At 43.4% G+C, this 144,179-nt stretch overlaps 1 pseudogene; it reads right to left on the minus strand.

The window, feature by feature from the left end:
• Positions 1–14,892: 14,892 nt before the first annotated feature.
• On the minus strand, positions 14,893–75,947 carry LOC130034994 (carboxypeptidase B2-like; annotated as a pseudogene).
• Between the last annotated feature and the right edge of the window lie 68,232 nt (positions 75,948–144,179).

Here is a 144,179-nt window from a genome sequence, read left to right on the forward strand (position 1 = left end):
ACACTCCATCTGTAGCCCGTTTTAGTAGTACAAGATGGATAAGATCCAGAACAGGATGAGTGCTAATATACTCTTCCTGCCCACCCTATTAGGGTCATTTCAAGGCCTTTTAGCGCCTAGCACTCCACAGTGACTTCCTCGACTTAGGTCAGGATTGAAGGGGAGGGAGGAAGTTAGGAGCAGATGTGGACGTGGAATGAGATCCCACCCCCACATGAGGTCGAAGAAAGTCCTCTCCTTCTCTCCTCCTTCCCAGTTCAGGGCTTTTCTCTGCAAGTCCACCTCTTCTGCTAGAGTTCTAGAGATGCTGTTGAGGTAGGGGTGAACCCCTGAGCAGGTTATGGGCTGCCCAGCCAGTCTAGCCCTGGAACCCCTAGAAGCTTCAGTCAGCACCCTGGGAATTTGGGTGCCTGGGCAATGGACAGGTCTTCTGGCTGCTGGTAGCTAATCCTACCTTCCCTTCTCCCTTTTAGATCTTCAGCTGATCCTTACCATCGTGGGCAGCATTGCAGGTGTCTGCATTCTCATCTTGGTGATTGCAGTGATCATCATGGGGGTGAGGTAAGAAAGAACCTGCCCCTTCCTGGGGTACAGTGCCTGATATCACACCCTAGCATTTCCAAACACCCACAGCACCAACCTCACATCTCCTGGGCAAGACATGGAGAAGAGATAGACTTCTCTGATGCCATTGTGTCACCTTGAGTTCCCTTTGATTCTATCAGCTCTACACATTTGTGGAAGAAAATATAGAAAATAGATAGTACAGCAGGAAAGACACTTGTTTTGTACAAGACCAATAAACTCCATCCCCAGGATCACATAGGGCCCCCTGATTCCTTCCAGGAGTGATCTCTGAGCACAGAACCAGGAGTAAATCTTGAGCTTCACTGGGTGTGACCTCCAAACAAAATATATATAGTATTGTTATATTTTCATTATCACTGTATCACTGTCATCCTGTTGTTCATTGATTTGCTCGAGCGGGCTCAGTAACACTGTGAGACTTGTTACATAATCACGATCACGATCATCTTGTTGTTCGTCGATTGCCTCGAGCAGGCACCACTAACGTCTCCTTTGCCCTACCCCTGAGATTTCAAAAAGTGCCATATTCAAGGCTATTTCAGGGTTAGGAGAATGAGACCTATCATTGTTAATGGTATTTGGCATATTGGGTACACCACGGGAAGTTTGCCAGACTGCCGTGTGGGCAGGTTACATTCGGAAGCCTGCCAGGTTGTCCAAAGTAAGAATGAGATAATAAGATGTCATGCAGCCATGAATGCAGCCCTGCTGGGTTTTATAGTCTCTGGGTCTTGGCCGTTGATGGGGTTACATGGCATGGGGGAGCAGTTGGTGGATGTTACCCCTGCCTACTGGAAGATGGAGGATCTGGGTGGAGGAGGCTCATTGTATGTATCATTGTTAAATAATATAAATAAATATATTTATGCCTGTTGTCTGTCATCTACAAGTTGTTCACTCAAGTCATCCTGAACAGAATAAGCAGTACACTAGACAAAAGACAACCATGTGAACAAGCCGGGTTCCGAAAAGGATTCAGCAAGATCAACCATATCCACATGGTGAACAAGCTCATTGAGGTTTTGCGAGAGTTCAAGATGCTGCTATCTAGCATTTATTGTTTTAAAGAAGACCTTTGATTCTGTTGAGACTAAAGCTGTCATCGAAGCCTTAGTCAAACAGGGCATTCAAACTAAGTACATCAGGATCCTCTGCGAACTGTATTGTGGATTCACCACCAGGATCTCACCACCCTAAGGAAGTGATCATCATCGTAAAGAGAGGGGTTTGGCATGGTGATACCATTTCACCGAAACTCTTCAGCGCCACCCTTGAGAACGTAATGCAATGACTGGAATGGGAAGGAATGGGAATGAAGATAGACGGTTGGTAACTACACCACCTCTGCTTCACTGATAACATAGTACTAATAACACCAAACGGCACAAATGCTGGCCAACTTTGACCGTGAGTGTGGAAAGTTGGACTGCAGCTGAATCTCACCAAGATGAAAAACAAACTAGTCCCTGATGTTCTATTTGCTCTCAATGGAATGAATATCTCTGATAGTAGCAGCTATATGTACCTGGGTCCAAAACTCAACATGAGGAACGACTTGGTACCAGAACTGCACAGGAGGAAGAGAGCAGCATGGAACGCCTTCAAGAGCGTCAAAGAAGTTGTTAAGAGGACAAAGAACGTCTGACTCCGGGCACATCTTTTTGACTCCACCATTCTTCCTGCACTAACATATGCCTCAGAGACCTGGGCCCTTCGAAAACAGGACCAGAATGCTATTTGGATCACCCAAACAGAAATCAAAAGAACTATGCTTGGAGTATCACACTTCACTCAAATGAGAGGAGGAATCCAGAGTTTCAACCTCCATTGATGATCAAAGATCAGGGATGCTGCCTCGTTTGCCAAGGTGTCAAAAATCAGATGGGCTGGACACATAATGTGATTTAGAGACGACTACTAGATTAGAGCTGTTACCGACTGGATTCCGTGGGATGTCAAAAGGATGCATGGCCACCCACATATGAGATGGTCAGACTTCTTCGTCAAAACCCTGAACAAACGGTTTGAGGCTCTTCATGTTCCTGGAGAAAGGAGATGCCATTGGGCTACAATAGCATGCGACAGGGACAAATGGAGACATTACTGGCGCCCACTTAAGCAAATCGATGATCAACAGGATGACAAGTGATACAAATGCATTTATATATTTAAATATAGCATATAATGAGAAAGATTTATAAAAAGCAAAATAAAAATTTACCCACAAACCCTACCACCAAAAAATAACTCTACATTCCATACATTTTACCTTCCAGATTGTTTTCTTTAAATATGACATTTATGGGGCCAGAGCAATAGAACAGCAGGTAGAACACTTAGTTTTCATGCGGACAACCCAAGCTATACCCCCAGGCCCGCTGAGCCTCAGCAGGAGAGACCCTTGAGCACACAACCAGTAGGAGGCCCTGAGCACCATTGGGGTGGCCAATGGTGCCAAAACGAAACAAGAAATGAATATGATAAAATAAAGTTCCATTATGTACTTAAATTGAAATACTTTGCAGTGAAAAAATAATGTGTTTGGTTCATTTTTTCTTATTTCTCTGATGTAGCATAGGAACCATTTTCTTGGACTATTAAAAACTCTGTTCCCAGTCTTTAATTCCGTTGGTGGTGTTGTGTATCACTCCTTTGTCAGGACCAGCTGCAAATGGCCAACACCAGCCTCTGAGGAGCCCCTGGGGTCTGCGCTGCAGCATTTCTGCATGACTGTTTCTTACCCTGGTGCCCCGAGAACTGGAGAAGGAGCCTTCATTTATTCCATAAATATTTAGACATCCCTCCATTGCAGTTATGCCAAGTGAGGCTCCACTTGATAAAAATGAGCCAATAAAGAATTAACAGTTAATGTACATCTTCTGTATTGGCAAAGATGAATAATTTTTCACTCTCATGCAAATAGATAAATAGATTTTAGGTTCTCAAAATATTTTGTTCTTCTATGCTTTCGTCATGAAAATAACTCATTCTCTGCATCTGATTATAAGAAGGTAAAGTGAGGAATATAAGTGTGTCTTTCCCCTTCCTGGGAGGAGTTCAAAACACTGTGTCTATCCAGACTGCCCTGCCATGTGGATGGTGCTTGTCAGGGCTTACAGGAGAGCGTCCTGAAACTCGGGGTCTACACCCAAGGGAGTCATGAATGGGGTAGCAGATCACTGATGGCTCTGAAATGTAAAAAGCTGGGGAAGCCAGGTGACAGAGGCCAGGGACCTTTGTGTGATTGTTTTCTCATGGTCACTCACTGGTCAATTTCTTTCTTTTTTTTTATTTTTTATTAGCGAGACATCATGAGGTACAGTTGTAGACTAAAAATTTTTTGTGCTTGAGTTTCAATTATACAATGATCAAATACCCATCCCTCCAACTGGTCAATTTCTGATCCTCTCAAAATTGTCTCATGGTAAGTCACTTGTCAATTTCTAATGCTCTCAAAAGTTTCAAGCCCTGTTGAATGGATTAGGAGAGTTGGCTGTGAGGGTCTGTCGGCCATTGTCTGAACCTAAATCCTGTGACTGACTTTACAGGTCAAGAAGCAGAGAGAAGGAAAGTGATAAGCAGAAGTTGGTTGAGAACAACTTTCAGAATATGACACTGGAGCAGACAGAGCTCTCCAGTTCAGGCGTAGATGGAAGCCTCTCCCCTAAGGCCCATACCGCCCCCTCCAGCCAGCCACACAATCCCTACAACAGTTTCTCTAGCTCCAGAAGCTTCCCCGGCCCCAACTATTAGGTGAGTCTAGGTGCCCTGTCTGTCCTGAGAGGAATGTCACCCTCAGTTCCTAACATTGGCAGTGGCCTAGACTCATCATTAATCTCTCTGCTTTTCTCTCTCCTACTGTGACAAGAGAAGATCCATTAACAGCCAGGAGATGGCATAGCTGTCAGGGCCCTGCTAGACCCGGGTGACATGGATTCAGGTCTTTCATCCATTTTTATTTGAAGTTATTTATAGTATTAAAAAGAGAATTGAGCTTGTTTTATCTCATGTGGCTGTCCAGTTTTCCCAGTACCATTTGTTAAAGATGATCCACTTCATATTTTTTGCTCCTTTTAAAAAGATTAACTGCACATTTTCCTGAGGATCTGTCTTTGGGTTTCCTATTCTATTCCATTGATCTGAAAGTCTGTACTAATTCCAGTATCATGCTGTTTTAATTATAACCACTTTAAAACCACTTTGAAGTTGGGGGAAGTGATTCCTTCCATATTTTTTCCAGAGGATTACGTTAGCTACCTGGGGAGAGTTTATTATTCCATATAAGTTTCTGGATTATTTGATCTGTTTCTTTGAAAAAAGTCCTGGGTATCTTTATAGGGATTGCATTAAATCTGTGTACTGCTTTGGGGAATATTGTCATTTTGGTGATATTAATCCTCTCAATTCATGAGTAGCACATGTGTCTCCATTTTCCTGTGTTCTCTTTTATTTCTTGAAGGAGTGTTTTGTAGTTTTCTTTGTGAAGGTCTTTCACCTCTTTAGTTGAACCAATTCCTAGATAGTTGATTTTTGACACACAATGTGGATAGGATTGTTTTTTAATATCTCTTATTTCATTATTTGCATATGGGAAAGCAATGGACTTTTGCTTATTAATTTTTTAGCATGCCACTTTACTGTACAAATCTATTATTTTCAGGAACGTTTTATTTGATAGATTCTTTAGGGTTTTCCAAATATGGTATCATATCATCCACAAGTAGCAAGGGGTTGGCTTCTTCCTTTCCTGTCTTGATGCTCTTCGCATCTTTTTTTAGCCTAATTTCTATTTCTATCTAATTTCTATGGCAAATACTTCCAATAGATACTATATTGAAGAGAATAGAGTGAGCACACTTGTCTTGTGCCTGATCGTAAGGGGAAAGGTTTTCATTTTTCCTCATTGAATATAATATTGACTGTGGGCTTGTATAAGTTGCTTTGATTATATTGAGGAAAGCTCCTTCTATTTCCATTTTGTTAAGAGGTTTTTTTAATCATGAATGGGTGTTGGATCTTGTCAAATGCTTTCTCTGCATCTATTGTTATAATTCTAAGATTTTTATGTTCCCTAGTATTGATATGGTGTTTTACATTGATTGACTTTCACATGTTAAACCGTCCTTGCATACTGGTATAAATCTCACTTGGTCATGGTGTATGAATTTTTTATTTTTTATGGGTTGTTGGATTTAATTTGCTAGCAATTGTCAAGAATAATTGCATCTATGTTCATAGATGATATTGGTCTATAATTCTCCTTTTGTGATACTCTGTCTGCTTTTGATATCAGGGTTGCTTTGTAGAAACTTTTTTTTGGAAGAGCCTGAAAAGGATTAGAGTAGATCTTTAAACATTTAAAGGAATTCATTAGTGACTCCATCTGGGCCTGGGCATTTTTTTAGGGGGAAAGGTTTTTTGTTACCCTTCCAATTTCCTTAATAGTGACATGTCTGTTCAGGTATTCTAAATCATATTGTTTCAGCTTTGAAAAGTTATAGGAGTCCAAGAATTTATTCATTCCTTCTAGGTTCTCTCATTTCATGACAATTATTTTCAAAGTAATCTCTGATGATCCTTTGAATTTCTGTGATATCTGTTGTGTGTTCCCACCATTCATTTGATTTGGTTAGTTAGGGTTCTCTCTCTCTCTTTCTCTAAGTCTTGCTAGTAGTTTACAAATCTTGTTTATTTTGTCAAAGAACCGGCTGTTGTTTTTTTAATCTTTTAGATCTTTTTTATTCCAATCGTTAATTTCTGCTGTTTTATTTTTTCCTTCATTCTGCCTGCCTTGGGCTCATTTTGTTGGTCATTTTCCAGTTCCTCAAACCGTACTGTTAGGTTATTTATGTGCGCCCTTTTCTCCTTCTTGATGAATGCCCCCCTAAAAGCCTCCATTTCTCTCGGAGAGCCCGGCAAGCTACTGAGAATATCCCACCTGCAAGACAGAGCCTGGCATGCTACCATAGCATATTTAATATGCCCAAAACAATAAAACAATGGGCCTCATTCCCCTCACCCTGAAAGAGCCCCCAATACACCAGCGTTAAGAAGGATGAGCAAGGAGAGGCTGATAAAATCTCAGGTCCGAACAAGGCTGCCAAAACGAAGAATGACTAAAATGACTGTCTGTACTTTCAACGCGTGTATGCTGGCATTGGAAGCATCCATCGAGGACCTGATGGTGCAAGCACAGAAGATCAAGTACAACATCATTTGTCTGACTGAGATGAGAAGACATCAATCAGATCACACTACTTTTGACACTGGAGAAGAACTGTTCCTCAGAACATGCGATGAAAGAGGCGTTGGTGGTGTCAGTGTCCTTGTCAACATGACTTGGCCATGAGCATTGATTCATTCAAATGCCTAATATCCTGAATCGGACGCTTACACTTGAATAGACGTGGCTCACTGTTGGCAGTTTCTATCTTCGTCGTCTACGCACCAAAATCCAACTATGATGAAGAAGAAATTGAGATACCACATGGAGCTGGAGAAGTTCTATAAAGAAGACCACACCTTCTAAACAGGGTGAGAGACTGTCTGAGATCATCATGTTGACCATGGTAACTCACAGTTCCAGAAGGCCGAATCTAAACATTGGACGTATGAGTCTCCTGATGGATAGTTCCACAACGAAATTGACCAAGTAAATTTAATATTTAATCAATGGTTTTGCCTGACTGATGTCACTGTTGTCCCAAAATTCCAAATGGGATCGGACCACCATCTTCTTTGTGCAAAATTCTACTGCACGAAGCGGGGAGAAAAGGCTGCAAAGTTTAAAAAGAGAACTCCCAGAATGACCACCAACTGGGAGCTCTTTGGCACTATTGCAACAACTTGGGAAGATGCCATCGTTGACGACATCAACAAGGACTATGATTGACAGGTTCAGCACCTCCATGATTGTGTGAGGAATGCCGACAGAGAGAAAGTCACAAAAAGATGCCTGTCTTTGGAAACTCTCGAGCTCATTCACCAACATGATTTGGCGCAAGCCTCAGACAACCAAAAACTAATGTCTGAGCTCACAAAGCAGTGCAGAGAAGTAATAAAGGAAGACCTTGAAGAGAGAAGAGCAGCAGTGCTGGCTGATGCAGCAGAAGCCGGGAAAAGTATTCGCAATGCCCATCTGTCCTTCGCCAACTACAAGACCAAGATGACTGCCCTCCGACGTCCTGATGGATCTATCATGTCTTCCAAAAGGGCAATGGAGAAGATTATCCATGCCTTCTACTTGGATCTCTTCGATAGCCACATTCACCTGCCCACATACCAAATTCCACAGGTTGGATATGCTGTTCCCAAGGTTCTCCCTTCTGAAATCCGACACATCATTTCTTCAGTAAAGAAGTGAACATCACCCAGCCCAGACAAGGTCAGACCTGAACACCTGAAGAACCTGCCATCAGTACTCATCAATACGCTGGTTCGGCCTTTCACACACTACCTGTCTGAATGCAAGGTTCCGTCCCAGTGGAAATCCAGCAGGACTGTACTACTGTACAAGAAGGGAGACATCCATGACAGTGGCAATTATTGCCCGGTCTGCCTGTTGTCTGTCGTCTACAAGTTGTTCACTCGAGTCATCCTGAATAGGATTGGCAGAACACTAGATGAAAGACAACCATACGAGCAAGCCGGTTTCCGAAAAGGATTCAGCAAAATCCACCGTATCCACACGATAACCAAGCTCATTGAGGTTTCTTGGGAGTTCAAGATATAAAGAAGACCTTTGATTCTGTTGAGACTGAAGCAGTCAACGAAGCCCTAGCCAAATAGGGCATTCAAACTCAGTACATCAGGATCCTCCGTGATCTGTATTACGGATTCACCACCAGGATCTCACTATTCTACAAGAAAGTGATCATTGACGTAAAGAGAGGGATTTGGCAGGGCAATACCATTTCACTGAAACTCTTCAATGCCACCCTCTAGAATGTCATGCAACGACTGGAATGGGAAGGAATTGAATGAAGATAGATGATGGTTGGCAATTACACCATCTCTGCTTTGCTGATGACATTGTTCTAATAACACCAAACATTAGACAAGCGGCACAAATGCTAGCCGACTTCGACCGTGAGTATGGAAAGGTCAGACTGCAGCTGAATTTCATGAAAACAATGTTTATGTAAAATGGACAAGTTCCTGACGTTACATTTACTCTCAAGGGAATGAACATCTTTGAATGCAGAAGTTATGTGTACCTAGGTTGAGAACTCAACATGACAAATGACTTGGCACCTGAGCTGCACAGGAGGAAGAGAGCAGCCTGGAGTGCCTTCAAGAGCGTTGAAGAAATAGCTAAGTGGATGAAGAACCTCCGGCTCTGGACACATATTTTTGACTCCACCATTCTCCCTGCACTAACATATGCCTCAGAGACCTGGGCCCTACGAAAACAGGATAAGAACCCTATTCGGGTCACGCAAAGAGGAATCGAAAGAGATTTGCTTGGAGTATCATACTTCACTCAAGTGAGAGAAGGAATTCGGAGTTCCGACCTCCATCGATGATTGAGAATCAGGGACTTTGTCTCATTTGCCAAGGTATCAAAAATCAGATGGGTTGGACAAGTAATGCAATTTGAAGATGACCGTTGGACTAGAGCTGTTACCGACTGGATTCCATGTGACATCAAAAGAATGCATGGCTGCCCACCTACAAGATGGTCAGACTTCTTCGTCATGACCCTGAATAAATGGTTTGAGGTTCTTCGTGTTCCTCTAGCAAGCAGATGCAATTGGGCTACATTAGCACGTGACAGGGACAAATGGAGATGTTACTGGTGCCAGCTCAAGAAAATCGATGAGTAATGGGATATCAAGTGATAGTGATCAAGTGATGCATAGCTATGAACTTTCCTTTTAAGACCACTTTTGCTGTGTTCCATGAATCCTGGTAGTTTGTGTCCTCATTCTCATTTGCCTCAATTGACTTCCTCTCTGAGCCACTGGTTGTTTAGTAGTTTAGTTTCAACGCTCTTGAAGGCGTTCCACGCTACTGTTTACCTCCTGTGCAGTTCAGGTGCCAGGTCATTTGTCATGTCCAGTTCTTGACCTAAGTACACATAACTGCTGTATTCAGAGATGTTCATTCCATTGAGAGTGAACTACTAAACACAGCTCACTACTTTCTAGGTGTTTGTGTTTTTTCTCCATTATTGTTTATGGTTAACTTCTATTTTCAGATTATTATGTTCTGAGAAGACAGTTGATAAGATTTCTATGTTCTTGACATAATAGAGGTATGTTTTGTGGCCTAGTAGATATCCATTTCTTCCTTCAAGTCCAGTATTTCACCACTGAGTTTTAATCCAGGTGATTTTTCAAGTGATGATAGAGTGGTGTTAAAATCTTCAAGTATTACTGGTTTTTTTATCAAAGCCTTCATTCAAGTCTATTAGAAATTCTTTTGTGTATTTTGCTGGTCATATATTAGGTGCATATATTTTTAGGAGTGTGAATTCTTCCTGCTGGACATATCCCTTGATCATTAAAAATGGCGCTCTCTGTCTCTTAGAACTTTTTAATCCTGATGTCAGTGTTGTCTGATGCCAGTATGGCCACAGCAAGTTTTTATCTGGGGGTTGTTTGCTTAAAATGTTATCTTCCAACCTTTGACTTTGAGTCTGTGTCTTCCCTTACCATTCAGATGTGTTTCTTATAAGTACCAGGATGTTAGATTATTTTTTTTTAATTCATCCTGCCACTCTGTGTCTCTCAATTAGTGTATTTAGGAATTAACATTGAGAGAGTCATGGAGTTTTTTGCCATCTTTCTGTAGAAGTTTGGTGTGTTTATGAGATTTATCCTGTCTTAGTGTAGCCCTTCTAGTTCTTCTTTCAGAGAAGATTTCGAGACTATGAAGTTCCTGAGCTGTTGTTTATCTATGAAGTTGAGTATTGTTCCTCAAGTCTGAATGAGATTCTGAGTCAAGTATTCTTTGTGAGGTGTTCATTTGCTGAGTTTTAAAAAGAACTATATCTCATCATTTGAAATATATTAAAAGTTTATATATCCTTTGATTCTGCAGGGTCTCATGATAAATCTGCTGAAATTCTTATTAACACTTTTTTGTATGTAATTTCTTTCTTTTATTTGTGACTTTCAGTATTCTCTTTATATTTTGGTTGCTGTGATTAGGATGTGTCTTGGGTTGTTTTTATTTGGAGTTCGTAAAGCTGGCACTTTTTGGGCCTCTTGGATCTGGGGACTTGCCTTCTCCAGCTCTGGGAACTTCTCAGCAATCATAGTTTTGTCAGTTGCTCCTTCCTGTCCCTCCAGGACACCAATGATTCTTATGTTGTTCTTCTCAATTCACCCCACTGTTCTCTTATTTACTGTTTATTTAATTTGAATATCTATTCTATCTTCTGCTGTTCTTTTGAACTTTTCTGAATTTCATCTTGGAATTCACTTATTTTTGTTTCCAGCTATTGTTACTCTGCTGATAAAGCCTTCCAGTGAGTTTTGGTATCACTTACTATTTTTTTTAGTTCTGTCTTTTCTGCTTGTAGTTTTCTCATTTCTGCTCTCATATCCTCTTGTGTTTTATTGGTTGTCCACCCCATAATAGCTCCTTTGAGTTCCTTAAACATCAACATTTCCTCTCTAAAGTATTTATCAGATAGGTCCTTTTTTAAAGTTATCCACAATAATTTATTACACTCAATATTCCAACACAAATCCTACCCCCATTACACCTTTCCACCACCATTATTTTGAATTTTCCCAAGTCCACCCAAGCCTGCCCCCAAAACATCATCTGTATCTTTTTTTTTTAGTCTTTATGGTTTTTTTTTTGGAGCTACCATGAGATACAATTACAAAGCTTTCAGTTTGATATTCAGCTATACAATGATCGATCACCCATCCCTCCAGCAGTGCAAACTTTCCACTACCAATGTTCCCATCAACTCCCTCCCACTTCCACCCCAGTCCTTACCCTGCCTGTTCGGCGGCAGACAGTTGCTCAGATACTCTCTCTCTAGTTTTGGGCATTATATTTTGCTCGGATATTCCCACCACCATTCAAGCCTGTCTTTCAGGGGCAGATACTAGATCATTTATTTTCCATTGCTCACTTTGCATATCAGGAAAGATCACGCAGCCACGTAAGCGGCTGGGCACTTAGGAGGAATAGTCCTGATAGCCATATACCAGAGCCATGTCTGTAGAAGCTCATGGTCTCTGGGATTCCATCTGGAGAAGGTGGGGAGACTGCATCTGCTCCATCTGGGGTTTCCTGGTGATATTTGCTTGGTATAGGGCCTGCAGAATTCTCCCCCACATAGGTCTTTTAACTGGTTATAACTTCTTGAGTTTTTAGGGCTGCCATCTTTGGTCACTAAGTGTGGTGGGGTTCTATGCTGTTTTCTCACTGTGCCTTTTGTACCATTGAGATGACTTCTGTAAGCTGTTGTATGGCTGGATGTCCATAGTTAGAATGTGGGTGTGTCCTCTCAGTGAGGTATGATGAAGTGAAGAAATGCTTCATATTGACCTGGGGAAAGGAAGCATTTATGAGTGCAGTATTCATGCTGTGAATTACTGAATTGGTGGCAGGGCCTTCAAGGGTTCTTGTTGGACAAGTTTCTGTCCTGAGAAACTGAGTGCAGCAAGCAATCTACCCACTGTACTATCCTCTGGCCCTTATTCCCCCTGCCACATACACCATTTTTTTGACAATGTAAATTTTAATATGTTTTTCAACAACAATAAATAGCTGATTTAACATAGTTTTAGTGGGTAGATTATTTGCCTTGCATACAGCCAATTCAGGTTCAGTTCCTGGCACCATTTATGGTTCCCTTAACACCACCAGGAGTCATCCCTGTGAATGAACCAGGAGCAAGCCCCGAGCACAGCCTGGGGTAACTCTCAAACAAAAACAAGAAAATGACAGCTAGGAAGCTGCACTCAGTTTCATACCTCACTAAGTTTCTTGTTTGCATTTCAATGCAATACAATGATCATTTACCCATCCCTCCACCAGTGCCCATTCTCCTCCACCAATCTTCCCAATATCCCTTCCACCACCCTCCACCCCCACCACACCCCACAGCGCTTCTTCAGCAGGGAATTCCCTTTTGTTCTCTATCATTTTGGGTTTTGTGGTTTGCAATAGAGGTATTGAGTGGCCATCATGTTTGGTCTATAGTCTACTTTCAGCATGCATCTTTCAACCCGAACGAGTCCCCCCAACATCCTTTACTTGGTGTTCCTTTCTCTATCTGAGCTGCTTTTTCCCCCAGCATGTGAGGCCAGTTTCCAAGCTGTGGAGCAGACCTTCTGGTCCTTATCTTGACTACTTTTGGGTGTTAGTCTCACATTCTGTTACTTTATATTCCACAGATGAGTGTAATCTTTCTAAACCTATTCCTCTTTTTCTGACTCATTTCACTTAGCATGATACTTTCCATGTTGATCCTCTTATATGCAAATTTTATGACTTTATCTTTTCTAACAGCTGCATAGCATTCCATTGTGTAGATGTACCAAAGTTTCTTTAACCAGTCATCTGTTCTTGGGCACTCAGGTTTTTTCCAGATTTTGGCCATTGTAAACAGTGCTGCAATGAATATACAAGGGCATATGTCATTTCTACAATAATTTTTTTGCCTCTCTGGGATATATTCTCAGGAGTGGTATTGCTAGGTCAAATGGGAGCTCAATTTCTAGTTTTTTGAGAATCGTCCATATTGTTCTCCAAAAGGGCTGAACCAGTAGATATTCCCACCAGCGATGAAGGAGAGTCCCATTCTCCCCACATCTGCGCCAACACTGGTTGTTTTTGTCCTTTCGGATGTGGGCCAGTCTCTGTGGTGTGAGATGATATCTCATTGTTGTTTTGATCTGCATTTCCCTGATGATTATTGATGTAGAGCGTTTTCTCATGTGCCTTTTGGCTATTCAGATATCTTCTTTGAGAAAGTTTCTATTCATTTTCTCTCCCCCCCCCCCCATTTTCTGATGGGGTTGGATGTTTTCTTCTTGTAGAGTTCAACCAGTGCCTTGTATATCCTTGATATCAACCCCTTATCGGATGGGGATGGACATCGGATGAATATCCTTTCCCATTCTGTAGACTGTCTTTGTATTTTGGTCACTGTTTCTTTTGAGGTGCAGAAGCTTCGTAGTTTAAAATAGTCCATTTGTTTATGTCTTTTTACACTTGCTTGGTCAGTGGGGTGTCATCTTTGAAGACACCTATAAGCTTCAATGTGGTGGAAGGTTTTGCCAATCTTGTCTTCAATGTACCTTATGGATTCTGTACAAACAATATTTTTAAAATTAAAAAATAATCAGAGAGTTGAGGGATACAACAAGATTATTGTGCTTGTCCTTGTATGTGGCTTACATGATTCTATTCCTGGCACCACATGTGGGCCCAGAAGAGCTCCAGGAGTCACTCCTGAGCACAGAGTAAGTAATAGTGCCTGAACAGTGTGAGGTATGGCTTAAATCCTACCCATCCCCAAGTATAATAATAGTAAGGAGATATCCCTGAGGTTCCTTTGAGTTGCAAGTGTCTCTGACAGTGGCTCCAGGGCTGTCCTGGAGGTGATGGGTCCTCAGCAGGTTCAGCCCCAGAGACCTGTCAAGGTTCTCAGAGATCTGGTTCTGTCCTTTGAAGTCAGCCCCTGTGGAACAAATCTCCCCTCTCCCAACCCAAGCCCCAGAGCTGAAAGCAGCCCCACCCATTCGTCTCTGGAGCATTAAGGCTGCTGGATCACTCTCGGGAACTTGCACAGAGGCTGGGTGTGATCCTGCAGTGTCTCTGGGAAAGCCTGGAAGTGGGCACTTGGCAGGGGAGATGCCAGGAGAACAGAGATGAATGAAGATGTGGAGTAAAGTTAGGGAAATAAGGGGAAGAAGGGAGAATTGTCCTTAAGGGGAAACATGTGTTGAAAGAAAGAACAGGGCGAGGAGGAGAGGGTGGGGGACTGGGCACCTGCCAGTAAGGAAAGGAGCAGAAGGAAGGGGCTCAGTGGGCTCGGAGGGCCCGGACTCAGGGTGCCCAGGTCACTTCCAAGGGTAACCTGGGGAGCATGTACCGATAAGGGTCTTAATGCACCTGGAACATTCTGGGAAAATCTATCATTTATTTATTTATTTTTTTTGTAATTTCAAGGCAGTGTTTATTTTGTTGTTTTGGGTTTTTTTTTTTTACAAAACCAAGAAGTAAACATTTTTATCAAAATTGCTGATAAAACTAAAAACAGAAAGTGATGCAATAATTTGTTCTTACTAGAATCAATTAAAACACAGGAGGGAAGTGGAAAAATGAATATCAAATATTTTTGATAACGTGCCAAGCTATTTTAGACATGGTAGCTAGAGCCTCTGAACAAGTGAGTTTGATGTAATGCTCTAGCAAAAATCCGTATCTGCCTTAATCTCGTAGTTCAATTGTAAAGGAATATTTAATGCCCAAGTTGTAGACCCAGTCACCGGAACCTCCTGGAGCTATATTTTTAACCCTTAGATCTTGACTAAGTGATTATAATTTAACCAATTCTTCATGGTCTTTGCTCTTGCTTCTACTATAGGAATATGGGAATAGTATTTTCTGGGAGTATGAATGCATAGAGATGTAAGCTTTAATGTGGTTTACATTTTTTTCTCAAGAAATCAGCTACTGCCTTCACTTCTGGTTCTGATTCAGGGAAAGGTCCACAATATATTTCTGAGCATGATGCACCTTCCTCACACCAGTGTTTAGAAGCAAAATTTCTGTTCAGGTCTGTGCCAGTACAAATGTTGTTTTCATGAAAATAACGGTTCTTTCTCCACATCTGATCCTTTTTCCAAGTGAAGTCATAACCATCCACATTAACTACTGGCATAACATAAAAATTCACTTGCCTCAAAATACTGTTATATATTCTTTCTTTTTCATAGAACTGGGTCACATAGCCTATGAACCATAAGCAGAAAGCAGGAGAGATCCATTCTCTGGCGTGCATTCCACAGTCGATCCATATGGCATTTTTGGCTTTGTTCTTTACTAGAAACCTTTAACACATAAAGTGGGTTCTTCTCAAATGAAAATTGAATATGGATTTTTAAAACCATATCAGAATACAGCTCAGTTATCATTTCCATCCAAGCATGGATTTCATTTAGTGAGTGGTACTGTTCATAGTACCAAGACTCAGAGACTATAAAACCCAGCTCCCGGAAGAGAACAGCGCAGAGTCTCCTGCCCCTGAGCCTGGCTGTCCTCGCCGGGGCCTCTTGGAGGGGAGCGGGTTGAGTTTCTCTCCCCGCCCTGACCAGGGCTCCGGCAGCCAAAGATCTCCAGAACCAGCCACCACTATGCTGAGACCACTCTCCACACGCATGAAGGTACCGGCAGAGGAACAAAGGCATGAGGGTCCCGGGGCTGAGATCTCCAAGCCTGCTCGGATTGGGGCTGAGCATCCTCCACCCAGATCCTCCAAATTCCAGTAGGCGGGGGTCACACCCACCAACTGGCCCCCTGGCGCCGTGTAATCCCATCAACGGCCAAGACTCAGAGACTATAAAACCCAGCTCTGGGAAGTGCGCGGCCGCATTCGCAACCGCACGACATCTTATTATCTCATTCCTACTTTGGACAAACTGGCAGGCTACTGATGTAACCTGCCCACATGGCAGAATCTGGCAAACTTCCTGTGGCGTACCCAATATGACAAATACCAGTAACAATGATGGGTCTCATTCTCCTAACCCTGAAAGAGCCTTGAATATGGCACTTTTAAAAAAAATCTCAGGGCTAGGATGAAGGAGACGTTACTGGGGCCTTTTTGAGGCAATCGACGAATAACAGGATGGTCATGACTGTTCGTAGGAGGAGGAGGAGGCCTGGGGGCTGAGTGTGTCATTAAAAGTCTGCTGTTGGATGAGGCTTTCCACATCTTCTATCAAAACCCTGAATGGAATTATGCTCTCATTTAAATGGGCTTTCACATCGCTTACATCAGATGCATTCACAAAAAAAATGGACTTCTTTATTCTTTACAATTAATTCAACTGCTACTGACTGCCAGAGAACAATCTAGTAGAAGTGGAAGAATAAGAACTAAATTATATATCCGATTCATCCTCTTGTGATATTTACTCTGACCCTGCCATGGGTACAAGGAAAAGGCACTTCCAAGCTTTTCTGCTCAAGGGAGAAGAGCTGATTGACTTGGCCAGCTGCTGTCCCTCTTGATACACAGAATGCCGGAAAATCTATCATTTTTATCATGAAACCGCTCCTCTTTAATTCAGAGAAATCAAAGCATTGAGCATGTGTGTAGAGGGGCCACAGGTATCCAGGGATTCGGGGACACACAGAGTTCCTGGTCTCAAACCCTTGGAAGACACACATTCACATACATGTGCACACAATGTACACTCATGCAAGCATGCACACACATGCATACATATGAATGCTCATGCAGACACATGCACACACTCATGCACACAAAGGCCAGAAGGGCTGCTCTGCTGGCCTTGTCTCCAACCCCTCTCAGATCCTCCCTTCCCAGGCCAGGAGCTGGCCCAGCGGCATCCAGCATGTGCACCTCCAGGAGAAAGCCCCAGCACCGTGCCCTGATAACCCCCTGGGCATCACTGAGTATGACCCAAACAACAGTGAAAAAAGAGGGAGTCTTCAGTGTGGAAATAAACATGGGCCCTAGAGTGCAGATCTAAGCTCAAAGCCTTGCCTTTCCTGAAATGAGCCTTGTGACCATAAATTAACTTCTCTGAGTTAGTTTCCCCCTATGAAATGGATGTGACAAATGAATATCAGAGGTATAGATAGAACCTGCACATTGACTGGTTCTGATTTGAATAATCATATTCAAACAGTTTTAATCGGAAAATCTTATTTTGTGAATATAAATGTGTGTTTATTATTTGATCTGTTTCTAATATCCCTCTCTCCTCTGTCCTATCTAGACGGTGAAATTGAAGTGGCACAACCATTGCTCTCTGCCCTAGATGTGAGCTTCTATTTCGAGTTGTTAAAAGTTTGGCAGAAAAGTGAGCAGCTGAGGGTCTGGCCTTTGGTTTCCTTACCTGCCCAACATCCAGCCTCTCTGAATGAAGGTGTGGACATTTGCAATGCTAAGTACAATGCTGAGACGTTTGACTGCTAAGCATCCATAAAATTAAATGCACAGTGATGTTATTAATAAAGGTAAAGGCCCTCCCGTTGATCGTCGATTTGCTCGAGCGGGCCCAGTAACGTCTCCATTGGAGACTTTGTTGTTACTGTGTCTGGCATATCGAATACTCTTGGTAGCTTGCCGGGCTCTCCGAGAGGGGCGGAGGAATCGAACTCGGGTCGGCCATGTTGGCCGCGTGTAAGGCGAACGCCCTACCCGCTGTGCTATCGCTCCAGCCCAGATTTACAATAAATTGTTTCCAATTAACATAGCAGCTAGATTTATTTTTATCCTGATGGTGTAAAAATAGTTGTTTCCAATCTAGAGAATCACTCTTCTAAGATTGTTCATTGTCAGAGAAGATTGTTTTGAGCAGATTTATCTCAAACAAACACATCTTCTACTTCTGGAAGATTCTTCCATAACAGCTGTGGGGGTCCCTGAGAGGGAAGGAGATTCTTTGTATCTTTTAAGATTCTCATGACATATTTGGCTCAGTGTGAATGCTGATTTTGCGCCTCAAAAGTTGGGGATTGGACCACCGTTGAATTTTTAGGACCAGATCATCTAGTGTCACCGCACAACCGAGATCGGAAAGACATGTCACTCAGCTTTTGCGTTGTGTACCTGGGCCCTCGGTAGAGTGACAGGAAAGCCAAGTCCTGAACAAACCTTTCCTTCGTGGTGCAGACACATGGAGAAAGAGCCACACAGGAGTCGGGGAGTAAAGTCAATGGAAGCTCGGTGGGAGGACGAGAGAGAGAGAAGCTATCAGCCTCACCTGTCCCTCAGTCTCTCTCTATGGGCAAGTGGGCTCTGACGATGGAGGATGCCCCTAAGACCGAATCCCTGGGGAAAGGTGTGAAGACAAGACCCCCAGGTGCATGAGCGATGAAACCCTTGGAAATTGCAGACACTCAGGGACTGAGCTGGAGCCCTGGGCCCAGATGTCCAGTCTCCTGCTCAGATTTTTGGGGAACTTCCCTGAGGCAGAGGCTCCTCCTGGGCACACAGGCATCCTTGTGGCCACCACACAGTACCACCCTCTTGCGCGTGAATGGTCTCCTTGTTTTGTCTACTGTCTGGCCTTGTGTGTTTATTATTTGATACCAACTATTTTCTGAAAAGGATTAAATATGGTGTCTTATCTCATGGCGTTCGCTTCTTGTGTTGGGGACTTCCCTGTGCAGAGCCGTAACTTCTCATTTCCAGTAGCCCCCACTGAAAGTGGCCCCGAAGGAATTGAGAGCTGGATTTAAAAGGAAAACAATAGCAAGTACCACGGAAGACAACCTGCTAACTCTTGTGGGCCGGAACTGTTTGTTTCAATGTAGGAAGTTTTCTTTAGCTGTCCTTACCCCAAAAGTCCCAACTAACAACTCAGTAAATCTTTTGTTTAGGTTTAAGGGAGATACAGTGAAATGTTTCTCAGAGTATCTTTATGCACAAGGCAAGTCCATCCTGACACACACCATCTGCAAAACCTGTCCTTCTAAAAGTAGGCTTTCCCCCCTACATAAGCTATTTCTTGTGTCCACGTGAGGAAGTATGATCCTAGTACATTAGTTCAAAAATCTTCTAGCCTGAGGACTTTTGAATATAATTTTTTTTGTTTTATTTATATTTTTCTTAATTGGACCCTCTAGGCTCAGTTCAATCAAACCTCCTTGGTTATGCCATGAGTGGTGTAAAACTGGACTGATTGGCATCTGCCCTCTTTGGGGACTCTTGGATGACATGTGGTGACATATTAGCTCTTGGCGGATATTTCTCTGCTTCTTCTGTGCACTCTCCAGTCTCCTCTCAATGGGACAGCTGCTATTGGATATGGGACAGGTTTAACCTCAACAAAATCATAGCAAAGTGAATCTAACAGCACATAAAAAATTATACACCATGATCAAGTAGGATTCATTCCACGAATGCAAGGATAATTCATATATGCAAATCAATTAACACAATAATTGATTGTTGTTAGAAAAAAAAGTAAGACAAAAGATAAAAATCATATGGTTGTTTCACTTAATGCAGAGAAAGCTTTTCACAAAACCCAGCATTCATTCATGATATAACCCTCATTAAAATAGGGGTGGAAGGAACCTTCCTCCAGATAGCAACAGCTATATGTAGAAAATACTATAGCCACTATTATTATTAATGGTAAAAAATGGAAAGCATTCCCACTGAGATCAGACTGAGGAAAAATATGCTCACTGACTCAACATTGTATTCGAAGTCCTAGTAACACCAATCAGGAAAGAAAAGGAAATCAAATGGATACAAATTGGAAGAGAGGAAGTCAAATGATCTCTTTGCAAGTGACATGATGATATTCATTGAAGACCCTGAAGAGTCCACACAAAAGCTCCTGGAAACAATACACCAATAAAGCAAAATGACCAACTACAAAGTCAATGCATAAAAATTGTTTACATTCCTATCTACCAATAATGAATCAGAGGAGAAAGAGATCAGAGCCTATCCCATTAAAAATAGTGTTCAAAAACATCAAGTATCTAGGAATCAACTTAACAATAGAGGTGAGAGACTTATACCATAAAAACTTCAAAACACTGCAGAAAGAAATTAAAGAATATCTTAGGAATTGGAAAACCTTTTCATGTTTGTGGATTGGAAGAATCAATATTGTCAAAATTATCATCTTATCTAAACTGCTATATAAATTCAATGCAATCTCTATCCAAATCAGACAAAATTTTTCAAGGACGTAGAACAGGCTTGTGTGGAATCATAAAAGAACCCGCCTTGCCAAAACCATAATGAAATACAAGAAACTGGGAGGCATCTTACTACCTAACTTGAAGCTATAATATAAAGACATAGTGATGAAAACAGTGTTGTACTGGAACAAATAAAGACTCTAGAGATGACCAATGGGTCAGAATACAATATCCAAGGATCACCACCATGTATCTTGTCAGCTAATTTTTGACAAAGGAGTTGAGAGAATGAAATGTAATAGAGAGAGCCTTTTCAACAAATGATGTTCAGAGAATTAGGTAATCACATGCAAGAAATTAAAGCTGGATCCATATCTCACACCTTACACAAAAGTCAACTCAAGCTAAATCAAAGACCTTGAAATATTGAGGAAAATGTAGGCAGAATGCTCCAAGACCTAGCCCTCAAAGGAGTCTTCAATGATACAATGCCATTGACAATTGGTACAGAATGAAAACTATAAACAAATGGGACTACATCAAACTAAAGTTTCCGTATGGCAAAAGAATGGGCTAAAACTAGATGACAGCTGACTGGGAGAAAATATTTGCACTGAAAACACCAGATAAAATGTTCAGATCCAAGAAGTACTCAGAGAGATCAACAAAACATCTAAAAATACCATCAAAAAGGGGAGAGAAAATGAACAGACACTTCTCTTACTTATGAACACCCACAATGGCCAACAGCACTGTAGCACTGTTCATCAAGTTGCTCGAGCCGGCCCAGTAATGTCTCTTTTGTGAAACTTGTTGCTACTGTGTTTGGCATATCGAATACATCACGGGAGCTTGCCAGGCTTTGCTGTGTAGGTGAGATACTCTAAAAAAAAAAAGGGTTATGATTCGAGGAGTTTTCCAATTCATAAATCCTCAGAAAAAGCTCTATACTGAAGATAATTCTTTTAAATGGATTGTAATCTCAACTGTCTTCCTAACAAGCTATGTGAAAAAACCCATTTCTTTAGGTCTGTTTTCTCGTCTACAGAATAAGAACAAATGGCATTTCAAGATAAAAATTTCAGGCTAATTATGATTTCCCCCAGAGCTTTCTTCTAGTGAAAAGAAAAAGGTTTAAAAAGTTAACACTTGTTTAAAATATCAATGCTTTAATAACCATCAAATAACTATCTTACCAGATTTGGCTTATTTTTAAAAAAATACTGACCTGTCTAGTTTTCTCTAGCAGCCTAGTTTTAAGTTTCAAAGTGTGAAACTTTTATTTAAAAAATATACAGGTGCTGGTTTATCTCCCTCTCTACCAAGAAGCAAACAATGCAGAAGTACAGATAATAACAAGTACAATTCAAAGTTTTATAGTCTCCAGTTTTGGAGGGATGGTACAGCTCGCAGGACAACCTTGGTTGGATCCCTGGCATCCCATAGGGTCCCCAAAGCCCTCAGGAGTGGTCCCCCAGGAGTGCAGGTGTGCGGCAGCTCCAGCTCGCTGCTCTGTCCCCAGCCCCCGATTGATGGGGCTTTTGCTTTTTCTGTGTGTCCTGGGCCTGTTCCTGGCTCTGTCTGGAGTGAGTGGCCCTGGCTGGGTGCTGCGGGGGACAGGGGATGTCAGACCTGGAGCCCGAGTGGGCCTCGTGCAGGCAAGTGCTTCGCCCCTTGTGCGGTCTCGCGAGTGTAGTTTCCATGGACCACCGGGGTTTCTCCTGAGTCGTGCTGGGACCCTCGCCTGGGTCCCTATTGTCGTGCCCCGCTTCCCTGGGTTTTCCGCTCCATGTCATTGGCCGAAGGACATGACCGCCTTCAGGGACCGCAGACGACCTACAACGCTGAGGGGCCGCTCCTGGCTTTTTACCCAGGAATCCCCCCCTACGGTGCTCTGGGGACCATGTGGGATGACCCAGAAATGGAACCCAGACTGGACGTGTGCAAGGCAAACACCCTTCCCACTCTGCTATCGCTCCAGCTCCTAGAGACTATATTTACATTTTTTATTTTTTAGATTTTTTTTGGATTTTGGACGAATGGCCAACAGACACATGAAAAAAATGCTCATCATCACTTATTATTAGAGAAATTCAAATCAAGGAGAGAATGAGCTATATCATCTTAGGCCAGTGAGAATAACATGTATCAAAAACACTGGGAAAAGGGTACATCCCCAATCTGGACTGCCCCGAAGAGCAGGACGTGGGAGAAGTGAGAGAGGGAAACTGGGTCTTTAGGACTTCAGGGAAGGCACACAGATGGACATTGGTGGGCACTCTTTGTGCTTCCACGTACATCCCCAATCTGGACCGCCCTAAAGAGCAGAGTGAGAGAGAAGTGAGAGAGCGGGAACTGTGGCTTTAGGACTTCAGGGCAGGTGCATGGATGGACATGAAGTGGACATTCTTTACCACTTTATATCTTAAATAAATCTTAAGCTCCTAACCACAAAAAAACACACAGGTCACAACTCTAAATGGCAATGGTCACAATGGTAAAGAAACTCAGAAATCCACTAGACTTCGTGAGAGAAGAAGCTAGCCCAGATGATCCAATCAGTAATAACGAGCTATATAACCCCTCTGACATGGAACTTAGAATGGAATTGTTAAGGATTCATTAGGAGCTCAAAGAAACAATGGAACACATAACCAATAAAATACAGGAGGATATGAGAGCAGAATTGAGGAAAATGCAAACAAAAATACAAGCAGAGGTGACAGAGCTGAAAAACATGGTAGGAGAAATGAAAAACACTGGAAGGTCTCACCAGCAGAGTAAGAGCTGCTGAGGTCAGGATCAGTGAGCTTCAATGATGATGTTCAGAGAATTTCCAGACTACAACAGAAGATGGAAAAGACCCTCAAAATAAACCAACAGATGACAAGAGAAAAACAGGATGATGCCAAGAGGAATAACATAAGAATTATTGGAGTACCAGAGGGACAGGAAGAAAACCGTGCTGAAGAAGCAACCGTCAAAGCCATCATTGCTGAGATGTTCCCAGATCTGAAGCATGCATGCTCTCAGATCCAGAGGGAACCAGCTAAAAGAATTACAAATAAAAATACTCAAAGACACATCCTAATCAGAGTGACGAAAAACCATACTCAGAGATAGAATACTGAAAGCGACATCATAGAAGGAAATAGCTTATAATGGAGCACCCCTAAGAGTCTCAGCAGACTTATCAGATGAAACCCTCCAGGCCCAGTGGTGGGATATAGTGAGAAAACTCAATGAAATGAATGCCTTCCAAGAATACATTACTCAGCCAGACGCTTATTCAGATTTGAAGGAACAACACACAACTTTACAGACAAAGAACAACACAGGCACTTCTTAGAAACAAAACCAATGTTATAAGAACTAAATGGGCTACTTTAAGATAAGACAAGTCCGAGCAAAAGGGAATGCCCTGCCCCAGAGGTCGGGTGGGGTGGGGGATGGGGTGGAGGAGTGGCAGGGCAACTGGGATCATTGGTGGTGAAGAATGGGCACTGGTAAAGGGATGGGTACTCGATTATTGTATAACTGAAACCCAAGCATGAAAGTTTGTAAGTCTACAACTGTACCTTATGGTGTTTCACTAATAATAATTTAAAAAAATATAAGACAAGTCCCACAAGTACACCAAAATCCTAAATAAACAAATCCCCATCACAATAATGTCTCTCAATTTCAATGAATTAAATGTACCAATAGAGAGCCACAGAATGGGCTCTTTTTTAATTAGAAAATTAAACCAAGCATTTTTCTGCCTACAAGAAACACATCTGAACAGCACAGCAAACACAGACTCAAAGTCAACTATTGGAAAACTAGTGTCCAAGCAAACAACCACCTTTAAAAAACCATGGTGGCCCATATTAGTATCAGACCGCATAGACTTCAGGCTGAAGAAGTTTATGAGAGAGGGTGAGGGTCATTTCTTAATGATCAAGAGATCAATACACCAGGAAGAACTCTCACTCCTAAATGTATATGCAATCAATGAGAGATCAGAAAAATACTTGAAACAACTTCTAAAAGACTTAAAAAGATATTGATAGCAACACAAAAGTAGTTGGAGACTTTAACACCACTCTGTCATCTCTTGATAGAGCAACCAGACTAAAGTTCAACATAGAGATACTTTATTTGAGGGAAGAAATGGAAGAGAGGGGCTAGTAGATATATACAGAACTTTTCATCCCCCAAAGGCTGACTATACATTTTTCTCTAGTGGACATGGGACATTCTCCAAGATAGACCACATGCTGGGCCACTAAACATACCTCCATAAAATAAGAGGATAGAAATGATCTCAACTCTCCTTTCAGACACCATGAAAATATAAATGAATCACACAAAGAAATGGAAAATCAAATAAAACATCTGGAAATTAAACAGCTCTATACTGAACAACCAGTATTTAGAGAGGAAATCAAAGAGGAAATAGAAATATTCCTAGAAACAAATGAGAATGAGGACAAGAGCTACCAGAACTTGTGGACACAGTTAAAGCAGTGTTAAGGGGGAAAGTTTATTATGAAAGAAGAGAGGATCAATAACTTATTCTAAACATCAATAACAACCTAACAGCCTAAGATGTTGGAAAATGTTTGAAAAAAGGAGTCCAAACTAGGCAGAAGGAAGGAAATAATAAAACAGAGCAGAAATTAATGAGCTGGAATCCCAAAACACAATCCAAAAGATCAATGAAACCATGAGCTGGTTCTTTGAGAAAATAAACACGATAGGTAAACCACTCGTGAGACTCACAAATAAACAGCAAGAGAGGAACCTGATAAACAGTATTATAAATATAAAGGTGATATCACAACAGAAACTGTAGAAATCCATAGGAACATCAGAGATTACTCTGACAATTTTTATAGCATGAAACAAGAGAACCCTGAAGATAAATCCTCCTAAGGCGGAACTGAGAAGATCTGGAATACCTGAACAAACCTATTACCATCGAGGATATTGAAATGATAATCAAAAGTTTTTCCAGAAACAAAAGCCCAGGCCCAGATGGATTAATAATGAATTCTTTCAAACCTTTAAAGAGGATCTATTGCCAGTCCTTTTCAAGATTTTCCAGGAAATTGAAGAAACAGAAACACCTCCAAACAATTCTTATATCATTCTGATACCCCAAACATGATCACAAAAAAATATATCCCTGATGGACACAGATACAAAGATCCTCAACAAAACATTAACTAAGAAAATCCAATGATGCATCAACAAGATTGTACACCATGACCAGTGGGATTCATCCCCAGGTTGCAAGGAGGGTTTAACATTCTCAAGTTCATCAACATAAGTCATCATATCAATAAAATAAACGATAAAACCCGGATGATCATATCATAGATGCAGAAGAAGCTTTTGACAAGATTCAGCACCGATCACAATAAAACCTTTCTACAAAATAGGATTTGAAGGAAATTTCCTCAATATAGTCAAAGCCATCTACCACAAGCCCATGGCAAGCATTATTTTTTTTAAATTTTATTTTCATAAGGTAGTTCACATTAATTGGTTACATTCAGTATTTCAATACCAGTCCATTCACCGTTACACCTTCCCACCACTAATATTTCAAATTTTCCCTCCACCATTCAAACCTGCCTGCCAGGGGGCAAATACTAAATAATTTATTTTCTATTGCTTATTCTGAATATAATGAGAGGTTCTGGAATTCTAAAATTGTAAATTATTAGGTCCAGAGACATCTCTGTAAGGAGCTAGTTTTGAGTTTTTATTTGGAATGAAACTCTGGATCAAGGCTGTTGATGCACTCAGATGCAGATCGTGGGTGTGACAGCCAGTACCCCAAGTGGGTGGGAAGATGGGAAGGGATTGCCCATCACTGCTGCTGCCACGTGGCCTGGAGTCTTAGTCCTCGAACCTGCATACCTGGGTTTTGCTTCTGGAAGCTAAAGGTCACTGGGATTTCATCTGGAGTAGCTAAAAAGAGCACATCTGCTCCATCTGAGGTGCTTCAGTGGAATTGACTTGGAATAGGGTTCAGAGAGATCTCCGGCGAGCTGCTGTCTTCCAAAATTCATTAATTTCAATGGTGAAAAATAAAAGCCCACCCTCTGAAACTGGAGACAAGACACAGTTGCCCATTCTTGCTACTTCTATTCAATATAGTACTGGAAGTACTCCGCATAGCAACTAGGGAAGAAAAAGTTAAGGGAATCCAAATAGGAAAGGAAGGAATCAAGCTCTCACTATTTGCAGGTAACATGATACTATACATAGAGAACCCTAAATTCTTTGCTAAAAAGATCCTAGAAACAATAGTTTTGTATAGTAGAGTGACAGATTATAATATCTATACCCAAAAGTTCGTGGCTTTCCTATATGCAAATAATGAAAGAGAAGAAAGTGATATTTAAAAAAAAAACAATTTCGTTCACAATTGTGCCACAGAAAATCAAGTATCTCAGAATGACCTTAACTAAAGAGGTAAAGTATGTAAAGGAAATTATAAAACAGTAATTCAAGAAATAATAGGACACGAGGAAATGGAAATGCATTTCTTGCTCATGTATAGGGAAAATTAACATTGTCAAAATGTCAATATCCCCAAAGCATTATGCAGATTCAGTGAGGTCCCTGTAAGGATACGCATGATAGTTATCAAAGAAATTGATAAAACACTTCTGAAACACATATGAAACAATACCCCCCCCCCCCACGAATAACTAAATCAATTCGTGGGGAGAAAAAAGATGGAAGTCACACCTTCCTCAACTTCAAACTCTACTACAAAACAGTAAATATTAAAATAGCATAGTATTTATTGAAAAAAAGACAGACCCGCGCAGACTAATGAAATAAAGTTGAATATCCTGGTGCAGACCTTAAAATCAGACCTTAAGATCAGTGTTGGATGAATATTCTTTCCCATTCTATTAACTGTCTTTGTATTTTGGTCACTGTTTCTTTTGAGGTGCAGAAAATTTCAGTCTAAATGACATCTGCACCTCTATGTTCATTGCTGCACTGTTCACAATAGCTAAAATTTGGAAAAAACCCGAGTGCCCGAGAACAAATGACTGGTTAAAGAAACATTGGTACATCTACACAATGGAATACTATGCAGCTGTTAGAAAAGATGAAGTCATGAAGTTTACATACAAGTGGTTCTACATGGGAAGTATCATGCTAAGTGAAATGAGCCAGAAAGAGAGGGACAGACATAGAAAGACTGCATTCATCTGGGGAATATAAAGCAACAGACTGGGAGTCGAACATTCAAGAATAGTTGAGATAAGTACCAGGAGGTCTGCTCCACGGCTTGGAAGACGGCAGCGCATGCTGGGGGAAAGGGAAGCTCAGATAGAGAAGGGAACAACAAGTAAAGGATGTTTGGAGGACTCGCTCAGATTGCGAGATGCATGATGAAAATAGACTGTAGACTGAACACGATGGCTACTCAATACCTCTATTGCAAGCTACAACACCTTAAAGGAGAGAGAGCAAAAGGGAATGAACTGCAGGGTGGGGTAGAGGGATTGGGTGGGGGAGTGGGAGGGCTACTGGGATCATTGGTGGTAGAGAATGGGCACTGGTGGAGGGATGGGTACTCGATCACTATGTAACAGAAACCCAAGCACGAAAGTTTGTAAGTCTACAACTGTACCTCATGGTGTTTCACTAATAAAAAAAAAAAAGAAGAGAAAAGAAAAAAGTCTATGATCGCCTAATGATTGATCAGGGAGCAAGAAATATAAAGTGAAGCAAGGAAATTCTCTTTGACTAGTAGTGTTGGGAAAACTGGACCGCCACATGTAAAATAATGGGCTCAGACCTATACCTAATGCCATGCAAAAAAGTCAGATCAAAATAGATTAAAGACCTCAACATCAGACCAGAATCCATGAGGTACAATGAAGAAAATTTAGGCAAAACCCTCCATGACACTGAAATTCAAGGCATCTTCAAAGATGAAACACCACTGACCAAGAAAGTGGAAGAAAATATTAACAAATGGGATTACATTAAACTAAGAAGCTTCTACAGCTCAAAAGAAACGTGAGCAAGATACAAAGACAGCCCACAGAAGTGGAAAAACTATTCACCCAATACCCATCTGATAAGGGGTTAATATCAAGAACATACAAGGCTCTGGTAGCACTTTGCACACACACACACACACACAACACAACCCCATCAAAACTGGGGAGAAGAAATGAGCACAAACTTCCTCAAAGAAGAAATTGAATGGCCAAAAGGCACATGAAAAAATACTCTACATCACTAATCATCAGGGTGATGCAAATCAAAACAACAATGAGGTATCATCTTACACCACAGAAACTGGCACACATACAAACAAACAAAAACAACTAATACTTGCACAGATGCAGGGAGAAAGGAACTCTCATTTGTTGTTGATGGGAATGCAGACTTGTCCAGCCCTTTGGAAATCAATATGGGCATTCCTCAAAAAACTAGAAATTGATCTTCCATTTGACCCTGCAATACCACTTCTGGGAATGTACCCTGGGGGTCCCAAACACGCAGCAGAAACATCATCTGCACCTCTATATTCATTGAAGCACTATTCCAAATCTGGGAACAAGAAGAACAGATTACTTGATAAAGAATCTATGGCACATCTACACAATGGAATACTACACAGCTGTTAGGAAAAATGAGGTCATAAAATTTTCCTATAAATGGTTTTACTTGAGAGTATCATGCTGGCTGAAATGAGTGAGAAGGAGAGGGATGGATATAGAATGGCTGCATTCATTTGTGGGATATAAAAAACATAGTATGAAACTAATATCCAAGGCCAGGGAAAATGGGCCAGGAGGATGGGTCAATGGTTGGTCAAGGGTGTGGGAAATGGAGGGTAGTTAAGATAGAGGAAGGTCCATTATGACAATACTAGTTGGCAATGATCACACTGGACAAGAACTGAGTGTTGAAAGAAAATAAAGGGATATGGATAATAAGCTTGCAGCATCTGTATCACAAACCATAACGCCTAAAATGAGAGAGAGAAAGATAAAGAGAAAGAGAAAGAGAAAGAGAAAGAGAAGAGAGGTTCCTGCCATAGATGCAGGCTCGGCTGGGGGTAGTTTGAAGGGATGGGAGGGAAACTGGGGACACTGGGGCTGGGAAATTACTCTGGCGGAGTGATGGATCATTGGTGGTGGTTGCATGGTTGGAACATTGTGTGACTGAAACGCAGTCATGAATAGTTTTGCAATTCTCTACCTCATGGTGATTCAATAAAAATATAAAAATTTAAAAAGTACTGGGAACTATCTGTGTTGTTGGGGGTGTAATAAAAAAGAAACCCTCATCTACTTCTGGTGGGAACGTTATCTGGTATAACCCTGTGGAAACCAATATAGAGAGTATACTCAGTCAACTCAGAATTGAACTCCCATATGACCCAGAAATTCCACTTTTGGGTATTTATCCCCAAGACGGAAAAATATTCATTCAAAAGAATGTACGCACACTATTATTGCAACATTCAGTACATTGCAGTGAAGATTTGGAATCAACCAAGAAATCCAGTGACAGATAAATTAATGAAGAAGATGTGGGTGGATGGAGTGGTATATATACACAAAATGAATACTACTCATGTGTAAGGGATGATGAAATCATGCAACTTAAGGAAACAGATGAAACAGGAAGACATCATGTTAAATGAAGTAAGTCAGAAGAAGGATAAACACAGGATGATATCACTTATGTGTGGCATAAAGAATGGATCAGGAAATGCAATGGTTTAAAGGAGGGATGCCCAGATCAACGTTGGCCCCAGAGTATATGGAAGAGAAGGAAAGAAAGAATGGAGGGGAGGGCGAGAAGATACAGATGAGAAGCAACAGGGGCCAGGTCAGGGTTTTAAGATACCGAGGTGGTGTTAAGGAATGACAAAGCCCAATATTCAAACAGAGTCAACAACACTGAAATCAAGAGACCCAAATTTTAACAACCGAACTTAGAAAGAGGACTGTTAAGAAGGCAGGATGAAAGGGGGTGGGTGAGGGATATGGAAGGGAACCTTGGAATATTGGTGGAGGGAAGTTGACACTGGTGGAGGGATTGGTATTGCAATATTAGATATCTAAAACTCAACTATGAATAATTTTGTAAATCATTGTGCTTTAAAAAATTAAATAAAAAAATAACAGCAGTAGGGGGTTTCTGTCTATTGTCAGCCTGCATCTTGGACTGTGCTTTGGAAGAAATGAATCTGCAGAGACCTCTGGGGTCAGAGGTATGGAAGAATCAGTAGTTCCCTGAAACTGGTCAGAGGTATGGAAGAGTCAGTAGTTCCCTGAAACTGGGGAAGGAGGAAAATATCAAAGAATGAAGGAAGTTGGGACCCAAAGAGAAAATATTCTGCTGTTGCCCATGATTAAAGAAGAAGAGCGAATATGTGAGGGACCTGGGAATGACCTTGGAAGAGGACGGGCTGGAGCGAGAAACCACCGGACTGAGCACCTGTTTTGCATGCAGGAGTTCCCAGTTTTGTCCTGGAACCAACCTCCAAGCTGGGAGTAGCCCTGGAGCATCTCCAGGCCTGGCCCTCCCCAAAGAAAGGGAGAGGTGGTCTTTCTCAGGCACCTCCACACAGCTCACAGAACGCAGAGACACACCTGTGTTCACACAGGTCCTCGTGCTCCATAGAGGTCTCTGTGAGGGACACTTGTTAGTTGGTAGAACAGATCTTGTTAGTTGGTAGAACAGGTCATGAAAACCACTGCCAAATGCCAAGCATGTCCCACTTCACCAGAAGTGACTACAGAGCCAGATTGGCATGGACCAGCTCCTTGCTGTCCCACATGAGCAAACCACGGCTGAGAGTGGGGAGCAGAGGGCCAGCTAGTTGGTGGCCTGAATTCACTTCTCATTCAGAGTCAGGTTTTCTAGTTTTTCTCCACCCTGCAATTGTGCACGAAGAGCTGATTCTACAGAAAGGCTGGCAGGCTCTGCGCCCAGGCTGAAGGTTCTTGGCTTCCTGAAAATTTCATCTTTGAGCATCTGCCCAGACTCCATCCCTCAGTTTATCCTCCAAAGCCCAAGATGGGGGAAAATCAGACTCTTACCCAGCCATTTGAAGGCTACAAAGCATCTAGCTAAACATTATTTTAGAATCATAGACAGGGCTGGAGCGTTAATACAGTGGGTGGGGTGCTTGCCTTGCATGTGGACAACCCAAATTTTTCTCTGGTCCCTGATCATCACCAGAAGTGACCACTCAGCACAGCTTGTTGAAACATCAAATAACTAAATAGAGTCATAGACATACTAAGTAAGACAAGACAGAGAGAGGAGAGAGGCCAGAAGCAAACAGGGATAGGGTGAGAATGTAAGAACATGGTGCGGGGGGCAGGGAACAGGGTGGAGAATGCCGCCTCAGTTTCCCTACATCTCTGTGTCCTTCAGGGCTCTCTCAGCCTTCACATCTCTGTCCTGCCTGACCACGCTGTGTGCTCATAGTTCCCTGTCACATCACGCTACTCTGGAGCATTCATTTCTCTCCAGGCCTCATGTACTTGGACCTACCTAGTGGATTCGTTCTTTCCTCCCACACCCATGCAGACTAGACACTTCCAGGCACGATTAATGAAAAAGACAAGCAGCTCTTCCCATGTGTGCAAGTGGGTAGTGTAGTGACACATTGTAACTTTTTATCAGTACAGTTGGAAGAGAATCTGTGCCTTTGACTGGGCAAAAGAAAACTAAAAAATGAATAACCAGTTTTGATAGCTTTCCTAGTGCCCAATGGGGACATTTAAAGGAATCCAGCAGCTTCTCTTTGGGGCCTAAGCTTTGTGATTAGAAAGAAAAATTTTCTGAGCTGCGGGGACCTTGGAGGCCTTCACTGCAGGCCATGTCCTAAGACCAGGCCTGCCCCCTGAACCCAAACATTCCCAGGCCTACATGCCACAGATGAGTCAGCCCCAGGATCCCATGAGGTGGCTGAGCGTGGGCCACAGAGCAGCACCACGCCTGGACTCATGCCCGCTCAGGTCACAATTGGGAGCTTCAGAGGTCAGGGACAGCACAGAGCTGCTCCAGACAGGAGTGGACAGCACAGAGCAGCTCCGGACAGGAGCGGCCAGCACAGAGCTGCAGCAGAGAGGCCCCTCAGCTGCACATTGGAGCTGGTGCAAGGCCTGCTTGCATTCTGAAGAGGGTCATTGATTCTGTCTCAACCCCCAGTACTGTGCTGGGCTCACTCTGGCTTAGATCTCTGATGAAAGACCGTTCTCTTTGGCAGCAAGGCTGGTGAAAGTCCCGGTGTCACCAGCAGTTCCCTGAGCTTTCCAGGGACTAGGTGTCAGAGAGGTCCACAGAGCGAGTCTATCAGCATAGGAGCCCTTTCTAAAAATCAGCAGTAGCCTGGCAAGAGGTGCATTTCAGCAACACATTAACCTGTGTAGCCCACTGGTAGATTTGTGAATATTAAGCCATCACTGAGTGCCTGGAATAAGCCTACTTGATTCGAACTTATGTGCATTCATAACTACTGCCCACTGAACTATGACAAGAGGAGAAACAAAAAAATTAAGGAGCAAGTCAGTGATAAGTGAAAAAGAAGTTCCAAAGTCAGTGGTAGTTTCCTGAAGCTTGCTCAAGGATATGCTTTCCCCCACGGCCCTGGAGAAGACGGTCATGACCAGACCTGACCACAGGAAGCCTGACTCTGCCCATAGGTCAGAAGTCAGTTCCCCTCCCTCCATAGAGTTCCCCAGAGAAGTCACAACAGTGGCAGGAGGGGGAGATGACAGTGAAGTAGGAAGATGCACCTCCAGACTACACAAAGAACCACAGGAAAGCAATGCAGAACCCACCACCTGTAGCAGGCAAAGATAGTAATCTTGAAGGATCAATCAGTGATAATCACCCCTATAAACTCTTTGAAAAGGACTTCAGAGTACAAATCCTTAAGATGTTTAACCAGTTCAAAGAAACAATGGAATGGACTGCCAATAAAACACAAGAGGATATGATAGCAGAAATGAGAAAACTACAAACAGAAATAACAGAAATAAAACATTTGATAGACAAAATTAGAAACTCCCTTGAAAGGCCTCAGCAGCAGAGAAGTGGAGATCAGAATCAGTGAGTTTGAAGATGCTTGCAGGAAATCTCCAGCAAAATCAGAAATGGGGAAAATCCTCAAAATAAATGAAGCGCAAACCAAAAAACATTAGAAAGAATTCAAGCGGAAGGAATCATTAGGTCCTATACCCCCCGCCACTCCCAATGCCTGTTAGGCAGATGATTTCTACTTAACTCTCTCTCTACTTTGATTACATTCATTATTTCGACATAAGATGCACCATTATTGTTTAAGAGTTTCCATCCAACAATCAGAACTGCTGAAAAGCCATTGTGAAATAATTTGTTTTCTATAGCTGATTATGAGAACCATATTATGATTTTGGATTTCTGACATTTTACTAATTAAGTCTAGAGGGATTTCTGCCGAGAGCCAGATAATCATGAGATTGATTTTTGTGCTTCTGGAGCCATGGCCATGCCAGAGAGCTGCTTGTGGGGGGCAATTTGTTGTCTCAGTAAGTTGTGGAGGATGAGCTGGTACTGCCCCCTTCCCATGAGGCTGCAGTTGCCCCGTCACCGCCAGCTCATATCTGGCTTTCCAATAAGCTCTGAGATGGTGGCCACCTTGCTGCCAAGGGGGAAAAAGGCGGAAGGGAGAGACACCCTTTCCCTCCCGGGGAGGCATGGCACCATGCAAATCTCTTTTCTGAGTTGGGCAAAACATTGGGGAGTCACTGTATTCTGTGGGCTGGCAGGGATTGGTGTCCACAGGTCCAGACTCCAGCTGTGGGTACAGTGTCCTGGGTCCCCCGGGAGCTTCCCTGCGAGTCCAGGTGCTCCTGGGTGCTGGCATCTGCATACTGTGTGCTCACCTCTCCTAGAGTTCAGTGGCAGGTAACAGAGGAAGCGGCCTGAAACGGCAGCTTCTGGGAGCTTGGGGATGGTGATTCAGGCATCATCCGACCACTGGGTATCTTCAGGGTTATGACTCTTTACTCACAACTCTTGGGAGGCCAACAGCAGCCTCTGCTCAGAAGGGGAGGCCCAGCAACCCCTCCAGATGCAACTCCCACACCAGGATTTCCAGGCAATAGTAGCTTCTCTCCAGTATCTCTCCAGCATCTCATTGTTCCACTAGCAGATCTTTTCCTGTATAATAGCTTCTCATAGTACCTTTTTCTCTTCCAGATTACAGTTAGCAACAACTCACGACCTGTGAATGTATACTTCATGTGTCCCTCCCTGTTTCTGTTGTCTGATTAGTTATGCCTAAAATTAATGAGAATTTAAGAGGGATCAGATGGATATTACAGCATGTGGGGTGTTTGCCTTGGATCAACCAACCAGGGTTCGACCCCAACACCCCATATGGCCCCCCCGAGCCCAGCAGGTGTGATCTCTGAGCATAGAGCCAGGAGTAAGCCCTGAGCACCGCCTGGTATGGCCCCCTAATGAAACAAAACCCAAAAACACTGAGGGTTTAGAAAGCCACCCACCTAATTGGTTGCACAGAATGACCATCAAATCACCTAGATAAAGACCAATCAGATTACCCTTTAAACTTAAATAATTAATATTATATCAAAGCACCATGATCAGCAAAGTTATTCATAGTTGGGTATTTGCCATACTTTGTTCCAGCATCAATCCCACCACCAGCATCTTTTCCCTTCACCAGGGTGCCAAGGCTCCCTCCCATCTCCTCCATCCCCAGCCCTAGTCTGCTGCATTGACAGGCACGTTTTCATTTTGATTGTTGAGGCTTGGGTCTCTCGTTTCAGTATTCTTGAGTCTGTGTTTGGATGTTTAGCTATACCACTCTTTTACACGCCAACGTACTTGGATCTCTTTGGCCCCTGCTTCCCATTGCTTCCCTCCTATCTCTCCCCGGCTCAACTTCTTTCCTTCTCTGTTCTTCTTCTCCTAGAACTCACCTCTTATACACTCCACCCAGATGGCATATAGAGAGTTGCCTGCCTCCCTCTCTTTCATGATAACAACACTGAATAGGACCTTTCAAAACTGCACCAAGAATAATTAGGATGTCTAAGTTTTATTGGAAAATTGCAAGTCCTGCTAAAGCTCACCTCATACCTGAAGCTTGGCTGCCCCGGACGCCATTACCCTCTCTCGCCTCCCAGATGCTCTGCCTCACTAGTTCCATGTCAATGCAAGCTCAGTAGAAATGACCTGTGAATCCTTTCCTGTGCTTTCCTTCTAGATAATGTTCTCAGAGGAAAATCACAGTGTTCTTGTTATCCTCTAGAGGCTCTCAGCTTGATTTTTCTCTCCCAGGGTAGCAGATCCATTAAAGCAAAACTGAAGAAGGTTTTTGGAGTTTGGGGTTGCGGGAAATTTCATGGAAAAGATAAATTTTCAAAGGCTTTTCTGTGCTTTGTTCCCCTCCTCCTGCCCTAATGTTTCTGTGCAAGATGGAAATTTTAGACCCATTCCCTTTCATAGGAAAAGGAGAGATATGCTGCTACAGAGCAGGTTAATTGTCAAATTGAAAAATTACTGCATAACTATTCTGAGTGAAAGAGACTGTTTATTTCTTTTTTCATTGATTCACCATGAGATACAGTTACCAGCTTTCATGTTTGAGTTTCATTCATACAGTGATCAAACACCTATCCTTCCACAAGTGCACATTCTCCACAACCAATGTCCCAATATACCATGAGGTACAGTTACAGACTTACAAACTTTCGTGCTTACGTTTCAGTCATACAGTTATCAAGTACCCATCCATCCACAATTGCCCATTCTCCACCACCAAATTTCCCAGTATCCTTCTCACTACCCCCACCTCATGCGCACCCCCCTCCCCACCTCATAGGCACATTCCCTTTTACTCTCTCTCTCTCTCTCTCTCTCTCTCTCTCTTTTAGGGTGTTGTGGTTTACAATGCAGGTATTAAGTGGCCATCATGTTCGTTCTACAGTCTACTTTCAGCAAGTATCTCCCATCCTGAGCGGGCCCTCTAAGCATCCTTTACTTGGTGGTTCCTCTTCTATCTGAGCTGCCTTTCCCCTGCACACGTGAGGCCAGCTTCCAAGCCATGGAGCAGTACTCCTGGTCCTTATCTCTACTATCCTTGGGTGTTAGTCTCCCATTCTATTACTTTATATTCCACAAATGAGTACAGTTCTTCTATGTCTGTCCCTCTCTTTCTAACTCATTTCGCTTAGCATGATACTCTCCATGTTGATCCACTTATATGCAAATTTCATGACTTCATCTTTTCTAACAGCTGCATAGTATTCCATTGTGTAGATGTGCCAAAGTTTCTTTAACCAGTCATCTGTTCCATGTTGATCCACTTATATACAAATTTCATGACTTCATCTTTTCTAACAGCTGCATAGTATTCCATTGTGTAGATGTGCCAAAGTTTCTTTAACCAGTCATCTGTTCCATGTTGATCCACTTATATGTAAATTTCATGACTTCATCTTTTCTAACAGCTGCATAGTATTCCATTGTGTAGATGTGCCAAAGTTTCTTTAACCAGTCATCTGTTCTTGGGCACTCGAGGTTTTTCCAGATTTTAGCTATTGTAAATAGTGCTGCAATAAAGATACAAGTGCAGATGTCATTTCTACTATACTTTTTTGCCTCACCGAGATGTATTCCCAGCTTTTGGTTTCATTTCGGATTGTTTTTTGGGTTTCTGCTCTAAGTTTTATTATCTCTTTCTTTCTGCCTGGTTTGGTCCCCTTTTGTTGGTCCTTTTCTAAGACCTTGAGCTCTGAAGTCAAGTTATTAATGTGGATCCTTTCTTCCTTCCTGAGAAATGCTTGCAGCACTATAAATTTTCCCCTTAACATGGCTTTAGCTGCGTCCCACAGTTTCTGGTAGCTCTTGTCTTCATTCTCATTTGTTTACAGGTATCTGTTGATTTCTTCCTTGATTTCCTTCCTGACCCAATTGTTGTTCAACATTGAGTTGTTTAATTTCCAAGTGTTTGATTTGGTTTTCTGCATCTGTACATGATTAACTTCTATCTTCAGTGAATCATGGTCTGAAAAGATAGTTGATACAATGTCTATCTTCCTGATTCTATTGAGGTATGTTTTGTGCTCCAGCACATGGTCTATTCTGGAAAATGTTCCATGTGCACTGGAATAGAATGTGTATTCTTTTTTGGGGGCTGTATTAGACCTCTCTTCTATTTCTTCCTTCAAAGCCAGTATTTCCTTGCTGAGTTTAAATCTTGTTGATCTGTCCAGAGGTGATAAGGTGGTGTTGAAGTCTCCAATTACTACTGTGTTTCTCACAATGTCCTCTTTAAAGTCTGTTAGCAGTTGTTGTATGTCTTTAACTGGTACCTCATTGGGTATGTATATGTTTAGTAGTGTGATTTATTCTTGCTGTACATATCCTTTGATTAATAAAGAAATGACTCTCACTGTCTTTTCTAATCTTTATCAACCTGAAATCTGTGTTGCAGATACTAGTAATGCCACCCCAGATTTTTTGAGGGAGTTGTTTGCTTGCAGGATTGTTTTTCATCTTTTAACTTTAAGTCTGTGTTTGTTCTGACTGTTCAGATGAGTTTCTTGTAGGCAACAGAATGTTAAGTTCAGTCTCTGAATCCATTTTTCCACTCCATGTCTCTTAATTGGTACATTTAGGCCATTAACATTGAGAGAGATTATTGTCATGGGGTTTTGTGCCATCTTTCTGTAAGGGTTTGTTGCGCTTGTAGGGGTTTTCTTATCTTACAGTCGCCCCTTTAGTCCATCTTTTAGGTTTGGTTTTGAGTCTATGAAGTTCCTCGTGAGCTGTTGTTTATCCATGAAATTGTGTTGTTCCTTCGAGTCTGAGTGACTGAATAAAGTTTTCTTGGTGAAGTGTTCATTTCATTGAGTTGGTTTTTTGTTTATTTGTTTGTTTGCTTTTTGCTATATCCAACCATTGTCTTCGGCCTTGGAGGGTTTCCTCTGATGGGTCTGCTGTAAATCTAAGGGGTGCTCCTTTGTATGTGATTTCCTTCTTTTATTTTGATGCTTGCAGTATTGTGTCTCTATCCATGACATCCATCATTCTAACTATGATATGTCTTGTAGTGTATTTATTAGGTTCTCTTTCAGCTGGTATCCTTCCTACAGGCTCCTTGAATCTGGATGCCTGCATTCTCCAGCTCTGGCAACTTTTCAGCAATGATATCTTTAACTGTGGCTTTTTCATTGGGGTTGCTTCCCTGTCCTTCTGGTACTCTGATGACTCTAATGCTGTTCCTCTTGAAAGCATCCCCTAGGACTCTGATTCACCCTAGAGCTATTTTGAGGTCTCTTTTCATTGTTTGTTATTGCCTGTAGGCTTCCTGTGGCTCATCTTCAAGCTCACTGATTCTGTCTTTGGCTATAGCCGTTCTACTGCTGAGGGCACCCACTGAGATTTTTATATCCTCTACCAAATCCTTTATTCCTGACATTTCTTTTTGTAGCTTTTTTATTTCTGCTCTCATTTCTTCCTGTATTTTCTTGGCTTACCATTTCATTGTTTCTTTCATGTCCTCCTTTAATTTATTGATTTATTGAATACCCGTTCCACTGTTTACTTCAGTTCATTGAACACCTTCAGCATTTCATCTCTGAATTCTTTGTCAGAGAGCTCACATTTGTGGGTAACGCCTATTGAGGCTTCTGTACTCTTTTTTCTTGTTGTTGTTGAAACAAATAGATTTTATTTGGAGGATTTTTAAGGTGTAGAGGGGAGGAGAGAGAGAGAAAGAGAGAAAGAGAGAGAGAGAGAGAGTAACGTACTCAAGAGAGAACACAGGCTTCTCCAAGGACAGAGAGAGAGCCCCTACACACATCCTAGCATTAGACACGAAAGAATGAAAGTACACATCTCAAGAGGGGAGATGTGGGCGACACATGTGCTCAGCCACATGGACGCAAGCAGCACATGGTCTCAGGCAGCATATGCTCACCCTTCCTTTGTTCAAGGTGGCCTTTATAGGGTTTCTCCAGCCTGCCCCCACGTGAAGCTTCTTCCCAGGTAAAAGTCCATTGCTAAGGAGGTTACCAGGGAGGTTGGAAGCAGTGATGGTCTTCTTTGGGCTGAATCACTAAAGTTAATCAGATTAAAAGGGAGGTCCAAAAGAGGAACTTCATGGGGAGAAGGCCTTTATCCTCAGGGTCTGCAGATGGTCTTATCAGGTCTTTGTTTTCTGTATCCACAAGTCCTAGAATAATTCTTCCATTGTTAATGAGTTTCATTACCAAGGGCCTTTCCCTATATACCTGCCTACATCATATCCCACCCCCTAGAGATTTCAGCACCTTAAATCTTTAAGGGGAAAATGGTTGGTGGTCCATCTTCTGAAGCTGCTTCATGCTGACTGAGGGGCACAGACCCTGTGTGTGCAAGGGGGGAAATCTCACGCTACCTTAGTTTATAATGGGCCCTAGGCAATGAATTTGTTGGGTCCCTGAAGTTATCTGAAAGAAAAGATTAGATCGATTAGACTTAGGGGTATCACTTTGAAATGGCTAGACCCTGGAGGAATAGAAGGTCCTTTCTGACCCAGTAAGGACAGGGTTGTTTGCTGTATTAAAAAACAACAGTTAAAGCAACAGAAACCAAAGCAACATAATGCCATACCCATCACTGTCCTGTCCTCCTGTTGTTCATTGATTTGCTCGAGCGGGCCCAGTAACGTCTCCATTGGAGACTTTGTTGTTACTGTGTTTGGCATATCGAATATATCATGGGTAGCTTGCCAGGCTCTGCCGTGCAGGCGAGATACACTTGGTAGCTTGCCGGGCTCTCTGAGAAGGGTGGAGGAATCGAACTCGGATCGGCCATGTTGGCTGCGTGCAAGGCAAACGCCCTATCGCTGTGCTATACCCATATCTATCATTAAAACAATGAAAAGGATTAACTCTACAAACAGGTTTGGTTGATAGAAAAATGACTTCCTGTGTCCAGATTTTTCTACTGGACACAGAAACACCAAACCATTCTCTGGCTTTCCCAGTACAGATTGGAAAAGTTTCTGCCCATACACTGAAGCTATCAATGAGAACCAACAGATTTTTATACCTTGAACATATGAGTATTTCATCATTTGCATGTCAATCTGTCGATCCTCCTCTAAGTTCCTTGATGCTGAACAGGTGTTAGGAGGAGGATCAAGATTTTCACTAGGTTCATTAATGGCACAGAAAGCACAGTTCTTAGTTACTTCTACCTTACTTGCTGTTCAGTCCCTTCCCATGGAAGATGGTTTTCACTAGTGTTAAAGCATAACCCTTTAATAATATTCTACTGTATTGGTTCAGGGATTAGCAACTTTCCTTGTTGGGTAAATCATCCATCAACTTCATTTTGGAAACCTCCAATGTCCATTGTTCCTCTTCTGCAGAGAATTCTGACTTAGAGGAAATAATCGCTGATGTTAATCCCATCATGCTACAAAAATTAAGAGCTGTTTATATCCTTGTTATCTCCAAATGACTATTCATAGAACTAAAAGTGAATACAGAAAGTATAGAAAGAAAAAATCACAGTATTTTAGAACTAGATATTAATAGTTTAGATGCCCTTTCTTGACACTTTGGCCAATTCACAGACTGGGGGAAAGCAATTAATTCTGCACTTTGAGATGAGCTTCACCCTAGTAAAGCTCTGGCTTCCAATCCTCTGATTAGACTAGTGACAGCATGTACAACATTGAGTTCCTTTATAGATTAGGCTGTTTACCTACAGTCAGTAAACCAAGTTTCATCTAAATTTCCCAAAAGAGGGGGTACCTTTTAGATCAAGATTAAATACATTTATTCAATCACCTCTGTAGAATTAGAATCTGATTCTTACAAAAAGTATGTTACAGAAGCATGGGTTTCTCTCCACCTTCATTTTAAAACTTTGCAAGATAGCTTAACAAACCTGGCTTGTTCTTTTGCATAAACACAGTTACAGCAAAGCCCGCGCATTTCATAGCCAATAGATTTGTAACAACATATACTTTCTTAACCAATCCATTTAAAAGTGCCTCACTCCTTAGCCTATAGATTCAAAGATCAGCATTTACATACATCAATTGTCAGCACAAGCAAGGTTATAGCCGGAACCATTAAGCCTTAGGTAATCTCCCTTGACCATCCACATTTTGAGTTACCCAAGTCTGCAGGATGCTTTAGTGAGACAACACACTCCAGGAAAGGGCAATTTCCCCCAACCACTGCATCCTGAGTTATCCTTTACCCAAGTCTGCAGGGTGCTTTACTGAGACAATACATTTCAGAAACAGTAAATACACCTGAATCCTGTCACACTTGGTTTAGAAACAAGTTATGCCCTGTTCACTTTCCAAGTCCCCTCTCCCCCAGGTGCAAAGCAGCCAAGCAGTTTTACAGAAAGCAATGTTGCAAGTTAGCTGAAGCACGCAAAAATTTGATGCCCTAATATGGATTCTTTCAAAAGGAAGCGCACGCATTTGCTGCCCGAGCCCATGTGCTGCTTGCGCTCACGTGGCCGAGCACATGTGGTTCCTGAGCACATGTGTCGCCCGCATCTCCCCTCTTGAGATGTGTACTTTCATGCTTTCATGTCTAACTTTACTCTCTCACTCTCTCTCCCTCCCTCCATACCTAAAAATCCACCAAATAAAATCTATTTACTTCACTGCTTGTCTACTCCTGAAATTCCTTTCTGCGAGGCGAGACAAGAACCCAGCAACCCTGGGTCTCGGGTGGCAGAGGCGGGCAGGGAGAAAGTGACTGTCTTTTTCCTCCCCACTTCACATAAGTCACACGTGGGGCCCACCGACATCACCTTTAGAAATTTTCGTTACCAAAAGTTTCAAAGATCAAATAAAAACACTGGTAGGATAAGGTTTGCAACCAACTTTTATAACTCTAGAAACTCATGTTTTAAAATAAACTGATGTAGGCAGGTAGACAGGAAAGGCCCCCTCCAGAGGCAATGACAAAAGCAGCCCTGCAGAAAACAGGGAAACAGGAACTAAGGCTTAATAAGACCCTCACTGGCTCCAGCAACAGACCCAAAGAAGCTCCTGCAGAAACAAAAGGCCAGGAAAGGAATTTCAAAGAATATCATCACCACTACCATCCTCCCTGGTAACCTCCTTAGCAACGGACTTTTACCTGGGAAGAAGCTCCACATGGGGGCAGGTTGGAGAAACCCTATAAAGGCCACCTTGAACAAAGGAAGGGCGAGCATATGCTGCCTGAGACCATGTGCTGCTTGCGTCCATGTGGCTGAGCACATGTGTCGCCCGCAACTCCCCTCTTGAGATGTGTACTTTGTTGCTTTCGTGTCTAATGCTAGGATGTGTGTAGGGGCTCTCTCCACCCTTGGAGAAGCCTGGGTTCTCTCTTGAGTATGTTACTCTCTCATTTCTCTCTCCCTCCATACCTAAAAATCCTCCAAATAAAATCTATTTATTTCACTGCTTGTCTACTCCTGAAATTCCTTTCTGCGAAGCGAGACAAGAACCCAGTAACCCCGGGTCCCGGGTGGCAGAGGCAGTTGGGGAGAAAGTGACCATCTTTCTCCTCCCTGCTTCACATAAGTCACCCGTGGGGCCCACTGACATCAAAACCACTCTTTGAACCTGTTTTTATGTACCACATTTTTTCAACTCACAAGATTTTCTAGGTCAAATATTCTAATCCAATGCAGATACAAATATGTACATTGATATAACAGCATAAAACCTTTGAACCACCAATTAATATAAAACATAATAGAACCCTCTTTGGCTTGATTTCAATAGTTCTTGTACATTAGTTATTTAGAATCATGAGCTTTCTATACCAGATACTTTTAACAATTCCACAAGAATACAAACATGCTTTCAGACACAGAAAAAGCCTTTTGGATTTTTTTTTTTAATATTAGCATCGAGAAAGCACTTGGACTGTCAATGTTTATGGAAACATAAGAAAACTATTTATGAATACGAGGAAACTTTATTTTAGTAGCTTATGTACCTCTGTAAAAATGGCCTAATTTTTTCATTAAAATTAGCTGAGGATTCTAAGAAAAGGTCTTGCATTATCTGACCTCATATTTCACTTTAGTTTTAGAATCTAGTTCCGCAGCTCTTCCTGGATAGTGCAGATTCTTAAGTTCAAAATATTAGGACGCGGATCGTGATCTCCCTTTAACGACAAAGAGACTCCAGAGACTGCAAACAGCAAGCAAGGTTTATTGTAAGACTGGCTAGCCAGGGTTGAGCCGCCTTCACAGACACGCAGGTCGATAGGTTAGGCAAGACCCCGAACTTCTTCAAAGGGGATCTAATATAGGCCTTCATTGGCCGTTACAGCAAAGCCAATGCATTTCATAGCCAATAGATTTGTAACAACATATTCTTTCTTAACCAATCCATTTAAAAGTACATCACTCCTTATCCTATAGATTCAAAGATCAGCATTTGTGTACATAAGGCATTGTGGCTAGTGGGTATCTCATAACTCAAACATCTGGTTATCTTTCATGTCCACTTGGCTTCCCGTGATTTACAGCTTATGGCACCTACATTCTGGTGGAGGGGGGATGAGGGGAGAGTTACTAGGGGAGAGGCAGATAAGGTAGAGTCAACAGATGAGGCAAGATTTACATCCCAATTAGGAAGAGTCAGCAAATGGAGACAGAATTTACATCTCAAGATTTTACTAGAGAGGGGGTAGGATTTACATCTCAAGGCTTCACCAGGGATGGGGCAGGTAAGGAAGAGTTACTAATTAGCAGAGTTTAGCTCTGGAATTTCCCTTGGGGTCCCAAGGGACCTTACAAAAAGAACTACAACTGTTAATAACCATTAATGTTCTTCCAATAAGAAATTTAGATTGAGAATTCTGCTTTCTCTTTAAGCTCAACACTATGACAAGCAATCTTTGTTTAAACCCGGTCTAACAAGTTCCAAAAACAACTACACTTCTTAAATCACTGAGTTGCATATCACTGACTTCTCTAAAATTTCTACTTCTGATTTCAACCTGGTTCCAACACTCGAGTGTTCCACATAGACAGATAGACAGATACAGACAGAGAGACAGACAATGAACTGACTGAAAACACCACACGTACATGTGCACATATTTGCAGTTGATCGATTGATCTGACCCTTCAAAAATGGCAGGGAGAAAACTGATGGACTGAGAAAGAAGGAGCAGTCCCCAGGGCAATGAAGCCCTGTTGGCTGATTGGGAACACTGCTCCCCGTTTCCCAGCCTGACCAGCCAGTCTCCCATATGTTAAAAATGGGTCAAGAAAGCACTTTTGGCCCTAGACAGCCGGTTTTCAACCCCTGATCTGCGTGGGACGGGCACAGAGGCCCAGCTCTGGGCAACAAAGCTGAACGGCTCCAATTCCAACAGGTACAGCCCGCCCCCAAGGGCCTGGGTTCCTTTCTGGGCACGCGCAGCTAGAAACAGCCCCTAGACAGCCGGTTTTCAACCCCTGATCTGCGTGGGATGGGCACAGAGGCCCAGCTCTGCGCAACAAAGCTGAACGGCTCCAATTCCAAACAGGAGACCTTCCCAACTCCTCGCCCAGTGCCAGGGACTGTTTCCGGAGCTGCGGCCGCTGACGCGGCCGCGAAATATTTTCCCACTACATATACCATAGGAACCATAAGCTAACTTCTTAGATGGAAACTTCTCTATTTTAGCTCAGCCACTAGAAACACAGTAGCCAATAACTCATAAGCCTATCTTAACTCACACTGCATATCAAGCAGAATAGTAACACTGAACGTGAAGGACTAAACCACACCTCTCACAATGGTAAAGCAACGCAAAAGCCCATCAAACTTTCATATTGAAGAGTCTAGCCCAGATGACACCAACAATACTGTAGTGTTAGACAACCTCTCTGACAAGGAATTCAGAAGGGAGCTACTTAGGATGCTTAGGGAATTAAAAGAAACAATGGAAAGCAATGCCAATAGAAGACAAGAGGATCTGAAGGCAGAAATGAGGAAAATGCAATCAGAAATGTCAGACCTGAAAAATCTCGTAGGCGAATTGAAAAGCTCAGTGGAAGGCCTCAGCAGCAGAGTAAGAGCGGCTGAGAACAGAATCAGTGAGCTCGAAGATGAAGTTCAGAGACTCTCCCGAAAAGAGCAGAAAATGGAAAAGAGACTCACAATTCGGGAACAGATGGCAAGAGAAGATCGTGATGAAGCCAAGAGGGGTAACATAAGAATTATTGGAGTCCCAGAGGGACAGGAAGAAAACCTCGATGAAGAAGAAACTGTCAAAGACATCATTGCTACAACATTTCCAGAGCTGAAGAAAACTTGTGACCACATTCAGGAGGCCCGAAGGGTACCAGCTAGAAGAAATCCGAATAAAAATACCCCAAGACACATTCTGATCAAAATGACCAAAACCTTAGACAGAGACAAAATTCTGAAAGCAGCAAGATCGAAGAAAGAAATCTCTTACAAAGGAGCATCCTTAAAATTCACAGCTGATTTTTCTGATGAAACCCTCATGGCCCGAAAACAGTGGTGGGACATAGTAAAAAAACTCAATGAAATAAATGTCTCCCCAAAAATACTTTTCCCAGCAAGACTCTCATTCATAATAGAAGGAACAACACACAGTTTCACAGACAAACAACAGCTCAGGAACTTCATAGACTCAAAACCATGGTTACAAGAACAACTAAATGGGCTACTTTAAGGCAAGAAAGGCCCCTCAAATACACCAAACTTTAACAGAACAATGGGACAAAATCCCATAACAATAATCTCTATCAATGTCAATGGGCTAAACGCACCAATTAAAAGACATAGAGTGGCAGGATGGATTAGAAAATTGAACCCAACATTCTGCTGCCTGCAAGAAACGCATCTCAATAGTCAAAGCAAACACAGACTCAGAGTCAAAGACTGGAAAACAATCCTACAGGCAAACAGCTCCCATAAAAAAGCTGGGGTAGCCATCCTTATATCAGACCACATCGATTTCAGAGTGAGGAAGGTCATAAGAGACAGTGAAGGCCATTACTTATTGATCAGAGGATCTGTACAACAGGAAGAACTTACAATAATAAATGTATATGCACCTAATGAGAGACCAGCAAAGTACTTAAAACAACTACTCATAGATTTGGAAAAAGACATCAATAGCAACACAATACTAGTGGGAGACTTCAACACTGCTTTGTCACCTCTTGATAGATCAACCAGACTCAAGCTTAGCAAGGACATACTTCATTTGAGGGAAACAATGGAAGAAAGGGACTTAGTAGATATATACAGGACACTTCATCCACAAAAAGCTGAATACACATTCTTCTCAAGCGTACATGGAACATTCTCCAAGATAGACCACATGCTGATCCACAAAACATGCCTCCATAAAATTAAGAAGTTAGAGATTGTATCAACAATCTTCTCAGACCATAATGCGCTGAAATTAGAAATAAATCACACACAAAAACAGAAAACTAAATCAAACACCTAGAAATTAAACACTGCACTATTGAACAACGAGTGGATTAGACAGGAAATCAAAGAGGAAATCAAAAGATTCCTAGAAACGAATGAAAATGAGAACACGAGTTACCAAAACTTATGGGACACAGCAAAGGCTGTGTTAAGAGGAAAGTTTATAGCTCTACAAGCATTCCTCAGGAAGGAGGAGCGAGCACACATAAGTAACCTAACCTCACAGCTTAAGAGCTTGGAGAAGGACCAAAAAAAGGAGCACAACCCGAACAGGAGAAAGGAAATAATAAAACTCAGAGCAGAGATTAATGAGATGGAAACCCAAAAAACAATCCGAAAGATCAATGAAACCAAAAGCTGGTTCTTCGAGAAAATTAACAAGATCGATAAGCCTCTAGCAAAACTCACAAAGAAAGGGAGAGAGAAAATCCTAATAAACCGAATCAGAAATGAAAAGGGGGTCATTACAACAGAAACCACAGAAATTCAGAGGATCCTCAGGGAGTACTTTGAGAAGCTTTATGCCACGGAACATCAAAACCTCGAGGAAATGGATAAATTCCTAGACTCCTACAGACTCCCAAGGCTGAACCAAGAAGACCTGGAATACCTGAACAGACCTATCACCATCAAGGAAATTGAAATGGTAATAAAAAGTCTCCCCAAGCAGAAAAGTCCTGGCCCGGATGGATTCACTAGTGAATTCTTCCAAATCTTTAAAGAGGACTTACTCCCGATGCTCTTTAAGCTTTTCCACGAAATTGAAATATCAAAAACACTTCTGAACAGTTTCTACGAATCAAATATCACACTGATACCAAAAGCAGACAGAGATACCACAAAGAAAGAGAATTACAGGCCGATATCCCTGATGAACACAGATGCAAAGATCCTCAACAAACTACTAGCAAATAGAATCCAACTACTCATCAAAAAGATCATCCACCATGACCAAGTAGGATTCATCCCAGGGATGCAAGGATGGTTTAACATTCGGAAATCAATCAACATAATCCACCATATCAACAAAAGAAAAGATAAAAAGCATATGATCATATCAATAGATGCAGAGAAAGCATTTGATAAGATCCAGCACCCCTTTATGATGAAAACCCTAGCCAAAATGGGTATAGAGGGGACCTTCCTCAACATAATTAAAGCCATCTACCACAAGCCTACAGCAAGCATCATCCTCAATGGGGAAAAACTGAGAGCCTTCCCTCTAAGATCAGGGACGAGACAGGGATGCCCACTCTCTCCACTGCTGTTCAATATAGTACTGGAAGTACTTGCAATAGCGATTAGGCAGGAAAAAGATATTAAGGGCATTCAGGTAGGAAAGGAAGAAATCAAGCTCTCACTATTCGCAGATGATATGATACTCTACTTAGAGAACCCAATAACTTCCACCAAAAAACTCCTAGAAACAATAGACTCGTATAGTAAAGTTGCAGGTTATAAAATCAATACCCAAAAGTCCATGGCTTTCCTATACGCATTCAGTGAGAGAGAAGAAAGCAACATGAAAAAAACAATCCCATTCACAATTGTGCCCCAGAAAATCAAGTACCTAGGAATCAGCTTAACTAAGGAAGTAAAGGACCTGTACAAAGAAAACTACAAAACGCTACTTCAGGAAATAAAAGAGAACATGAGGAAATGGAAAGATATCCCCTGCTCATGGGTCGGGAGACTTAACATTGTCAAAATGGCAATACTACCGAAAGCATTGTATAAATTCAATGCAATCCCTATAAGGATACCCATGACATTCTTCAAAGAAATGGAGCAAACACTCTTGAAATTTATATGGAACAATAAGCCCCCACGAATAGCTAAAGCAATTCTTGGGAAAAAGAAAATGGGAGGAATCAACCTCCCGAACTTCAAACTGTACTACAAAGCAGTAATAATTAAAACAGCATGGTACTGGAACAAAGGCAGAACTGCAGACCAATGGAACAGGGTTGAATACACTGACATCTCTCCTCAATCATATGCTCATCTAATCTTTGATAAAGGTGCAAGTAATGTGAAGTGGAGTAAGGAAAGCCTCTTTAATAAATTGTGTTGGCATCACTGGACGGCTACATGCAAAAAAATAGGCTCAGAACTCTGCCTAACACCATGTACAAAAGTAAGATCAAAATGGATTAAAGACCTCAACATCAGACCAGAAACCATAAGGTACATTGAAGATAAAGTTGGCAAAACCCTCCATGACATTGAAGCTAATGGTATCTTCAAAGATGCCACGCCACTGGCCGAGCAAGTGAAAACAGAGATAGATAAATGGGACTATCTTAAACTAAGAAGCTTCTGCACCTCCAAAGAAACAGTGACCAAAATACAAAGACAGTCTACAGAATGGGAAAGGATATTCACCGAATACACATCTGACAAGGGGTTGATATCCAGGATATACAGAATACTGGTTAAACTCCACAAGAAGAAAACATCCAACCCCATTCAAAAATGGGGCAATGAAATGAACAGAAACTTTCTCAAAGAAGAAATCCGAATGGCAAAAAAGCACATGAGAAAATGCTCTACATCATTAATCATCAGGGAGATGCAGATCAAAACCACAATGAGATACCATCTCACACCTCAGAGACTGGCCCACATCCAAAAGAACAAAAGCAACCGATGCTGGCGTGGATGTGGCGAGAAAGGGACACTCCTTCACTGTTGGTGGGAATGTCCACTGGTTCAGCCCTTCTGGAAAACAGTATGGACGATTCTCAAAAAATTAGAAATTGAGCTCCCATTTGACCCAGCAATACCACTCCTGGGAATATATCCCAGAGAGGCAAAAATGTATAGTCGAAGTGACATCTGCACTTGTTTGTTCATTGCAGCGCTCTTTACAATAGCCAGAAACTGGAAGAAACCTGAATGCCCAAGAACAGACGACTGGTTAAAGAAACTTTGGTACATCTACACAATGGAGTACTATGTAGCTCTTAGAAAAGATGAAGTCATGAAATTTACATACAAGTGGTACAATATGGAAAGTATCATGCTAAGCGAAATGAGTCAGAAAGAGAGGGATAGACATAGAAAGATTGCATTCATCTGGGGGATATAAAGTAACAAAGTATGAGATTAATACCCAAGAATAGCTGAGATCAGCACCAGGAGGATTACTCCATAACTTAGAGGCCAGCCAGGTATCCTAGAGGAAAGGGCAGTTCAGATAGAGAAGGGAGCACCAAATAAAGTATGTTTGGAGGATCCTCCCAGGAGGGGAGATGCATGTCGAAAGTAGACTATGGACTGAACATGTTTGCCACTCAATGCCTCTTTTGCAGACCACAACACCCAAAAGGAGAGAGTGAACACAGGGGATTGCCCTGCCACAGAGACAGGGGGGATGGGGGTATGGGGGTGGGAGGGATATTATCCATGGTGGTGGAAAATGGGCACTGGTGGAGGGATGGGTATCTGATCATTGTATAATTGAAACCAAAGCACAAAAAATTGTAAATCTACAACTTTAAAAAAAAATAAAATAAAATAAAGGGGAAAAAAAAAAAAAGAAAGCACTTTTGTTGACATAAGCCAGCAAAATAACCTATGACAAAGTTGTTGAAACCTAAGGTGTTCAGATGTTACCACATTTTGGTCAAGGCTAGTTCTGAGGCAGGGAGCTAGTATCTTCTTATCAGACACGGGGATTGGCTGCCTTAGTGACACACTTCTTTGTTTCTGATATCAAACAGTTAATCATATGATCTTGCATTTTTTCTGCCTCCTCCACTTTGATATTCCTATTTTGTTTGTTACCTGCAAAAATCTGACTGCAAAATGATATGGTAATGCAAACTGACATTCACTGTATATCCTTCCCAATACTCTAGCTTATACTTAGACCACTTGGTGTTACAGAGGTCAACAAGATACGCCTTATCTAAATTACTTAGTTGGAAGCTCCTCCGATGTTTTAATGAGCAACCCAAAGGAGAATATTTAGGTACTGATGTAGAATTTCCCATACCTCCTAAGTGTCAGCAATAACCTATGAAAGGAAGGGAAAAGAAAGATCTAAAGTAGGATAATTCTTTAGCAAGCTCTCCTCCTAATAGTTTCTCAAGGGGCTTTTTCCCCTTCTGCCTGAACCGCTACGGTTCTAGAGGGTTCTAGCGTGCGGACATGACCACAACTTCATGCCGGGCTATCAGAAATGAACTATTGTGGTGCTGTGGTTCTAGAGGTTTCTGGTGCGGACATGACCTCAACTGCATGCCAGCCCATACTGTTGTGGTGTTGTGAATTCAGAAGGTTCCGGGGAGAACAGGCCCACAACTACGTGTCCGGCCCCCAGAAAAATCACAAGAAAGGTCGTCTCCTTCAGGGATTTCTGAGTCACCCCAGGAGTCCCTGGGGCCTGCCTCGCGAACAAACACATGACCACAGCTTGTGCGTGTGGAGCCATACCCAGACTGCTATGGGTTTCCAAGAAGCCTATTGAGGGGAGAAGAGAAAGGTTCTGCCTTTCTTAGCTTGCTACATATTCCAATACTTCCTGCTGACTTGATTTCTTCCACAAACTTCTTACCTGTCTTTTTATCCCCACCCCTTTTTTTTCTCTGCCTCACTTTGCCTAGAGCTAAACCTGCTGACTGGCTCCATTAGTATTTGAATTGACCTCTCGCTGATCTGCTGAGACTTCTTGGGGAAAGGATTTTCTACCTAGTCATTGATCTGCCTTGGTCTTCCAGGATCTTCTCACTAATGAGCTTTCCTCCCGTCCCTCCCATAGTGGACGGTGACACAGAACAGACAAAGGAGGAGTACCTCTTTGCAGAGACCATTCAGATGCTTGCCTGGCCGGTGGAGAACTTAGCCTTAGTGGTTCGTTGTTGTGACTTGTGACCGGCAGCTATGCCAGAGCCACCCTTGACCGTATGTTCTCCATGGAATCGCAGGCAGCCCACTTGAGCTCCGTGACTTTAGAGGCGCTTTAAGAGTGCCAGGTCGTGGAGCAACAAAATCATGCCTGATAGGAGCCTATCGAGGTGCTCATGCACACACACATTCACACAGAGGTTATCACATTCCTCCCTCTTTCCCCCAAGAGATTTCCAAGGGAGCATACCTTCACAGCAGATTTTCACAGATTTCCTCCTTTCCCGTGGATTTCTTCACTGCTCTGTCCCTTCGTGGTCACCATCTGATGTTGGTGGGCCCCACGGGTGACTTATGTGAAGCGGGGAGGAGAAAGACGGGTCACTTTCTCCCCAACCACCTCTGCCACTCGGGACCCAGGGTTACTGGGTTCTTGTCTCACCTCACAGAAAGGAATTTCAGGAGTAGAGAAGCAGTGAAAGAAATTGATTTTATTTGGAGGATTTTTAAGATGTGTGTGTGTTGGGGGGTGGGGGAGAGAGAGAGAGTGTGAGAGAGAGAGAAACATACTCAAGAGAGAACAAAGACTTCTCCAAGGACGAGGAGATGCGGGCGACACATGTTCTCAGCCACATGGGCACAAATAGCACATGGGCTCAAGCAGCATATGTGCCAAGGCTTCTGTACTCTTTTCATCATCCTTTCCTTGTGGTGGGGATTTGCACTGTTTCTTCATGTTGTTTTGGTTGTATGGAGATACCACCTTCCAGTTAACTATCACTATTCCCTCTTGTTACAGTAAAGGATTCTGGGTGAGCTCGGTTGATGTTGGTCACCTTTTTATTTTCTCCTTCTAGAACAAGTCTTTCCTCTAGGTGTCCCTCTATTCCTTATGTGAGATCTCCAGTGAAGCTTTCAGACAATGTGATCTTTTATATTGGGCTTGTACAGCTTCTTGTGTTCATTAGTGTTTTGGTGAAGGTGGAATAGACTAGTGGCCTATTTGCCTATTGTGTTTGGGATAGCTAGGATGTTACTCATGGACTTAGGCAATGAAGATTCAGATGTGATTCCAGATTGCTGGGAATGTAGAAAATAATCTGAGTACCACAAGAGGCCAAGCCCACGTCTGCGGAGGCCACGCCCCCTGTCGCAGAGGCCACGCCCCCTACAGCAGTGCAGCTGGGGAGCTGGAAGATTATACGCCTGGGGCAGGGAACAAAGTGATGGTGGTGCTCGGGACTGCTGCACCACTGGCCAGGGCGGCAGTCCGGGTGTAGGGGGGCTGGGACGGTCTGGGGTCCTGAAACTTTTTAAAGAATTTAATTATCTAAAAGCACTGTAACACAAATCAGCATAATTCATCTTAATAGACGAATTTTCCATAGATCTTGCCAAAAAAAGTTCCAGAAGAATCCTGCAGATGTAATTTTTCTAAGAAAATATGGGTAAAAAAGGGCCCTTTTATTAAAATAATGCATGGAGAAATTCCTTTACCAAATAGAAACACAACACTCAGATCATAAAACTTTAATTCTAATAATCTTTTTCTCCAATCACTAGCATCTTTTTTTTTAAATTAATTAATTTATTTATTGAATCACTGTGGGAAAAGTTACAAAGCTTTCAGGTTTAAGTCTCGGTCATGCAAATATCAAACACATTTCCCTTTACCAATACTTATTTTTTACCACGAAGAACCCTAATAAACCCCCACCCCCACCGCTCCCCAATGCCTGTGAGGCAGATGAATTCTAGTTAACACTATGTCTACTTTGATTAGATTCATTGTTTCGACAAAAGATGCACCATTATTCTTTAGAGTTCACACTCCCAAATCAGACATACTGAAAAGGCATTGTGAAATAATTTGATTTCTACAGCTGGTCACAAGAATCAAATGATGTCGCGCGGCCGCTATCATGGCCGCGTGATTTTGGATTTCTGGTATTTTACTTATTAACCATGGAAGTATTTCCTCTGAGAGTCAGATAATTATGAGATTGGTTTCTGTGCTCTGGAGCCATGGCCGTGCTGGAGAACCACTCATGGGGGGCAACTTGTGACCTTGGTAGGGCGTGAAGGATGAGCTGGGAATGACCCACTTCCCATGAGGTTTCAGTCGCCCCATCACGACCAGCTCATACCTGGCTTTCCACAAAGCTCTGAAGCGGCTGCCATCTTTCTTTCCAGAGGGAAAAAGGTGGAAGGGAGCAACACCCTTTCCCCTCCGGGCAGGCATGGTGGCATGGATTAACGCATAGTTCATTCACTTCTCTGCATTAAGTTCTTGTGCTTCTGGAGCCATGGCCATGCTAGAGAGCCGCTCATGGGGGGCAACCCGTGACCTCGGTAGGGCGTGAAGGACGAGCCGGGAATGACCCCCTTCCCATGAGGTTTCAGTCTCCCCATCACGATCAGCTCATACCTGGCTTTCCATAAAGCTCCGAAGGGGCTGCCATCTTTCTTTCCAGAGGGAAAAAGCTAGCATCCTATTTTCTATGATAGTAAAGCTTTTAAATTTTTCTTTGGTCATTTAGACATTACAGCCTTTTAATCTTTTGTCATCACAACTTAAGAAAATATGAATAAAAGAGAGCCAAAAATCTCACAAGATTTATATGTTTAATTTACCTACACTTTCCTTCAATCTTTGCCCACTCTATCACTTCCAGTGGACTTTATTTTGTATTTTTGAAATGACTTTTAACCTCAAATGTTATTTTTCTCTCCAGTACACACTAAAATAGTCTCCAAACAAATCTTGAAAATATCATAACATAAAGAGGGCGAAATATTCCTACTAGTTCTCGGTTTTATCTCCTTTCTCCTTTCATTTTTCTTCAGATAAAACTCTTCCTCCAGAATGCTTTAAACTTTTACTCCATTTGTGGTAAAAAGGGAGTTGCTCCATTAAAAAAGCATTCAAAACTTTTTTCACTTAGATATCAATTTTTTTTCATATTTTGTATGTAACATTTTCAATTAGTTTGTTTTATCTTTTTTTAAATATTTTTCTTTTTTTATTAGTGAAACACCATGAGGTACAGTTGTAGATTTACAATTTTTTGTGCTTGGGTTTGATTATACAATGATCAGATACCCATCCCTCCACCAGTAACCATTTTCCACCACCATGGATAATATCCCCCCACCCCCATTCCCCCATTCCCCCCTGCCTCTGTGGCAGGGCAATCCCCTGTGTTCTCTCTCTCCTTTTGGGTGTTGTGGTCTGCAAAAGAGGCATTGAGTGGCAAACATGTTCAGTCCATAGTCTTCTTTCGACATGCATCTCCCTTCCTGGGAGGATCCTCCAAACACCCTTTATTTGGTGTTCCCTTCTCTATCTGAGCTGCTCTTTACTCTAGAATGCCCGACTGGCCACTAAGCTATGGAGTAATCCTCCTGGTGCTGATCTCAGCTATTCGTGGGTATTAATCTCATATTTTGTTACTTTATATCCCCCAGATGAATGCAATCTTTCTATGTCTATCCCTCTCTTTCTGACTCATTTCGCTTAACATGATACTTTCCATGTTGTACCATGTGTATGTAAATTTCATGACTTCATCTTTTCTAAGAGCTACATAGTACTCCATTGTGTAGATGTACCAAAGTTTCTTTAACCAGTCATCTGTTCTCGGGCACTCAGGTTTTTTCCAGATTCTGGCTATTGTAAAGAGTGCTGCAATGAACAAACAATTGCAGATGTCACTTCGACTATACCTTTTTGCCTCTCTGGGATATATTCCCAGGAGTGGTATTGCTGGGTCAAATGGGAGCTCAATTTCTAATTTTTGGAGAATCGTCCATAGTGTTTTCCAGAAGGGCTGAACCAGTCGACATTCCCACCAACAGTGAAGGAGTGTCCCTTTCTCGCCACATCCGCGCCAACATTGGTTGCTGTTGTTCTTTTGAATGTGGGCCAGTCTCTGAGGTGTGAGATGGTATCTCATTGTGGTTTTGATCTGCATCTCCCTGACGATTAATGATGTAGAGCATTTTCTCATGTGCTTTTTTGCCATTCGGATTTCTTCTTTGAGAAAGTTTCTGTTCATTTCATTGCCCCATTTTTGGATGGGGTTGGATGTTTTCTTCTTGTGGAGTTTAACCAGTATTCTGTATATCCTGGATATCAACCCCTTGTCAGATGTGTATTCGGCGAATATCCTTTCCCATTCTGTAGACTGTCTTTGTATTTTGGTCACTGTTTCTTTGGAGGTGCAGAAGCTTCTTAGTTTAAGATAGTCCCATTTATCTATCTCTGTTTTCACTTGCTCGGCCAGTGGCGTGGCATCTTTGAAGATACCATTAGCTTCAATGTCATGGAGGGTTTTGCCAACTTTGTCTTCAATGTACCTTATGGTTTCTGGTCTGATGTTGAGGTCTTTAATCCATTTTGATCTTACTTTTGTACATGGTGTTAGGCAGAGTTCTTAGCCCATTTTTTTGCATGTAGCCGTCCAGTGATGCCAGCAAAATTTGTTAAAGAGGCTTTCCTTACTCCACTTCACATTACTTGCACCTTTATCAAAGATTAGATGATCATATGATTGAGGGGAGATGTCAGTGTATTCAACCCTGTTCCATTGGTCTGCAGTTCTGCCTTTGTTCCAGTACCATGCTGTTTTAATTATTACTGCTTTGTAGTACAGTTTGAAGTTCGAGAGGTTGATTCCTCCGATTTTCTTTTTCCCAAGAATTGCTTTAGCTATTCGTGGGGGCTTATTGTTCCATATAAATTTCAGGAGTGTTGCCCCATTTCTTTGAAGAATGTCATGGGTATCCTTATAGGGATTGCATTGAATTTATACAATGCTTTCGGTAGTATTGCCATTTTGACAATGTTAAGTCTCCCGACCCATGAGCAGGGGATATCTTTCCATTTCCTCATGTCCTCTTTTATTTCCTGAAGTAGCGTTTTGTAGTTTTTTTGTACAGGTCCTTTACTTCCTTAGTTAAGCTGATTCCTAAGTACTTGATTTTTTGGGGGCACAATTGTGAATGGGATTGTTTTTTTTCATGTTGCTTTCTTCTCTCTCACTGTTTGCGTATAGGAAAGCCATGGACTTTTGGGTATTGATTTTATAGCCTGCAACTTTACTATACGAGTCTATTGTTTCTAGGAGTGTTTTGGTGGAGGTTATTGGGTTCTCTAAGTAGAGTATCATATCATCTGCGAATAGTGAGAGCTTGATTTCTTCCTTTCCTACCTGAATGCCCTTAATATCTTTTTCTTGCCTAATCGCTATTGTAAGTACTTCCAGTACTATATTGAACAGCAGTGGAGAGAGTGGGCATCCCTGTCTCGTCCCTGATCTTAGAGGGAAGGCTCTCAGTTTTTCCCCATTGAGGATGATGCTTGCTGTAGGCTTGTGGTAGATGGCTTTAACTATGTTGAGGAAGGTCCCCTCTATACCCATTTTGGCTAGGGTTTTCATCATAAAGGGGTGCTGGATCTTGTCAAATGCTTTCTCTACATCTATTGATATGATCATATGCTTTTTATCTTTTCTTTTGTTGATATGATGGATTATGTTGATTGATTTCCGAATGTTGAACCATCCTTGCATCCCTGGGATGAATCCTACTTGGTCATGGTGGATGATCTTTTTGATGAGTAGTTGGATTCTATTTGCTAGTAGTTTGTTGAGGATCTTTGCATCTGTGTTCATCAGGGATATCGGTCTGTAATTCTCTTTCTTTGTGGTATCTCTGTCTGCTTTTGGTATCAGTGTGATATTTGCTTCGTAGAAACTGTTCGGAAGTGTTTTTGATATTTCAATTTCGTGGAAAAGCTTAAAGTGGATAGGGAGTAAGTCCTCTTTAAAGATTTGGAAGAATTCACTAGTGAATCCATCCGGGCCAGGACTTTTGTGCTTGGGGAGACTTTTTATTACCATTTCAATTTCCTTGATGGTGATAGGTCTGTTCAGGTATTCCAGGTCTTCTTGGTTCAGCCTTGGGAGTCTGTAGGAGTCTAGGAATTTATCCATTTCCTCGAGGTTTTGATGTTCCGTGGCATACAGTTTCTCAAAGTACTCCCTGAGGATCCTTTGAATTTCTGTAGTTTCTGTTGTAATGACCCCCTTTTCATTTCTGATTCGGATTATTAGGGTTTTCTCTCTCCCTTTCTTTGTGAGTTTTGCTAGAGGCTTATCAATCTTGTTAATTTTCTCAAAGAACCAGCTCTTGGTTTCATTGATCTTTTGGATTGTTTTTTGGGTTTCCATCTCATTAATCTCTGCTCTGAGTTTTATTATTTCCTTTCTCCTGTTCGGGTTGTGCTCATTTTTTTAGTCCTTCTCCAAGCTCTTAAGCTGTGAGGTTAGGTTACTTATGTGTGCTCGCTCCTCCTTCCTGAGGAATGCTTGTAGAGCTATAAACTTTCCTCTTAACACAGCTTTTGCTGTGTCCCATAAGTTTTGGTAACTCGTGTTCTCATTTTCATTCGTTTCTAGGAATCTTTTGATTTCCTCTTTGATTTCCTGTCTAAGCCACTCGTTGTTCAGTAGAGCACTGTTTAATTTCCAGGTGTTTGATTTAGTTTTCTGTTTTTGTATGTGATTTACTTCTAATTTCAGCGCATTATGGTCTGAGAAGATTGTCGATACAATCTCTTAATTTTTTGGAGGCATGTTTTGTGGCTCAGCATGTGGTCTATCTTGTAGAATTTTCCATGTACGGTTGAGAAGAATGTGTATTCAGCTTTTTGTGGATGAAGTGTCCTGTATATATCTTCTTAATTTACAATCTTCTTAATTTTTTGGAGGCATGTTTTGTGGCTCAGCATGTGGTCTATCTTGGAGAATGTTCCATGTACGGTTGAGAAGAATGTGTATTCAGCTTTTTGTGGATGAAGTGTCCTGTATATATCTTCTTAATTTACAATCTTCTTAATTTTTTGGAGGCATGTTTTGTGGCTCAGCATGTGGTCTATCTTGGAGAATGTTCCGTGTACGGTTGAGAAGAATGTGTATTCAGCTTTTTGTGGACGAAGTGTCCTGTATATATCTACTAAGTCCCTTTCTTCCATTGTTTCCCTCAGATGAAGTATGTCCTTGCTAAGCTTGAGTCTGGTTGATCTATCAAGAGGTGACAAAGCAGTGTTGAAGTCTCCCACTAGTATTGTGTTGCTATTGATGTCTTTTTCCAAATCTATGAGTAGTTGTTTTAAGTACTTTGCTGGTCTCTCATTAGTTGCATATACATTTATTATTGTAAGTTCTTCCTGTTGTACAGATCCTTTGATCAATAAGAAATGGCCTTCACTGTCTCTTATGACCTTCTTCACTCTGAAATCGATGTGGTCTGATATTAGGATGGCTACCCCAGCTTTTTTATGGGAGCTGTTTGCCTGTAGTATTGTTTTCCAGCCTTTGACTCTGAGTCTGTGTTTGCTTTGACTATTGAGATGTGTTTCTTGCAGGCAGCAGAATGTTGGGTTCAATTTTCTAATCCATCCTGCCACTCTATGTCTTTTAGTTGGTGTGTTTAGCCCATTGACATTGATAGAGATTATTGTTATGGGATTTTGTCCCATTGTTCTGTTGAAATTTGGTGTATTTGAGGGGCCTTTCTTGCCTTAAAGTAGCCCATTTAGTTGTTCTTGTAACCACGGTTTTGAGTCTATGAAGTTCCTGAGCTGTTGTTTGTCTGTGAAACTGTGTGTTGTTCCTTCTATTATGAATGAGAGTCTCGCTGGGTAAAGTATTTTTGGGGAGGCATTTATTTCATTGAGTGTTTTCACTATGTCCCACCACTGTTTTCGGGCCATAAGGGTTTCATCAGAGAAATCAGCTGTGAATTTTAAGGATGCTCCTTTGTAAGAGATTTCTTTCTTCGATCTTGCTGCTTTTAGAATTTTGTCTCTGTCTAAGGTCAGGGCGGGGAGGAAAGCTCAACCCGCTCCCCTCCAAGGGGCCCCGGGAAGGAACACCCAGGCACGGGGGCCCCTTGGAGGGGAGCGGGTTGAGCTTTCCTCCCCGCCCCAACCAGGGCTCCGGCAGCCGAAGACCTCCAGGACCAGCCACCACCATGCTGAGACCACTCTCCGCACAAATGAAGGTACTGGCAGAGGGACAAAGCCACGCGGGTTCCGGGCCAAGACCTCCAAGCCTACTCGGATTGGAGTCGAGCATCTTCCACCCAGATCCTCCAAATTCCAGTAGGCGGGGGTCACACCTACCACCTGGCCCCCTGGCACCGTGTAATCCCATCAGCAGCCAAGACTCAGAGACTATAAAATCCAGATCCCGGACGAGAACAGTGCAGTCTTCTGCCCCCGCGCCTGGGTGTTCCTTCCCGGGGCCCCTTGGAGGGGAGCGGGTTGAGCTTTCCTCCCCCCCCCCGACCAGGGCTCCGGCAGCCGAAGACCTCCAGGACCAGCCACCACCATGCTGAGACCACTCTCTGCACACATGAAAGTACTGGCATAGGGACAAAGCCACGCGGGTTCCGGGGCCGAGACCTCCAAGCCTACTCGGATTGGAGTTGAGCATCTTCCACCCAGATCCTCCAAATTCCAGTAGGCGGGGGTCACACCCACCACCTGGCCCCCTGGCGCCGTGTAATCCCATTAGCGGCCAAGACTCAGAGACTATAAAATCCATATCCCGGAACCGCGCGGCCGCAAATGCGGCCGCGCGAATCTTTTCAAAACTTTTTTATGACATCTTATTGTCTCATTCCTACTTTGGACAAACTTGCAGGCTATCGAATGTAGCCTGCCCACAGGGCAGAGTCTGGCAAACTCCCCGTGGCGTACCAAATATGCCAAATACCAGTAACAATGCTGGGTCTCATTCTCCTAAAGAGCCTTGAATATAATCTCAGGGCTAGGATGAAAGAGACGTTACTGGGACCTGCTCGAGGCAATCGACGAATAACAGGATGATGAAATGAAAATGAAAAAAGGTTTTGGTCATTTTGATCAGAATGTGTCTTGGGGTATTTTTATTCGGATTTCTTCTAGCTGGTACCCTTCGGGCCTCCTGAATATGGTCACAAGTTTTCTTCAGCTCTGGAAACGTTGTAGCAATGATGTCTTTGACAGTTTCTTCTTCATCAAGGTTTTCTTCCTGTACCTCTGGGACTCCAGTAATTCTTATGTTACCCCTCTTGGCTTCATCACGATCTTCTCTTGCCATCTGTTCCCGAATTGTGAGTCTCTTTTCCATTTTCTGCTCTTTTCGGGAGAGTCTCTGAACTTCATCTTTGCGCTCACTGATTCTGTTCTCAGCAGCTGTTACTCTACTGCTGAGGCCTTCCACTGAGTTTTTCAATTCGCCTACGAGATTTTTCAGGTCTGACATTTCTGATTGCATTTTCCTCATTTCTGCCTTCAAATCCTCTTGTCTTCTATTGGCATTGCTTTCCATTGTTTCTTTTAGCTCCCTAAGCATCCTAAGTAGCTCCCTCCTGAATTCCTTGTCAGAGAGGTTGTCTAACACTGCAGTACTGTTGGTGTCATCTGGGCTAGATTCTTCAATAAGAAAGTTTGGTGGGCTTTTGCGTTGCTTTACCATTGTGAAAAGTGTGATTTAGTCCTTCACGTTCACTATTACTATTCTGCTTGATATGCAGTGTGAGTTAAGATAGGCTTATGAGTTATTGGCTACTGTGTTTCTAGTGACTGAGCTAAACTAGAGAAGTTTCCATCTAAGAAGGTAGTTTATGGTTCCTATGGCATATGTAGTGGGAAAATATTTCGTGGCCGCGGCTCTGGAAAGAGTCCCTGGCACTGAGCGAGGAGTTGGGAACGTCGATGGAGCTAGCTGTGCATGCACAGAGAGGGTCCCAGGCCCTTGGGGGTGGGCTGTACCTGGTTGGAATAGGAGCCATTCAGCTTGGTTGCCCAGAGCTGGGCCTCTGTGCCCATCCCGTGCAGATCAGGGGAGAAAACCGGCTTTCTAGGAGGTGGAGCTAGCTGTGCATGCGCACAGAGGGTCCCTGGCCCTTGGGAGCGGGCTGTACCTGGTTGGAATAGGAGCCATTCAGCTTGGTTGCCCAGAGCTGGGCCTCCGTGCCCGTCCCGCGCAGATCAGGGGAGAAAACCGGCTTTCTAGGAGGTGAAGCTAGCTGTGCATGTGCACAGAGGGTCCCAGGCCCTTGGGGGCGGGCTGTACCTCATTGGAATAGGAGCCGTTCAGCTTGGTTGCCCAGAGCTGGGCCTCCGTGCCCGTCCCGCGCAGATCAGGGGAGAAAACCGGCTTTCTAGGAGGTGAAGCTAGCTGTGCATGCGCACAGAGGGTCCCAAGCCCTTGGGGGCAGGCTGTACCTGGTTGGAATAGGAGCCGTTCAGCTTGGTTGCCCAGAGCTGGGCCTCCGTGCCCGTCCCGTGCAGATCCAGATATCAATTTCTTAACTTAAAACAAAGTAGCAAAAGTTTACTTCACATTAGGAATTAATCAAAACACACTAAGCTGTTTCTTTAGAATTCCAAGTTCTAGGGAAACCGATATAAAAGAGTTAAAACACTTAGAGAAAGCGGACTAGATATTTCCTTTGGACTTCAGCTGTAGTTGCTGATGCACCTCAGGGCCTTGCGCCTCACCTAAGCACTTTTCAAGGCCAAAGGGGCTGTTTATAGCTGCTTGAATTTTAAAGTGGCTCATTTCTCTCTTTTTATCTCCAGTAAAAAGAAAACTGGTCTGGAACTCAATTAGGAAAGCCCTAGATGTTTGAACCTTTTCAGACTCTCAGGCTGACATCTTTTTTTTTTATTTAATCATTTTTTTTATTAGTGAAACACCATGAGGTACAGTTATAGACTTATAAATTTTTGTGCTTGGGTTTCAGTTATACAATGATCAAGTACCCATCCCTCCACCAGTGCCCATCCTCCCCCACCACGGGTCCTAGCATCCCTCCCACCCCCCATCCCCCCCCGTCCCACCCTGCCGCTGTGGCAGGGCATTCCCCCTTGTTCTCTCTTCTTTTGGGTACTGTGTTTTGCCAGAGAGACATTGAGTGGCAATCATGTTTGGTCTATAGACTACTTTTAGCATGTCTCTCCCACCCTGGGAGGGTCTTCACAACACCCTTTATTTGGTGCTCTCTTCTCTATCTGAGCTTCCTTTTCACCTAGCACATGTGGCTGGCCTTCAAGTCATGGAGCAAAATTCCTGGTACTAATCTCAGCCATTCCTGGGTGTTAGTCTCCCATTTTGTTGCTTTATGTTCCCCAGATGAATGCAATCTTTCTGTGTCTATCCCGCTCTTTCTGACTCATTTCGCTTAACATGATACTTTCCATGTAGTACCACTTGTATGTAAATTTCATAACTTCATCTTTTCTAACAGCTACATAGTACTCCATTGTGTAAATGTACCAAAGTTTCTTTAACCAGTCATCTGTTCTCGGGCACTCAGGTTTTTTCCAGATTCTGGCTATTGTAAAGAGTGCTGCAATGAACAATTGCAGATGTGACTTCGACTATACCTTTTTGCCTCTCTGGGATATATTCCCAGGAGTGCTATAGCTGGGTCAAATGGGAGATCAAATTCTAATTTTTTGAGAATCGTCCATACTGTTTTCCAAAAGGGTTGGACCAGCCTGCATTCCCACCAGCAGTGAAGGAGGGTCCCTTTCTCGCCACATCCGCGCCAGCACCTGTTGCTTTTGTTCTTGTGGATGTGGGCCAGTCTCTGTGGTGTGAAATGATATCTCATTGTTGTTTTGATCTGCATCTCTCTGATGATTAGTGATGTTCAGGCTGACATCTTAATCCATTATTAATTTTTTGCTCATCAGCTCCAGGAATTTAAATTACTAAAAATCTCAGAGATCAAATAAAAAAACTGAAAAGGTAAAAATTTTGTGACCAATCTTATAACTCTAAATACTCACATTTTAAGATAAATCATTACTCTTGAACCTGTTTTCATGTACCATAATAATTATTTTTTGGGGGGCGACTGGAGTGATAGCACAGAGGGTAGGGCGTTTGCCTTGCATGGGTCCGACCTGGGTTCGATTCCCAGCATCCCATATGGTGCCCTGAGCACCGCCATGGGTGATTCCTGAGTGCACAAGCCAGGAGTAACCCATGTGCATTCCCGGATGTGACCCAAAAAGCAAAATAATAATAATAATTATTAGTTTTTTTTACTCACAAATTTTTCTAGATCAAATATTCTAATAATTCAATGGGGGGGGGGGAAACAAATGTGTACATTTGACACACCAGTATAAGAGGACCTTTAAGCCATCAATTTTTCATGAAACATGAGAAAAACTTCTTTGGCTTAATTTCAATAGTTCTTACACCTTAGCTATTTCAAATCATAAGCTTTCTATACCAAATACTTTACAATTTCACAATGCAAACATGCTTTCAGTCATAGAAAAAGGCCATTGATTCTCACTAAACCGTTAAGTAGCAGGATAAGAAAACATTTGAACTGTCAATGTTTATGAAAACATGAGAAAACTCTGTTTTGGTGGCTTCTGTACCTCTGTTATTAAACTAAAAAGTCTATTTTTTGCAATGTTTCACAAAGCTCTTGTTTCCCTTATGCTTTGGCTCTAACATTCAAGTGTTCCACACAGACAGACAGGCAGAGAAAAACTGACTACACACTTCATATAGATGTGCACATATATACTGTTGCAAGAGAGAAAACTGATTGAGAAAGGAAGGGGAGGTCCCCAGGGAAAATTAATCCTGTTGGCTGATTGGGATCCTTGTCTCCCTGTTTCACATTCTGATCAGCCTGTTTCAGAGAGACAGAAAAAGGAGACCCTTAGCCCTGCCCCACAGTCACCACCAATTCCCTGGGGCTGGGAACGTCTTTCGTGATCTCTGGTTGACGGCCCTCCTGCACGTCTGCATAGGCCTTCTGTCAACCACCCAGATAACCAGAAGCACTTTAGGCCTTTCCAGAAAAAGAAATTGGTGCACCTCAGAATAAAACCCTTGTGCCCCGTGTTTGGATCATTCCTTCAGAATGAGAGATCCTGGACGAGCCTCCAAAATATTAAACCAGGCTGAGATCTGCCCAGAGGAATCACACAAAGACAAGTTGCAATGCAATAAGCAAAGGGTCTTTATTGACAAGCTCGAGCTATGTCCTTCTTCGGCTCACTGACACAGTGGCAGCCTTCTCGGAACAAGTGGTCCCAACTCTCAAAAGTGAGGGGCTTTTATACCACATTATTGCACTGTAGTACTGTCCTCCCATTGTTCATTGATTTGCTCGAGTGGGAATCAGTAACATCTCCATTGTGAGACTTGTTGTAACTGTTTTTGGCATATCTAATATGCCACGGGGAGCTTGCTGGCTCTGCCATGTGGGCAAGATACTCTCAGTAGCTTGCCAGGCTCTCTGAGAGGGACATAGGAATCGAACCCAGGTCTGCCAAGTGCAAGGCAAACGCCCTACCTGCTGTGCTATTGCTCCAGCTGAGAGTACACCATGTAAACTTGCCTTGCATGTCATTCCCCGACGTCCCATGTGCCAGGAAAAATAACTGAGCACAGAATCAGGTATAAGCCCTGAGTATCACCGAGTGTGGCACTAAAACCAATAGAAAAGTTTTTTAAAATGGCGGGGGAGGGGAGCAAGGAAGAGGAAGAGGAGAAAAAAGAGAGGAAGAGGAAGATGATGACAATGCATGCAGAAGAAATCACATGGTTATTTTATATACTGTATGAAAGTGACAATGTCTGGGAGGAAGCATATAAATTGCCATTAATTTTTCCTTACTTGGGATCAATAGACAGTTTGATGTGCGTGATCAGCTTAGTATATGCTGCCACACTAGCATTTAAACTTGGGGTCTCCTTTCCAGAAAAATGCTTTAAGTTACTGGGCAATTTACCGGACTCTTGAAATTTGTTTAAAATATATGAATAGCAATTTCTATGGTTGTCATCTAATTCAACCAAGTTTTACAAAATACAGAGTATCACCAGGAGAGGTCCAGGTTCCTGGTTTCCCACCAAAGTACTGATCAATACAGTTTATTATGTTATTTATCCAAGATAATGTAACTGAACAGACATTAAAATATTAGCAAGAAGCAATGTATGAACCTTCCTATAGACATTAGTTCTGATCTAAAAATTTGTAACCTACCAGACACTCCCAATATTCAACAAATAAATTTATGTTTTCTAATTACAATCTATATAATATTTCACAGTACCTGATTCCCACATGCATTTGGTAAATACTTTTTCACCATCTGCTATATCATCTACTCTGCTAACTGCTATTTGGTATACCTGAAGATCTCAATTTCTGTCTAGTTCCACCTGTCCTCTCCCCCGTTCACCCCAATCTTCTCCTTGATTCACCTCACACCTTCTAAGTAATATTCAGGGTTGGGGGCAATGATCCCATACCTGGTGGTGGCAAGTTCAGACTGAGGGCGAAGGTATTGGCCTCTGCACAGCTCTTATAAAGAAAGTAAGACCTATGAGCATGACATTAGTGCTGTGAAAAAATATGATAAAAATAATTTAGCAATGTTAGGGTAGAGACAGAAATTCATAAAAATGTCCAAGAGAACGTTAGGTGCTTTATCCAGTATTCTTTTGGGGGGAGGTTGGAAATACTCAGTAAGCCATGTGGGATAAATGCTTTAGTGCTTGGATCTGGTGATGCAGTGCTGCGTAGGCCTAGGGATGATGAAGACTGTCAGGGTTATCTGGCAGAGCTTAGGGGCACCTGTACTACATCCAGTGCTGTCTGAGAGCTACCAAGAGGTACAACCAGAGTTCAATATTTATTTTTGCCCAGTTGACTGGGCAATTTAAAGTATTAGATTAATTTCCATTTCGCTTTTTATCTTCAGCTATCAGTTATCCCCAGGGATATGTGCTCATTTGTATAAATAAAAATTTCCAGAGACTTTTAAAAATTTTCCTAAATTGACAAGAATGGATAATTAAACTTAATATGGCTGGAGCAATAGCACAGTGGGTAGGGCATTTGCCTTGCGTGCAGCCGACATGGCCGACCCAAGTTCGATTCCTCCACCCCTCTCGAAGAGCCTGGAAAACTACCAAGAGTATCTTGCCTGCACGGCAAAGCCTGGCAAGCTCCCGGTGATGTATTTGATATGCCAAACACAGTAACAAGGCTCACAATGTTACTGGGCCCGCTTGAGCAAATCAATGAACAATGGAAGGACAGTGACAGTGATTAATATAAACTTAACTATTAATTTAAGAATTGCATATTTGAACTGAAAAGGGGCATGATAATATTATACCTGGTTTTGAAAGCATCGACCCATACTATTATGTAACAGGACCACCCTATTGGCCACAGTCTGAAGGGATTTTCACTACTTGTACAGTAACAACAGTCTCCAATGGAGACGTTACTGGGCCCGCTTGAGCAAATCGAGTACTTAGCTTATTGGTTATAAGTTGGAGTTACATAAGGGTTGCATAAGAGTTACACAAGGGTTATATAGGGGGGCTTTCCTACCTGCATCTGATTGGTAACCCTCAATTGACCTCACCATGGCCATCTCACTTCAGGGAAATCAGGACTCAATTCCAGGTATCTGTGCTCAACTTCAGAAATTCTGGAACGGAAACTTAAGCCTAGGTTCTTCTGTCTTCTTTATGAGTCTGTCATGGCTCTGAATTTGCTTCTTTACCTCTCAACTAGGGGTTATAGGAGTCTTCCCAGAGGAGTCTTGCTGATCCAAGAAATGGACGTTTCCTTGGGTCAGCAAACTGCATGGCTAATCAAATCCTATTTAGTCACCTGTCATCCAGGATTCCCATCATTGGAAGTTACACACGCCCATCCATAACATAAGTACTCCTTTCTTCCCCCACAACTCTGACTCCCCCGTTCATGTCCAGGGCATGCATAGAACCCAAAGGACTTCACCCCCTGCTAAATCCAGTTTTCAAGCTCACTCTCCATCCACAGTTTGTACAGATTCCAATATAAGTCTGGCCACCATGTGCCCACTAGATGTATACCACTGGTTGAGCTTGGCATTGGTCTTTCCATTAAGTAGTATCCAGGTAATCTGATAAGGCTGATGAGGATTCAGGTCAGTTTATGCATTGATGGTCATTCCCATTTGGCTCCAGATGACAAGAAACAAATACTTTCAGAATGGAGCTGAGTCAGGCTTGGTGATGAGTCAGTTTCCGTTTTAGGGGTTGGTCCGATTAGCGGTAGCTTTCCAGTTGTTCCGTGCCTCTTCCCTTCTCTCACGATCAGGCTCTGCAGATGTGAGGGTGGTGAATCCACGACCTGATACTATCCAACTTCCCTGGTCTCATGACCTGGCAGGCCTGGCATCTGTTTACTGCATCCCGTGCAAGCTGGTGCTGGTGGTGGAACAGCAACTTTGCAGTTTCCAAGACTGAGCATTTTCCTTTTTCTTAGATGGGTGGAGCAATGTAGATGCATATTGATATGTCTGCTCAAGTCCTTGGGTAGTATGAGCTGCTGTTCTGGGTCCTGGTTCCACCTGTCCTCTCCCCCGTTCACCCCAATCTTCTCCTTGATTCACCTCACACCTTCTAAGGAATATTCAGGGGTTGGGGGCAATGATCCCATAGCTGGTGGTCGCAAGTTCAGACTGAAGGAGAAGGTATCTGCCACTGCACAGCTCTTATAAGGGGTCACAGTCTTTACGGCTTCGTCAGTAACTCGATTTCCTCTTCCCTCCGGACTGGATCCCTTTTGATGTTCCAGGGTGTGGACCATGGCAACTGCCTTGAGTTTCTGAAGGGCCACCAGTAAACTCAAAATTTCTGGCTTGTTCCTTATTTCCTTGCTTTCTGCCATCAAGAAGCCTCGTTCTCAATAGGGGCCCAAAGGCATAATAGCTATCTGTGTACACAGTCAGTTTCTTGCCCTCTGCCATCTCAAGGGTTTTGGTTAAGGCCATGAGCTCAGCTTTCTGGGCCAAAGTGCCTCTTGGAAGGCTTTCTGACCATATGACCATCCCTTTCCTGTCCACCACAGCTGCCCCTACATGTCTCTGTCCTTCCTTTACAAAACTGCGTACATCTGTGAACCACGCTAGATCACTGTGAGTCAGTGGCTGGTCTTTCAAGTCCTTTCTGATGGAACTTAATTCAGATAAAATTTCACAGCACATGTGTAGTGGGATTTCCAGGTCAGGTGGCAGGATTAAGGGAGGTAGGCCCATGAAACTGGATGCAGGGAGTGTCCAACAAAAGCCTTGGTAATAGGTCAAGCGGGCATTGGATATCTGTTGTGTGAATATCTTTCTGTCAGGGGTGCAGAGATAGAGTCGCGAGAAGAATTTTTAATTGGCCTGGAGGGCTGCTAGCTCGCTCTGGTGGAGCAGCATAGAGAAGCGTCCCCTCAGCTTCTTTTATTTACCGTCCCACGTACACACATCTAATGCACTCAGTAAAGATAAGTCATTAATGGGGAAAAGGGGTTTACAGGAGGGACAATAAAACATCAAGGAATATTTTGTACTGTTGAATATGTAATTCAAATGATCAACAAACTCAGGAGGGGAATGCAAATCCAAAGGCCTCTGGCACCATGGGTTACAACCCCGGGTCAACCATGGGTTACTGGGGGTGATAAAGGGATGTGAGAGAATGTCTACATTCCAAAGCTGAGGTAGGTTAGGGATGTGTAAGAAAGGGAAGATTGCTCTATGTAATACTAAGAGCTAGAAGGCAACCAAAGGAAGATATGTTAACCCTTCACAAACCAGTTTAGACACATGAGTCATGGCTTGCCCATTTTGATGGGATCTGTGTTCCTGCCCGCATGTGGGTCAGTCTCCACAGACTCATCCTAACAGATCTGGTTGGGCACCAAGAGATATCCATTTACCCAGAGGCTATTTTAGTACCACCTCAGTGGAGTGGGGGGTGGTGACAATCAACTGTTGGCCAAATGTAAGTTTGTCAGCACCTCAAACCAAGAGGGCTGTGGCAGCAATGATTCTGAGGCAGGGCAGCCACCTGGCCACTATGGGGTCCAGTGTTTTGGAAAGAGTCAACATTCCTTTGGCCACCCGTTTCTTTTCATCTATGAACAGCAGGAAAGGCTTAGTGGGGTCAGGCAGGGCCAGTTCTGGCACCTCCAGTAGTTCTTGGCGTAATATATAAAATGCCTCCTCCATCTGGCGGGGGGTCCACACTCAATTCTTTCCTTCTCTGTTTCTCTTATATTAGGGTTTTACGATCTCATCAAACCCTGGTATCCACAGACTTCAGTATCCTACAGACCCCAACAATCCTCTAATTTCCTGTGGGCTGGATGGTACAGAGAGTTGTAAGACAGTCTCTTTCATTGCTTCTGTAAACCACCGACAGCATCCTTTCAGCTTATACCCCAGATAAGTCACTTCCTCCTTGTAAATCTGAGCCTTTTTAGCAATAGCTATGTACCCCAGCTTTCTCAGAGTTTGCAAATGTTCCTTGGAGCCTTTCCTGCAGGCTTCCTTAGTGGATGCTGCCAGCAATAGGTCATCTACAATTGGAGTATGGTCAAATCAGGATGTGAGGTTGGTGCTCACTTAGGTCTTCAACAAGGGCTTCGTTGAAGAGGGTGAGAGAGTTCTTAAAGCCTTGTGGCAGCCTCCTCATCCACATCAATTGTCCCAAGATTCTTGTGTCCTCATTGTGCCCCTTAAATGCAAACATTTCCTGGCTTTGGGCAGGTAGGGACAGGTTGAAGAAAGCATCTTTCAAGTCTAGAGTAGTATACCATACCTGTTCTGGAGGCAGATTGCTCATCAAGGTGTAGGGGTTTGGAAGAGTTGAATGAATGTCCTCAACCCACTGGCTGACTTTTCTCAGGTCCTGTACTGGTCGATAGTCTTGACTCCCTTCGCAGCTTCTTTACTGGAAGTAGAGGGGTGTTCCAAGGGAACCGACACTGTAGCAGGATACCAACATTTAGAAGCCTGTGGATGTGGGGTGTTATTCCCCACCTAGCCTCGGTGGTCATAGGATATTGGTGGACTTGGACTGGCTCTGCCCTTGGTTTCAGTTCAACCAGGATCAGAGTCCTGTGGGTTGCCAACACCACATCAGCTATCTCTTCCAAAGCCTTTGGAAACTCCTGCACCCAGGCTTGCAGAGGAGGTGGGATCTCCTGAGGAGATGAGCCCTGATATAGTCTGTATTCATCAATCAGCATCATGGTCAGTACCTGAATAGGGTGTCCTTCCCCATCAGTCACTTTCACTCATTGGTCTTCAAAACAAATTCGGGGGGGGGGTTGCAAAATTTGGTCAGAAGGTTTCGCCCTAAGATAGGGGCCAGGCATTCAGGAATAACCAGGAATGATAGGGATACTTGCTTGGTGCCTAGGTCTACTTTCTAATGCGTGGTCCAATGGTAGGGCTTAGTGTCTGTTGCTCCTTGTACCTAACTAGTTCTAGATGATATTTTTCCCATCATTCTTATTAATAAGAGAGAACTGGGCCCCAGTGTCCACCATAAATCCAACCGGTTTCCCCTTCACTTCAAGGATGACCCAAGACTTGGGGAGGGGATCCGAGTCCCATCACCCCCAATCACTGTCTTCTCCTACCACCAGAACTCAAACTTAGCCCCGGGACTGGCTCCTGCTTTGTTGGCATTTTTCATTTTTCTTTTCCTGAGGACAGTCCTTTCTCCAGTGCTCTTTCTCTTTGCATTAGGCACACTGGTCTTTCTTGAGTCGGCTGAGACAGGGCATTTTGCCTTCCTGCCAAGGCTTCCATACTCTTTCCGTGGCCCCTTCTTCCCTCTTCGCACGTGCAATGAAAATCTTAGTTAACTCCTTCCAATTCTTCCTGTTTTCCTCAACCTGGAAAACTCTATCCTCCTGCCTCAATCTTTCTTCCCTTTCTTCTGGAGTTTCCCTTGTATTATAAACCTTCTCTGCCACCTTGAGTAAATTTTGAATAGTCTGATCCCCTAACCTTTCTATCTTTTGTAACTTTCTTCTTATATCTGGAGCAGCCTGATTTACAAAAGCCAAAATTATGGTTGCTCAGGTCCCCTAAGCCTGAGGATCCATGGGGGTGTACTACCTAAATGCATCTTAAATCATCTCTAGAAAGGCTGCGGGGCTTTCATTAGGTTCCTGTCTTATTGAATTTACCTAGCCAGATTAGTTGGCTTTTGAGTTGTTGCGCGGAGACCAGCCATCAGACTCTGGCGGTACACTCGGATATGCTCCCTACCTTCTGCCACATCAAAATACCAATTGGGGTGGATCAGAGGAAATCCGTCGTTTATGAAGTCCTGCTGAGTAGTCGGGTGGCCATCTATTCCAGAGACGTGGTTCTGAGACTCCACCAAGATCTTCTCCTTCTCTTCCGAGGTGAAGAGGATCTTAAGGAGCTGCTGACAGACATCCCAAGTGGGTGTGAGTAAACAAAATAGATTCTAGCAAGTCAATAAGATCCATGGATTGTTCAGAAAACAGAGCATTTTGAGTTTTCCAATTGTATAAATCACGAGAAGGGCCAGTACTGGTAAGTGTGGCCCCTATCCCCTGCCATGGGACCAATCGCTCTCAGTGGCAGGGTCTGCATGGTGGAGGTAAGTGCCTCCATCTCCATCAGTCATTATGAGCAGGTCCCCAAAGCAGGCCCTTAGCCTAAGACTCTGGGAGCTGAGGGTTCCCCAGCATAAATGATGGGCTCCTGTGGGGGTCTGACCTGAGGAACCTGGGCAGGAACATCATCACAAATCAATCACAAATCATCCTGTTAATCGTCGATTGCCTCCAGCAGGCCCCAGTAACGTCTCCTTCATCCTAGCCCTGAGATTATATTCAAGGCTCTTTAGGAGAATGAGACCCATCATTGTTACTGGTATTTGGGATATTGGGTACGCCACGGGGAGTTTGCCAGACTCTGCTGTGTGAGCAGGAACATAAGGGGAGGTATATCTTCTAAATCAAGGTCAGTGAAATTCTGAAAGGGCCTTGAATCTTGAAGGATTGAGACCGGGCTTTTATGGCCCTTTTCTGGAGCTAGTCGTCCAATTTCTCCAGACTGTGCCCGCTGAGGGGGCAGGCTAGTGACACTTTGGACTTAGAGGGGGTTGGCAGGAAATGCCTCAGTCAGAGTGCCAGGTTTTCTGTCAGGTCCTGCCAGACCAAAATATGCGGGAATTGATCAGGATGCCCAGGTGCTCCAGGGACTAAGACAAGTTCCCACACCCAGGCAATCGTTTTGGGGGAAAGTGTTCTCTCGGGGGTCCAGTCTATGTTGAAGGTCGGCCATTCTGCAGAACAAAAAGTTATCAGTTCACCTATCTTTACCTCTACCGAGAGGTTGCTGCCTCTGGACCTGAAATCATGGAAATGATCAATCACAAGAGAAAGTGGAGTTGACTGATTCTGACTTATAACTAGATGGTAAGTTAAAGGCCCAGAGACAAAAGGACTAACTAGAAACAGAACAAATGACAAAACTAGAAAATGACACTCTTCAACAGACACACAACAGGCATAAAAGATGTTCCAAAAGATGCGCCCCTAGATTGTCAGATTCTGACACCCGAAAGTTTCCTTACCTAATGAAGAAAGATCTGGCTCAGTCCGGTTTTCCAAAACCAGAAAAACTTGAATAAAGTCCCTATAACGTATGTGGAGAAGTTTCAACCTCTAGGGGATTCCTGGTCAATGCACCAGATGTTGGGCCTGAGTTTCAGATTTCCAGTTGCAGAGAGATCAGGTCCACACACAAAAAGGTAAAATCAAAGGAACTTTATTTCTAGCTCAACCTTTGGTCCAAGTGTCATCCAAATCACTGGAGTCTTGACAAGGACCCTGACTCCAAAACACAAGCAGTTTTTATAGGGTTCAGAGTTAAGAGGGGTTTACATATTGGGTTATCTTTAGCATTGGCCTTATTAGTTCAGTGGTCAGCAATTAGACAGAAGGTACCAGTGAGAAATAGAGAAGCAAAGGCAGTGCCATGACAGGCTCATTAAAAAGCCAGAAGAAGCTAGGCCTAGGTTTCAGTTTTAGAGTTTCTGGAATGGAGCAGATTCCTGGAACTGAGCACATAAAATTGAGTCCTGACTTCCCTGAAGTGAGATAATCATGGTGAGGTCATCTAAGGGTTACCAATCAGCTTCAGGTAAAGAAGTCCCCCACCATGACAGCCACATGTAAGTCTTATGCAAGCCTTATGTAACTCCAACCTACAATCAATTACCTAAGTACAAGTAATGAAAAGTCCCTCATACTACGGCCAAAAGGGTGGTCCGTGGAAAGTCCCTGTTACATAATTTTATGCTTTAAAGTGTCCCTCACTTTTGAGACTCATGGCCATTCGCTCCAAAAAGGCTACTGCTCTGTCAGTCCGCTGGACGAGGGCCCTAGCTCAAGCTAGCCAATAAAGACCTTTTGCTCATTGCATCACAATCTGCCTTCATGCGACTCCTTTGGTGGGACCTCAGCCCAGTTTAACACCAGTAACAGTTTGGGGTTCTTTTCCAAGAAGGGTGAGGCTACCCATCATGACTTCCCAGTTTCTTATCTAGGTGAATTACTCAATTGGGTGTTTTCCGATAACTGCATATCCTGCCTTGGAGAAATAGAAACTGAGGTGTAGTTGAGACTTAATGTTAGCCACAGCTTGTAATGGCATCAGTTTCACCCTCACACCTTCCCATTGTCCCTCTCTTCAAGGAGGTTGAGGAAGTAGGAGAGAAGTTAAATTACTTCATGGGGAAAAACTATCCATAGAATTATTAGGCATAAAGTCAATTGGACTTAAGTCCATACAATCTCACGATAAGAAATATCTGTGTAGAGATGATTATATTCTAGGGAGGTGAGTAAATGAGCAGTCATGGAGTGTGATGAGCTAAACTTGTCAAGTCAATTTCACCATATTTAAATACCCAGTGTTCTGGAACACATTCTCAGTAACAAAAAGTCCATGTGTGGGCATTGATCCTCCCTCTCAGCAAGGGCCTCACTTCTCTGTGACAAGGAATGTTTGCAAGAGAAAAGCTCAATCATAGTGCTGCCTCCCAGCAGTTCCTCATTATTTGGGGATCAGGGAATATAGGTCAGTGGTAAAGTACCTGTCTTCAAGTGTTAGGCCCTGGGTTGATCCCTGGGGGGAAAAAACAAAAAACCCAATCACCTAACCCATTGATTTGTCTGTTTCCATCTAGGGCTTATCTTGAGAAAGACACAGCTTTCAAGAACTAGATTAGTGATCACACAGCTGTTTTACTCCCACAACCCTAAATAAATAAGCATTTTTCTTCATTCCCGGTACTAGTCTTGACCTGGTGTGATGCAGTGGCACCTTAACACACTTAATCCTATTGTCACAGTCATGGTCACTGTCCTCCCGTTGTTCATCGATTTGCTCAAGCAGGCCCAGTAACGTCTCCATCGTGAGACTTGCTGTTACTGTGTTTGGCATATTACATCACGGGTAGCTTGCTAGGCTTTGCCGTGCGGGCGAGATACTCTTGGTAGCTTGCCAGGCTCCGAGAGAGGTGGAGGAATCGAACCCGGCTTTGCCTGGCTGGCTGCGTGCAAGGCAAACACCCTACTGCTGTGCTATCGCTCCAGCCCAATCCTATTGTAGAAAGTCTAAGGTTTCAGTATTTTAGGGGCAAGAGTGATGCAGCTTGCATGTTTGATCTTCAGCACCCCATATGGTCCCTCAGTTCACCAGGACTGACCCCTCAGCACAGAGCCAGGATTAATCCCTGAGCGCTACCAGATATGACCCTAAACCCAAAATAAAGTCTTAGTACTTTAAAATATACAGAATAGTGTGACAAACACATTTTACACATAATTTACCCTTTATTTGGAGAAGTCCTAGTTATATCTTTGTCACTAAAAGATTATATCTTTTATTTGGTGAGGGGATCACACCCAGAAATACTCAGAAATTACTCCTGGTGGTGATCTAGGGACCATTTGGCGTGCCGGGAATGAACCCAGGTGGACCCTTGCAAGACAAGTTGTCTATACACTGCATTATCTCTTTGGCTCCAGAGCATTTTTATCCACCATCTTCACCAGAATGGAATATTATCAATGAAAAGTTTTTTAATAATATAAAATACTGTTTCATTTATTTTATTTATTAATTATAACTGTCATGTCCTTTCCTCTCTGCCTTCCCTTCCTCTGTTGATGCAGTTGTTGGGATGACAGGAGTCCACACACCTTTGGTTGTGGTGGTCACTGGGGCCGTCAAGTAGGTCATGGTGCTTGAATCTTGGCCAGGGTACTTGACAGGGGCCACACTCATTACTTGTGGTTCTTGAGCATACTCTAGCTATGGTGGTCACAGATGTGCTGGTCAGGGGTGATCACACAGGTCACACAGGTGCTGGTCCCAAACTCGTGACCTTGGTGCTCAGACTTTATTTATTTATTTATTTATTTATTTTTGCATTGTAGTGCTCTCTGTGGGCAGTGCTCTACAGCTGTGGTGCTAACAGAAACCAGGTTACGGTTTGCCAGAATTCACATGCAATACCACAATCACTAACAGCAGAACCAGCTGTGTTTCCCATCATCAGAAGTGCCTCTATATGATTTTGCTCTACTTTACCCACAGGACTCGTTGCTAGATCCATGATAAAGAGCTCCAGTACAGCTGCTGATGTGAAGTCTCTGATGAACAGTCTTTTTCTGTAGGCATTGACTCAGCAGCAAAAGTCTGCTGAGATGTGTAGAGCCTGGTCATTGAGGAGGTAATGATTCTAACCTAATCATGTTTGTGGGACCTTGAAAGATGACCATAAGGCAAACTGTATGAAGAAATAAGACTCTGGTAAATTTTGGGACACTGGAGGGTGATTTTCCAAGGATCATGTCTGTAGTGAGTCCTGTAAATAAAAGAAGTTCCACAAAAACAATGACACAGATAAAGTGATGAATATAAGGGGGAAGGAAACACAGCCCAGAATAACTTATATGCAAATGTATTGAGTTCCAAAAAATTGTGTTTTCAATATAAGTTAAAACTCTGGCTATTATCTTCAAGGTGGTGTTGGTTTTAGTTTTCAGACTGTGGTGAAGAACAAGGTGATAAATCTGATTCTGGGTAAGATTCCTAGACTGAGAGGCAATAGATGATCACAGGAACTGGGGGTAGAGGTGACAGGGGGAAGTGGTCAGGGAACAACAAGGAAGATGGAGTTAAAGGATGAACTTCGAGTAATTCCCTTTTCAGTATTCCTTGGCCTTATCACCCACATGCCTTCTGGAAAGGTCTCATGTGTAATACCCTGGGTTTGATCACGGGATCTGGAGGGGCAGGGGATGGGGATGGGGGTAAAAGTGAGAGTCTCAGAACGGGACGTTGACATTCCATAGTAACACAAGACAGGCAACAACATATGGGCAAAGTGGTCAGCACCCTTCAGGGCCGTTTGGAATTTCAGATAGAAGCCTAGTCATTGGGGGTAAGGGGAGCGTGCCTCAAAATACCAGAACTTGAAAAGAATAGTGCTTCCTTTGAGCTTGCAGACATTTGGAACATAAGGAAATAAACTCTCCCTACCCTCACTACACATACACCCGCTCCCTTCCATGGATATTTGGATTATCCCCAGTCTTGTTGACTATGAGAAAGGAACATCATCCAAAGCTGTAACGTCATAGTTATAAAGGTGGATTCCCCTGTCCTATTAGTAAGGCTTGTGGTATATGACCAGTCCGAACTGGTCATTCCATTTATAGGTTTGATGTCACTTAATGGCTGGACTTTGTACCAGAAAGAGTGTTAAAATTAAAAATAGCGGGCAGAGGAAGTTTGTTTCCTCCTGGACTGCCTAGCAAGAGCATCCAGAATGCAGGGCTTCGTTCATCTGATTCTTCTTGCTCTCCTTTTCATAACCTCAGGTAAAGGACATTTTACTTTTTATGTTTGTTTCTTCATTCCCTCATCTTTTTCCTTTGTGGTGGTTGCTGTTGTGGAGACTAGGGGCTGCACACTTGGCTGTGATGCTCGCGTGGTTTGCTTTTGGATGCAGTGCTCACTGCAGATCGCACACTTAGGTTGACGTGCTCACACACATTCGGTGGCAGAATACTAGGGATCCCACACTTTGTTTTGGTGTTGGGGATCTCCCAAAGCACAGCAGGAATGGCATTATGGTATGTGGAGTGGTACTGAGGATCAGAATTGCAATCTACCCTTGCAGGCAGGTGCCCCAATGCTGAGAGATATCCAGCCCCAGTGGAACATTGAAAAAACTTCACGACTTTAGTTTATTGTCTTTGAAATGTGACCTGAAGTTTAACTACCAATTCCCACTGAACAGAATCAGGGGGAGGTATTGGGGGACAAGATGGAAGGAAGGAAGGAAGGAAGGAAGGAAGGAAGGAAGGAAGGGTGGGAGGGAGAAAGGTGAGAGGACAGGAGGCAGAAGAACAACTATCTTGTAGGTGAAGCTTCCACTCCAACTCAGCTCATGACACAAGGCATTTCAGTCTCTGATGAAGGAAAACAGAGTTGTAAAATGGGTTCTCTGGACTCTGAGTTGAGGTTCAGCCAATAGTGGTTCACCTGAGCATTCCTAAACCAGACAAGGATTCCCCAGCATCCAGTGTCTTCCTGGCAGGTTCTGGGTCTCTTACACAGAGACGCACAGAAAAGTCCTCCTTTCCCAGCTGGACTTGGACTTAACAATGCCAGATCCAAGCAATCTTATAGGTGAGATGGATTTCAGCAACACACTTTCTTTTCTGAAAGGTTTCCTGGGGGCTGGATAAAGAGTATAGGGAGTATGACACTTGCTTTACATGTGATCAGCTTTGCTTCAATACTTGGTATCACATATGATTCCCGAGGCAGTACACAGGGATGATTCCCTAGTAAGCCATGTGTAGCCCCCAAACAAGAAAATTTCTCTGGGGCATTTTTTGGGGAAAGGTTTTACTTAGAGGCATGTGGGTTTTATGACCGAAATCTTCAGGCTCTCATGAAGAGAAGGCGACCTCCTCATCCCCCTGTTCTTCCAGGAGCCTGATAGTCATGCTCACAAACTCTGGTGCCAAATAAGATCATTAATAGGTGATGATCCAGAGACTTCTGAATAAATCTCAAAAGAGATCAACAAGCTGCAGAGATGCTTCCGGACCCCAAAGTCACCACCCAGTTAGTAAATTTAAGTTCAGTTGTATCAACCTATTCAAAACTTTAGAATTCCTGGGGCATGCAGTCATAAATACACCATTGATATTCCAGGAATAGCTCACCCCATTGGATGAAATGTAAAGTAGAAGACAACCAATCTGGTTTTAAAAAAAAAATTAATCCACAAGTCTTAATCTGTAACAGCATGTTAGTAATCACTTATACAAAGGTTTAATGGCTCCATGGTGAGATACAATGATCTTCACACACTTTCTTCTAATGAAAACATTTTATCATTTTAATACAATTATTCAAATTAAGCAATATCGAACAAATTATTTAGGGCCTGCTACTATTGGGGAGGGGGCTTGAGTGGGGTTAGGAAAATTGGAAATAATGGTGGTGGGCAGGTCCAATGGTGGTAAGATTTGTGTTGGAACTTGGAATGTAACAAATTGTCTTGAACAACTTTATAAAAATTTGGAATAATTAAAAAAATGGTTGTCCTGGAGTGATAGCACAGCAGTAAGGCGTTTGCCTTTCACGCAGCCAGCCCGACTGAGCCGGGTTAGATTCCTCCACCCCTCTCGGAGAACCTGGTAAGCTACCAAGAGTATTCAATATGCCACACACAGTAACAAGAAGTCTCACAATGGAGATGTCACTGGGCCTGCTCGAGCAAATCGATGAACAACGGGAGGACAGTGTTTATTTGGTTGTCCTGGACAGTGAGGATTAATGGAAATCTAGAAATAGCTCATGTGAAAGATAAAGTATTGTCTGGAGAGAGAGAGTACAGGAGGTAAGCCACTTACCTGATGTGGCTGATCTTTCTTTTCTTCCATTCAATTAATTAATTTATTGAATCACCATGATATAGCTGATACAAAACTATTTAACACAATTATTCAAATTAAGCAATATCGACTAAATTATTTAGGACTTACTACTATTGGGGGGGCTTGAGTGGGGTTAGGAAAATTGGAAATAATGGTGGTGGGCAGGTCCAATAATTAAGTATAACCCTTCATTCATACCGTGCTCCAACATCCATCTCTCCACCAGTATACATTTCACAGCACCAGTGTCCCCCGTTTCCCTTCCATGGCCTCCCAAGTCTCCACCTGATTTGATCCTTGGCATCATATATGATTTTCTGAGAACCACCAAGGAAGAATGGCTTTTAAGCACAAGTAGCCCTGGAACTCTGCCAAGTATAACCCAAATCACCTCCAAGCCCCAATGGCAAAAAAGCAAGCAAGCAAGTAATAAAGTATTTGATAACGGGAAAAAAGAGACGGGATATTGAACCAATATTAGAGAAACTGGAATAGCTAGTGTGAGCACTGGACTTTCTAGGAGCTGGTTGGAAGTTCCTAAAGTAGGAAGTGGGAAGATTCCTCCCAGGAAGACCAAGGCTCTAGATGCCACACCAGTGCTGGGGAGGGTTCTGACTGTGGGCAGCTACCATAAGAAAAAGTCATGGCGGCCACCAAAGGGAGACTATTCAGGCTAGGGAGAGGTGGACAGAGGTCTGGGGACCAGGAATCAGGGTCTCGGCCTGTCTCGGCGTGTCTTAGGTAGTGTGGGGAGGGCGTTCTATGATGCAGAGAGCTCAGGTGAGCCAGCAGGGCACTCCCCAGTGAGCCAGGCAGGGGTTCACCTGCCCTGTCACGGCTGTGGGGAGTCTCAGAACCTCTGTGCCACTCTGCAGTGAAGCCCTCCCTGTGCTGAGAGTGACCGAGGAGTAAACGGACCAGAGTGTGTGCCCTAAGTACGGGCTGCGGCTTGGCACCCAGCAGGACTGATGTGGAAGACCAGTCTCCTTTGTGCCCAGGGTGCTGGAGAGAGGCACAAGGCGAGTGAGGGGAAGAACAAAAGGAATGAGGTGCTGCACATACTCGTCTCTCCCTCAGGAGTTGCTCGGTGAGCAGAGGGAGGCGGAAGAGGCTCTTCCACTCTCAGGATCTGGGGTCGGTATGTTGCCCAGCCCTAGCCAGCAGTCAGGAATCTCCCCCCTGAAGGGCGTGAGCAGCTAGCAGCAAAGGGCGTGTATTGGGTAAGACTCAGTGTGCAGAGCCTTTCTGTGACACAGCGGTCGCGCTCAGGACAGATCCCTCGCTCTTCCTAGGGGCAAGAACAGAGCCCGTTTGCCAGTGTGCTGTCTGCAGTGGCTCCTGTCTCTGCTCTGTTCCACATAGCAGCGGGCTACCCTCTGTCCATGGTACCTGCCAATAGGGAGGTGCATCCACATTTGGTGGAAGAGCACACCCATAGGGGCAGCACTATGGTCAGAGGTCTCAAAGTCCAGAATTGGGGATTAGACCAGGTTCTGAAGTGCAGAGGGCCCAGGTGGCACCTGGGCATGAGCAGACACCAACTGGCCCCATAGTGGGTGAGCAGAGGATAGTTATTGAGAAGAGGGGAGGCCAGAAGGCAGTGGACCCTGAGCTGGAACCAGGAAGGTAAAGGTAAAGGCCCTCCCGTTGATCGTCGATTTGCTCGAGCGGGCCCAGTAACGTCTCCATTGGAGACTTTGTTGTTACTGTGTCTGGCATATCGAATACTTTCGGTAGCTTGCCGGGCTCTCTGAGAGGGGCGGAGGAATCGAACTCGGGTCGGCCATGTTGGCCGCGTGTAAGGCGAACGCCCTACCCGCTGTGCTATCGCTCCAGCCCAGGAAGGTCACTCCAACTACAAAGGGCAAAGTAGTCATTTTTTATCTACGCCAGCCCTTCAGCCACTGTACTGACAGCAAACAGGGAGCAGAAAACAGAAAGGATTTTTTTGTGGAAACCTCCATGATTCTCAAGTGACTTTGTATTGGATGACATTTTAGATGTGTGTAGACAATAAAGAGGTGGCCACTGTTATTTTTCTTCTCTGTATTTTTATTTTATCATTAAAAATTGATTTAGTAATCAAAATTATTAAATCATTTGGTTTGAGGACTGATTTGATTTATTACACAAATAATGAAAACCCCTCATAACGTATTCCAACTATTCAGGTATGTACATCCTGAAAACTGGAGAGTTCACTTGCTTTGCACACAGCCTACTAGCTTCTATTCCCAACACTCTTCATGGTCCCCTGAGCCCTCCAGGATTATCCCTGAGCACAAAGCCAAATGTAAACCAGAACACGGTAGGTGGGACCCAACCCCCAACCCCCAAACCCTCAATGTCTAGAATTTCATGGGTAAATATTACAAAGAAATCAGGAAATTTAATACACACTTAATGAGATATTATCACTTAAAAATATTTAAATACACCTTCATCCCTGCCTTCCCATATCCTTGAAAACTAAAACAGTGAAATGGAAATTGGGATAATTATCCTAAGCAATTAAGATAGTGATAGCGGCCCCTGTTGGCATTCTCAGTGTCTCACTGAGGACAGCTCAGAGTAGTGAGCACAGATAATCCTGCAACTAAAGGTGTGTCCTGGGACTACTGGTGGCACCACAATACAAATAAACTGTCATACTGTCTGATAACATTTATCCAGTTTCTGTTCTGTTTTAAACTTTATTATAATTTTGTAGTGTTTTTAGAAGTAGTCATGCATTTTCATTTTAAATGTAGCAGAGGTTTTGGCGCGGATGTGGCGAGAAAGGGACCTTCCTTTACTGCTGGTGGGAATGCCGACTGGTTCAGCCCTTCTGGAAAACACTATGGACGATTCTCAAAAAACTAGAAATTGAGCTCCCATTTGACCCAGCAATTCCACTCCTGGGAATATACCCCGGAGAGGCAAAAAAGTATAGTCGAAGCGACATCTGCAGTTGTCTGTTCATTGCAGCACTGTTTACAATAGCTAGAATCTGGAAAAATCCTGAATGCCCAGAACAGATGACTAGTTAAAGAAGCTTTGGTACATCTACACAATGGACTACTATGTAGCTGTCAGAAAGGATGAAGTCATGAAATTTACATACAAGTGATACTACATGGAAAGTATCATGCTAAGCAAAATGAGTCAGAAAGAGAGGGATATACATAGAAAGATTACATTCATCTGGGGAACATAAAGTAACAAAATAGGAGACTAACACCCAAGAATGGCCAAGATAAGTACCAGGAGGATTACTCCATGACTTGGAGGACAGCCGCACACGCTAGGGGGAAAGGCAGCTCAGATAGAGAAGGGAGCACCAAATAAAGGGTGTTGGGAGGTTCCTCTCAGATTGGGAAAAGTGCGATGAGAGTAAACTATAGTCCGAACAAGATTTCCACTCAATGTCTCTTTTGCAAACCACAGCACTCAAAAGGAGAGAGATAACAAAAGGGAATTCCCTGCCACAAAGGTAGGGAGGGATGGGGGAAAGGGGGTGGGAGGGATATTGGGACTGGTGGTGGTGGACAATGGGCACTGGTGGAGCGATGGGTATTCGATCATTGTATAACTGAAACTCAAGCACAAAAATTTGTAAGTCTACAATTGTACCTCATGGTGTTTCACTAATAAAAATTAAAAAAAAATAAATGTAGCAGAGGTTTTTTTCAGAAAGAATGATTGGGTACCAGTTACTATAAATAACAATGATTGCCTTGTGTATTAACCCTTCTGTCTCCTGACACTCAATTAATTTGTCTTTCAGTCCAGAGTCAAACCTCTTCTGGATCTACCTTCACGACTAACGAAACTCTCCCCACAAGTACCGGATCTACCACCACAAGTGCCGCAGCTACCCCTACAAGTACCGGGATTACCACCCCAAGTACCGGAACTGACCCCATAAGTACCGAAACTACCACTACAGGTGCTGTAACTATACCCACAAGTACCGGAACTGACCCCACAAGTACTGAAATTTCCCCCACAAGTACCGGAGTTGCCCCCACAAGTACTGGAACTGCCACTACAAGTGGCATAAGTACCCACACAAGTACCGGAATTGCCCCAAGTACAGGAACTGACCCCACAAGTACCAGAACTGCCACCACAAGTGCCGGAACTGACCCCACAATTACTGGAACTGCCACTACAAGTGCCGGAGCTACCACCACAAGTGCCGTAACTACCACCACAAGTACCGAAACTCCCCCCCCCCCCAAGTACCAGAACTTACCCAAGTACCGAACCTGCCACCTCAAATACCGGAATTGCCCCTACAAGTGCCGAAACTGACTCCACAAGTACTGGAACTGCTACAACAAGGGTCATAACTACCCCAACAAGTACTGGAACTGCCCCCACAAGTACCAGAACTGCCACCACAAGTACCGGGTCTACCATCACAAGTGCCATAACTACTTCCACAACTACCGGAACTGATCCCACAAGTACTGGAATTTCCCCCACAAGTACCGAAATTGTTCCCACAAGTACCGTAACTACCCTCACAAGTACCGGAACTTCCCCCTCAAGTTCCGGAATTGTCCCCACAAGTACCGGAACTACCCCCACAAGTACCGGAACTGCCATCACAAGTATCGGGTCTACCACCACAAGTGCCATAACTACTTCCACAACTACTGGAACTGATCCCACAAGTACCGGAACTTCCCCCTCAAGTCCCGGAATTGTCCCCACAAGTACCGGAACTACCCCCACAAGTACCGGAACTGCCATCACAAGTATCGGGTCTACCACCACAAGTGCCATAACTACTTCCACAACTACTGGAACTGATCCCACAAGTACCGGAACTTCCCCCTCAAGTCCCGGAATTGTCCCCACAAGTACCGTAACTACCCTCACAAGTACCGGAACTGCCCCCACAAGTACCGAAACTGCCACCACGAGTACCGGAGTTACCCTCATAAGTACCGGAACTGCCCTCACAAGTACCGGAACTACCCCCACAAGTACCGGAACTGCCACCACAAGTACTGGGTCTACCACCACAAGTGCCATAACTACTCCCATAACTACCGGAACTGACCCCACAAGTACTGGAATTTCCCCCACAAGTACCAGAATTGCCCCCACAAGTACCAGAATTACCTTCACAAGTACAGGCACTGCTCCCACAAGTACCGGAATTGCTCTCACAAGTACCGGAACTGCCTTCACAGGTACCGGAACTACCACCACAAGAGCCGTAACTGCCCCCACAAGTACTGAAATTATCCCCACAATTACTCTCGCTACCCCCACTAGTACCGAAACTTCTTCCATAAGTACCGCAAGGACAGAAGCTACCCCCACAAGTACGGGAACTTCAGCTGCGGGAACCACTTCCTTAGCTGCCGGAACTACCACCCAAAATGCTGGAGGTTCTACCACCACGAATACCAAATGGTCAACCACTACACGTGCTGTAGGGTCCACTCCCACTGGTAAGAGCTATTTCCATAGACTAATTTCTGGAGGATGATGTATAAATAACAGTTTTCTGGACTAGGTAAGTGGTGCTATAAAATCCAAGGTTCCCTTAGGGAAAAAAAAGACTCAGATTGCAAAGTCCGAGTCCAGAGGCAGTAGTGATGGCAGAAATGAGATTCCCTGCAGTTCCATCCTGCTCACTCTTCCCTCCCACCCACCTTTCCACCTTTCTGCAGCTATTTGTACACACTGTTTATGAACTCGACTGTATGAATTCTACTTCCACAACTGTCCTCTCCCTAAGGAAATGTTTGGTGGAGAAGTGGAACCTGAAGGGTGCTCAGGACATGGAGGGTCCCCCTTGATTCTCAGACATGGTGCAGTGCAAGGATAGAAGATGAGTTGCTGCTTCTGGGCCCCTCCAGAGGTGCTGTGGCCTCCAGGGCTGCAGCCATCAATGCTGGGGGCCTTAGTACTAAGAATTAAACCCAAGTCAGGGACACACCAAGCACACACGCAACCTGCTGTACCATCTCCTGATCATCCTGAAGAGAATTCTGGAATTAGTTTCTGTGTCTCAGAGCAGTCGGGTCCAACAGCCTTCAGCCCTTCAGTCCCACAGTCCTAGCATCATGCTCTATGGAAATAGTGGGTTCAACCCTGAATTTTTGTCAAATGTTTATGAAAAATTGACATCACAAAAGTGACTGATGACAATGGGAATTTGAGGCAATTCACAGAACTTAAGCCAGGAGAATAAAAAGTATATCAATGGCAGTTCTCAAATAGCCATGACTAGAAAGGGACCATTATCTAAAGACAAAGTTATTTTAAGCAGAAGCTGCTTTCTCTTTTCCCAAAACTTAGACTAGAACAATGTCATCTAACTTTATCACTAAAGGCAAAGCATTAAATACTTTAGGTTTGGGGTACAAAAAGGTCTCAGTTGCCACTAGTCTTATCTTATTAATTAGAGAAATCTACAGTGCACCTGACTTCATATTAATAAAACTTTATCCATGAAAACAGATGATCTGGATAGGGTTCATGACATATTTTGCCAATCTCTGGTCTAGAAGAATTTGCAAATCTAGACTTTAAGGGTGTTGAAAATCGTGTCATTTCTAGAAAGGGAGAATGAACTCCAAAGGCAGCAACTTGCCCAGGACTGGAAAGTGAGAGTGAGAGAAGTGTCTTCCTACATTTCTTTTCCCATGCTTGCTTCTTTGCACTGCCTTGATGTTTTTTGAAATGTCTACAAAGTGAGTCGTTAAGCAAACCAAACCAGAGTCTGTCTAAAACCTGGTCCCCAGCTTTTCCTGTTTGACAGGCTGCTCTGAAGGCCAGGGCACAGTCAGGTCCCCCATACTTGAGTTTTTCTAATCCAGACATTGTCTGAAGTCATTCAGCCACTGTGTCCTGTTCTAAACCAGCAACTAACAAGCAGGAAAAGCACAGAAAAAGCACTTCCCTCTTGACTTTAGCTTAATCATTTATCACCTGGGTGTGACAGAGCATCATAGTTCCTCAAATTCCTTCCAGGCAAAACACACTGTGCCTTTGTGCCTTGCACAAAACATGATAACATGGCCTTTATTTATTTCTATTTATTTATTTTAGAGGGCCACAACAAGTGATATTCAGGGGTTTGTCTTGACTCTACACTCAGGAATCAATCCTGGCAGTGCTCAGGGGATCAGATGGAATGCCACTGGATTAAATTCAGGTTTGCATATACTACATACTCCCTTACAGATTTAAGACAAGGCCTTGATTGCCATCAGGTGGGCATACGGGAGTAACTTGCCTGCTACAGCCAGAATGGGGCTGTACAAGGTGTATTTCTTAAGATTTTCTAAATTATCCCCGTGGCACAGCCAAGGGATTTTTCAAAAGCTATTTACATATAATCCTGATCCATATTTTGTCAGAGGACAGACATTAATGTCTTATGAGATGCCACCTTGTACCTCCTACAGCCCTTGTAGCCTAGTATTTTGGAGGGAGATCGTGGGTCCCCCAAGTGGTAATTAGAAGGCTTGTGGCCCCTCGCAGACAATATCAAGTCATCCAGTTCAGCAGTCAATGTGAGGGCTCTAGGAAGTGGTGCTGCAAAGGCCATGCAGTACCAGGGATCAAACTAGGGCCAGCTTTATGCAAGGCAGGTGTTATATCCTATCTATGTACTATCTCTCTGGCATCCATGTCTTTTCATGGTTTGATTGGTCATTTCTTTTAAATACTGAGTAATACCCCATTGTCTGGAAGGACCAGAGTGTGTTGATCTATTCACCTACTGGAGGACATTTAGGTTGCTTCAAGTTTGGGTATTTATGAGAAAGTTGCTACATATGTTTGTATACCTTTTTGTATGATAAAACATTTGAGATTCTTTGGATAATCGTCAAGGAACGCTCTTACTCCACCCAGTGGTAAAGCTATGTTTAGCTTTGTAGGAAATGTTGAGGTGTTTTGAAATGTTAGTGCACCATTTTGCACCTCCCAACCCAACATAACAGAGAGTTCTGCTGTTCTTGCCAGTAGTATTTTGTTTTTATTTTAAATTAAAATAGGCAAGGTCTGTAGTTATAGGGAGAAATGTTCACACAGAGCAAAAGTATATGCAGCCAAAATATAACCATCATCCCATCCTAAACTTTTGGAAATCAAACTTTGAATATTCTTCCCTGGAAAACAGTAATCATTGCTTCTGGGACATTTAACATAGCTTCGTGTGCCTAGTGTGGGACATGCCTTTTGCAGGTATCAACACACATATTTTGTCTGGCTGCACTCTCACTCATGAATTGACAAGGTCATGGACATAGTACTGACATAAAGTTAAAGTTTTCAGGGATGTCTACCTGTATATTGATAAGAATGTTGAGACAGTCTTGAAGGTTATCAGACACTTGATCTTAGGGTCATAGCTAAAAATTATTTCACTTGACAGAGATGAAGAAAAGACCATCCTCCATCATCACCCACAGGGATCCTGATTTCATTTCCGTCCTCACTTCTTCAAGCTTTCAGAGAGAGGAGAGTTGCTGGGCCCCACCCTGTTGGACAGTCCGGCCAGTGGTGTGCCAACCATGGCTCCATGGCTTCTCCAGGAGTCAAGATGTCCATTCAGAAGGCCAGAGAGCCGAGTGCCTTCATCAGTCCTCTGAGAATTTCCATGGGTGTCACCCACACTCACTCCTTGCTTTCCTCTCCTTTATCCGTGGGTCTTTACAGTACATCTGTAAACCAAGATGCAAATTATAGCTCAATTCAGGAGCATCTTGCCTCTACCTCCCTACAAAGCAGCTCATAAATCTTGCTCAAAAGGTGTTTCTTCATGTGTTGGTCTCTAAATGGTTTTGGGGAACCAGCTGAGTTTAAGAAGACTGCAGCATGCGGGAGGGTCATTGATATAAAGATTCCTGCTTTGTTTTTCATCAGAATCTCTTTCTCTATGTATCTTCCTCACACATCCTGAATCCCAGAACTTTTATGATTATTTTCAGCTCTTCTGAGGGCATGCATGTACTGGGGTAGAGGCCAGGAAGGGTCACAGACTTCTTACAGGGCTAAAGCACTTGCCTGGGAGGCAGCCAACCCCACTTCAATCCTAGGCACAGCATAAAGTACCTCGTGCTCAAGAGTGACCACTGGGCATCGGGTTTAGCCCACAGTGCCCACTCCACCTCCACAGACATAGAAGGGATAAAATGCAGCTAAGAAAGGTAAAGTGCCCAGTGAGAGATGGTGAAAGTTGGAATCACGATTCTGGGTATTATTTGTTTTCAATATGTGGATTTGAAATCTTTCTATTTTATTTCAGGCCAATATGATCCTTGTGAAAATAATAACTGTACTGGTGCTTCTTCATGTGTTGGTCTGAATACCACATTCTTCTGCATGTGTCGAGAGGGGTATTACTACAATCAAACCAGGTGTCAGGAAGGTAAGTGTCAGTGGTGAGTCTATGGACAGACAGTGCACGGGTAATGCACTTGCTTTGCACAAGGCCATTTCCCATTCCAGACTTTACACTATGTGGGTCCCTGAATACAACCAGGAAAAACTAAGAGCACCGAGCTTGGAGTATCCCACGAGCACCACCCAGTGTAGGTCCACAAATGGAGGGCAATCTCTGCAGAGCTGCATCTCATAACTAAGGCAGACTAGAAAACACCAATAACAACATAACATGTGACCCGAAGTTCTGCAGGTCAGTTCTGGAGTTGATTCTTTGACACAAAAACAAAAACTAGACCTGAACACTATTTTTTGTAAAGAGCTCCCAGAGGGCAGAGCGATAGCTCACAGTTTAAGGTATTTTCCTCGCATGCAGCTCACCCGGGTTTCATCTCCAGATCCCCCATGTTTCCCCAAGCACAGCCAGGAGTAATCCCTGAGCACTGAGCCAGGTATAAGCCTGAAACTGCTGGGTATAACAAAAAATAAGAACAAAGAAAAAGTAAAAAGCTAACAAAAAGAGTGTTCCCAGAGTATTGGGGGTGGAGGGAACTTTGGAGGCAACCAGGATTGCCAGGCAGAGAGCAGAGACCTGGGGGCACCCAGAAGGCAAGGACAGACAGGTCAGAAGGAGGAGGCGGGCTCCAAAGGTCTGTCGTTCTGTGTACCTTCTTTTCCCTGTTCCAGACAACATTTCCATGGGGATCAAACAAAAATGACAGATGTCCAAGCCCTGACAAAGTGTAAGGATCACTCAAGTACACAGTGTGAGAAACATCCCCCTGTGCCAGAGCAGGTAATTTTTAGGAAGCAAGTACGGAGTCTTGGTCAGGCACGGGAGCTGTGGCAAAGGCCTAGTGTGGTCACACCTTTAAACTCTGAGTAGATGACCACAAAGGACTTTACTGGGAGATACTACAGTAAACTTAAAATTTTTTTCCTTTAAAACAATTAAAAGTTTGAAATTCAACACGACAAAATGACTACATCAGTGAAAAAAAGCCATGCTTCACATAATATTTTACCCTTTCAAATAGATATTTATAAAGAGTGTATAAGATTTAGAAAACTGATTATTTAGTAGTAATGAACTTGAAGATTCACAATGATTTGGAATTATAATAATGTAAACCATGTAAGGAAAAATAGAGATGAAAGAAAAGGCCAAGAGTGAAAATGTGCATATTCAATTAAATGGTAGTGTGGTAATATTTTTAGTACTTCCAAAATTTCTACCATTTCTTCATATAACGTTTTAAATTTTGAAAAATGGTCTATGTTTCAACAAAACAGAAATTATTCTCAACTTTAAATAATTTCAGGGAAAGTGTTCCCTGGAACAATTACAAGGAAAGAAGTAAATATACCTGACTTGGAAGATAAAGGATCCATGGCTTATCAAGACTTACATTTTGACATCACTAATTTTGTAAGTATTTTCCAGGCTTCTTCTCCTAGTCTTCTTCCTTCTATCACTGAGATGCAGAGTGTTGAGCTGGCATCCCAAGGGCACAGCCCCAAACAGTGGTGCCATTGTGCAGATTAAGGAAATTCACCCTCATTGGTGGGTGCAAGGCCCCGGGCTCAGTTCTTCGAAGCCCTTCCCCAGGAATAATGAGTCTCCCCATGTTCCTGCACCGCGAGGAGTATCGCAAGCACAGCAAAGGTCCTTCAGGAGTTTGAGCCACCGTGACTCACTTGTGTTACACCTTGGTTAGCTTACAGTTAGACGGGCAGGCAAAGATAATGATGTTTTAACATAAATGATTTCCACTGTTGAAGAGGAAAGTGAATATAAAGTTGTTTCCTTTTTGCATTCAAAGCTGACTAAATTTCTACACCAGTCTGGTTTAAAACAAAGTGTAGATGAGGCTGCAGAGATGCTATAGGAGATACACACTTGCCTTTCATGCAGCCATTTTGTACTTGACTCTGCTTCCATCCCAGTGTCACTTCTGGACCCTGAGTCCCACCTGCAGCGACACCTGGGCACAGAAGCAGAAGTAAGCCCTGAGCACCCTTCAGACCCCAAGCCAACAATGTGAACAAATCAAAAAAGTGTCTGAAAGAGGCACTCCATATAATTTAACATCACTTTAAACTTTTGTAAGATAATTTTACCCTCACTATCAAAAATGTCAAAATGAACAAAGTTTCATTTCATTTCCATTTTTTCATATCTTGAAGCTTAAAATGTCATTGCTTTAATCAGATCCACTCACCATTTGGGGCACTCTTACAGCATTGTGTTACTTTTGGGGCTGGATCACAGCCCACCGGACTGAACTGCAGATTAGATCCCCAGCACTGCTTATCTCCTGAGCACTGTGGAAGCGGTGACCCTGAGAACTGAACTGGGAGTAGCCCCTGTCACTCCACACTCCACTCCTGCACCACTCAGAACAGAAATAGAAAGGAAATAGCTTGGTTCTTGAGAACCAATGTACCTGTCACGCTGTCTTCTGTCTGTCCTTCCTGGGATCCTATTTCATGGGTTCAGAGCAGAGACTACCTGGGCTTGAGAGCACTGTGTATCCTGCAGACCCACTCAGGCAGAGGCAGTGCTGATCCTTCTGGGGACTGACACTGTGTCCCCTCTTGGGGAAATGAGCACCTGGGAGGAATAATTCTGAGATATGCTGACCCTGAGCTTCCTGAACCCAAGGCTCAGAAAGACCCTCTAACCCCTAGATGCAGCTGAGCAGTAAGGACCTGCTGCTGAGGCTTCCAGAGGTCACTGGTCAGCAGTAACTTGCTGTGGTGAACCACATAAATCTAGACTCAGGAGCCTAAAGATATATTCGATCCATGTTCTAACCATGACACAGTGTCAGGTCTCCAGCCCTTTGAGTTGTTATTGAATCTGTGTTTCCCTACAGTTTGCAGAAGTATTTAGGGATCCTGACTATGGACAGACCGTCATTTACAAAGTCAGGTAAGCTGCTGTGGTCGGGCTCCTCCCATCTCCCCTGAGTTCTCTGGCAGAGTCAGAACGCCACGACCTGGCCCACGTCGAGAAGAGGTGGTCAGGCTCAGCCCTCCGGACAGTCCTGCCTCTGCTAGCACACCGGCCCAGGTTGGAAGTCTGTAACTATGGGGCAGAGGCTGCTGCCTGTGATTGGCTACCCGGCTACATACTCGTTTTCTTTTTGGCACTGTGTACACTGTTTCTCCCGTGTTTCCTTCAGCTCTCATGGATGCAATCCTTTGCTGCCTGAACTGGATCATATACTACTAGATTTTTTTTAAATGAATCACAATTGGCATCTCAGCTCCTTTGCGAAATTATGCCATGGATTTTGAGTCATTTTTCAATAGATCTAGTGCCGCTTTCTCAATGTGTGCACACTCCACAACCACCTCCAAATCCTGGCATAAGTGCATCATGGCAGGAAATTTTGAAACAAAATGACTAACTTATGGACAATTGCACTAAATAGTACAGTTAGCAGAGCACTTTCCTGGCATGGGCCGACTAGAGTTCAATCCCCGCATCCTTTGGTCCCCTGAACATTGCCAGAGGTAATTTCTGAGTGCAGAGGCAGGCGTAATCTCTGAGCATTGCTGGGTGGGTGACCAAAAGATATATAAAATACCTTATGAAAATAAATAAAAGTTAAAATATATGTTTTTAAAAAAATTTTCAAGCTGAGGAACCAAAAATGTAGTACGAGGGTCAGGGTTAAATTGGTTACCTTGCTCATGGCAAACCCAGGTCTAATCTTTGACCTCACATGTGATCACCAAGATTCAGCCTGGAATGACCCTGAGCACAAAACCAGGAGGAAACCCTGAACATAGCTGGATGTGACTTTCAAACCAAATAAGTCTTTTTAATTTTATTCTAAAGTATGGGCTGGAGTAATAGCACAGCCAGTAGGGCGTTTTCCTTGCACACGGTCGACCTGGGTTCTATTTCACCTCCACTCTCTGGGAGCCTGACAAGGTACTGAGAGTATCTTACCCACACGACAAAGCCTGGTAAGTTACCTGTGACATATTGATGCCAAAAACAGTACCAACAAATCTCACAAATTGTTGTGAGACATTCTGGTGCCCTCTCGAGCAAATCAATGAACAATGGGTGGAAAGTGCTACTACAGTGCTATTCTAAAAAATGATTCATTTTTTGTTGATTTACAGTCTTACTATGTAGGCAATGATAGTGTTAAGTGAATACATTTCAACCCCACGATGCCATCCCCACTAGAGTCTGTTTCCCTCCACCCCTGTCTGAGAGTCCCCCATCATCCCCCTGCCCACATCAGCACCCACCTCCCCCAGCCCTCCCACATCACACTGCCATGGAAAGCCCAGTTTGGTTTTTACATTCCACCATTCTTACATACTGCTGCTTTTGGCTTTCCATTACTCCCTGTTTTATGCTGCTTATATCCTACATAGGAGATATCCTTCGGAATCTGTGTCCCTCTGACTGACTTCACTCAGCACCAGACACTCAGTTCCTTCTGTGTGAGGGACCCAAATTCTGTCTGAATTGTTTCTGTTCCCTGTCTGTTCAGGAGCACTCTCCACTGAGTCTTCCAAAGTACAAGGCTAAGATTCAACAATTCACAAGAACCCTACTTTTTATAGCTTACTATAGCAAATGGTACATGTCCCACTTTTTGGTCGTGATTGTTTTGTTTATTTTGCTATGTTTGGGACCAAACCCACAGTTCTTAGGGGTTACTATTTTCTCTGCTCTTAAGGATTTGTCCTGGCAGGGCTCAGGGGATCTTTGAGGGCACCAAGGATAAAACTCTGGTTAGCTGCGTGCAAGGCAAGAACTCTGTCCACTGTATTATCACTGTGGCCCCTGTTTGTTTGGAGGCTAGAGCCAGCTATGCTCATGGTTAACTCCTGGCTCAAATCTCAGGGATCACACCTGGCAGTGCTCAGAGTACCATACATGATGCTGGAGATCAAACCGAGATTGACCATATGCAAGGCGAATGCCCTGCTCACTCTACTATGGGTCTCAACACCCCACATGCCCTACTTCTAAACATTTCCAGGATTCTAGTTACAAAACTTAATATTCTACAACAGGACACTGTTCTATCTATCAGAGGTCTTAAATATCAAGTAGATATGGATTGCATATCGAATAGAGATCTTTAGCCTTGTCAAACACCATCTTACTATAACTCCATTAGAAGGCCCCAATGTGGAGATAGACCATTAATTCAGGACTAGAGTTGGAATATTTGGGAGTCTGGGTCAGTTTGAAGACCTGTTTGCTGATCTCTCCATTCATTATACCAAGTGATGACTTTCTTTCACTTTTAGCCCATCTACTTCACCAAGATATGGCACGCGGGCTGCAGAGACTGTGGAAGTAACAGTAGTGAACATTTTCAAAAATAACACCACGCTAATGGCAAATAATGTGAGTGAAATAATTATGGAGGCAGTTAATTATTCCACAATTTTTACATCATACGATGGTAAGTATAAAATAATTTTTCCAAGCCTGCCTACCATTCTGTATACAACTCAGCCCATGTGAGTAGGAGACAGCAGGAACAGATAGCTAAATCCACAGATGTCTTGAAATTTCTTCCTCCATTTCTGTTCTCACTGGGATTTCTGAATCTCTTTCCTACTACCTCCCAAGGCATCAAACTGACCATACATATCTGCCAACTAGGAAAGTGGTCTGGGAAAAGACAGTATGTACAGGGAATGGTGAAGAAAAGGGGACCTGAGGACGGATACCAATCTCTAGTTTACACATGAGACTAGAAAGCTTTCCCTCGAGTGGTTCTCTATGCTTTCATACACAGGCCCAGAGAAGAGGTGTATTTGGGGGTGTGGGCAGGGTCACAGGACATCCCAAAATGTGTGGCTTTCCAACCATTTCTGTATTGTGGTTACGTAATTCTGCAGGTCAGAATTTGGATGTGGCTCAGCCAGGTGGTCCTGCTGGTCTAGTTTAGGCTGATTTCTACTGGGCTCCCTTGAGACTCTGGCTCTGGGTGCTGGGTGGGCCAACTGGGCCAGACGGCGCCAAAGAAGGCACAGCTGGATGTTTTTTCTCTGCTCCACACCATCCTACGTGCTCCAGCTTGCTAGTGCAAAAGGGTTTTCTAAGTTGCAAGAGGGGGAATTTAGATTCCAGGTGTTTGTGAGGTCTTCTTATGTCACATCCAACAATGGTCCTTATGGTCAGAGCAATCCACATGCTCAAGAGCAGTGTGGTGGGCCGTGGTGATGGGCTCTGGCTACAGGAGGGCAGGACTAAATGGATGCTGGGGCTGCAGTTCCCAGTCACAGTGAGACTGTTAAGCTCCCTGACACTCAAAAAAATCTCTTCATCTCTTAGTGACCTGGCAGGGCCAGCTCTGGAGGAACCTAATACAGCTGGTTCTCAGGCACTGCAGCCAAACCCTAAGGCTGCTCTTGAGAACAACATATTGGACTATTCAGTGACATTTGACACTGGTTTCCTTCTCTTCTTTTTTCTTTTGTTTTCTGGACCACCCCTTGAAATGTTCAGGGGTTACTCCTGCTCTGTATTCATAAATTAGTACTGGTGTCACTTGAGAAACCATATGGCATGCCGAGTATCGGGGCCCAGGTGGGCCATGTACAAAGCAAGCTTCCTACCTGCTGAACTGTCCCTCTGGCTCTTCTTTTACCTTTTCAAATTTTTTGTTCCACATCTGACAGTGCTGGGGGCTTACGCCTGGCACTGTGTTCAGGGATCAATCATGATAGGGCTCAGGGCTCCATATGTGGTGCCAGGGATAGAACCTGGTAATTCTCCTGAAAAGCAAGCACCTACTCACTGTACTATCAGTCGAGGTCTCTCCTTCCATCTTAAAGTTCTCCTCATTCAAACCCTCCATTCTCTATCATAATTTTTCCCGCCTCATCATTCTTTTGCTTCCTCCATGAGTCCTCCTCTAGACTGCTACTTTTCTGCTCTCAGATGTTTATGAGCTCCTGATACATATTGTAAAAAAATTTTTTGAAAGTAAAGACAAATTCTATTTGTAATTTCCCAGTACCATTTGTCTTCAAGATTTCACAAAAATTCTGTGTAAACAGAGGACTTGGAATCAAACATTTAAAATTTTTTCAGCAAAGCTGACAGTGTCTTTGTACTATGCCCCTGTTTCTATCATGTTACCTGTCAATCAATCACTGTCACTGTCCTCCCATTGTTCATCGATTTGCTCGAGCGGGCCCAGTAACATTGTGAGACTTGTTACTGTGTTTGGTATATCGAATACGTCACAGGTAGCTTGCCAGGCTTTGCCATGAGGGTGAGATACTCTCGGTAGCTTGCTGGGATCTCTGAGAGGGGTGGAGGAATTGCACTCAGGTCAGCCATGTTGACCACATGCAAGGCAAACACCATACCTGCCATGCTATCGCCCCAGCCCATCTGTCAATCAATATTACATAAAATTCTCTCTCTCTCTCTTTCTCTCTCCTTCTCTCTCTCTCTCTCACACACACACAAACACACACGGTACGTTCACACACCACTATTTTAATCCTCTACTATTTGTTCTACTTTGGCAGCCTGTTTGTGACAAGTCTGAGCTCATTTGGCATCTATCCTGAGTCACATATTAAATATTCTTTCATTAGTGGAGTATTTTATCATTTTATGTTTATGATTCTCTTCTAAACGCCATCTGTGTAAACATGCCATTTTTTAAATTCCATGACCCTCTACACCAACTTTTCAACTGTTTCAGTCTCGCAAGAGTCATCTGCAGCTGCATCATTTTGTGTTTGAAATTCTTACCAGTTGGACTGTTTTCATATCTAAATTTCTTGCCATGGAACTATGTCTTTCCCTTTATAAGAAATTCCATCTTGATTCAAGGCCTGCTCTTCTTTCTGAAGCTACTGGGTGCTTGTCTTCCAAGGAACCCATCACTTCTATCTGTTGATCAGTGTCTTCTGCGAGTCAGAATCTGGTCCAGAATAAAAGGCCATGCAAGTGACAATCTCCATTCCTGGGAGAGGAAAGTGTTGCCATGAAAGTTCACTGTATCACTATATCACTGTCATCCCGTTATTCATCGATTTGCTCAAGTAGGCACCAGTTATGTCTGCATTTGTCCTACCCCTGGAATTTTAGCAGTCTCTCCTTACTTATCCTTCCAACAGTGCCATATTGGAGGCTATTTCAGGGTCAGGGAAATGAGACACATCACTGTTACTGTTTTTGGCATACTGAATATGCCACAGGAGCTTGCCAAGGTCTACCATACAGGCAGGATACTCTCGGTAGTTTGCTGGGTTCTTCGAGGATATTAAACTATAAGAGGTCCCGCAGCCAGCCGTGTATGCGGCTGCGCGCTTCCAGTAACTTTGTTTTATAGTCTCTGGATCTTGGCCATCGATGGGATTTCATGGCATCGGGGGAAGTTTTTAGGTGTAATTCCCTGACTACTGGAAAATGGGGGATCTGGGTGGATCAAGCCCAGTCCTGGTCTGAGCAGGCTTGGAGATCCCAAGCCCACTATGAAAGTTAAACCATTAATATTACACAATCTACTTTTGGCCTGATTAATCTTGTGTGAGGACATGAAGGTGCCCCATTGACATGGAAACTGACTACTCAGAGTCGTCAACAGCTGGAAACGCCCAGAGCCTCCTTTAGACAGAGCTGGTGTGCTTAGTAGTGTCTCCCTGTAGGCTCTCCTTAGTGTGACCTGGACATTAGCCCTGGCATATTTAAAATCATTGGTTATCAGCTCTGAGTAGGATCTTTGACATCTCCTCTCAGCATCTGTCCACTCTGATGACAGATGAGTCTACACAGATACACTGACAAATATCAGATGACATAGGCCAGAAGAGCAAGAGCTGGCTAGCACTAGGAAATGAGAAACTTCAAACTAAGAGAAAAGAATCTGTTCCAGATCTGCTAATCTCCAAAGTCAGATTCTCTCTTCTGTGTCAGAAAACATAGAATGTCTTGTGCTGGAATTTTCCTTGCAAGCATTTTTGAAAGGCAGGTAATAAAGGAAAGGACCCACATATCTTTTCTACCTTCTGGTGTTTAACAATCCCTACCAGTTTGCTTTCAGATTCATTTTATCCCTAAGGTCTTCTAACCTGCTCAAGGATAAAATACTAAGAACTGGGGTGGGGGGTATTGGGTCTCACATGGTGGTACTTTTGTCTTACTACTGGCTCTATGCTCAGGGATTACTCCTTTTGGTGCTCAGGGAATAATATGTAGTACTGGGAATTGAACAACGATTGGCTATATGCAAGGTAAGTGCCTATAATCCTGTGATAATTCTCTGGCTCTAAGTTCTTAAAAATATCTTCCATAGTCAATTTTCAGCATGCATCTCTCATCCTGGGCACTCAGTGCCTCTTTTGCAAACCACAGCACCCGAAAGGAGAGAGAACCAAAGGGAATGCCCTGCCACAAGGGGTGGGGTGGTATGTGGGGGTGGGGGGGGTGGGAGGGATGCAGGTAGCATTGGAGGTGGGGAATGGGCACTGGTGTAAGGATGGGTACTCAATCATTGTATAACTGAAACACAAGCACAAAAATTTGTAAGTCTAAAACTGTACCTCGAGGTGTTTCATTAATGAAAAAAAATTTAAAAAAATAGCTTCCATGTGCTGAGTTTTGTATTAAAATTTACCAAAAATTTTGGGGCTTATAGGGCAATAGTCACTGGCCTTACTTTGTCATTCAAATTCTGCTATACCAGTCCATGAATAAATGAAAAATTGGCTGTTGAGGCTTCCCTGGTATAAATTTATTTTTATGCTAGCTCATACAATTCTTACAATAAGCATGTCTAATTAGAATTATTAGTTCCACTTAGCGTTGGAGGAAACTTAGAATTCCAGTGGTCAATGACTGAACTGAGAACTCATAACCAATAAATAGCAGTGCCAAGAATTCTCCATTGTCTTCTACTTCTTTCTTCCCAATTTCATCACTTTCGAGCTCAAGGACAGCTCTTCTGTTCCTTGACAAGAATTCTCTGATTCCCTTTACATTTTGTTTATTCCCCTTATACAAACTTTGCCTCTCCATTTCCTGTTCAAGTCTTCTCTGTCTGTCAAGGTTTAGACAAGACTTTCCTCTGATGCTGTCTTTAGTTACTTAAACCCTAGAATTCCCGTGGAGCTTCTGTCTGGATTATGGGTTGTTCAATGAAACTTACTATGGATTGAAGTGGGTAACTCTAGAGAGATTGGGGATGTTGGGCTCAAAATTCTGTAGCTATTGTGTCTCTTTGAAACCAAGCAGACTAGGTGTAAAAGAGATCTCAACTTGAACAATAGTGTGCCTCATTTGGAATTAGTTAATTTGACTTAAATACTGTAAAGGTAGCGTCACGGAAGAGAGGACTGAGAAGTGTGTTTCAGAATCCTCAACTTCCATTGGTTAATTCCTAAGGACTTAATAAAAGATATTTGTAACAACAATGGAGCGCTCCACAAGTGAATATATCTTCAGTGTCCTGCCAAATCTACAAATAAATTATTGGTTCCTTTTAGCGCAAGATATGTGTGATTATTATGGCTGTATAAAGAATGACAACAACTGCACTGATAATTTGGTATGTGTTTGCAAACCCGGAATGTACAGGCCTCACCCACAAGCCTCTCGATGTGTTCGTAAGTGTTCTACTGCCTCCCAAATGTTCTTTACAACTCCATTATTTCTCTGTTCACAGTTCCAACATGCAAACTTGGCTTAAGGGTCCACATGCGTCTCAGAGTCCAAACAATCTGAATATTGACTTTACACATCAGGCCCAACTGGGGGTCTGGGGTGAGGGGGCGCAGCCTATTGGGCCCATGGGGGCACAAGGTGGGCTCAGTACATATGTCCAGGTGAAAACCTAGAAAAATCACAGTAAAGATCTATCAGGCTGTGTCTTTGCACACAGAGTTGCAGAGGCTGTGTGCAAGTTACCCAGACATGTCCGTGTTTTCAAAGCTGATCCGTGTCCTCAAAGCTGCACCTCAAAATTCAACAAGCATTGCCAGTGGAATGCAACCACAGAACTTTCTCAGTGTGTGTGCCTGCCAGACTACATGGAAGATGGAAACGGGATCTGTCAAAAGTAAGAGACTATTTATATCTTTTATTCTTTCCATAATTAAAGCTAGGCCAATAGGATAGAGCTTGCAGAGAATGCTTGGGTTTAAATCAGGACTTTGGCACGAGGAAAAAGGGGAGCAAAATATATATGGAAGGACAATGGAGAGTACCATGCTGATTGACACTAATCAGAGGGAGAGAGTCAGCACAGAATTATTTCTCTCCTTTGTGGGAAATAAAGAAATATAACAGTGGAATACGAAATGCCCGAGACAACGGAAAGAAAGAATGTGAGAACTGATTTTCAGTGGGACACAAGCTGTCTGGGGTTGTTGGTGGTGGTGGGGAGAGGACAGGGAAGGGCAATGACTCTGGTGGAGGGAAGTGTCCAACTGGGAGGAGACCTCGGTGCTGGAAGGTGGTAAAGTGTTACGTACAGACCCTATCAGTAGCAGTAATAAAACAACAATGTAGCATATCTTTTTTAAAGTGACCCTTGCAGAGGCAGACTGGTGTGTGGGGGCAAAGAGGAGCCATTGGTGGAGGGAAGTGGACACTGGTGAAGGGATTGGTGTTGACACACTGTATGCCTGAAACCCAATTATGAATAACTGTAGTTTGAAAACTAAATTAAAAGAGTGGAACAGGGGAGACATCATTATTATCATCGATGGATTTTGCACCTTCTCTTTGTGCTTGGAAGCACTTAGCTAATGCCTCCTAGACCACACTGCCGGGAATGTATAGTACCCCACTGGGAGCCTGCATGCCCCAGATTCCTGGGTTTAGCTTCACCTTAGTGGCTGAACCTTCTTGAACCCTAGAGGTCAGAGGATTCCCCCAAATAGTTAGGTGTAAAGGCTGTCTCATGGACTTGTGCAGTGGTATTCTTCCAACCTCCATAGAGGATGCTTACCAGGGAGAAGGAAGTGAAATAATGGAAGGAAGGGGAAAGAGAAGGAAAGAGGGAGAAGAGCGGGAGTGGGATACGGAAGAAGTCAGTGAAGTAGGGGTGGGAATCCCACGCCCACCTCAGTGTCCCTTGACCTTGATCGTGGTTCCCATGCCTTACTCTTGTTTCAGGTGTGCATTTGGCTACAGCGGAGTGAACTGTCAAGACAGTGAGTATGAAATTCTGGGTTTATCAAGCCTTTGAGAAACATTGGGCACATTTAGAAATGATTCATAAGTCAGAGTTCTACTTCACTCCCAAAAGAAAGAGAAAATTGATACCTTGACTTTGGGGTCAGGCCACCCTTGCCACCTTCAGGTAACAGGCAGCAGAGATACAACTACAGGAATGAACTGAGCTCATGCTGAGGTTGGCTAGTTTCACCTGCATGTCTCTGACAGAGAAGAGCGTCCTGACATGCTATTCATTTACTCTAGTATCAATTAACGATCAACTCTCTGCATTGGCAGGACAGTGGACCAGTGAATCACAAAAATGATTGAGAGAGTAGTGCCAGAACCACACATTTAAAGACTCCATCTGCCTTTATCTTCAGTTCTTTCATTTTTTCAGATTACAAATGCTCTTGCCTCATTCTTTCCAAGACCCACACACACCAGACCTGGCAATTCTGTCCTTATATTTTAGGTTGATAGGTTTTACAATTTACATATTTAACAAAAAAAACCAATCAAACATGAAGGAAACATTTCTATTTGCTTCCAAAACTACCACAATGCTACTGATGATGAGTACTTGTTTGGGGTCAAAGAGAGAGTACAGTGGGTAAGGTGCTTGCCTTGCACACAGTTATCGATGTTCAATTACTGCCACCACAAATAGTCCCTTAAGCCCCAACAAAAATAATCCCTGAGTACAGAGCCAGGAATATACTCAAGGGGTTGCATCTTGTGCACATCCAGATGAAACTTCTCTCCACCCCCAAAAATAGAATAAAAAGTATTTTGACTTAATTTATTACAATGCTGAATTTGGTTGGAAATCTAGGGTGTGTGGAGCTCCAGTCCACGTTTGCCTGGGGCACAGTGTATTTCTGGGGATTCAACCCAAGTCTCCTGCATGCAAAGCTCGAACCCTTTGACTGCTCTCTCAGGAACAAGGATATATTTGTTAAGTCTTTCTTGCTTTTGTGTTCTTAATGTTCGCGCCTAAAAATGAGAGATTTGGGACCAGGGAGATGTCTCAATGGACTGTTGTGCTTTATTTGCATGCAGGAGTCCCAGGTTTGAAACTCAGTATTGAAAGTTTTCCTGAGCATTTGGGAATAGCCCCTGGGAATTAGCTTCAGCACCAGGAGTTGTGAGCCCCACCCTCACAAGGGAGAGCAAGCTTTGGGTTGCGTGAACTTTGGAGTCTTTGCCAGACTGAGCAGCCTCAAGAATCCAGGTTTGAGGTGACAGATAGTGGTAAGCAGCACAAAGAGACAACGAGTCTTGTCTAACACGGTCTAATTGAAGTATAATTCAAGTTACATGCTTAATTTTAAGTTTTTAAAAACTGTAAGTGAGATGTAGAAAGTAGAGAGAAACAGTAAGATTCAATTTAACAGCGTTATATTTTAACCAATATGTCTGTATTATGACTGTGGAACATGCAACCCACACAAGAGTTACTGACAGGCTCTCACACTCCCACATTCTGAGTTTGCCATCCCCTGGGCATGATGCACTTACACTCCATCTATAGCCGTTTCAGTAGCACAAGATGGATCAGATCCAGAACAGGGTGAGTGCTAATACACTCTTTCTGCCCACTCTATTAGTGCCATTTTATGGCCTTTTGGCGCTTAGGCACTCCATATCGACTTCCTCAACTTAGGAAGTCAGGAATGAAGGGTAGGGAGGAAGTTAAGAGCAGATGTGCACGTCGAATGACCCACCCCACATGAGGTCCAAGAAAGTCCTCTCATTTTCTCCTTCCCAGTCCTGTTTTTTTTTTTCTCTGCATGTCCACCTCTTCTGCTTGAGTTCTAAAGATGCAGTTGCGGTGGGGGTGAACTCCAGAGCAGGGTATGGGCTGACAAGCCAGTCTAGCCCTGGAACCCCTTGAATCCTCAGCCAGAACCCTGGGAATTCAGGTGCCTGGGTGGTGAACAGGACTGCCGGCTGCTGGTATCCTATCTTCCCTTCTCCCTTCCAGAATTTCAGCTGATCCTCACCATCGTGGGCAGCATTGCAGGCATCTGCATTCTCATCTTGGTGATTGCCGTGATCATCATGGGGATGAGGTAAGAAAGAACCTGCCCCTTCCTGCGGTGCAGTGCCCACTATCGCACTCTAGCTTTTCCTAACACCCACAGCACCAACCGTCACATCTCCTGGGCAAGACATGGAGCTGGATAGACTTCTCCGATCTCGTTGTGTCACTTTGATTTCCATCTGGGCCTATCAGCTCTACACAGTCATTGAAGAAAATATAGAAAATATGGTTAGATAGTACAGCACTACTTTGAAAGTAAGGTGCTCCTTTTGTAAACGAACAACGTTGTTTAATCCTCAGGATCACATAGGACCCCCTGACTCACTCCAGGAGTCAGGAATGCTCTCTGAGCACGGAACCAGGAATAAATCTTGAGCTTCACTGGGTATGACCTCCAAACAAAATATATATAATATTGTTATAAGCAAAGTAAAGTAAAGGCCCTCCCGTTGATCATCGATTTGCTCGAGGGGGCCCAGTAAGGTCTCCATTGGAGACTTTGTTGTTACTGTGTTTGGCATATCAAATACGTCATGGGGAGCTTGCCAGGCTCTGTCGTGCGGGCGAGATACTCTCGGTAGCTTGCTGGGCTCTCCGAGAGGGGCGGAGGAATCGAACTCGGGTCGGCCATGTTGGCTGCGTGCAAGGCAAACGCCCTACCGCTGTGCAATTGCTCCAGCCCAATATTATCATATATTCTAATATTTAAATATAGCACATAATAGAGAAAGATTTATAAAAAATATTTACCCACAAACTCTACCACCCCAAACACCACAACATTTCATACGCTTAACATTCCAGATTGTGTTCTTTAAATACAAGATTCATGGTGCCACAGCAGGTAGAACACTTGATTTTTGTGTGGACAACCCAAGCTATATATAGCCCCAGGCCCTCTGAGCCTCACCAGGCCAGATCCTTGAGCACACAACCAGTAGGCACCTGAGCACCATCATGGTGGCCAACGGTGCCAAAATAAAACAAGAAATGAATCAGATAAAGTCAAACCCCATGATGTAAATAATTTTGGATCCTTTGCAGTGAAAAAATAATGTGTGAAGTTTCAGTTTTCTTATTTCTCTAATGTAGCATAGCAGCCATTTTCCTGGACTACTAAAAACTCTGTTCCTAGTCTTTAATTCCTTTGGTGTTGCCATGTATCACTCCTCTGTCAGGACCACCTAAAAGTGCCCAACACCAGCCTCTGAGGAGCCCCTGAGGTCTGCGTTGCAGCATTTTTGCAAGGTAAATTCTCACCTTGGTGCTCTGAGAACCGGAGAAGGAGCCTTCATTTATTCCACAAATATTTAGACATACAAAGTTCCCTCCATTTCAGTTATGCCAAGCGAGGCTCCACTTGATAAAAATGAGATAGTAAAGAATTAACATCTAATGCACATTTTCTATATTGGCAAAATGGATAATATTTCACTCTCATGCAAATAAATAAATATATTTTAGGTTCTCAAAATATTTTGTTTCTCCTATGCTTTCCTCATTTATTCTACTTTGATGATAATTCATTCTCTGTCTGATTATAAGAATGTAAAGTGAGAACTAGAAGTGTGTCTATTCCTTCCCTTTGAGGGGTTCAGAACACTCTGTGTCTGTCCAGGCTGCCCTGTTCTCACTGGAGGACTGGCTGGTCATTCTGTCCCTCGCGCTGACCCCTCAGTACATAGAGCATCAGAGTAGATGAGCAGCACCAGGAGTCCCATCCAGGCACATTCTCAGTGCCTCCCTCCTGAGGCACGCTGGCTCTCAGCCCAGGGAACACTGAGAAAGAGCATTTTCTGCCCACTACAAAGGGAAGGAGTCCTCTCCCAGTATCACTGGGCAGGTGTGTGTTACAGGGCAGGAATTCAGGGAAGGGGTCTACCTTGATGACAGTCTCCTGGGAACTAGACTAGGGGCCCATAATCAGAGTTCACAGGTGGGTAGTGGAGATAGTTTTTGTGATAGAGCTCATGATTTTTATGGGTTTGTTTCATGGTTGCTCATGTTGCCTGAGTGCTGCTTGATATGGATCTGGCAGCCCCCGATTGTCATGGGTTAATTGGGATTCAGATGCCTCTTCACCAACAAGGTCTTGCATTTGGATTTAAGAGTGAGATCAGTGGGCTAAGCTCATGCACTGGGTGCAGGCGGCCAAGCTGTGATCCCTGGAACAACATGATCCCTTTCTCTCCAGGAGTAGCCCCATGAAAAATGTGGCTCAAAATTAAAAAAGCAATATTTATGCCTGGAGAAATAACTCAAAGATCCGGAGAATACACTCTGCATTGAAACCAGGATTTCATCCCAATCATTCCATGATCCAAAGAGAATCCTCAGGAGCAGTCCCTGAGCATCTTTGGATGGAGTTATCCCTGTAGGATAACACTGTTTTGTTTTTCCTGCATAGCCTCAGGTAGTTTAGGTTTATTGGGTTGCTCGCATCACAATACTCCCTTTACTCTGTGTTTATTTGTAGCTCCTTTCTCTGTGCTCTGCTGACTTGTAAATATTGTTTTTCTTTTCCCCCTAAGTTCTTTGCATAGTTTATTCAAAGCAATGTCCTTTTTGTATGGACACAAGAAGACAGTATATGCTATTCTTTTGTAATGTGATTCTCGGTGATACTTCCCTCCTGTGTTCTCTCACCTAACCTCAGCTTCCTTTACTTCTTAGTGCCCCAAAAGCAGGGTTTCAATGAGGGACTGGATGGAACCAGGGCAAGTGGTAAACTATGTGCTACCCTGGCATTGAGATGGGCCTGGCCAAAGTGCCATAATTCTTAACTGTAAGTTAAGAGCTTGGTCAAGGACAAATGCTATCATGATCCAAAATGTAGTCACCCTGATAGGATTAGGAATGATTAATCTGGCCTGAGTGCTATAGTCTGAGTCTGTGGCAAGATGTTTCCAGGAGAGCTGCCCTACAAGCCTCAATGTTATCTTTTACTGTGTCCATACAACAACAACTATTGAGATGTTGATAGAGTTATTGGACTGAGAAAAGGAGAAAAACACATTAGGAGGTATTTTGCCCTTGTGCAGTCAGGAAGGGCTTTGGTACCTTTTAGGTGGTTTTCCCTTTGGACTTGGTGGGCCCTCAGGAGGGCATTCTTATGTTGATTTGGCTACCTGACTGGGTTCAGTGTCAGCCCAGAGTGCTGGGGAATTGGAGAGGCAAGAGAGCTGGAGAGAGGAGAGAGAGTAGGCCGGCATGATGGACCGTGGAGAGGATAGCAAGGAGGACAGAGAGAAGAATGTACAAGAATACAGAAGCAACACTGTGGATATATATATATATATATATATATATATATATATAGAGAGAGAGAGAGAGAGAGAGAGAGAGAGAGAACCCAGGCTGTGAGATGGAGCACGGAGAGATGAGTGGGAGAGACAGGAGACAGGAATGAGAGGCAGTGTGAGACTAGGATGGGAGGCTCAGAGAGACCGGGGAAGGCACATAGGGAGAATGGAATAAACGGCATCTGATCAATCAACTGGCTTGGCCCTCGTTTCTTCCACAATCTTCCCCATGGCCAGGGCAACCCTGGCTTGGGGAGCGGCCTGGGCCCACCCCTAATGTGGGTGGCTAGGAGAAGAGCCGCTGGGGGGCCCCCTGGCTGCCCTCGGAGTTTTATACATATCCCAGCTGCCCCCTGCAAACAAATTGCAGTAGACCACTGGAAACGCATAGTTCTTTCATACCATGAGCTCATTTAATTCACAAAAGTCCTCTGTAAGCATTGAATTGGATCAATTACAAACTTGTCTCACCAACTATCCTTTCTCTTTGGCTTCTATTATTGTTTTCATAAATAGATTTAAAGTTCCATAAATAGTTCATTATTCCCAAAAATACTTCCATAAAATAGTTCTCTGTTTCCATATATACTTCAAAATAAAAAATAACTGGCACCACAGAAACAGTACAGGACTTTTGGAGCTTGTCTGTATGCAGCAGACCCTGGTTTGATTCTGGGCACTGCATATGGTTCCCAGAGTAACACCAGGAGTGATCCCTTGAGCACAGAGCCAGGAGTAACTCCTCAGCACTGCTGACTACGACCCCCAAAACCAAAAATAAAAATAAGAAATAAAATAGTGAACTTATTCGCAAAACTGTGATGGAGCTGGGTTATCAGACACGGGTGTACAACAGTATTGGCCATGGTGATGGTACTCAGTAGGGCTTATGGAAGAGTGTCTTGAAACTCAGGATCTACACCAAAGGGAGTCATGAATAGGGTAGCAGGTCTTTGACAGTCCTGAAATGTACATAGCCGAGGAAGTCAGGTGACAGAGGCCAGTGACTTTTGTGTGATTGTTTTCTTATGGTCACTCACCGGCCAATTTCTGACGCTCTCAAAATTGCCTCATGGTAAGAGACAATTGTCAATGTCTAATGTTTTCAAAAATTTCAAGCCTTCTTGCATGAATTAGGAGAGTTGGCTGGGAGGGTCTGTGGGATATTGTCTGAGCCTAATTCCTGTGACTGACTTTACAGGTTAAAAAGCAGAGAGAAGGAAAGTGAAGAGCAGAAGCTGGTTGAGAACGACTTTCAGAATATGACACTGCAGCAGATAGAGTTCTCCAGACCAGGCGCATTTGGAAGCCTCTTCCCCAGAGCTCGCATCACCCCTGCCAGTCGGCCGCACAATCCCTGAAACAGTTTCTCTAGCCCCAGAAGCTTCTCAGGCCCTGAGTATTAGGTGATTCTGGGCACCCTGTCTGTCCTGAGAGGAGCGTCACCTTCTGTCCCTAACCCTAATGACTTAATCTTAATCTCTCTGCTTTTATTTCCCACTGTGACAAGAGAAGATCCACAAAGAGGCAGAAGATGGCACAACCATCAGGGACCTATTGGACCTTTGTTTGAGCCCTGGCAACAAGTGGCCTCCCACGCATGGTGTCTGCAGCCCTTAGGGTCTCCAAGCACTGCAGGGCCTGAGCAGCCCTGCACCCCCAGAACCTAGCACTGACCTCGTTGGTCTAGTATCAGAGAAAGTGTCCCCTTGGCCCCTGAGCACACATGACCCCACAGTTTTGTTTTCTTAGCTTTTTAAAATTGAAGCTCTGTGAGTTACAAAGACACCTATGGCTTTCAGGTGTACATTGTTCTAACACAAATGCCCTCACAGTGTCCCCAGTTACCCTGCCCTCCAGCCTGCCTTCTTGACAGGTACTTTGCCCTCCCCCATTGCTCTAGTGTTCCTTCCCTCCCTTATCTCCCCACCCCTGCCCAGTGCCACACTTCCCAGTAAAGAACAGTTCTCCGGCTCTTCATTTCTACGTTATCCTGCATTTGATATTCCCTTGCGAGGCTTCTTTATACCCCATATACCAGAGAGATCATTCTGAGTATATTCTTCTCCCTCTGACTTTGGATTAGGTGTCACTTAATGTTAATGTCAACATCATTATGTGACTTGATGTCACTTAATGTCAACATCATGACAATATGGTACTCCACAGAGTCTGATATTGCGGCAAAATACATGATTTTTAATGGCTGATTTCTCATGACTAAGAAGTATTCTATGTATTGTATGTATATGTACTATATGTATATGTGTGTATGTACCATAGTTTATTTATCCAGTCATACATTAAATGGCATTTGGTTGTTTCTGTATTCTGGCTATTTTATATTGTGCTCTAGTGAACTCATAATTTTCTCTTTTCTGCTAATGAGCCCTTGGGTGTAATCTCAGAATTAGAACTGCTGGGTCATATGGAAAATCAATCCCCAGTCTTTGGAGGAATGTCCATATTGTCTTCCAAATGTACTGTACACACACATCAGGGAATTCCCACCATCAGTGAATAAGGGTCCCTTTTCCTCCACATCCTTGCCAACACTCGTTGTTGTTCATTTTCATGAATGCCAGTCTCTGTGGTATGAGGTGATATCTAATTATTCGATAGGGTTGTATTTGCTTGAGTGTTTTATCAGTTCTTTATATATCTTGTATATTAGCCTTTTGTTGGATGAGTCCTGAGCAAACACTTTCTTCCAGTCTGTTGCTGTCTTTGTATTCTGATCATCATTTCCTTTGTGGTACAGAAGCTTCTTACTTTAATGTAGTCCCATTTGTCTGTCTTTTCTTCTGCTCGTTTGGTCAGTGGCACTTCATCCTTAAAGATGGATCTAGCTTCAATGTCATAGAGAGCTTTGCCTAAATTTCCCTCTATGTGAATTATGGATTCAGGTTTGACATCTACGTCTTTCATCTGGTTTTATTTGACTTTTTGCATAGCATTAGAAAGAGGTCATTGCTGGTGGCTGTCCAGTTTTCCCAGCAATATTTGTGAAAGAGGATCCACTTGATATTTTTTGCTCCTTTTTCAAAGATCAGCTCACCATTTACCTGAGGATATGTCTCTGGTTTCCTATTCTTTTCCATTGATCTACCTAACTCCAGTATCATGGTGTGTTAATTACAACCACCTTACAACAAGTTTGAAGTTGGAGAAAGTGATACCTCCCATATTCTTTTTCCAGAGGATTACTTTAGCTATCAGGGGGGAGTTTATTTTCTATATAAATTTCTGAAGTATTTGATCTGTTTCTTTTTTTTTTAAAAAAAAAAGTCCTGGATATCCTTATAGTGTCCAATTGAATTTATACTCACATAACATAGCAGGACTGGAGTGATAGCACAGCAGGTTGGGCGTTTGCCTTGCATTCAGCCAATATGGCTGACCCAAGTTTGATTCCTCCATCCCTCTCAGAGAGCCCAGAAAGCTACCGAGAGTATCTCGCCTGCATGCCAAAGCCTGGCCAGCTACCTGTGGCATATTTGATATGCCAAACACAGTAGCAAGGCTCACAATGTTACTGGGCCCGCTCGAGCAAATCAATAAACAACAGAAGGACAGTGACAGTGATCCTTATAGGGATTGCATTGAATCTGTATACTGCTTTGGGGAATACTGTCATTTTGGTGATATTAATCTTTTCAATACATGAGTAGCACTTGTGTTTCTATAGGTCTTTCACCCCTTTAGTTGAAAGAATTCCTAGGTACTTGATTTTTGATGCACAATTGTGAGTAAGATTGTTTTTAAATATCTCTTTTTTCATTATTTGCATAAGGGAAAGCAATGGACTTTTGCTATTAATTTTGTAGGGTGCCACTTTACTGCACAAATCTGTTGCTTCCAGGAGCTTTTATTGATAGAGTCTTTAGGGCTTTCTAATTATAGTATCATGTCATCCACAAATAGTTCGAGTTTGGCTTCTTCCTTTTCTCTCTTGAGGCCCTTGGTATCTTATTTCTTGCCTAAATGTTATGTCACATACTTCCACTAAATACTACATTGATTAGAAGTGGTGAGAGTGAGCACCCTTGTCTTGTGCCTGATCTTCTTTTTTTTTTAGAATATCTTATATTTATTTATTTATTTTTTTTTTATCATTTTTTTTTATTAGTGAAACACCATGAAGTACACTTATAGACTTACAAATTTTTGTGCTTGGGTTTCAGTTATACAATAATCAAGTACCCATCCCTCCACCAGTGCCCATCCTCCCCCACCACGGGTCCTAGCATCCATCCTACCCCCCATCCCCCCCCGCCCCCCTTCCCACCCTGCCGCTGTGGCAGAGCATTCCCCCTTGTTCTCTCTCTCTTCTTTTGGGTACTGTGTTCTGCCAGAGAGGCATTGAGTGGCAATCATGTTTGGTCTATAGACTTCTTTTAGCATGTCTCTCCCACCCTGGGAGGGTCTTCACAACACCCTTTATTTGGTGCTCTCTTCTCTATCTGAGCTTCCTTCTCACCTAGCACATGTGGCTGGCCTTCAAGTCATGGAGCAAAATTCCTGGTACTAATCTCAGCCATTCCTGGGTGTTAGTCTCCCATTTTGTTGCTTTATGTTCCCCAGATGAATGCAATCTTTCTGTGTCTATCCCGCTCTTTCTGACTCATTTCGCTTAACATGATACTTTCCATGTAGTACCACTTGTATGTAAATTTCATAACTTCATCTTTTCTAACAGCTACATAGTACTCCATTGTGTAAATGTACCAAAGTTTCTTTAACCAGTCATCTGTTCTCGGGCACTCAGTTTTTTTCCCAGATTCTGGCTATTGTAAAGAGTGCTGCAATGATCAAACAATTGCAGATGTCACTTCGACTATACCTTTTTGCCTCTCTGGGATATATTCCCAGGAGTGCTATAGCTGGGTCAAATGGGAGATCAAATTCTAATTTTTTGAGAATCGTCCATACTGTTTTCTAAAAGGGTTGGACCAGCCTGCATTCCCACCAGCAGTGAAGGAGGGTCCCTTTCTTGCCACATCCGCGCCAGCACCTGTTGCTTTTGTTCCTGTGGATGTGGGCCAGTCTCTGTGGTGTGAAATGATATCTCATTGTTGTTTTGATCTGCATCTCTCTGATGATTAGTGATGTAGAGCATTTTCTCATGTGCCTTTTTGCCATTCGGATTTCTTCTTTGCGAAAGTTTCTGTTCATTTCCTCGCCCCATTTTTTTGATGGGGTTGGGTGATTTCTTCTTGTGTAGTTTAACCAGTACCTTGTATATCCTTGATATCAACCCCTTGTGTATTTGGTGAATATTCTTTCCCATTCTGTAGGCTGTCTTTGTATTTTGGTCACTGTTTCTTTTGAGGTGCAGAAGCTTCTTAGTTTAAGATAGTCCCATTTGTCTATCTCTGTTTTCACTTGCTCGGCCAGTGGCGTGACATCTTTGAAGATACCACTAACTTCAATATCGTGGAGAGTTTTGCCAACTTTGTCTTCAATGTACCTTATGGATTCTGGTCTGATATTGAGGTCATAAATCCATTTCGATCTTACTTTTGTGCATGGCGTTAGGCAGAGATCTGAGCCCACTTTTTTGCATGTAGCCGTCCAGTTTTGCCAGCACAATTTATTAAAGAGGCTTTCCCTGCTCCATTTCAATTTTCTTGCCCCCTTATCGAAGATTAGATGATTATATGTTTGGGAGGAGATGTCAGTATATTCAACTCTGTTCCATTGGTCTGCAACTCTGCCTTTGTTCCAGTACCATGCTGTTTTGATTATTACTGCTTTGTAGTAGAGCTTGAAGTTAGGTAGGTTGATTCCTCCCATTTTCTTTTTCCCAAGAATTGCTTTAGCTATTCGTGGGGGCTTATTGTTCCATATAAATTTCAGGAGTGTTTGCTCCATTTCTTTGAAGAATGTCGTGGGTATCCTTATAGGGATTGCATTGAATTTGTACAGTGCCTTGGGAAGTATTGCCATTTTGACAATGTTGATTCTCCCCATCCATGAACAGGGGATATTTTTCCATTTCCTCGTGTCCTCTTTTATTTCCCGAAGTAGCGTTTTGTAGTTTTCTTTGTACAGATCCTTTACTTCCTTAGTTAAGGCGATTCCTAGGTACTTGATTGTCTGGGGCACAATTGTGAATGGAATTGTTTTCTTCATTTCACTTTCTTCTCTTTCACTATTTGCATATAGGAAAGCCATGGATTTTGGGGTATTGATTTTATAGCCTGCCACTTTACTATACAAGCCTATTGTTTCTAGGAGTTTCTTGGTAGAGGTTTTAGGGTTCTCTAAGTATAGTATCATGTCATCTGCGAATAGTGAGAGCTTAATTTCTTCTTTCCCTATCTGGATGCCCTTAATATCTTTTTCTTGCCTAATCGCTATTGCAAGTACTTCCAGTACTATATTGAACAGAGTGGGCATCCTTGTCTCGTCCCTGACCTTAGGGGGAAGGCTCTCAGTTTTTCCCCATTGGGGATGATGTTTGCTGTAGGTTTCTGGTAGATGGCTTTAACTATATTGAGGAAAGTCCCCTCTATCCTCATTTTGGCAATGGTTTTCATCATGAATGGGTGCTGGATCTTGTCAAATGCTTTTTCTGCATCTATTGATATGATCATATGATTTTTATCTTTTCTTTTGTTGATATGATGGATTATGTTGATTGATTTCCGAATGTTGAACCATCCTTGCATCCCTGGGATGAATCCTACTTGGTCATGATGTATGATCTTTTTGATGAGTTGTTGAATTCTATTGGCTAGTATTTTGTTGAGAATCTTCGCATCCGTGTTCATCGGGGATATCGGCCTGTAGTTTTCTTTTCTTGTGGTGTCTTTGTTTCCTTTTGGTATTAGAGAGATATGGGCTTCATAGAAACTGTTTGGGAGAGTTTCCGTTTTTCTCAATTTCCTGGAAAAGCTTGAGAAGAATTGGCAATAGGTCCTCTTTAAATGTTTGGAAAAATTCGCTAGGAAATCCATCTGGACCTGGGCTTTTGTTTTTGGGAAGAGTTTTGATTACAGTTTCAATTTCCTTGATGTGAATAGGTCTATTCAGGTACTCTATATCTTCTTGCTTCAGCTTTGGGAGATGATAGGAATCCAGGAATTTATCCATTTCTTCTAGGTTCTCTTGTTTCGTGGCATACAGACTTTCAAAGTAGTCTCTGATGATCTCTTGAATTTCTTTAGTTTCTGCTGTGATATCCCCATTCTTATTTCTGATCCGATTTATTAAGGATCTCTCTCTCTGTTTCTTTGTGAGTGTTGCTAGTGGTTTATCTATCTTGTTTATTTTCTTGAATAACTAGCTCTTGGTTTCATTGATCTTTCGGATTGTTTCTTTGTTTTCCATGTCGTTGATTTCTGCTCTAAGTTTTATGATCTCTTTCCTTCTGCCTGATTTAGGCTCTTTCTGTTGATCCTTTTCTAAGATCTTGAGCTGTGAGGTCAAGTTGTTTATGTGCATCGTTTCTACAGTCCTAAGATATGCTTGCAGAGCTATAAATTTTCCCCTTAATACAGCTTTCGCTGCATCCCATAAGTTCTGGTAGTTTGTGTCTTCATTCTCATTTGTTTCCAGGTATCTTTTGATTTCGTCCTTGACTTCGTTCTTGACCCACTCATTGTTCAGCATCGAGTTGTTTAATTTCCAGGTGTTTGATTTTGTTCTCCGTGTCAGTGTGTGATTCACTTCTATCCTCAGTGCGTCATGGTCTGAAAAGATGGCTGATACTATTTCTATCTTCCTGATTCTGTTGAGGTATGTTTTGTGTCCTAGGACATGGTCTATTTTGGAAAATGTTCCGTGCGCACTTGAGAAGAATGTGTATTCTTTCTTTTGGGGGTGTAAAGCTCTATATAGGTCTATTAGCCCTTTCTCTTCTATTTCTTCTTTCAAAGCCAATAATTCCTTGCTGGGTTTTGTTCTTGTTGATCTATCCAGAGTTGATAAGGCGATGTTGAAGTCTCCAAGTACTATTGTGTTGGTAGCGATGTCCTCCTTAAAATCTGTTACCAGTTGTTTTAGATATTTAGCTGTTCCCTCATTAGGTGCGTATACATTTAAGAGTGTGATTTCTTCCTGCTGTATGTATCCCTTGATGAAGAGAAAATAGCCTTCACTGTTCCTTCTAATCTTTTTCAATGTGAAATTAATGTTGTCGGATACTAGTATGACCACCCCATCTTTTTTGAAGGGGCTGTTTGCTTGCAGGATTGTTTTCCATCCTTTGACTTTGAGTCTGTGTTTGCTCTGGCTGTTGAGATGAGTTTCTTGTAGGCAGCAGAATGTTGGGTTCTGTCTCTGTATCCATTTTGCCACTCTGTGTCTCTTAAATGGTGAATTTAGACCATTGACATTGAGAGAGAGTATGGTTATGGGGTTTTGTGTCATCTTCTGTAGGGTGTGTTGTGGTTGTAAGGTTTGTCTTGTCTTATAGTAGCCCCTTTAGGCCTTGCTTTAGGTTTGGTTTTGAGTCTATGAAGTTCCTGAGCTGCTGTTTATCTAGAAAATAGTGTACTGTTCCTTCGATTTTGAGGGAGAGTTTAGCCGGATAGAGTATTCTTGGTGAAGCATTCATTTCAGTGAGTTTTTTGACTATATCTTGCCACTGCCTTCGGGCTTGCAGGGTTTCCTCTGATAGGTCTGCTGTGAATCTAAGGGGTGCTCCATTGTATGTCATTTCCTTCTTTGCTCTTGCTGCTTGCAGTATTGTGTCTCTATTGGCAGCATCAATCATTCTAACTATGATATGCCTTGGAGTGTTTTTGTTGGGGTCTCTTTTAGCTGGCACCCTTCGGGCTTCTTGAACCTGAATGGCTGCATTGCGGAGCTCTGGGAATTTTTCAGCAATGATTTGTTTGACGGTGTTTTTTTCATTGGGATTGTTTCCCTGAGCTTCAGGTAGTCCCATGATTCTAATGTTGTTCCTCTTGGAATCATCTGCTAGGACTCTGATTCTCTGAAAAGCTATTTTGAGGTCCCTTGCCACTGTTTGTTGTTGCGTGTTGGCTTGGCGCAGCTGATCTTCCAGCTCACTGATTCTCTCTTCAGCTGCGGTCATTCTATTTTTAAGAGAAGAAACTGAGTTTCTCATTTCATCTACGGAGTCTTTTAATCGTGACATTTCTGCTCTCATTTCTTCGCGTAATTTGTCGATTTTTTCTGTGGTGTTACTGGCTGTCTGTCTGACCGTTTCATTGAGTTGATTGAACATCTTGATGACTTCGTATCTGAATTCTGTGTCAGAGAGATCCCTCAGGTGAGCTGTATCGACAGAATGTTCTAGATTGTTTTTGTTGTCCTCCACTTGTGGTGGGGATTTTCTTTGTTTCTTCATATTGCTGAGTAGGTTGGGGACTAAATTCCTTGGGAACTAGGTTCCTTAGAATGGGTAAACAACCTGCGGCCGGCAGCTGGCCGGAAAACAGGCCACGCCCACTCTGAAGCCTCGCCCACTCTGAAGCCACGCCCACTTCTGAAGAGGCCACACCTCTACGGAAAACTGGGTTTGAGATGAGATGAGCGCCGCGTGAGTTGTGGAGAGGGGACGGCAGCCGATCATGGCTGCGTATCTCCAGGTGTCTGCCGGGATGCCTGAGGTCCCGAAGGGAGAGATGGAAGTCCCGGGGCCACACATCAGGGGCTGGGCTGACCTGGGTTTGAGATGAGATGAGCGCCGCGTGAGTTGTGAAGAGGGGACGGCAGCCGATCATGGCTGCGTATCTCCAGGCGTCTGCCGGGATGCCTGAGGTCCCGAAGGGAGAGATGGAAGTCCCGGGGCCACACATCAGGGGCTGGGCTGACCTGGGTTTGAGATGAGATGAGCGCCACGTGAGTTGTCGTGCCTGATCTTAAGGGGAAGGATTTTCATTTTTCTTCATTGAATATAATGTTGTCTGTGAGCTTGTATAAGTAGTTTTGATAGGTCAAGGAAAGTTCCTTCCATTCACATTTTGTTCAGAGTTTTTATCAAGACTGGGTATTAATGGTTCCTTTTTATAATAATAATTTTTTAATAATAATTTTTTTATTAGTGAAACACCAGGAGTTACAGTTGTAGACTTACAAGTTGTTGTGCTTGGGTTTCAGTTATACAATGATCGAGTACCCATCCCACCACCAGTGTCCATACTCCACCCCCACCTATCCCTGTATCCCTCCCACCCCCCATCCCCCATCCCACCCTGCCTCTGTGGCAGGGCACTCCCTTTTGTTCTCTCTCTCCTTTTGGATGCTGTGGTTTGCAGAAGAGGCATTGGGTGGCAATCATGTTCGGTTTATGGTCTACTTTCAGCATAAATCTCCCATCCTGGGCGGATCTTTCCAGCATTCTTTATTTGGTGCTCCCTTCTCTATCTGAGCTACCTTTACCTCTAGAGTATGCAACTGGCCTCAAAGCCATGAAGTGAACCTCTTGGTATTTATCACTGCTGTTCTTGGGTGTTAGTCTATTATTTTGTTACTTTATGTTACCCAGATGGATGCAAGCTTTCTATGTCTGTCCCTCTCTTTCTGACTCATTTCGCTTAACATGATATTTTTCATGTAGTGCCACTTGTATGTAAATTTCATGACTTCATTTTTTCTAACAGCTACATAGTACTCCACTGTGTAGATGTACCAAAGTTTCTTTAACCAGTCATCTGTTCTCAGGAACTCAGGCTTTTTTTCCATATTCTAGCTATTGTAAAGGTGCTGCAATGAACAAACAAGTGCAGATGTCACTTCAACTATACTTTTTTGCCTCTCCTGGGTATATTACCAGGAGTGGTATTGCTGGGTCAAATAGGAGCTCAATTTCTAAATTTGAGAATTGTCCATACTGCTTTATCTTCATCTACTGATATGATTCTATGATTTTTATGTTCCCTCATATTGATATGGTGTTTTCCATTGATTGACTTTCAGATGTTAAATCGTCCTTGCATACTGGGATTAGTCCCACTTGGTCATGGCGATTTTATAATGGGTTATTGGATTCAATTTGCTAGTATATATTGAGGATATTTGCATCTATGTTCATAGGTGATATTGGCCTATAATTCTCTTTTTTCGGTGCTTTTGATATCAAGGTTATTTGCTTTGTAGAAACTACTTTCTGTAAGAAAGCTGGAATAGAGAAGGGATCACTAAGTGTAGGATAACAGTGTTTTGTCACACCCATCCCAGTGCTCCGAGTCACTCCCATTACTTTGTTTATCTCTAACTCTTCTCTCTGCTCTCGTTCTCAGCCAGTTAATAACCTTTTCTCCCTAATCAGATTCTGTTAGCTTGTAAGACCACATCCTTCTAAAGACACTGAACTTGTATTGTAAGCAATGTCCTTTCTGTATGGACACAGGAAGACAGTTAATATTATGCTTTGTAACTTGGAAGTTGGTTGACTCCGAATAATATTTGCTCCTGGGCATCTGCTTTCTTGACTCAGTTGCCCTTAGTTCCTAGCACCCCAAAAGCAGGGTCCCAATGAGGGACTGAATGGACCCAGGGCAAGCTGTGAGCTACCCTGGCATTGAAATGGGCCAGGCCAAAGCGCCACGATACTCAACTATAAGTTGAGGGCATGAACATGGACAAATGCTGTCATGATCCAAAAGTAAGTAACGACAAGACTAGGATCCTGCTGGGGCTAGGAAGACTAACCTGGCCTGAAGGACTGCGGAATATATAGTGAGATGTCCTTAGGAAGAACCAAACTGTAAATTTATGTACCTTACTGTGCCGATACAGAATGACATAGCTAGAAATATTAGAAGTAGATTTACTACAACTGTTTAAGTAGATTACTAGATGAGGAAAGAACACACACTTGTTGGGATCCCACCCTTGAGCAGATCTCCTAGTAATCTGGAGTAATCTTTTTAAATGAGATTTTATCCTTGAGTTAATCTCCTGGAGGAATGGTCTTACCTCTCTTTGTTGATTTGTTAATGTTCAACCCACCTTTGTGTCACTGTCTTATGTGATTGCTATATAAACTAAGACTGTAGGCTTGGGTGGGGGGAGAAATTCAGAGTGAGAGTTAGAGGGGCCCAAGCTTGAGAGAGAGAGAGAGAGGACAGCCGTCCTGATCCAAGCCACACACAGCAGCTCAAGAGCACCGACCACAGGTGGTGAGACAGAGCTGTTCAGAGAGCTCACAAACACACAACCTTCTGCATGCTAGATTTTACAACTAAGAAAATGATGGCTGGAGAAATCAGTCAGGATAGGAGATGTGTGCAGAAAGTAGATAAAAGACCAAACATGATAACCTCTCAGTGTCTGTACTGCAAACTATAATGCCCAAAAGTAGAGAGAGATTATGGGGAATAATGTCTGCCATGGATGCAGGGGAGGGTGGGAAAGGGGGGGTTACCGGGGATATTGGTGGTCGGGAATGTGCACTGGTGGAGGGATGGGTGTTTGATCATTGTGTGATTGTAACCCAAACATGAAAGCTTGTAACTATCTCATGGTGGTTCAATAAAATTAAAAAAAATCAATCTGCAGAACTGTTTTCCAATGATCAGAACAGTAAAAGGAAGGCATATGATCTTCAAGATAGGAATGTACAGAGTTTAAATACTATGTTTGTGATGGTGTTAAGGTGGTGCTAAGGGAACCATAAATGGTGCCAGGAACTGAAACCTGAGTTGGCTGCGTCAAGGCAAGCAATCTACCCACTGTACTATCTTCTGGCCATTATTCCCCAACCTAATCCCACTCACATGATTTTTCAAATTAAAAAATAATGAGAGAGTTGAGGGGTAGAGCAGGAGTTAATGTGCTTGTTCTTGTATATATTGTACCTAATTCGATTACTGGCACCACACATGGGGCCAAGAGCACCTACATGGATCACTCTTGAATACAGAGTGAGTAATAGCTCCTGAGCAGTGTTGGGTATGGCTCAAATCCTTCCCCATAAGTATAATAGTAAGGAGATACTCCTGAGGTCCCTTTGAGTATTGAGTCTCTGGCGATGGCTCCAGATCTGTCCTGGAGGTGCTGGATCCTCAGCAGGTTCAGCCCCAGAGACCCATCAAGGTTCTCAGAGATCTGGTTCTGTCCTTTGAAGCCAGCCCTTGTGGACCATATCTCCCCTCTCCCCATCCAAGCCCCAGAGCTCAAAGCAGCTCACCCATCCGTCTCTGGAGCACTGAGCCTGAATGATTCTCTCAACTCTCACAGAGGCTCGATGTGAACATGCAGTGTCCCAGGGGTATGCCTGGAAGCATGCACTCAGCAGAGAAGATGCCAGGAGGACCGAGATGAAGGAAAGACGTGGAGTAGAGCAGGTACAATAGGATGAAGAAGGGAGACTCGTCTTTAAGGGAAACATGTCTTGAAAGAAAGAACAGGGCAAGGAGGAGAGGGTGGGAGAGTGGGCGCCTGACAGCAGGGAAAGGAGCAGAAAGAAGGGGGCACAGGGTGCTGGCAATGGCCCAGGCCCAGGGTGCCCAGGACACTTCCACGGGCCACCCCGGGGAGCATGTACCAATAAGGGTCTTAATGCACCTGGAACATTCTGGGAAAACTTATCATTTTATCATGAAACCCTCCTCTTTAATTCACAGAAATAAAAATGTTGAGCATATGAATAGAGGGGTGACAGGTATTCAGGGATTAAGCGTAGGTGAAACACAGAGTTCCCGCTCCTAAACACTTACACACATTCACATACATGTGCACACAGTGCACACTCATGCAGGCATGCACTCATGCACACATGCACACATATGAACGTTCATGCAGACACATGCACACACTCATGCACACAGTGGCCAGAAGGACTGCTCTGCTGGCCTTGTCTCCAACCTCTCTCAGATCTCCCATTCCCAGGCCAAGAGCTGGCCTGGTGTCATCCAGCACGTGTACCTCCAGGAGGAAGCCCCAGCACAGTACCCTGGTGACCCCCAGGGCGTCACTGAGTGTTACCCAAAAAACAAAGAAAAAGAGGGAGTCTTCAGTGTTGGAATAAATGTGGCCTTTAGAGGCCCAGACTTAAACTCAAAGCCGTGCCTTTCCTGAAATGAGCCGTGGACGATAAACACATTATTTACCTTCTTGGGTTATTTTCCCTCTAAAATGAATGTGACAAATCCCACTAGCAGAATGAATATCAGAGGTATAGATATAATTTGTACATTGCGTGGTTCTGATTTGAATAATCACATTTAAACAGCGTTAATTGTAAAATATTAATTTGTGAATATAAAGGTGTGTTTAATATTTTATCTATTTCTAATATCCCTCTCTCCTCCATCCCATCTAGATGGTGAAATTAAAGTGGTATCACCCCTCTCTCCACCACAGGTGTGAGCTTCTATTTCTAGCTGTTGAAAGTCCCACGGAGAAGTGAGCAGCTATGAGGCTCCGGCCTTTGGTTTCCTTACCTGCCCAACATCCAGCCTCTCTTAATGAAGATGTGGACATTTGCAATGCTAAGAACAATGCTAAGACATTCACCTGCTAAGTATCCATGAAATTACATGCACAGAAATGTTATTAATACTTATAATACAAATTTTCAAATTAATGCAGCATCTAGATTTATTTTTTTCCTAGGGGGTAACAGTAGCTGTTTCCAGTCTAAACTATTGCTCTTCTAAGATTATTCATTGTCAGAGAATATTGCTTTGAGCAGATTTATCTGTAACAAACACATGACCCTCTTCTGGAAGATTCTTACATAACAGCTGTGAGAGTTTCCAGGAGGGAAGGAGATTCTTTGAATCTTTTAAGATATTCATGACATATTTGGCTCAGTGCAAGTGCTGATTTTGTGCCTCAAATGTTAGGGATTGGGCCACTATTGCATTTTAAGGACCAGACCATCTGGTGTCACACAACAAAGACAGGAAATACATCTCACTCAGCTTTTGCTTTGTGTATCTGGACCCTGGGCAGAGTGACGGGAAAGCCAAAGCCTGAGCAGAAACTGCCCTTCAGGGTGCAGAGACAGGGAGAAAGAGCCAAGCAGGAGTTGGGGAGGAAAGTCAATGGACGCTGGGTGGGAGGAGGAGCAAGAGAGAAACTACCAACCTCACCTGCCACTCAGTCCCTCTCCTCACGGGCAGGTGGGCCCTGATCCAGGGCACTCCCAAGACTGAGTCCCTGGGGAAAAAAGGCTTGAAAAGACACCCTGGTGCATTGTGATGAGAAACTCTGAAGCTGCAGACACTCATGGTCAGCTAGAACCCTGGGCCCAGATGTCCAGCCTCCTGCTCAGGTTTTGGGGCAACTTTCCTGGGGCAGAGCCCCTCCTGGGCACACAGGCTTCCTTGTGACCACCACACTGTATCACCCTCTTGCAAGTGAATGACCTCCTCTGTGCCGGAGCTGTTTGTTTCATTGTAGAAAGTTTTCCTTAGCTGTCCTTACTCCAAAGTCCCAACTAAGAACTCAGTAAATCTTTTGTTCAGGTTTGGAAGATACAATGAAATGTTTCTCAGAGCATCTTTATGCACAAGGGAAGTAAGTTCATCCTGTCGCACAGCAGTCTGCAAAACCTGTCCTTTTCTGAAAAAGGGCACTTACCTTGCAGGAGAACAACCAAGGTTCTATCCCCAGCATAGCATACGGCCCGCAGAGCCTGGCAGGAGTGATCTCTAAGCACAGAGTCAGAAGTAAACTCTGGGCACAGCCAGCTGTGACCCCAAAACAAAAACTGTTCTTGTCTCTGTGGAGACTGACCAACTAGTTCTACGAAGTGAGTGTGACAAATTGACTGCCGGAAAGCTGAGTACTTCACTCAGGCAGCTGAGCTGATGGCCACGGAGGCCCAGATCTGAGCTCCAGGGGAGACATGGCTGATGGGCGCACCTGTGTCCTCTGAGTTGGCTAAAGTCCAGCGTGGTCTCTGAAGGCTAGTTTGTGTGGTTAATTGGGCCTAGAAGGAAGCTGTGCTAGGCAATGCCACATGCTCTTTTACTTCCTGGTTTCTGATGGCGTGGAGGGGTCAGAGGTCACGGGAGTTTCCTGAAACTGGGGGAGGAGGAACCTGTCAAAGAAGAAAGGAAGTTGGGGCCCAAAGAGCAACGATTCTGCTGTTGCCCATGATTAAATTAGAAGAGTTGATACGTGAGGAAGCTGGGAATGACCTTGGGAGAGGACAGGGGCTGGAGAGAAACCAAAGGACTGAGCACCAGTTCTGCATGCAGGAGGTCCCAGTTCTCTCCTGCACAAAGCCCCAAGTGGAAGCAGCCCTTGAGAACCTCTAGGTGTGGCTCCCCAGCCCCCATAAGTAAAGGGATAGGTGGTAATTCTCATTCTCACCTACACACAGCTTCACAATCTTCCCCTCAGAGACTGTGTTCACACAGGTCCAAGTGCTCCAGAGGGAGTTCCACGAAAGACACTTGTTAGCTGGTAGAATAGGTCACGCAAACCAGAGCCAACTGCCAAGTGCCTAGTATCTCCCGCTTCACCGGAGGTGACCACAGAGCCAGATATGGCATACACCAGCTCCTTCCTGTCCCAAATGAGCAAACCATGGCTGTGAGTGGACAGCAGCGGATCAGCTAGTTTATGGCTTGGAATTCACTTCTTCTCATCCAATGTCAGGTTTTCTAGTTTTTCTCCACCTGCAATTGTGCCTGAAGAACTGATTCTACAGAAAGGCTGGCAGGCTCTGTGCCCAGGCTGAAGGCCCTTAATCACTTAATCACTTAACTTCCCATTAGTCGTCGATTTGCTCGAGCGGGCGCCAGTAACGTCTCCATTTGTCCCTGTTGCGTGCTAGTGTAGCCCAATGGCATCTGTTCGCTCTGGGAACATGAAGAACCTCAAACCGATCGTTCATGATCTTGACGAAGAAGTCTGACCATCTGGTAGGTGGGCGGCCACGCGGTCTTTTGACATCCCGTGGAATCCAGTCGGTAACAGCTCTAGTCCAGCGGTCATCTTTAAATCTCATTACGTGACCAGCCCATCTGATTTTCGACACCTTGGCAAATGAGACAGTGTCCCTGATTCTTGATCGTCGATGGATGTCAGAACTACGGATTCTTTCTCTCATTTGAGTGAAACGTGATATTCCAAGCATAGCTCTTTCTATTCTTCTTTGGGAGACCTGAATAGCGTTCTCATCTTGTTTGCGTAGGGCCCAGGTCTCTGAGGCATATGTTAATGCAGGAAGAACAGTGGAATCAAAGAGATGTGCCCGGAGCTGGAGGTTCTTCGTTCTCTTAGCTATTTCTTCGACGTTCTTGAAGGTGTTCCAAGCCGCTCTCTTCTTCCTGCGCAGCTAGGTTGCCAGGTCATTTGTCATGTTGACCTCTCGACCTAGGTACACACAGCTGTTGCATTCGGAGATGGTCGTTCCTTTGAGCGTGAATGGGGCGTCAGGAACGAGGCTGTTTCTCTTAAACATTGTCTTCATAAGATTCAGCTGTAGTCCTACCTTTCCACACTCACGGTCAAAGTCGGCCAGCATTTGTGCCGCTTGGCTGATGTTTGGTGTCATTAAAACAATGTCATCAGCAAAGCGGAGGTGGTGTGGTTGCCGACCATCTATCTTCACTCCCATTCCTTCCCATTCCAGTCGTCGCATGATGTTCTTGAGGGTGGCACTGAAGAGTTTCGGTGAAATGGTATCACCCTGCTGAACCCCTCTCTTGACATGGATGATCACTTCTTTGTAGAATGGTGAGATCCTGGTAGTGAATCCGCAATACAGCTCACGGAAGATCCTGATCTATTGGGCTTGAATGCCCTGATTTGCTAGGGCTTCAATGACCACTTCCGTCTGAACAGAATCAAAGGCCTTCTTTAAATCAATGAATGTTAAACAGAGCGGAATCTTGAACTCCCGAGAAACCTCAATGAGCTTGGTTATTGTGTGGATATGGTCGATGGTGCTGAATCCTTTGCGGAACCCGGCTTGCTCGCATGGTTGTCCTTCATCTAGTGTTCTGCCAATCCTATTTAGGATGACTCGAGTGAACAACTTGTAGATGACAGACAATAGGCCATCGGGCGATAGTTGCCAATGTCATGGATTTCTCCCTTCTTGAACAGTAGTACGGTCCTGCTGGTTTTCCATTGGGACGGAACCTTGCATTCAGACAGGTAGTGAGTGAAGAGCCGAGCCAGTGTATTGATGAGTACTGACGGCAGGTTCTTCAGGTGTTCAGGCATGAACTTGTCTGGGCCGGGTGCTGTTTGTTTCTTTACCGACGAAATGGCATGTCGGATTTTGGAAGGGAGAACGTTGGGAACGACATATCCATCCTGTGGAATTTGGTATGTCGGCAAGTGGACATGGCTATCGAAGAGATTTGAGTAGAAGTCATGGATAATCTTCTCCATTGCCGTTCTGGAGGATGTGATGGATCCATCAGGACGTCGGAGGGCAGTCATCTTGGTCTTGTACTTGGCGAAGGACAGGCGGGCGTTACGAATACGTTTCCCAGCTTCTGCCGCATCTACCAGTACTTCTGCTCTTCTCTCTTTGAGGTCTTCCTTGATCGCATCTCTGCACTGCTTTGCGAGCTCGGACGTTAGCTTGCGGTTGCCTGAGGCATGTGCCAAACCACGCTGGCGAATTAGCTCAAGAGTTTTCGAAGATAGGCAATTTTTTGTGGCTATCTCTCTCTTGGCGTTTCTCGCATATTCATGGAGGTGCTGAAACTGTCGATTGTATTCTTTGTCAATGTTGTCAACAATGGCATCTTCCCATGTTGCCGCAATAGTGCCAAAGAGTTCCCAGTTGGTGGTCATTCTGGGAGTTCTCTTTTTGAACTTTGCAGCCCTTTCTCCCTGCTCTGTGAAGTAGAATTTTGCACGAAGGAGACAGTGGTCTGATCCCGTTCGAAATTTTGGGACAACAGCGACATCAGTCAGGCAAAACTGTCAATTGAACATGATGCGGTCTATTTCGTTGTGAAATCGTCCACCGGGAGACTCCCATGTCCATCGTTTAGATTCTGCCTTCTGGAACTGTGAGTTACCATGAATGGTCTTGGTTGATATGATGAACTCAGACAGTCTCTCACCATGTTCGTTCCATATTAGGCCATGGGTCCCGATGTGAAGTTCTTCAGCTGATCTTCTCGGTCCTATCTTGGCATTAAAATTACCTACAATGATTTTGTAGAAGGTGTGGTCTTCTTTATAGAACTTCTCTAGCTCCATGTAGAACTTCTCGATTTCTCTTTCATCATAATGAGATGGTGGTGCGTAGACAACGAAGATAGAAACTGCAGGCAGTGAGCCACATCTATTCAAATGTAAACGTCCGATTTGGGTTGTTAGGCATTCGAATGAATCAATGCTCTTGGCCAAGTTTGTGTTGACAAGCACACCGACGCCTCCAACACCTCTTTTATCTCATGTTCCGAGGAACATTTCTTCTCCAGTGTCGAAAATAGCATGGTGAGATTCGTGCCTTCTTGTCTCGGTCAGACCAATGATGTCGTACTTGATCATTCGCGCTTGTACCATCAGGTCCTCGATGGATGCATCTGATGCTAGCGTATGTGCATTGAAAGTACAGACAATCATTTTTGTCTTCCTTCGTTTTGGCAGCCTAGGTCGGCCTTGAGACACTACTTCCACTACCCAGCCGTCGCCACACTCCAGGATGCTTTTCGGACCCATCATAAGACACTAAATACCCATCTTTGGGAATTGTCGTTCCGTATTTGATAGGGTTCAAATATGGTAACACCTACAAGGGTGATTAGAGGTCGCCCCAAAAGCCTCTATCCCTCTCGGAAAGACTGGCAAGCTACCGAGAGTATTCCGCCCGCACGGAAGAGCCTGGCAAGCTATCCGTTGTGTATTCGATATGCCAAAACCAGTAACTACAACTGGTCTCATTCACCTGACCCTGAAGGCTTCACCGACATGGCAGCACTGAGAAGGATGAGAAAGGAGAGGCCAATAAAATCTCAAGGCCGACCTGGGCTGCCACAACGAAGGGAGAAGGCCCTTTGCTTCCTGAAAAGCTCATCTTTGAGCAGCTGCTCAAACCCATCCCTGAGTTTATCCTCCAAAGCCCAAGATGGGGGAAGAATCAGACTCTTACCCAGATATTTGAAGGCTACAGAGCGTATACTAAGCATTCTTTTAGAATCATAGACAGGGCAGGAGCGTTAGTACAGTGGATAGGGCGATTGCCTTGCATGTGGACAACCCAAATTTTTCTCTGGTCTCCTGATCATCACCAGAAGTGACGACTGAGCAGAGCTGGTTGAATCATAAAATAACTAAGTAGAGTCATAGACATACTAAGTAAGGCAAGGCAGAAAGAGGAGAGAGGCCAGAAGCAAACAGGGGAGAGGGCGAGGGTGAAAAACATGGTTCAGGGGGCAGGGGAACGGGTAAAGAATGCGCCTTCAGTTTCCTTATGTATCTGTGTACATCAGGGCTCCCTCAGCCCTCACATCTCTAGATCTGTTCTGCCTGGCCATGCTGGGTGCTCAGAGAACTCTGTTGCATCACGCTGCTCTTGGGCATTCATTTCTCTCCAGATCTCACGTACTTGGACATGCTTGGTGGATTCGTTCTTTTCCTCCACACCATTACAGACTAGAAGCTTCCAGGCATGATAAATTTAAAAGACAAGCACCTTTGCCATGCATGCAAGTGCAAATTGTAGTGACATATTCTACTTTTTAATCAGTACAGCTGGAAGAGAATCTGTGCCTTAGGCTGGGTAGAAGAAAACTAGAAAAAGAATAACCTGTTGTAATAGCTTTACTAGAACATAAAGTGGACGTTTAAAGGAATCCAGTAGCTTCTTTCTGGGGCCTAAGACTTATAATTAGAAAAAAAATGTCCTCAGCTCCTTGGGACCTAGCATGCCCTTCACTGAGAGTGGCCATGTCCCAAGATCAGGACTGTTCCCTGAACATGGACATCCCCAGACCCAAGTGCCACAGGCGAGCCAACCCTAAGGTCCCATGAGGTGGGTGTGCGTGGGACAGAGAGGAGTACCACCTCTGGACTTATGCCCATTTGGGTCACTAGAGGAAATTTCAGGGGCCAGGTACAGCCCGGCCGAGCTGGGTTCGATTCCTCCGCCCCTCTCGGGCTACCGCACCCCTCTTGGGCTACTGAGAGTATCTTGCCCGCACGGCAAAGCCTGGCAAGCTACTCATGATGTATTTAATATGCCAAACACAGTAACAACAAGTCTCAAAAATGGAGCCATTACTGGGCCCACTCGAGCAAATCGATGAATAACAGGAGGACAGTGTGTTAGACAGTGTGTGTGGAAACTTCAGAGGCCAGGGACAGCACAGACCTGCTCCGGACAGGAGCAGCCAGCACAAAGCTGCTGCACAGTGGTCCCTCAGCTGCATGTTGTAGTTGGTGTGAGGACTGCTTGCATTGCGTGGAGGGTCACTGATTCTCTCTCAACCCCCAGCACTGCGCTGGGCTCACTCTGGCTTAGATCTCTGATGAAAGACTGTTCACTTTGTCAGCAAGACTGGTAAAAGGCCTGGTGACACCAGTAGCTCCCTGAGCTTTCCAGGGTCTAGGCGTCAGAGAGGTCTACAGAGTGAGTCTATCAGCAGTAGGAGCCCTTTCTAAAAATCTGCAGTAGCATTGTAAGATGTGCATTCCAGCAACACATTAACCTGGGTAATCCACTGGTAGATTTGTGTATATTTAACCATCACTGAGTACCTGGAATAGGCCTACTTGATTCCAACTGACATGCATTCATAACTATTCCATACTGAGCTATGACAAGCGGAGAAATAAAGTGTTAAGGAACAAGACAGTGATAAGCGAAAAAGAAGTTCCAAAGTCAATAGTTGGTTCCTGAAGCTGGCTCAAGGATGTGCTTTCCCCCATGGCCCTGGAGAAGACAGGAGAGTCCGCCATGACAATACCTGACCACAGGAAGCCTGACTCTGCCCACAGGCCAGAAGACAGTCTCCCGTCCCTCCATAGAGTCCCCCAGAGATGTCACAACAGTGGTGGGAGGGGGAGATGGCAATGAAGTGGGAAGATGCACCTCCAGACTACACAAGGAACCACAGGAAAGCAATGTAGAACCCACCACCTGTAACAGGCAAGGATAGTAATCTTGAAGACTCAATCAGTGATCGCCACCCCTATAAACTCTCTGAAAAGGACTTAAAAGTAGAAATTCTTAAGATGTTTAACAAGCTCAAATAAACCATGGAATGGGCTGCCAATAAAACACAAGAGGATATGATAGCAGAAATGAGAAAGCTACAAAAATATATAACAGAAATAAAACATATGATAGACAAAAATTAGAAACTCACTTGAAAGGTCTTAGTTGCAGAGCAGCAGAAGGCAGAATCAGTTAGTTTGAAGACGCTTGAAGGAACTTTCCAGACAAAATCAGAAAATGGGGGAAATCCTCAAAATAAATGAAAAGCAAGCCAAAACTTTAGAATGAATATGAGGAATAACAGGAACCAGCAGGTCCTAGAGGGCTAGGAAGACAACCCAGAAGAAGCAGCAACAGTCAAAGCCATCATCGCCGAGACATTCCCAGAACTATTGAGTGCGCACACCCAGATCCAGGAGGCCCTAAGGTTGCCACTTAAAAGGGATCCAAATAGACATACTCCAAGACACTTCCTAATCAGAAGAAGAAAAACTATAGCTAGAGATAGAATATTGAAAGCCGCAAGATCAAAGGAGAAAATCATATACAAAGAATCATCCTTAAAATTTATAACAGATTTACTAAAAATCACCGTCCAATTCTGAAGAAAATGGTTTGTCTTCATAAACAAAAACAACCAAAATGAACAAACACTGTATGACTGTATCACTGTCATCTCGTTGATCGTCAAATTACTTGAGCCAGTAATACCTCTATTCCTCCCAGCCCTGATATTTTAGCAGTCTCTTTTTACTCATCTTTTCCGAACTATTGGAGGCTCTTTCCGGGTCAGGGGAATGTGACCTGTTGTCGTTACCATATTTGGCATATCGAATATGCCACGGGAACTTGCCAGGCTCTGCCCATGTGGGCAGGATACTCTCGTTTGCTTGCTGGGCTCTCTGAGAGGCTTATATTTATATATTTTTCTCTATAATTTGTTGCTTACTGTCTGGAACCCATCAGATATGGTGTAGTGATTGTGGAAAATGGGTAGGAAGTGTCTTATAATGTGTTGCTCGACCGCTTTGTGGCGTGGAGTCCAGTTGCATGGTTCTGGGAGCCTCATTTTATACTCCCATCTGGGAGGAGCATCCTGAGTTATGGAAGATGCCAGATGAGGAAATTGTCTGGTGCTGGAAGGGTGTGACTTATGGATGTGATCTCTGAGTCATCGGAGACTGGGGGAAGCAGGCAGAGGATCTCTGTTCTGGGGTCCTGTTGAGTCCAAAGTCCAAGATCTCGAAGTTCCACATTATGTGGGTTCCGTGGGACTTCATTCATGAGTGAGGCCAGGCTGAGCATCTAGAAAGCGGCCTGGAGTGTGGCAGTGGTTGGGTAGTGGAGGTCGGCTGTCTGGGCTGGGTCCCTTGGGATGAGGAGTTCTCTCATCTGCTCTGTGAACTAACAAACAAAAATACCTGAATGAAATGAACGCCTCAGTAAGAATACTTTACACAGCAACTCTTCTTCAGATTTGAAGGAAAAATATAGAACTTCACAGATAAGCAACAGCTCAGGAATGTTATAGACTCAAAACTATCTTTACAAGAAGTATTAACGTCTCTACTTTAAGATAAGACAAGTCCCATGAGCAAGCCAAACTTCTATAGATAGCAGGCATTCATAAAGTATGGCTCAAAAATCCATGAGAATAATCTCTGTCAATGTTAATGGTCTAAATGCAACAATTAAGAAATACAGAGTGGCAGCATGGATTAGAAAATTGAACCAAATATTCTGCTGTATGCATGAAAAGCATTTTAATATTTAGAGCAGATATAGACTCCAAGTCAAAGATCGGAATGCAATTCTTTAAGCAAACAGCCCCGGGATTGCCATACTGATATCAGATGATATGGACTTCGGGTTTAAAAGAGTTATAAAAGACAGAGAGGGTCATATATGCATGAGTAAGGTGTATGTACATCAAAAAGAACTCACATTCTTAAACATTATGTACCTAATAAGGGATCAGCAAAATACTTAAACCAGCTTCTAAAAGACTTAAAGGAAGACATTGATAGCAAAACACACTTCAACATTGGAGACGTATTCTCCTCTGTCAGTTAAAATTCAGAAAGGGAATTTTTTGAAGGAAGAAATGGAAGAGGGGGGGAAGAGAAGAGAGAGAGTGTGTGTGTATGTGCACGCGCATATATATATCCCCAAATCCCAAAATACTACAAAAATACAGCTACAAAATACAAAATACAGGCTACAAAATACAGGTCTACGAAGTCAAGAAAATATAAATTAAAACAACAACCTTCTCACACCATGAGACACTAAAAATAGAAATTAATCACAAAAAGAATAGAAAAATAACTCAAACACCTGGATATTAAACAGCTCATTGCTGTAAAAACAGTGGGTTTGGGAGGAAATCATAGGAAATCAGAAAGATCCCTGGAAACAAATGAGAATGAGGACACTACCTACCAAATTTGTGGGATGCAATAAAAGCGATATTGAGAAGAAAGTTTATAACTATGCTGTAGGATAACATTGGTTTGTCCTTTTTCCCTTGCCACAGGGAGCTTAAGTTTATCAGGTTACACCCATCACAGTGCTCCTGATTCACTCCCATTCCTCTGTGTTTATCTATAGACTCTTCTCTGCTCTCCTCCCCAACCAGTTAATCATCTTTTCCCCCTAATCAGATTTTGTTAACTTGTAAGGTCAGGAAAGCTCCTAAGGACACTGAGCTTGTATTGTAAGTTAAATATTGCTTTTCCCCATCTTTTGCATAGTTTATTTTAAAGCAATGTCCTTTTTGTATGGACACAGAAAGACAATTAATATTGTGCTTTTGTAATTTGGGAGTTATTTGACTCCGAATACTCACTCCGGGCATCTGCTTCCTCGACTTAAGCCTCAGTTGCCCTTAGTTCCTAGCACCCCAAGTGCAGGGCCCGATGAGGGACTGAATGGAACCATGGCAAGTTGTGAGCTACCCTGGCATCGAAATGAGCCAGGCCAAGCCCCACAATACCTAACTTATAAGTTAAAAGCATGGTCATGGACAAACTCTTTCATGACCCAAAAGAGGTAACTGAGTAAGGACCCTGCTGGGGTTGGGAGACTAACCTGGCCTGAGAACTGTGGTCTGGGATGCCCTCAGGATGAACAAAACTTTAAGCTTGCTATATCTCTTACTGTGTTCATACAAAATGACATTGCTAGAAATATTAGAAGTAAATTTACCACAACTATTTCAATGGATTACTTGCTGGGGAAAGAAGAAAGCAACACATCCTGAATGGAATCCCACCCTTGAGCAGATCTCCTAGTAATTTGGAGTAATCTCCTTAGATGAATTTTGTCCTTGAGTTAAGTTCTGGAGGAGTGGCCTTACCTTTCTTTGTTGATTTGTTAATGTTCAACCCCATCTTTGTGTCCTCACCCTACATGATTTCTATATAAACTAGGCTGTAAGAGTGGGCTGGGGGAGCGAGAAGGATAATGAAGGGGAATCCAGAGAGAGAGAGAGAGAGAGAAGCAGAAGGAGAATCAGAGGAGAATGGAGAGGAGATTGGAATAAACTGCAGTTGATACCAAGCAGCCTGGCCCTAATTCCTTCCTTCACCTATCCATTGCCATCGGCCTCCCCAGGGTGGGAGAAGTGGAGACCACCGAATACGGGTGGTGAGATAGATAGAGTGACGCTGCCCTTTAGTAAATACACACGATGCAAGCATACATAAGAAGTAAAAAAGGGCCCACATAAACAACTTGACTGTAGAACTGAATACTCTGGAAAATGAACAAGAAAAGGAGTCCAGAGAGGCAGAAAATAATAAAATTGAAAGCAGAAATTTATGAATGGAATGAAATCCTAAAACAGAATCCAAAATGTCAATTGTGTTATCACAAAATAATTGAGAAGTGTGGGGTCTCTCCCACTATGTGTGTTTGGTGGCCGTGAGTCACTTCCCCACCCCGATCTGTATCCCACACCACCACCAACAGAGGCATGAAGCATGAAGGAAGAATAGGGGTCAGACTGGTAGGTAATCAGTTTTAGTTTATTCCAATCTCATCTTCCTCTGCCTCCTTCCAATCTCACACACTCCCATATTCCTCCTCTATTCCTTCCCTTACAGCCTTAGATATATCCCCAAGAGTTGGAGTCACGATTATACTTAGGTGTGGTTATATGATCAACAGATGTAAATTCCTTCCTTCAGGGGAAGCTTCTTCTAGGAAGAATTCTCATTCATCAAGATGACCTGCCTACAGCGAAATACCATGTAGGGATGAATTTCTCCTTCCTTTAGTCCAACAACCATTTAAACATTCATCTTAATTCTACTTCTTAATAACAGTAGTCATTTTGTATGGACACAGTAAGAGATAAATTAAACTTATATAGTGACTCTCCTGAGACATCTCTCTATAGATCCCAGACTACAGTGCTCAGGTCAGTTGAGCCCTTCCTAACCCTAATCATGGTCCTTGTCCAGTTGTTTCTCTTTGGATCATGACAGAATTTGTCCATGACCGAGCTCATAACATATAGTTAAGTATTATGGCACTCAGCCTGTCATTTTTCGAGGCCAGGGTAGCTCACAGCTTGCCCTGTGTCCAGTCAGTCCCTTTGTTGGGGCCCTGCATTTGGGGTGCTAGGAACTAAGAGCAACTGATGCTTAAGTCTAGAAAATATGAGAGAGGCCCAGGGTAAATATGATTCGGAGTCAACTAACTCCAAGTTACAAAAGCATAGCATTAACTGTCTTCCTGTGTCTATACAAAAAGGATATTGCTCTAAAATAAACTATGCAAAGTACATAAGGGAAAAATAAAAGCAATATTTCACTTACAAACACAAATTCAGAGATTTCTGAGGAATTTGACCTTACAAGTCTCAGGTATGCTTAGGGGAAATAGGTGAATAACCGGTTGGGAGAGAGAGCACAGAGACATTAAAGATAAACAAAGAGGAATGGGAGTGCCTCAGGAGCACTGTGATGAGCACTGTGGAGGGTGAAACCCAATAAACTAAATCCCCTGAGGCAAGGGATAAAGGACAAGCCAATATTTTCATACACTCAATGAAACCAAGAATGTGTTCTTTGAAAAAATAAACAAGAATGATAAACCACCAGCAAGACTTGAGAAAGAGAGAGGCCATATTAGGTTTATTAACTAAATTAGAATTAAAAGAGGGGACAATCACAACAGATCCCATAAAAATTCAAAGGATCGTCAGAGGTTACTTTGAGAATATTTATGCCACAAATTGAGAGAACCTAGAAGAAATGGATGAATTCCTGAATTCCTATTACCTCCCAAGGATGAACCAAGAAGATATGAAACACCTGAACAGAGCACTTTTGAAGAAATTAAAATGATAATCAAGTCTCCTCAAAAACCAAAGACCAGGCCTCAAGAGCACGTCTGATGTGAGATGTGTGAGGGCCAGTCTTCCGTATGCAATGTAAACTCCATACCTGCTGAATCTTTTGTGTGTGTTTGTGTGTGTGTCTTGGGCAGTGTTCCTTGACCATATTTAGGTATCCAGGACTTTCTCCTGACACTGTACTCAGGGATCACTTTTAGTGAACTTGAGGGACCATATGTAGTATCAGAGATCAAAAGGGGCTGCATCATGCAAAGCTAATGCCTTAACGCCTACTAACTCTCCAGCCCTGAAACGGTATTTCATTTTAGTTCTCCTCCCCTTCATTGTTCTTGTGGGAAGCTGGCCCTTTAACTGACCAAGGGCCTACGTGCCTGTGCTATGAATGGTTATCTTGGCCTACGTGACCCTGAACAAGCGGGTCCTAACTAGCGCAAATCTGGTACTGCGTCTGCTCTGACCACAGCCTATGAGCTATGTATGGTTATCTAAAAGAAAACATTTGTCACAGCTAGCCCAAGAATAAGAAGTAACTGACACTGACTAATCAAGCGCATGAAACATGTAGTTTTTGTAACTCTACTAACAATATATAATATGACCTAGTGATGTAATTGCCTTCTGTGATATAAACATAGTTTCCTGCGTCGCAAAGTATATAATACTCCTGCTGCCCTGAATAAAGTCCTGTCCTGTCCTGTCTCTTTAATCTCTGTTTCTAAACTGCACTCTGTCTCTTGTGTCTTGCGTCTTCATTTGGTTGGTCCCTTCTTGCACCTACGGATCCTAGGGCCACCTCCTCGGGCTGGAGAGTGGTCTGGCAGGGCCCCCCACGTGTTCTCATGATGACTGGATTACAACAACATCATGTTGACATTTGACATAGCATGATGAAATTTGGCTGTGGTGCTTAAGGAGGGCTCCACACTTGAGTTGTGTTTGCACACTCGGTTGTGGTGTGCTGAAGATTGCATCTTTCTTTGCCGTGGGCCCAGGGGTCCCAAATGGCAGTGTCATCACATATGCTCAGTGCATGTAGGGGGATGCTGTGGATTGAATTTATAGTCTCACACCTGCAAGGCAGAGATTTTGCCAATGATCTCTCTCTGGGCCTCTTTCGGAGCTTAAAATAGTTATTAGGATGAAGCTCTCTGCTCTCCCCCTGCCCCCACTCTCCATTGTCCCGTGCATCTCTCTGCCACTTTCGGTTATTCCAACCATAAGCGTACCCTTCTTTTCCTTATTTTGTTTCCTTCCTTTCTTCTGTTTCCTGTCTTCTATTTCACAAACACTTTGACACACTCCTCGGGGCCCCATCCCTGTCTTGGCCAGTTCTTTCTCTGAAGTTGGTGTATGCTTGGGGAACCTCTCTCAATTTGTGTCTAGGTCTTTGACACAAAAGTTCCCACCATTTGGTTGACTCCACCCTTAACCCTAGGTCTTTTTGCTGAGAATAGAGAACCTTATGAAGGTAACTGACTAGTTGTTAACAGGTTTCCCTAAAAATATGCTCGAGCCAAGTGTGCAGAAGGAGAACCTATAGCTCCATCCTCACCACCCTTAATCCCTTCGGGCACTTTGCTTCCATGGAAATTATTTATTCTGAGAGGCCCAGAATCACTGATGAAATCCATGAGATTCACCTCCACACATCTGTCAGGTGCCCACTAACACACTTCAGTTCCTTGTTTTAACAGGAGACAAGACTAACTTCCAGCTGCAGGTCCTAAAGGTGGAAGATTACCCCAAGGACTTGTACTACCTGATGAATGTCTCACTGTGCATGAAGTATGGCCTGGACAGCATCCGGAACCCGGGTACCAAGCTGGCAGAGGAAATGCGGAAACTCACTGCAGTGGGGGGACAGTGAAGCAAAGAAAAATGAGGCCCAAACAAAGGGCAGGGATGAAAGTTTAGGAGGGAAGCAGATTTAGGTGTTAAACTTTATCTCCAAGACTCAGTCTTGTCTTCACCATGTGGTTGAGGAAATGAACAATCCAAGGCTGCATGCATGAAGATATTGTGACCATGGACACTGATATGCCCATCTGTGGACATGATTTTACTTTTTGTTTTTTTGCAGGGACGGGGTAGGGTGGAAAACTTGGTACACACCTAGTAGTACTCAGGGTTCATTCCTTGTTCTGGGCTGAGGGATCACTTCTGGTAGTGGTCAAGGAATCAAAGCCAGGATGGTTGCATGCAAGGAAAATGCCTTACCCACTGTATTATCTCTCCAGAACCTCAACACCTCAACTACTCATCTACTCATTTTGTGACGAGATTTTAGATCATTGTCTCAGGAAGTGATGGGGTCAGGTTATTAGGAAGGAAGAAGGTGGAACAGCATACTCTTTCTTTCCTCTTGTTTGGGGTCACTACAGTGCTTGGAGATGATCATATTTCAAGTCTGTCCATGTTTCAAAGAATGTCTAGAACTCACCAGGAAAAAATAAAATAAAAATTTATTTTTTAAAAAGAAGGCTTTCTTGTCCAACACCTAGGTACATTTTTCAGTCAAGTGCTTCACTTAGAATATGTCTGACAAAAATCCTGGTACTAATCTTGGCTATTCTTGGGTGTTAGTCTCCTATTTTGTTCCTTTATGTTCCCCAGATGAATGCAGTCTTTCTATGTCTATCCCTGTCTTTCTGATTCATTTCACTTAACATGATACTTTCCATGTAGTACCACTTGTATGTAAATTTCATGACTTCATCTTTTCTAACAGCTACACAGTACTCCATTGTGTAAATGTACCAAAGTTTCTTTAACCAGTCATCTGTTCTCACTTGGAGGCCAGTCACAAATGCTAGGGGGAAAGGAAGCTCAGATAGAAAAGGGAGTACCAAATAAAGGGTGTTGGGAGGATCCTCCCATGATGGGAGAAGCATGCTTAAAGTAGACTATAGACCAAACATGATTGCCACTCAATGCCTCTTTTGCAAACCACAACACCCAAAAGGAGAGAGAAAACAAAAGAGAATGCCCTGCCACAGAGGCAGGGTGGGATGAGGGAGATGCGGGGGTGGGAGGGATACTGGGATCCATGGTGGTGGGAAATGGGCACTGGTGGAGGGATGGGTATTTGATCATTGTATAATTGAAACCCAAGCACAAAAATTTGTAAATCTACAACTGTACCTCATGGTGTCTCACTAATAAAAATTAAAAAATAAAAAAAGAATATGTCTCACAAATTATTAAAGAAAAGGAGTTTCTTTTCCTTTTTTCTTTTTCTTTTTTCCTTTTTTTTGCATTAGGGTGGGGTTGTTTGGGCCACACCCAACTCAGAGCTTACTCCTGGTAGGGCTGTGTTGGGGGTGCATATTCAGTGCCAGTTATTGAACCAGACTTGGCTACATTAAGGGCATGAGCCTTAAACACTGCATTTCCTCTCCTTGAAACAGGAGTTTCCAAAGTGCTACAGCAATAGTCTTGAAGTGTAGAAATGACCTTGATAGGTACGAATTTCCTGCTAGGGAAGTGCCAGTAGGGGTCTTGTGCATGACTAGGGGATCCCACACCTCCCATTGTTCAGCTTCTCCATATGACAGATAAGACATTGATAGCTTTTGGTGCCTGAAAGCTGGATCACAGAGGGATATTCCAGGCTTGATGTGAGGTACTCCCTCTCCCTGTCCTGAGACAGCACTGAGTCTTAGCAAGCAGGCTGAGTCAGCTGTGCTGGGATGAGGAGGACACAGATGGTGCTGGGTTTCTGCCATGGTGTGTGGTGCATGGCATGTCACCGCCCCAGCTTCCCTTACACCACCCGTGTGAGGCTGGGTTGCTTCTGTCTAACCCGCAAGCATCCCTTTCGCTACCAAGGTTATGCATGCTGTTTCTATGAGTGGTCACTTGTTCTCTCCCCATCCTTGCAGTCAGCATTAATTAGGCTTTGAGACCTAAGATCTCCCATACACCCTTCCTCGATCACTAGATACGGAGATTTAGGTGTTACTAAGTATCACACATCATCCTCCGTACTTAGTACTTGTTCAACACAGTGAAAGCTTCACCTCCTGGTACAAACCTGACGAGCACTGAGCTGCTTTCTTTGGCAGTGCTTCTGCATGCCACGGGCAGTCATGCAGGCTCCTTCCATCCTGTGATGTCGTTTGAAGCCGTGGTCTCCTTGGATGCCTCTCAGGGACAGAGACATGCTAGTCCCAGGACCTGCCGAGCCCCATGGCTCTTCTGCAACCTCTTCTGCTGCCAGTATGGGGAGTGCTTAGGCTGGCGATGTTTGCTCTAGGAATCCTTCCTTGCCTCTTGTGCCTCTCCTAGGAGATAAGTTAGCTCATTCCCAGGACACAGGAGCTGACACAGTGATGCGAAAACTAGTGAGATGACACTTTTAATGCAAATGATGTTCTAAGTTCCTGAACCATGGTGAGGCACTTGAGGATGTCATTGGCAGGGTTTGGCTTGCTCCTGCTACAGGTGGTTGCTGGCTACTGTAAGCTTGGTCCCATAGTGAAGGCCCTCTTCAGTTGATAGAAGAAAGAGTGCCTCGGTGCCTTTGCTAAGACTCAATTCATCTAGAATCAGAGTACTGTCTCCACTCATTCTTTGCTGGACTCCCACTTACAGATATTAGATGCAAGAATATAAATTGCAGCAGCTGAAAGACTAACCCTGGGGACACAGTGTTTGAAATTTTTGTTTCTTTTTTGGGCTAGTCCTGACATGCTCAGGCACTATTCCTGACTCTGTTAAGGAAACCCTGCAGTGTTGGGGATTGAACCTAGCTTTCTGCATGCAAAACTTATACTCAACTCATTGGACTGTCTATTTTAGTGCTTAATTATTGAATTTATATATATATATATATTCCTTATTTTTAGCAACTTCTCTAAGTCCTGATTGCAGCAGATCAAAGTCTTGACAGTGAGCACATTATATAGTGAAAAGCTACTTTCAGGACAGGAAATCCAGTCAGGATTGGGAGTTTTGAAGGAAATGCCACAGTTGTATCATACAAATCTCTTTCCTGAGTTGGGCAATTCATCTGGGAGTCACTGTGTGTTATCTGGGCTGACAGAGATTAGTGCCCCCAAGCTCCAGCTGTGGGTACAATGTCCTGGTGATGTAGGCAGGTAGACAGGGTAGGCCTCCTCCCAAAGCAGTGACAAAAGCCAGCTCTGCAGAAAATAGGAAAACAGGAACTAAGGCTTAATAAGACCCTCACCTGGCTCCAGCAACAGACCCAAAGAAGCTCCTGCAGGAACAATAGGCCAGGAAAGGAATTTCGGAGAAGACCATTACCACTCCCATCCTCCCTGGTAACCTCCTTAGCAATGGACATTTAACTGGGAAGAAGCCCCACATGGGGGCAGGTTGGAGAAACCCTATAAAGGCCACCTTGAACAAAGGAAGGGTGTGCATATGCTGCCTGAGCCCATGTGTGCTTATGCCCACGTGGCTGAGCACACGTGGTGTCCAAACACATGTGTCGCCTGCATCTCCCCTCTTGAGATGTGTACTTTCATGCTTTCGTGTCTAACTTTACTCTCTCTCTCTCTCTCTCTCTCTCTCTCTCTCTCTCTCTCTCTCTCTTTCTTCCCCCTCCCCCACTCCACACCTTAAAAAATCCTCCAAATAAAATCTATTTACTTCACTGCTTGTCTACTCCTGAAATTCCTTTCTGTGAGGCGAGACAAGAACCCATAACCCTGGGTCCCGGGTGGCAGAGGCGGTTGGGGAGAAAGTGACCATCTTTCTCCTCCCTGCTTCACATAAGTCATCCGTGGGGCTCACCAACATCACTGGGTCCCCCGGGGAGCTTCCCTGTGTCTCCAGCTGCTCCCGGGCTGCTGGCCTCTGCACACTGTGTGCTCATCTCTCCTAGGGTTCAGTGACAGCAGAGGAAAAGGCCTGAAATGGCAGCTTCTGGGAGCTTGGGGATGGAGAGTCAGGCGGCACCCGGCCACTGGGTATCTTCAGGGTTACAGCACTTTACTCACGGGTCTCGGGAGGCAAACAGCATCCTCTGCTCAGGAGGGGGCCCAGCAGCACCCCCAGATGCAACCCCTACCCCAGGATCTCCAGGCAATAGTAGCTTCTCTCCAACATCTCTCCAGCATCTCATTGTTCCACTAGCAGCTCTTTTCCTGTATAGCAGCTTCTCGGAGTATCTTCTTTCTGTTCCTGACTACAGATGCCAGCAACTCATAACCTGTGCTTATATACTTCATGTGTCCCTGTTTCTGCTGTCTGATTAGCTATGTCTGAAATTAATGAGGGTTTAAAGGGATCAGAGTGATATTACAGCAGGTGGGGTGTTTGCCTTGCGTATGGCCAACTGGGGTTCGACCCTATCTCCCCATATGGTCCCCCAAGATCATCAGGTGTAATCTCTGTGCATAGAGCACGAAGTAAGCTGTGATCACCACTCGGTATGGCCCCCAATGAAACAAAACCAAAAAACCCTGAGGGTTTAAAATCTCATCAATCTTAATTGGTTACACAGAATGACCATCAAATCACCTAGATAAAAACCAATCAGATTTTCCTTTAAAATTAAATATTTAATATTATATCAAAGCACCATGATTAGCAAAGTCATTCATAGTTGACATACTATGTTCCAGCATCAATCCCACCACCAGCATCCTTCCCCCTCCACCAGGGTGCCCAGGCTCCTTCCCATCACCTCCACCCCCAGCCCTAGTCTGCCACCTTGAGAGGGACGTTTTCATTTTGGTTGTTGAGGTTTGGACCTCTCGTTTCAGTGTTCTTGAGTCTGTGTTTGGATGTTTAGCTATACCACTCTTTTACACGCCAACGTACTTGGATCTCTTTGGTCCCTCCTTCCCATTGCTTTCCGCCTGTATCTCCCCTGCTGGAATTCTTTCCTTTTCTGCCCTTGTCGTCCTTAGAGCTCACCTCTTATAAGCACCTCCCAGATGGCATATAGCCTGCCTCCCTCTCTTTCATGGTAACAACACTGAATAGAAACCTTCAAAAATTTCTCAAAAAATTAGGATATCAAAGTTTTATTGAAAAACTGCAAGTCCTGAGAAAGCTGGGCTCATACCTGATGCTTCAGAAAGGAAGACAGACAGTAGTTTTGACTGTCACTCAGACATTGATTCTGTGGGGCACTATCCTCCTGCCCCTTGGCAGGGATACACAGTGTAGAGAAGTCGATGATTCCTCCATCCAAGCTCCAGGATTTTGGGCGAGTTCTGTATGTGGGGGAGGAAATTATCCCTCAGACCTAGGGGAAAGCACCCAGGGACATGTGTAAGTGATGTCCTTGCTTCTATGAAAAGTCACAGGCATGTTTGAGTGCTTGTTCTGTGGCCTGAGAAGCTTGCATTTTGCTTGCTCTCTCAGGCTTTAGGACAATGTTCGTCCCTTAGAAAACTCCGTATTCAAGGCCCAATGCTTTCACAGCATAAATGAGCAAATTTCTCTTTCGTTTTCCTCTCACCCTGTAAGTGATCTCAGATCTAGAGGTTTCGATTCAGTGGGGACTATTCCCTTGCCTTAGAGTTTTATAGACCGCCTATGAGTGAAGTTATCTGGTCTTTCTCTTTTCATTGCACTTGGTATGACACCCTTTCCATTCAAGCATTTTTTGTAGCAAAAAGTAAGAGTTCATTTTCTGGAATAGCTGAGTAGTAGCCCATCGGTTATATATACCACAATGTTCTTATTTACTCGTCTATTTTGGGTCCCCTGGACTGTTTCCAGATATGGGTTCTTATAAATAGAGCTACAATTAGTGTAAGTGTTCCATGTTCTTCGGATACACAAATAACCTAGGAAGAGAAATCCTGGCCCTATTACAGTTCTTTCTTTTTTCTTTCTTTCTCTTTTTCTTTTTCTTTCTTTTTTTTTTTTTTAGCAATCACTATGCTATTTCCATAGAGACTGACCCAGCCAATTTCTATTCCCACCAATAGTTCATGAGGATTTATTTTTCTCTACATCCATAGCACTTTTTGTGTTTTTTCTCTTTGTTTTATTACTGATTACTTGATTTTAGTTATTATTAAGATAACACGTTTATCCTTTGCTTTACAACCACCACCAAAGCCCTCCCCACTATCCCTACGTTCCTTCGCATTTGCTCCATCGCTCCCCAGCCCACTCTCTGCCTCCACTTGGTCACTTCAGTTCTGTTGTCAGAGTCCCAAGGCTTCATTTGCACTGAATCTGTCCTTTCCCTTGCTTTGTTTCTATACGTACCACATATGGGTAAGATTATCCCACATTTGTTTTCCTTCTGAATGTTTTTTTCTTTTTCTTTTTAAATTGAATCACTGTGAGATACTACAAATCTTACATGATTGAGTTACAGTCATACAATGATCAAACAAAAATCCCTCCACCAGTGTACATTTTCCACCATCAATGTTCCAAGTATCCTCCCTCCCACCTCCACTTCTCCCTCTGCCTCTATGGCAGAAAATTTCACTGATACTCTCTCTACTTTTGGGCATTATGGTTTGCAATACAGATACTGAGAGGCTATCATGTTGGTGCTTTATCTACTTTCAGCACACTTGTCCCATCCCAAGTGATTCCTCCATCTATCATTAACTTAGTGATCCCTAGTCTATTCCGGTTGCCTTCTCCCCTAGCTCATGAGGAAATTACTCCAACCAAGATTACTCCAAGATTACTCCAACCAAGGAGTAATCTACTTGCTCCTTGTTTCTACTGTCCTTTGGTGTTAGTCTCATATTACGTTAGTTTATATTAGTGCAGTCATTCTCTCTAGACTCATTTCACTTAGCATGATACTCGCCATAACCATCCACTTATGAACAAGTTTCATGACTTCATCTTTCCTAACAGCTGTGTAGTATTTCATTCTGTAGATGTAGCAAAGTTTTTTCTTTTTTATTTTATTGAATCACCATGAGATATAGTTATAAGTTTTCATGTTTGAATTACAATCATACAATGATCAAACACCCATCCTTCCACCAGTGCACATTTCCCACCACCAATCTCCCCAGCATACCCCCATTTTCCACCCTCCCCCTGCTTCTATGGCAGACAATTACCCCCACACACTCTCTCTACTTTTGGGCATTATGGTTTGCAATACAGACCAAGAGATCATCATGTTTCATCCTTTATCTACTTTCAGCGCACATCTCCCATACCGACTGATTCATCCAACCAACATTTTCTTATTGATCCCTTCTCTAGTCCAGCTGCTTTCTCCCCCTGCTCATGAGGTAGACTTTCAAGTAGGGAGCAATCTTCCTGGCCCTTGTCTCTACTTTCCTGGGGTGTCAGTCTCATGTTACGGTACTTTATACTACACAAATGAATGTAGTCCTTCTATGTCTGTCCCTCTCTTTCTGACTCATTTCACTTAGCATGATACTTTGCATGTCTATAAGCAAATTTCATGACTTCATATATCCTCTAACAGACACATAGTATTCCATTGTGTAGATGTACCAATGATTTTTTGACCAGTAGTCTGTTTTCGGGGACTTGGGTTGTTTCCAGATTTTGGCTATTGTGAACAGTGCTGCAATGAACATATAGGTACAGATGTCATTTCTACTTTGTTCTTTGCACCCTCAGGATATATTTCCAGAAGTGGTATTGTGGAGTCATATGGAAGCTCAATTTCTAGTTTTCAAGGAATGTCTATATAGTTTTCCAGAAAGGCTAGACCAGTCAGCATTCCTACAAACAGTGAAAGAGCGTCCCTTTTTCTTTTCTTTTTCTTTTTTAATTAGTGAATCACAGTGAGGTACAGTTACAGATTTACAAACGTTTGTGCTTGTATTTCAATCATGCAATGATTGAGTACCCATCCCTCCACCAGTGGCCATTTTCCACCAACAATGGGCCCAGCATCCTTCCCACCACCACCAGGCCCTCCCATCCACCCCACCCCAATTCTGTGGCAGAGCATTCCCTTTCTCTCTCTCTCTCTCTCTCTCTCTCTCTCTCTCTCTCTCTCTCTCTCTCTCTCTCCCTCCCTCCCTCCCTCTCTCTCTCGGGTATTGTGCTTTGCAATAGGGGTATTAAGTGCTCATCATGTTCAGTCTATACTCTACTTTCAGCCTGCATCTCTCATCCCGAGCGGGCCCTCATAGCACCTTTCCTTGGTGGTCCCTTCTCTATCTAAGCTGCCTTTTCCTCCAGAATGTGAGGCAGGCTTCCTAGCTGTGGA

This window comes from Sorex fumeus, unplaced genomic scaffold (genome assembly GCF_029834395.1).
Source record: "Sorex fumeus unplaced genomic scaffold, SorFum_2.1 ptg000063l, whole genome shotgun sequence".
NCBI lineage: Eukaryota > Metazoa > Chordata > Mammalia > Eulipotyphla > Soricidae > Sorex > Sorex fumeus.